The 144,179-nt window shown below is 24.8% G+C and overlaps 1 protein-coding gene across 1 annotated transcript; it reads left to right on the forward strand.

Annotated features, from left to right (window-relative positions):
- The first annotated feature begins 12,666 nt into the window (after positions 1–12,666).
- On the forward strand, positions 12,667–92,427 carry LOC129615635 (uncharacterized). Its single transcript, XM_055530952.1, has 5 exons — positions 12,667–12,920; positions 79,561–79,784; positions 84,526–84,637; positions 89,011–89,334; positions 91,837–92,427. Exons 2-5 carry the CDS (start codon positions 79,575–79,577, stop codon positions 92,010–92,012), a joined length of 822 nt encoding a protein of 273 aa, XP_055386927.1. The 5' UTR covers positions 12,667–12,920; positions 79,561–79,574; the 3' UTR covers positions 92,013–92,427.
- The last annotated feature ends 51,752 nt before the right edge of the window (positions 92,428–144,179 follow it).

The raw sequence follows: 144,179 nt of genomic DNA on the forward strand, positions 1-144,179 counted from the left end.
AATTTTTTGTTTTTGTTTTTTGCTGTTTCGTTATTTTTGTTTATTTTTCTTACTGTTTTTCGTATTAAATTCAAAACATGGTGTGTGTACTATACTTGTACATATATTAACGTATTATGTATATATATATATATATATATACATATATTTACATGTGTGTATATATTTTATATATTTTCTGATATTACTTAACTACGTATTTTGTTTGTTCTTTATGAGTAAGGACCGCATATATCGAAATTATTATTACGTTTTTGTTTCTTTTTTTTTTATATTATATTTTTCTCTGTTATACTCGTACAATATTATCAATATGTGTATATATATAATGTATAAAAGTCAAAAAATACATTTTTTTTACATTTATAATAATCTTGATGTTTTTCTTTTTGTTTTTGCTTCATTTTCGATATTTTTTCTCCGAAAATATTTTATTTTTCAAAAAAAAAAAATAAATTTTTTTTTGTGTTATTTTGTAGCTATAACGTACATGTAATTTTTCCTATAATATTTCGAATTTAAATATGAATACATATATGTATGTACATATATATATGAGTATCATGTGTACATGTGTATAATTTCCAATGATTGGCTCGTTATTTGCTTTTTTATTTATTATTTCTGTTTTTCATTTTAGGGATAATCGTATACTTAAATGTAATATGGGTAAAGAATTATGAAATATTATAAAAAAAATTTAGGTATACTATGTATATATATATATATATTAATAAGTACATGTACATGTAGGTATTATAAAATAATAAAAAAAAATAAAAATGTAAGAAAATAAAACTCGTGTCATTTTAAATGTGATAATAATAATAAAAATGATATGATAGTATAGTGGTAGTAGTAGTGTAGTGGTTTTCCAGAAAAAAAAAAATATTATAAAAAATAAAATGAAAATAACATGAAAATAGATAAAAATAAAAAATAAATAAAAATTATTATGCGAAATGAATATTTTTTTTTTTTCGTTTTCATTTTGTTAAATTTTCCCTGGAAAAATTAAATAAATAAATAAAATTTATAAAAACAAAAGAAAATAAAAGAATATTTGTGTTACGATTGAAGAATTTTAATGGTTAAAAAAAAAAAGAAAAAGAGTAGAAAATTTTAAAAAAGAATAAGCAGCAAAATTCATTCAAGAAAAATTTTTGGGAGAAAATAAAAATAAAAATTTTTTGTCTTCTAATATGAATAATTAATGTGAATAATAAAAATTTTGATAAAAAAAAATAATAAATAAAATAATCATAAAATATAATATTACAACATTTTTATATAGCTCTATTTGTGTTTGTAAATATTTTTAAACGTATAACACTTTATAATTAATTATATTAAAGGAATATCACACGATTATTATTTTATGAGCAAATACAATCAATACAAATTTAAATTATACGCATTTTAAAATTAATGTAAAAAATTTAGAAATGTTGAAATATAATATTTATATTAATTAATCAAGTTAATTTTTAATAAAATTTAAGAAATTAAAAAAAAAAAAAATTGCATACTTTGAGGGGTACAAAAATTTTAATTGAAGAATTATTAGCCTAAATGAATTAGAATCAACTTGCTTTAAATTTTGAAATAATTTTTATTTAATTAAAATGCGAAAAATGTAGGAATTGTTAAAATTATTAACAAAAGAAAAAATTGCATACTTTTAGGGAACAAAGAAAAAAATAATTTTAATAGCATTATTTTTATGCGAATTTAAAAAAAATTTTTTTTTTTTAAATCAACAATAAAAAAAATTAATTTCGGAAAATTTTTAATACAAACTCACACACATTTAAGAAAATTTTTAAACTCTTAATCGGATTGAAGAATATTTAAAATTTTCATATAAAATAATTAGATTTTTTTGGAAAAATTTGAATAAAATCACTAAAAATTTTCCATTAATATATGATAACGATTTTATACATATTAATTTATAGCCACATTTATTTGCTTAGTGATGTTTTCTGATTTCTACCGAACAATCATCTGATATAATCAATTTGAATTTTCATTTTTAATTTTTTTGCAAGACAAGGCAATTTCTTCTACTCATATTCTAAATGATTAATATTAGTTCAGATTTTATATAATATTTCTGAGTGCTATTATTAGAAATTTATATGAAATGAGAAAAAAACGTAATACCTTAATAATCTTAAAAATAACAGAGAGAAAAAAAAAAACAAGCAAAACCTATATATTTTTGTGCTACGTCACAAATATTATTCTGAAGGACATTTATTTTCAAATTTTTTTTATTTTTGATATGTCTGCACATATTATACGTTGATGCACATATATACTTACTAACATTTATAATTTTTACACATTCAAATAGAATATAAAAATATTATGTGGTTTTTGTATAATATTGCGAATGGATAATCGATAATTTTAAAGTTATTTAAATAGAAAAGAAATTAAATTCTATATTAATTAAGGATAATTAAGTAATTTATATTGGGATAAAAGAGAAAGATGGTTAAAAGTGGTCATCTACACATAAAAGAGAATTTTATTATTAATATCAAAAAAATCACGTAATCGCTTTAATTTTCGGGAGGAATTTCTTTTTGGAAATTCTAAAAATTTTCTTTAGCTTGAAGTTTACGCATAAGAGAAGAGTTAGATGTCCTTGTTCCTTTTAGCATATTTTGTTTTAAAATGAATTTTTTTTTTATTAGATCCTCTGAATGTTCTTTTTTGGATTCAATTTGGTTTTGGACAAAATAAAAGCATTTATTAAATTACCGATTAATTTTATAATAATTTTTTAAAATTTTATTATTTAATTTTATTTTTATTATAATAAAATTTTTTTGTTGTTTTTTTGTTTTCTGTATTAAAAAATAAATTGAAGAAAATCTCTTTAGATTGTTATTGTGCTTTTAGATAAAAAAAAATAGGAAAAATTTTCAATTCTTATTGTGTTTCTCTCTCTATACCATCTTTTTCTTTCCATTTCGCATTACGTTTTTATTATTTTTTCTCTTCTCACCATAAATTCTTAACTTGGCTACAAATTTATGTATTTTTGTAGTTTGTTTATTTTCTTATTTACAAGGATATTTTTTTTTTTCTTGAATTTAATTTCGTTTTTTGTCTGGGGGATAATTCTGTTTTTTTTTTTTTTTTTTTTCGTTTTTCTCTCTATAAATTGTCTTTTTTTTTAAATTTATTTTTAAATTGTTGAAATAAAATTTATTTATAGGGATTATATTATATTATATTCGTACGAACGAATGTTCGAAGGGTATTATGAGTTTGCCTTAACGCTGAGAAATAATGGTCTGAGATATAGACATAAGTGTATGGTGTTTGATCAGCGTCGAATTCTAAGTCGATTTATTCACGCAAAAATGATGGGTTTTGCAGGTACTGTGAGAAAGGGGGAGGGGACCCTGATGCACCTTTTCAATGAGTGTGGCGGTTCTTCGGTAAAATTGCTCGAATTCATTAAAAATGTGGGTATTGAGGAGGTGTTCCAGGCTGGACACTGGATGCTCTTGGTGGGGGGCACAATAGATCTTTTACTTCGTGGTGTGGCATCGCTCCATACTGCAATAGTACAATCTATAACCACGTCCATTCGCCTGACCGTCCGTTCCAACGATAACTCAAAAACTAATTGAGCTTAGCTCACCAAACTTTTACAAATAATTTATAATAGCAAACACAGGAATCCTATTTAACTTGGTTGTGAGCGATGTTTGAAATTCTTAATTCACTAATAGGACAACAAGGACACGTACGGTTATCATAGAGTTGACATGATCAAATTTATTTTTTCTCGTGCTTTTTTATTCTTCGAATTTAAATTTTTTGCAATAGAAGTTTTAGTCTCTATTATAATTTTGGAAGATTTTCTTTATAAATTTACTTGACATTTGAATTATATTTGAAAAATTAAAAAAAAAAATTATTTTTTTTTAAATTTCAAGGAAAAAGAAGCAATAAGAATAATTTGTTTTGGATTTCGGAGGGAAAAAACTTTTAATAGTAGTAATAATGTTTACCCAAGATTTAATTTTATATTGAAATTTTTTAACATTAAAACCGGGAATTAATAATAAAAATTTATTAATGATAAAATTTTTATAATATTTTTGAATAATTCTTAATAATTTAAGAGAGGAGCGGAAGGAAGGCGATGCTAAACAATAATAGCAAAAAGAATTTTATTAAAAACAGTTTATTTTGTTGAAAATAGAAATAAATAATAAATTATTTCAGTTTTGAGAATAAACGATCTCTTAAGATTAGGATTTCTCAAGAGATTACTCTTAGTTACTACGAAAAAGAATACTTTTACTTTGAGTGAATACGATAAGATAAGAGAAGATTTATTTAAAAAGGAAATAAATTAAATTTTTTTAAAAATGCGCCTATAAATATGTTATAAATCATCAAATATTGTTTTTGAAAAAATTTTGCGATTTTTACAATTTGGAAAAGTTTAAGAAAATCAATTGGATTATAACAATATGTGTTGGTAATAGGGAAATAAGCGTACTTATTGAGGAATTTTGAACTACGCCTCTTACAAAATGAAAAATTTCAAAAAATTCAATGAATTGAGTTTATGGAATTACTATAAATAGTTTTAATTAATATATTAAAATTGTGTCTGAAGTAAGAAGGCTTACCATTACATTATTATCATTAACATTTTAAAATTAATTAGATTTTTGAAGTTGAATTAAAACTCACTACTAGAGGCTCTGAACTAAATTTAGCAATATTACAGATCGTTTTTTATATAGAAAAGTTCGAATATTGTGATATGTTAATTATGTGCCAAACAAATTCATGCAATATTTTTTTTAATTTTCATAATTATAGATATTCAAATGGAAACCAGTTAATTTAAATAAAATTTAATTAGAATATTAAATATTAAAATTTATTTGTGTTCTGACAAATGCCCAAAAATTATAATTTATTACGTTTTTAATAATATTTTTGAGACCTCGGTTTTTTCAATTTTTAAAATTGAATATATTCAAAAATAAAATAATTTTTTTATAAATATTTATGCATTCAAATTAATTTATACATTTAATGCTTTCCCATTCGAATTAATTTAATTAAAATAATGTTCGTGAGTCCGAATCCTTAATAAATTTCAAAATATTTTCTTTTGCATATTTAACAAATCGAATTCAAATGAATTCTATAAAATCTATATTGTTAATGGAATAAATATGTAATTATATTTCATTTGAAAAAATTTAATTTATTTTATTATTTTAAAATATGTACATTTATACACATATATATATATGCTTTTTAATATAAATTTTTAATCTACATCCGTGAAAAACCATATTATTTCAATTCATTAATCAAATTAATAATTTTATTTCGTACATACTTATATAACCCCTATACATAATATTAAAAATTTATTAAAATTAAAATTTAATTATGTTAAAAATTAATTACCATATATATCTATACATATTTAAATACAAATTACCAATTAAGTTGTTCATAATGTGCGAAATTTATTATTTTGCATGTATGTACGCATTATATTATGTATATGTATTTGGGAACATTATTTAATTATTTAAATTTAAAATAAATTCCATATTGTGTAAAAGTAAAGGGAGTTAAACTGATTTATGCATAATATTGGGATATTACAATAAAAATTTTTCAAAAACCAATCCTTGAATGCCAGAAATTATAGGCAATATTCAATAAACATCAGTGTCGGGACGAAATGACTGAATGATATAAGCTCGAGGGTCGTAAAGTTCAAGTTTGGCATAAACATTTTCGTTTGAGTTAGCCCTATACCTTTCTTAAAAACATTCTATCAAATCGATCTCAGCCCTAAATAACGTACAAATTCATTATTAGTAAAAAATAGTCGAGTTCTAAACCTGCCGCAAAATTTAATAATTCAATTTTTTTGAATTCAAAACTACAATATAAATTTGGAACACCTTAATAATAAAACCATTTCACTAGAATAAAATTGAAAATTTAATAAACTGGAATACTAAAATATGCGAATAAATTTCATAATCAAATAAAAATTAATTTTGAAAGATTTTATTACAATTTAAATATGAAAATTTTCGAAAATTAATTCAGAAATACCGAAATCATTATGTAAATAATTTTAATTGGAATTCAAAAGGCAAAAATACAATAAGAGCAACTAAAATTCTATGGGTACCAACAAAATCTTATTGAATCTCTTGTTTTTTAATTTTATTACAAGTTCGAATTCTCCATCATTTAATCTATAGCTCAATTAGCTTCAAAATTATTGACAAAAATGTTCAACGCTTTTGAATTGAGTGCAATTATCTGCTATTTATGACTCAATAATTTAGTGTTAACATACATTTGTAAAATCTTATTTTGGTTCCAAACCAATAACGGGATTACATTCGTTTATTACTTTGTGGCAATATTTTGAATTTAATGCCTCTCATTTTTGAAAAACTTGTTATTATATCCAGTATGAAAAACATTTCTCTCAAAAATTAATTCTCCTTTCACTCTTTTATCATACCCGGTAAGTTGAGTATAAGAAAATAAATACAGAATGGTGGCCATAAATCTAAAAATGTTGAAAGTACAAAAAAATAACAAAATTTATTGATCAATAGATTTAAATAAATAATTCAAAAAATTTTCATAAAATTTATTGTAAAAATAATTTTTAATTAAAATTACACCATAAAATTTACTCAATTTAATTTAAAATTTTTCCTTTTTCTAAATGAAGTCCTCCTATTTTATATCAAGTACAATTTCCATTATATTTACTCTTAAATATTATATAAAGATGAAAATACATAAAATCCCAAAAATAATAAATAAATAATGTTAAAAATCTAATTTATCAAATTTAACTAATCATCTAATCTAAAAAATTTCTCTATGGATACGTTAAATAAAAAAAAAATATTCAAGTATGTACATAAATGTTAATGTAAATTCACAATGTAAACACATATACGAACAATAGTTATTAAAACAGAACATTTTGTGATATTATGCACGTATGTATGTGTGTCTAGTAGCATACGATATAAACTAATGTACAGTTGGTTACCTACCGGATAATACGTGTATAATTTACAACACAATAGATCTCTGATCTACTATCAACAGAAAATTTTTAAGCTTATATGCATATAAGTATGTAATCAATGCATATATAAAAACGATATATAGACCTAGACTTAGGTATATATGTTTAATTTTTGATTTACACTAAATAAATATAATATTAAAAAGCAAATTATAGATTACACATGGTTTATGTAGTGTGTATAACCAACCCTTGAATGCATAAAAAATGAAAATAAATTTTTATAAAAAAAAAAAAATTATCTACTTTTTTTTTCCTCAGTTTCTTTACCAAAACACTATCTAAAATTATGTTTTCTCTAATCTAATTTTTGAATAAATAAAGAGCAAAAAAAAACTTCCTGAAATAGTTTTGAATATATCTATATGGAGTTGGTCCAATCAATAGTTGGCCACCATTCGATTGCTACGTTTGTGCTATATTTAAAGTGAGTTCTTTAGACACAGTTTTTGTCAAAAAATTCGTACCTCAAACTTACATCTAATTTCTAAATTAAATCAAACAAAATGTATGAACAATGTTTGATTGGGTATATAAATCAAACTTACATCAAATTTTTTTGAGCCCTTGAATGGAGATTTTACCGAACCGGGATCACAGAAAGTATCCGCTGATGTCTTATCAATTACAACTTCAAGTATTTAACCACCAGGAGATTAATTTCGGGATGCCTGTCGTGTTAACCATCTTACAATTTTTTTATTTAAGTAGTTGAGAAATATTATTCGCAGTTTGAAGTGAATACCTTCAAATTGGATGATATTGTCACAGTCACGAGACTAATCGTCAATGACGGCCTTCTCCAGTTCAAAATTGAGGTAACCGTAAACCTTGATTCATTATTAGTAGGATCTAATGTGCCTCCTTCTTCTTCTCTGAAAAAATATTTTATTAAAAATTCGAGTGTCTTGTGGGGGCAATTCTTAACCTTTTTTCTGCTTCTTTACCGGGAATCAAAGATTAATTTCTCTTTCTGGTACAAAGCTCCACGTTACAACTGAAGATGTATCCCGAACTTCTATTCTTCCTCATAAAATAAGGGGGAGGGGGAGGCAAACTCAATATCGTAAAAATATGCGACCATTTTAGGTAACTTAAAGTTGCATTGTAATCCTAACTGCAACTTTTAAACTTGTTAAATATTAAGAATTTTTTTCATATATATTATAAATATTATTGTTATACAAGCATTGTATTGTTATATAACTACTATAGACCATGTAAATACAGAAAAATAAAACCTTTCAACTCCTATTACATTGAAAAAAGAAAATCTATATCCTGAAAATTGCTTTCCTTTATGTATTGAAAAAAAAAAACATTTGTTTGCACATTTGTATATTTGTATATTTACATTTGTTTTTTTTTTTTATTTTATTGTACTCTTATTCGGTAAAATTCTATGCTGATGTGTATACAAGAAATTTTTTTCTGATAAGAATAGAATTTTCGTATGAACATATGTTAATCTAAGGTTGAATTCTCACATTATTTTTTACTATAAAATTTTGAGATAATTTATTTCTTTTATTTTTCTACATTCAATTCAAGCACTATTGTATTATATAATATAAACTGTTATACTATAATATATAACATTATTATAGCCAATATAATATTATATAAGTATATTTTATAAATTTGATAAAAATTGGAAATTTAAGAGAAAAATTTAAAAAAAAAATATTCGATATTTTATGTGCAAATAAAGAAGAATAGTGCAATAAAATAAAATAAAGTTTACTGCCATCTTGTGTACAAAGAAACAAAATAATTTATAAATTTTAAAATTTTCAAATTTTTCAAAAGAATATTTTTATATTAAAATGTCAAGATTTATAAAAATGTAAAAGTTACCTAGTTATATTTAATTTGAAAAAGGAGATGGAACGATTGTGTATATATATCGTTATTAATGTAGAATAAGAGGACGTAGGGGGGAGCAGACAGAGATAAATAAGATGTTAATAGGTATTTTCCTCCTTTTAAAGAAAATTCGATGTGATCCTCTTCATTTTATTGAGAAAATATTTTAAAATTCTAAAACATTTTAAGGGTATTTAAAAAATTTACAAAATAAATACATTCAAAATTTTATATAAAAAGATGCTTCGGAAATCCAAATTGGTGTGATCCGAATATGATCGGCCATATTGTTTAATAATTTCCAAATACAAAACGAACTTCGTGTATAATTAAAATTACTATGAGAGGAATGGTTACGTATTTTAGGTTGCAAATAATTTCGCCAAAAATACTTGTTTCGGGCTCCGTATATGTTATATGGAAGAAAATAAGCTTCCTTGACTATATTGAGAACGATTACAATGCCTCTCTTATTGTGGATGCAATTGCAGTCGATAAATAAAATCGTAAATGGAATAAAATTGAATATTTTTTTGATCTAAAATCAGAGAAATTTGATTATACAAGGTATTTAATATTTAATTTTAATCAGAATTTTTTTTATAAGTGCATGTAATATGTGTGTGAGTATAGATGATAAATAAAATCAAGTTCCTGCAGTTATTGGTCAATAATCTGTAGTTAACATTTTTTATTCAAATGCTAGTATTTATTTTGGAAATATAAAATTAATTTTAGAAGGCGTTAGTAATTTTGATTTATGTGGTTTATTGTAAAAGTTCAAAAATCTTATTGAACAAGAAATATATAAAATAAAATTATGAGATAGAAAAATAGACATTCTTCATATCGCCCCTAGTATACCAGTAGATGGTAAAAAATCAATTTATATTTTTATTTATTTCAAATTTAATTTGATTTTTAATTGTAATTGATTTGAAAAGTTGCCAAATTCTTTGAACATTTTAAAAATTTTTTATATATTGCAACTACCAATTAATAAAAATTTGATATTAGCAAAGTTCATTTAAAGTTCGCAGTTTAAGTAGTTTGTAGCATAACATTACATCCATTTATACTGACTGTTATACAATTGTTACCAAACGCTTCTTCCATTTCTATATTAGCTAAATACGTACTAGGCCAGTAATTTTGATATCAATGATGAGTTGATATTTACTGGAAACCAGAATTTGTGCGACGATAAAGATAGTTTTCATGCAGAAACCAATGTACAATTTGTAATCAACATATACATTTCAAATTCAAATTTAATTGCCATGTCCATTGTTCTGTACAAAAAATTTGTAATTATATTGATTAAGTTTAAAAACAAAATTTCAAAATCTAAAATTTTGCTTTAGGAAAAACCACTTATTTACCGGATAATTTTGTATATTGTATTTAAAATTCACTTGTATGTATGCAAGTAATATTGAATGTATAATTAAATCTATAAAAATTTTATTTTAATTTTTACTTTACTAATTTCTATGCTTGTTATTTTAATTTACTTAATTTAATTTCCAAAAAAAAAAACAAATTTTTATAATGATTCAACCTCAAATGACCTACATTAATAAAATTTTCATTTAATAAATTTATTTTGTATAATAAAGTGAGAATAATCTCTCTATATTTTATGCCTATATGGCTATGCCTATTTACATCTATATTAGGTGTAGAAAGTGTGTGTGTTAAGGGATAAAAATGATATCCATATAATTATTATCATTTGTCTGTTAAATGTGTCGTATAAAATATTATTTAAATATTTATATTGCAGCTTAACACTTAAAATTATTAAATTCTAAAATTTTCAATGGTCAAAAAAAAACTTATTCAACAAAATAATCAACTATACAAATATTTATATTTAAAATAATAAAAATTTTCGATTTAAATAAATGAGAAGCATATATAATAATTATAGTGTAACATGATTTTTAAAATGTTGATTATATTCTCCTTTTCAACCTAAAATACAACAGTAAAATGGAGAAAGTAGTTTGAAATTTGGAGTAAGAAGACTATACGGCATTCGCACCACCCTCCTACTGAGTACAAACGTATTACTTTCGGGGCGGACCTGAAATGAAATGCATATAATAAATGTTTTTCAATTACTTTCATATACCGGGTCAACAACACTTAACTATATACTGCAGCCCCAGTATAACAAATAAAATTATCATTAATCTCAAAAATCACAAACCTGCTGGCCCAATTTAAGACATTTTTCTCTTATTTAGTTTTTTTTTGTTAATTTAACTGAACAAGCATAAGTCGAGCAACAGCCAAGAATTATGTGAAAACATTTACTTGTATAACAATTTTTCACAATATTCTGAAAATTTGAAATTTAACAAAAAACAAAAAAAAATTATAATGAAAATATAAAATTAAATTAGTTTTTTTTTTCCTCTTTATAGGTAATAAATGAAGCCATTGGACTGCAAGGGCAGCATTTAAATAAAAAGTTATATTTAAACTCTGTGCACATACATACATACAGTTATATAATATAAAATCATTATTCAGAACTTTAATACATACATAAAAATTAAAGAGTCCTATATATTTTTTTTTTATTTCCTAAAGAAACAAAGTAAAAGGATATTTTTAATATTATTGCTAAAATAAAAAATAATGCGTAAATATTATAAATATATATAAGTATATAAAATGGGCGACACGGTATAAAACTAAAGCAAAAAAAAACAAAAATATTTGAAATTTAAACTTGACAAATACATTTAGTGAATTTAGTGATATGCAGTGTATTTTTAAATCGGTTTGTATAACAGTTACTCTGTAAAATTTAACATCTGTATTATACCTCTAATAATTGTGCATAATATTTATAACAATACATATATTAAATACAACAATATTTTTAAAAATATAATTCTTTAATAATTATGTAAGTAATTGATGTTACTTTAATATATTAGTCTAATACTAATTAAACTCATTTTTATTAAATATTTGAAAATAAAATCATCATATAATTGTTAAAAAAATCTGCAACTATAATATACATTGCGTATAACAGTTTGTATAACAGTTTTGTATAACAGTTTTATATAACTGTTTTAACTGTATGAAAGTGAATTATTTTATTACTATTGTAAAAATACACATATTTACTTAAAATTTTCTGTGTGTCCATTTTTGTATAATTACCTAATTATATTGTAGAATATTTCATTTTATAACAATATTGCTATAAAATAATATAATATATAAATAAAAGTGGCATACTAATTGTATAATTAAAATAATTTGAATATATTAAGAATAAAAAGTTAATTCCTTGAGAATTTAAATTAAAAATATTGTGTGCTTTGTAGAAATTGTTTTTTTTTTTGTTTTTAAATATAATATTTAATTTTTTTTAATATTTTATTTTTTTTAATATATTTTTATATTTCTTTTATTTTTTTGGTTTTCTCTTTATTTTAATCATTAAATGAAAATCAAATATTTATGCCATATTATATATGTATGTAAAAAAAATTTAAATTAAAGTGAATTAAAATAATTTATAAAAAAAATATAAATACCATAATATTGTGGTTTAGTGTTATACTCGTGATATAATTATTATATATATATATATACGTATATAGATAGTGTTTTCTATTAATATTATTATAATATAATTGGGTGTTTATATATTAAAAAGCAAAAAAAAAAAAATGCTCTAATATCTTCTTAAAAAAATTAAATAAAAAAAAAATTATTTAAATAAATTCATTTATTATAATTAAAATATTGGTATAACAATATTTAAACGTATATGTGCGTATTGTGAGAATATAATAAATTAATTAATATAATTATTTAAAAAATATATTAAGCATATTATAAACCATTCAAGGTTAAGTTGGGAATTTTGTGGAAAGAATAATATGTAAGTACTGTTTTTTTATATTATACTTATTTGTTTTTGTTGTTTTTTTTGTAGTATTTGAGTATAAGTACGTTTATATTTTTGAGGTTATAAGAATGAAGATTAACCTTCAATTGGTTTACTGTTTTATGAAAATTTTGTAACATTGAATTCTATTCTGACATTAATTGCAAGAGTAAAGTTTCTTTGTTCTCTTAACTCTATGAAAACTAGAGTAGAATAGTTTGGAGTAATTCCTAATTGGAACACTATACATTTTGTTATACAGAAATGAAAAATTGTTATATTGTTCAAGTACTTCAATCAAATTTTTTGAATAAAATAATTAATACTTTCAGTTTATATACATATTTTTTGTGAGGTTATTAATTTAACTCAATAGTTGACAATTAATAAAATATGTGAGTAATGGATTTATCTGTTTTCAAAATTTTAATGTCTCTGAGCATTTAGACGTGAAAGATGTTGCAATTTTTTTTTATACGTATATATAAATATTAGATTTATGTACGTGTAATTGAATAAATCAAATCAAATAGCTCACATATACATTCTATTGCCACAAATAATTACGTCATGTTTTAATTTCAATATTTATGTATTATTTTCAATATTTATTTTATACTTATAACAAAATCCATAAAATAGAAAGAAGAAATCAAAATGGAACCATTTTTTTATTGTCAGTAATGATAACCGGAATACAACAATTGTTTGTCACTTCCATATACCAATCTTTCATCCTTCTCGTAAACAAAATATATATACGAGTACTCGTAATACGTATGTCTATTTGTGTATACCACTATATTAAATGGGTACATTCATCCGTTCATTGTCTTTTTATATGTCATCTATTTGATTTATATAAAAAATATACAGTTAAATATTAAATAAATTGATCAAAATAATTTTAATATTTAGTATTGTATAAAAATTTTTTTTGAATATTAAGAGTTTCGAACTTAATTTTTATTTGTTACATACTCTTGCGGGAAATTAGGTTTAATTAGTTGGTATCGGTTGATATAAATATCGGATTTATTTTAATATTTATTTGAAAATTTATAAAGTGTAATTCTATGGGACGGTTAAGTAGATTTTTTAAAAGTATTGCCGAAAAATCTGGGCTCTTCCACTTTTATTTAAAATTTTTATTCTGTCCTGGGTAAATTTTTTTATATATCCGAATGGGAATACCTTTATTATAACTGCCCTTAAATTTTTTACTAAAAATTTATAAAAAATATATATATAGTTTATTAAATTTCCTAAATTAGAATTTAAATTATTTCCCTATTATGGAGTTGACCATTTTCCGATAGACTTCCTTCATCGTAAAAATATAAAATAAAATATTTTTTTTCCCGTTTTTTGCAATTTATTTTGTCGTAATGGAAAATTCATAGAATTTTTTTTTTTAATATAAAGTACACATACCTACTAGGATATCTCAGTATCCTACAATGACTTTTAAAATAAAATAATAACAACAACCATAATAAAAAGAACAACAGAATAAAACTGAGTGTTTCCGTAAATGATTTTTTGTTTCTTTTGGTTTTTTGCTTTTCGCTCATTTTTTTTTCTTGTTATAATGTTAAAAATAAAATAATTTATAAAAAAAATATTATGAAAACAAGAAGGAAAAAAATGAGTAGAATGCAAGAATAGAAATTGAAAAAAAAATCATCCACTTTAAAAAGAATGTACAAAAAAAAGAAAAAGAAAAAGAAGAAAAACAAAAAAAAGTTGTTGTATTGGGTTAAGTGTGTCATTTAGAGTAAATCACTTTAAGCATATATATACCAAGTGCTATCGTAAACGCAATACATACACACACCAACTATCATACAATTTCCTATATATAAATATATATATATATATACAAATGTGCATATATGAGAGAGAATTATAGGTATTTAAGTTGTTGCATTTTTGATTATTTTGTAACTCTGTTATAGTGATATGCTCAGTTTTTTAAGTGGGATAAAATAAGAGTAAAAACCGAAAACAAAAATAAATCAGAAAAAAAAATTGGAAGAAAAATAACAACAACAACTGCAATAAGAAAAAAAAAAAGCAAAAATAAGTCGGTCATTTGAAAATTATTTCAAGGTTGTTTACGGTTAAGTGTTCATATCCTTGAAAGAAAAATTGATATAGAGAAGGAAAAAAAATAGAAAAAAGGAAAATGATAACAAGAATAAAAGAATAAAAATAAGAAAATGTAAGAGAATAAAAATAGATGAGAGAATATGAATTTTTTTTGTATTTCTTCATACTTAAATTATTCTAAAATAGAATTTTAAGAGTTGAAAAATTCTTTTGTTCTTTTTATTCTTATTGTTATTTTTATTATTATTTCTATTTTTTTTTTTGTATTTTTTAATTGTGACGAAAATATTCTAATTGTAAAATAATCTAGGTCAAAAAATATAGAAAATAATTTTCTTTTGAATTGGTTAAAAATATATATAGAGACAGTGTTAGGGGTATGTGAGTACGAAGGAGGCGGCAAAGTATATCAGAATAAGCGGATAAAACGAGACAACTATATGAGCATGAAGGAGGAAACAATGTAAAAGAAATACACCAGAATCCCGCGATAAAATAAGTGAATAACCAGCAATTTAGTGTTGAAAAACAGGAATTTTAAAAATAGAATGGATTCTCTTTTGCATTTGTATCCAATGATACTTAAATAAATTAAATATATTCATATTAAAATAGTGTAGTAAAAATTGAGAGGAACAGCCAATTAAAAGCCATAAATTAAATGTGTTAAAAAAGTGAGCTAACGTACCGATTTGTTAAGGTTATTTGAAGCTAATTAAAGATTGATGGGTGATTATTGCCGATTTTATTCTGATTGTGGGAAATTTGTTGAAAATTTCATTTCAACAAATTCCATTTTTGAACTTATCCTCGTTAGTAAGCCGAAAATATTCTTTAAAAATACAATACAATATTGTTTTTTAAGAAATCATTTCTAATAAGTTGTTAAAGTAATCTTAATTAATTAAAGTTCCAATTAGTTTTTTACCTCACCAGAGACCGTAGCCACAAAGTATCTTTTAATTTTCAACTGAATATATAATTTAATTTATATAATAAATAATTTCAACGCAACACTTTGTTTTCAACAATATAATGCTATACTTTTGTTATACAGGCGCCTATATATATGCAATATGCACAATTTTTCTATATTTTATATACAATATAAATTTTTTTCTCCAAAATATTTTCATAAATATCAAATTTTTCAAACTAAAAGCAAAATTTTTTTTGCTTTAAATATTTTTAAAATTAATTGACAATATGATTTATGTGGGGACTGTAGCATATGGGTGAACAAAAAAAAAAGAAAATTTAAAACAAAAAAAAAAAATCAAGCCTTGACACACACTGATGTTTATTTTATAATAATTGTTTTTTTTTTTTAAATATGTGGTAAAATGCCAGTTTGTTTATTTTTTTATGAAAAAATTTAATGCCGTTTAAAAATATTTTCATAATTTTTTTTTATTTTTAATTTGATTTAGATATTGTAGAATAGAATTTGAGATATTTCCTATTTTTTTTTTTAATTTTTCATAAAAAAAATCTATAAATAATATTTTTGAGCTGAAAAATTTTTACGGTAAATGCACTTTCCTGTTTTACTATTCATAACAATTTTAGTACTAGTGGATTAGAGTGCTTTTTTTAATTAAAAATTTTTTTTTATCATATTAAATTTAAAGAGGATTTAAATGAATAGGTTGATTTTATAGGTAAAATTTTTTGAATTATTATTCATTAGGTGTACATTAATTTAGGTGTGTTTTCAGAATTAAACCAATGATTTATAAAGTAGCACATATTTTGGAAAAGATAATTCACGATATTAGCAGTTTATCAATGCTGAATTCCATCTATTACAATATAATCACCTACAATAACAGTTCATATTCATAAATTCGTATTCGAAATTATATTATGAATTATTTAGGTGCATTCAACTTCTTCATCTACTAATTAATACGGCCCTTCCAAATGACAAAATGTGCTTTGTATTCTCTTTTAAGAGAAAAATTTCATATTATTACAAATTTCATAAAATATTATAATAGTAAAATTAAAATAATAATTGCATACATTTGGGCGTAATGACCGGCCTGAAAATCAAAATTATATAATTAATATTATCTCTTGTGGAAATTTTTATATTTGATTTAATTTTTTCTTAATGCATGAGTAATTTTATAATTTAATTATATTTTAATTATTCATATAATGGCGTACACTCAGAAAAAAAAAACAATTATAAACTTGTTTTATTTATAATAATTGTAATAAAATTTAAAGCGTTTATGTCAGAAATATAATCTTCTTTTAATATTTTTATTGTATGTATAAAATAATATGTTGAATGTAATTAAAAGTTGCCATAATATCTAATAAAAGCCACCTTATATACTTACCGCCTTATATTCAGTTCATTCACTTTTATATATACAAACAAATCTATTTATCTTATATACTACCCTGCACTTGTTATGTATTTACTGTGTAGTGTTGCTGGTTTTTAAAGGATTTTTAATGTTTAAATAATTTACTTTAAAAATACCCCCATTCAGGTAATTTGTATACAATTTGTTTACCATTAAAAGTTAATTGGCGTGATTGAAGTCAGTAATATTTACTTATATAAACAAAAAGAGATTATTTTTTTTTCAGTTTTTGTTTTTTTTTCTTTATTTAAACTTTTCATTCATTTATTCATTCATTTATTCATTCATTTACTTTATTCAAATCCTTTTTGAATGGGTAAAATCACCATACTCTTTTTTGTTTTATTTTCATTTTGGGGTTTGTTATTTTTTTTTGTTGAATTTGCAAGGAAATTGCAAGCATACACAAAAAAAAAATATTTGATTTATTCATTATTAAGAAAGGTGTTGATTTAAAATTTTAAATTGATATTTTCTTATATGTATATATAAGAAAATATCAATTTAAAATAAAAGAATTGATGTCACTGAACAGTCGTTGACGTATTCATGCAAGGTTGCATGTTTTATGATTTGTTGAATATTTTAGAAAGGAAACTGTCATCACTTCTTCTAGGCTGTGAAATTTTATTACGACGTCTTGATTGGTTGTTTGTTGAAGTGGCCTGTACAGCAGGTTCACCGTACTCCTATTAGCACAAATGTGATGTTTTGCTATCACGCTGAGATCAAAAGACAGTCATTGAGTGTATGATTACAGGCTGCAAAATTTATTTTCAGAAATCTATCTCCGATCTCGATTTTCGATATCTCATCCAACTCCGTTACACATGTTCACGTCCTGATTACTTTATTCTGTTAGGCTTTGTGAAGTCTCTGATTTGAACTGATAAGCTTGCAACATTTGCACCTGGAATTTTGTCTAAAACTCTAATTTGACTCAATTTTCGCACAATAAAAATTTGGTTACTTTAGCTAAATTTCCATTACGACTGAAAATTTGTCTAAAATAGGGTTATCAGATTTTAGAAATTTTCACAAAACTTTAATTATACAAAACATGCCTTTTGAAATATTTCCTTTTAACTCATTATTTTTTTGGGATATATAGGGTTCTGTATGTCTTTTATCTTAATATCTTTAATATATCAAGATAATATAACAGTTTTTTGAATTCGTATAACACATATTCACATATAAACTCTGTTTTCAACTAATTATTTTCGCTTAAATTCGAATTTATGTTTTAATTCGTTATGCAAAACTATTTAATTTGTGCCTGTTATATATTTAAATTAAATTCATTTATATATATATATGATATATATGTTATATATGTATGTTATATATGATAACGAATTAAAAATTGAAAAATATCTTCCATTGTTTTTTATAACTTCTATAATACAAGGTTATTAACTTTTTGTACCCAAAAAAAAAAAATACATTTTTTTTTAATTTAACCATTATTTTATGCATTATAAAAAAAAAATAACAAAATTTTTGGCAACCATAACTTCTTTGAACATGAGAAAAAAAAAACAATAAAAATTAATTTCCTGTAATAAAAGTTTACCATGTTGGTAAAAAAAATTGCTGTTTTTTTTGTTTTTTTTTTCGAATCAAGGTTGCAAAGTTTTATTTTTCAACAACAAAATATCCTTTTTTTCTCTGTTTTTTTATTTTATGTTTATTTACTCTAATGGAAATAAGAAATAAATATGAGAAACAAAAAAAAAAAAATTATTTTGTCATGATCCCAAACTGAAATTTAATTTTAATTTTTCGAAAATGAAAAATAATTTTCATATATTTATTTTCAAGTTAAAGTTTCCATATTTTGAATTCATTCGTATAAAAAGGATATTTTACAATTTGTTAAACTAATTGTTTTTTTTTTAACAATACTTACATACATACATGTATTTGTAACTGTATAAGCGACTCTTCATAAAGTTATAATTAAATTCAAATAAAATTTTATTATGTTACAAAATTGTTCCTTCTTGATTTCTATATAGCTAGTGTGTGTATGGGCTTACTTAGAGACTGTATAGTAGTGAATCATCTCCATGTATCTTTTAAAATGAATTTTGAACACTAAGTAGAAGTATGGTTTGTGTGCAAGATGTAACGCAAATTTTAACGAAATTTAAATTAATTTTTTGTGAAAAATTTAAGATAACCCAGAATAATTTAAGATTAAATTCAAGAAGCTATAAGCATTTATTTATATATAGGAAAAATTTGGTACTTTTTCTTTGTAAAATAAAATAAAAAATTTGGTAACAGGTTGTAGCTCGACAAAGAGTATTTCTGTGAAGCCCCACCCACACAATTTAAATGTATACTATTGTTAAAAGTAAAATAAGATTAGAATAATAGAAGTCAGCTGTGCTATATACTTTTTTTTTACGTTATTCTCAAAGTTATTGTTCGCAAAATAACCGGCCACCTATCAACAAAAAGTAAAAGCTTTTAATAATTCAATGCCTTTAGGAAGAATTGCTTAATCTCTTTGACAGTCAAACCGTATAACACGATTCCGTCTCTCTCAAATTTGTTTTAATATATTTTAATAATATAACCGAATATTCAAATTGCTGTTCGCTCTCTCAAGTTTTTCTTCTAAATACAAATGAGTAAGTAATTTTTGAATATTCGTGAGTAATTTTTTGAGTACTCATTCCAAAAATCTATAAACTCATATTTTAATGAATATTTTGTAACGGAAGGACACCATATAATATTATTTACTTTAACTTCAAAATTTTGTATATTATAATTACTGTTAATATTTAATTTCACTAATAAATTACCATATTTTTTCATTCTCTTTATTATTATTACATTAATTATACTCGTATACGAATTAATAAAAAAAGATATAATAATTGTAGATAAAATTGTTGAAGAGAAGAAAATATGTTGAGGAGGAGATATAAGGATAATTTCATTTAACACTTAAAAAATAAACTATAAAAATTTTTTATTTTTTTGTTAAGTGAGCAATTAATTTATATGTATATAGTTTTTGTTTTACTAATTCCTATATTAATACCGAAAAATGCGAAAATTCCCGAAAATTTCCAAAAATTTATTAAAGCCTTCCTTAAATTCTCAGTGTTTTTAGCGGTTTTCAAATTTTGAGAATAATTAAAATTCATTTGAGAAGTGCAACCTTGGTTCAAAAATCTCTTTAATCCTTTTCTTATTATAAAATTTAAATAATATTCCAAAAAAAAATTTTTTATATTTGAAAAATAAATATTAAGTGAAATATAACAAGAACGCAAACAATTTCATTTTTAATTACCTTGATCTAAAAATACTTGTGTGTGCAAAGAAAATAGAAATAAAAAAAAGTAACGAGACGGAAGGACAGCCGGTGATCAATAAAAAATAAAATAAAAGACAAATGAAAAATGATTTTTATTCAAGGAGAAAAAGAAAATTAGAATCATTAATAAATTAAAATTTTCATATTTAACACACACACATTTACAAATATAGACGTTAAGTGTTCATTAAAATGCACACAGAAAATAAATTTGTATGCAAGTCGCAAAAAGATTTATTAAAATAAATTGGAAATTAAAAATGGAATAATGCCAATGACATGGAAAATCAATTTTTATAATTTAGATTTTTGAATTGTTTATTTTAGGAGGGTATTAAAAATTTACCATTTCGTTTGTTAACGTATAATCAAATAATACTGTCGTATATGTGCCTGTCTACCATGTGCCCTCTATGCTCTATTACATTATCAATCCGATCACCATGAAACTTTGAAAATTGTTTACAAAAATCCAGAAACAGTTTCCGAAAAAAAAAAACAAATTTAGAATTGAATTTCAGTAAGCGATTGTACAGAGTTATCAAAATGCCCCTTAAACACCTCTAAGATCTTAAATATAAGGACGTTAGTATAAGCTTTTAGTTAAGAGGCTTTGAAAAATACGAAACTGGTTCTTGTAGATTGCAGATTATTGCGGTCCCCCACGAATGATATGGGATATTTCATGGAAATATCCCATACCCACTAGCAAGAGTCCGCCCAAACTGAGAAGGTGTCTTCTCCACTTTGCTCTTCCCCACGGTACCTGCAAGACTGTCAATTCCTATGCCTGTCTTGTTTATGTGTTTCTTAAGCCTCTTAAAAATTTTATGAAAAACGCTTTATCTCATTGAGTTTGACCATCACTTGTGTATTTTTCTTGTTCGTTTAAAAAGCTCTCTTTTAATTACAAGAAATTCTTAAATACTAAAACAATTAAGAGCATAACATTTCAAAAAACTTAATTAAATCACTAAAAATGAATTATTTTGCAATATTTTTCACTTGTTTATTTACTTGTTTGTATGTAAATAGTGTGATATTTTAATTATTGCTCTGTTTGTTTTTTTTTTTTGGCTTTTTTTTTTAAATTTTGCGTAATTGCGTTGATTTTTATTCAGTTTCTACACTTAAATCTGTTGTATATAATATATACAACAAGAATTCCATATAGGTGATCAAGTCTACTTTACGGTGTCTGCATTAACTATATCTCCTGCATCCAAACAGTTATAGCGAACAATGTAATCGTGATTAGAATATGAAGCCTATAAGTGTATGATTATAATTAAATATAATGGAGTTAGAACTAACTGCTTCAAGCTGATTCCTAGGGAAAAGCTAAGTGAATTAATTGAATTTCAAATATCAATTGATTTCAAGTCCGAATTTTCAAAAATCAGTTACAAAATGGAAAACTGAATTCACCATACACCCTGCAAATTACCATTACTGATGTCGCACATCATAAAAACTAAATGAATTTTTAAAGAAAAAATTAAACTTAGTCCACCTGAATAGTGGATCCTGGCATTTATAGCCTTTTCATATTTTGAGTTTTTTTTGTTTTTAAATTCTTTTAAGCAAACGTTTATCCTTTAATAAAATCATAAAGCATAATGAACAGTAGTCTAGCTTAAATCCTTGAAATTTTTTTATTCACATAATCTCAGAATTTAATTTTGTTTTTCTCCTCTTTTTTTTATTACATGTCCTTTTTAGCACAATATTCTTTTATAAAGTGTATAAAACATTAATGTAAAATGTAAACAGTTGCTACCAGTTTGATGTATAAAAAAAACAACAAGAAAACCTTATTTAATTTTACACGTTTACATTTTCAGGATTATGTAATTTACAGGGATATTTTCTTGAATGGCCTGGAAAAATATAAAAAGAAAAAAGCTTCTGGTTTTTTTTTTTATGTTTTATATTCATACACACCTGTACTGTACACGTGTATGATCTGAGTAAAAATATAAATGAGAGGGAAATAATGAGTAAATCTAGTGATAAAAATGTTTATAGTTTAATGTTTAAGGTTGTAATTATATGAAAGTAAATATAATTTTATATTAAAGTTTTATAAAAGGGAATTCTATTGCATTCAACTAACAAAGCCAGAAATTAAAATTAGAATTCAAAGTGATTTAGAACAATTAGAAAATATTTAAATTATTAGTTTCATTTAAAATATTTTTTCTTAATCGCCGACTGAAGAGTTCCTTTTATTTGAATGTTGTTAAATAGTTCACTGGCGTAAATTCTGAGTAAATTAGATTACGTGAACATCAGGAGCATTTTAATTGTATTTAACTCTGTAATAAATGTGCAATTAATGAGAACCTATTGTCCGGGTGTACTTGTACAACAACTTAAAGCATTTTGGATCCGAAATGATCACGTTCTGTTTTACCTGGGGGTCATCAAGCCATAAAATTATAGATATGCAATATAAAAGCAAATTGCATTAAAATTTTAAAGCTTTTTTATCTAATCTAACTTCTTTGCATTCCATTTCTTTTCTTGGAACAAACCCACGAAAATTATATTGCATACTTCCTATCTTTTGTGAGCAACAGTCTAATGTCTAACGGCGAAAGGAAGACTATTTTTAGGAAGAGGAGTTTTTTTCTGACCTCATGTGTTTTCTATTTCCTGAGTGACGGTGCTGTGACTCGAACTATTGGCACCTTATAGTTTTATTTTTATAGTCCGGGCATACTTACCTTCAATGATTTTTTTAAAAAATTTAATACATCGATAATTAATAAGGTTATCGAAGCTGCAGCCAATCCATTCTAGTAGCACAAACTACACTTATTATAAGAAATAACTAAAGGATTTATTCATCGATACGAAATTTCTCTGAACAACTGATATTGCAGAGCATCTTATCTAGGATGAGATGAGCTTTAACGTATGTCTGTAACCATTACAAAATGTAAGGTCCTACTTCAAAAATTTCAGTTTCAATGTATACTGAATTTCAAACAGACTGTATCCTGTTTCGATGTTCATTACAATTTTTGCAAACTACTGCCTATATTGGGAACACCAGTCTGAGTACTTGGAACAAAAATACTTACTAGAATTTAATAATAGTAAAAAATTATTAGACTATTAGAACGGTCTTAAATACTTTATTAGTATTTAAATTTAGAAAAAAACATGTTTTTGGGGAAATTTAATAACATTATGTAAAATTTCAGAAGGGTTTCGTTACGCAAAATAAAAAGAATCTACTAAAACACTTCCTTCAATTTTTTTCAAAAATTTTTTCATTTTGCAAAGACTAAAACGAAAAAAAAAAATATTTTCCGTATTTCTTAATTTATTTTTTTTTCATATTTCTGTTGCATAAATTATTCAATTCAAATTTTAGTCACATTAAAGGCCCCACCCTTACCAGTGTTTTTAATTTGATTTCCACTGTTTTTCATATAGCATATTGTTAGAATATAGAGGGAAAAAAGCTAAATGGAAATATTTTCCTGCAAAGAATTCTCTATAAAATAAGGATGTGTTTGTGATACTATAGGTCCCTTTCAATGGATTTTATTTTGCAATTTTATTTGAAAAGCTTTTAAATATTCAAATATTTTTTTTTCATGTGATATCAAATAGAAAAAGAGTTACAAAATATTTCTACAATTACACCTTCTAAATATATTTATTCATTGTTACTATTAGAAAATTCGTTTATGATTAGTTCAATTTTGGCTTTCAGACGCTTTATAGAATCGCGCAACTAATACAGTGAGTCTATTATTTTGAACATTTAACGTGAATAAGCTATTAAGTGCGATTAAGATACTTTACTGACCGCATACGGTTCGTGTAGAATAAGGAAGGAAATTGATACTCGGCGTTCAGAATGCTGGAGAAGTTTTCTGGGTCTTCTACAGACCATGAAGCGCTTTAGGAAAATCATAGGGTTGGGAAGCAACCAAGCAAGAATCCGATATCTTGATAGGGCATTACAGGTTTTGGCTCACCTTGGCAGGCTGGGTCTAGAAAATGAAGGTAAAATGATAATTTTGTGGGAGGACGTGGAGCACTTTCTACTCGACTCAACTACCTACTCATTTTGGCAGAGCTGCGATCTGTAAGACCTTTTAAAAAACTTGTGCGCTCAACATTCTGTTACTACATGCATTTTGGAACCCATTAGGGGGTCAAATCCGTCATGCTATATGATTCTTCATATTTTGCAAATGATCGGTTTTCGCAGTCGCTTACTCAACTATTTTTCGCAATTCTTTAAGTTAGAGTTATTTTTTATTATTTTCGTTTTTAATACAGTTCTTAGAATGCTGATCTCAACTATAAATCAAAAATTTTTTTCGTACTCTTATACAATTTTTACATAATGCATGTATTTTAGAAAAATATCATAAAATATAAGAGTAAATAATACAAGTACCCTTTAAATATACAAAAAAAAAGTTATCTTTTGCGATTTTTTTTTCACTGCTAGCTGATGAAAACCGTTTTTTTTCTTGTTTTCTTTTATAAAAAGTTACTACAAAATTTAAAGAATGTTTTCATTTAAATTTTTTAACATGTGTTAAAAATTTTTATGGATTTATAGTTCTCTAGTTCTCTTTTTATGTTTTTCTTGCTGTTTTTTTATTAAAACGCCTATAGTTATGCATGTTTTTTAACATAAAATGTAAACATACACGTACACAATATTTTGAATGCAAGTTTGAATATTTTGTAAAATGTAAGTGGGTCAATTACGTATCCTAGTACGAAGATATAGAAGAAAATTTTTATTTTTTCTCTTTATATTTGTATACGTGTATGTGTGGAAGATGGAATTAAAGGCAAATTGGTGAAAAAAATGAAACAGGAAAACATTTTTAACATTTTTGTTTTCATTTTTTTTTATTTATTTATACTTTACTGCGGAAGAAAAATAAGGAAATTCTTTAGTTGAAAAAAAAAGTAAAAAAAAAAAAATTTCCCTATTCAGTTGTAAACTTTTTTTCATGTTTTTTATTTTTACCGTTTTTCCAACAAAGTTAAAAAAAAAACTGCTTTTTAGTTTTACTTTGTTGGCCCGTACACCCTTAATTTGCGAGATTCTGATCTTTTGACGAGGAACCTATTTTTCTAAAAGAAAATATTTTACCATCCGTCCCCTCCCTTCTTAAATGACTACCGGTAAATGTGTTTTCGGCAAAAATATATGATTAGCTATTTTAGTTCAGTAGTTTACCGCTGAAGTCGAGTATAATGTCAACTTTCGATTTAATTTTTGTTATTTCTCCAAAAAGTATGCAATAATTTGTTTTTAATAGAATTTTGGTACATACCAAAATAAAATAATTTAAGCAGACGTTTGTTATTTAACAAAAATCAAAGGATAAGTGCTGTTTTGAAAAACCATTGCCTTGATCCGAAATTGTTTTTTATAATTTTTCTCATACTTTAATGCTTGTTTTGAAAAAGTTTCTTTTTTTTTTAATTATATGATGGAATTTTTATTTAAAGTGTGAAAAAAATCACCACCATCTTAATTATTTTTGTTTCTTTTTGTGTTTTCTTAAACAGAAATAAAAAAAATGAGAAAAAAAAAATCAATGATTGCAAAAAGAAAAACGAAAAATATTTAAAACTCATGTAAGTAAAAACTTTAAAAATTCGGATTCGAAAGTTGTTATGTATTTATTAAAAGTTTGTTGAAGAGCTTATCACTGCAATTAAAATACTTGTATAGTAACTAAAAAGTTGCATCTGTAATATGAAATTTCAAATGTTGAACCACATTTTTAGTAACAGAAAGTATGATAATGACGTGAAATAATTTTATTGACGCCTATGCTTATGCTATCTCAATTACTCCTATGTATATGCAATATTTATTTAAAAAAAAATTAAATTATTTTCAGCGGGGTTTTAATTATATCTAAAAATCACATTAAAATGCTCACCACGAGTGCGTGTACAGGCTGGAATATGAAAATCAAAATAGTCAAGGCTTCGCTGACACATTATCACATGGAGTACAGTAATCTAATCCCGAATTGTTGTGTTTCATTTCTAGAACTTTCTTCTATTAGATTCTAATATCATAATAAATATAAGCTACATTTTTCCTATTCTTTAGGAAGTGAATATCCTTGGTAACACAAACAATTTAATGGAAATTGTTATTCAATACAACCAGGGTTAGTTTTGACTCGTTCTTAAGCGGCTTCCAAAACGTGGAATTTTGAAAAGTTCATAATAGAACTTTGATTCATTTAGTGTTCTTGTCTAAGTGTTCCAGCACTTATTGGAAATGCTTACTTTACATATATGGTAGATTTGGCGATGTATACAACCAAATATTTTAATAATTACAGTCTTGTCCATTTATGACTAAATTCCTAAAATTAACTTTATTATTTTAAATTGTAATTTTTCTTATATGTTATAAAATATAGGCAATAACCTGCTATAACTGTGCTAAATTATGTTCAGAATAATTTTTTATTGTTTTATTTTATGTTTTACTATTCTTGTTCTACTATAGTATAAAAATTTTGTTTAACTTCCAGTCGGCATAAAAAAAAAATTTTTTTATGTTTATCTAGGCGGCAGTAGTCTTGTTTCCTATTCAGATCATATTGATAAAATAAACAAGAAGAAAAAAAATTTTATATCATCACTTTAGAGAAATTTCTTTTCAAGGACATTCAATGATCCTTTACGCTCTTGTTTTTTTGTTTTTAATCTGAAGAAAAAAAAAATTCCAATGAATATTTTAATTATGTATTCGAAATATCAACGAGTTGTTAATATTAATTTTTTATTTATATTTTTTTTTTATTTTTTTTTTTTATTTATTACAGAAAGTCAAAACACATTCATTATTAAGCATCTCCAATCTCTTTTAAATTTTCTTCTTCCAATTTCTTTCCTTCTTTACTTTATTACTCTTGTTGTGTAACAACATTTTTATTAAAACAGAGAGAAAAATTCTAAGAATTTATTATAATTTTTTTTTTAACTTGTCAGTAACAATAAAATTGAATGATGTTAAAAAACAAAGAAATGCCATATAAATTTGTTTTGACGTTAAAACTGAAATGTTTTGACGTTTACTTTAAGTTTGTTGAATATTTCATGAAATTCGAGTACACGTATATATGTATGCATGTGTGTACGTATAATATATAATATTTTCCACTTGAATATTTTGAAACGATATCATGATAAAATTTATAAATTTATATACGTACTTAAAATGTTATAAAGGAGGAGGAAAACAAAAAAAAATTGTTATACTCGTTAATAAAATTGATTTTTAATAAATTTTCACTTGACTGAATTACTTTGCTTCTTGAATAACTTATAATTTTCCTCGATACCTTATACATATACAAAATATGTACATGTGTACATATACATACATAATTTTGAGTAATATATTTTTGCTTGTACGCACGCAATAAGGGTTGTAGTAACTTCGACGATAGCGAAATTACATAAAGAAATGAGGATTTGTGGTTTTGAATTGCAATATGAAAAACCAATTGAAAACATTCAAAAGCAATTGTAAATTTTAGTATAGAATCGGAAATAAAAAGTTGAGATTGTTTTAACTTCTATCTTGAAAGGCTTTGAAATGCCTTTTTAATGTATTTTGCAATTATTTTGAAAAATTTTTTGAAAACTTTTGAGGAAAGTGTGCTTTTTCAGATTAATTCTATTCATTCGTCTGTTCAATACAACCATTAGTATGCTTGTGTGCAAAAGTTCGAGAGAAAAAGAAATATGATAAGGTTTCTCCTGCGAAAGAAAGAGAGAGTCATTTGTCCCTCACTCTGTCTTTGTGCTATGTAGTCCTACATAAAACTGTAAAAGTGCCAGTTTTTGACAACTTTTCTTAGAATTTTATATTTCCGTAATTAATCGCATTTAGACGATATGTCGGCTATGTGGGGTAAATATGCTCGAAATAAAACAAAAGCACTCCTTCGATTGTTTCGGGTAGAGAAAGCCAATATGGCGGCAGTTTATGCTAGACTTCGGCTGATAGATAAGGATGCAACCGGATTGGAACTTCCTATAATAAGAAAGAAGTGGCTTTGATAGGTGATCTGTAGTTGAATATACAATGACCACCGGTTTTCGCCGGAGAGTACATTTGCGTAACAAAACAGTAGAATTAACAAACCAACCTACGCTGGTTTCTTTTTCCATTGCTCCTCTTGGCAGCCTAGGCCTTCCTCTCGATTTACGTCTTCCCTTCGTTCTACTTTTTACTTTTTGATCTACGGCAAAATTTCTTGGACGTGCGGATCTTCTTTCCATTTCGAACTCTGACAGAGCATGTTATATTTGATTTTTGCGTGGTAATTACGGCCATTATTTGATGTAAGTCACACATATATTTATTCTGATTGACGTGTTGCTCGGCCTGAGATGCCATCTGTTCAAGATATCTCCGTTTGTTTCCTTTAGTGGTCTTAACTTGGTTTGCCAAGCTCTACTATTGTGGAGGTTTGCCCATGTTTTGAGTTGGCTTCGTTCTCTACCTAGTCATAATAATAGTCTCTTCCAAATAGGAAAATTTTATTATATGAGTATGTGGCAGTGATTTTCATTATTTTGTTATTTAATTTTAAATTATGAATCTCTTAACAATAATTAATTATAATGTATACTATCATTAATATTAAAATTTGGAATTGTGAGTGATCTCATTCCTTTTTATAGAGTGCCGCATAGGATGTTTCTTAATTTTTTTCTATAATTTTCTTTAAAAAATTTCTCTTTTGAAATTTACTTTAGTCATGTTCCTAGACTGTATGAAATTTTATTTGAGAGCTTCTCATTAACAACATTATTAAAAGGCATTATTTTTTTATTTTTTGGCTTGTTATTGTTTAATATCTGCTGTATTGTTAGAGCAAATAGAGCATCTAAGCATAATTATTATGCTTAGATATTTACAAAAAAAAAACAAAAGAAATATAAAAATAATTGTGTAAATAATAGTTAATAATTATGTAAATACAATCCTTTCTCAGCCTGTCCCTCTCAACTTCTCTCCTGGTTGTTTTTGTTCTACAAAAAATATTGTATGGTTATATAATAATTTATTATCAAAATTAATCATTTTTAAAATAATGTCCTTTTTGTTCCTTACGATTTATCTCATATTATCAGCAGCTATGTATAGATATATGTGTATATGTGTATATTTAGACATAATTATTTGCTAGGAAAAAATAAATTAATACTGGACAATAATAGCTTTTGTTTGACCTTTCTCTTTCTTTTTGTTCTTCATTCTTGTATACTTGTGGTCATGAAATAAAATTTATATCGTAAACATTTAGGATAATAGCATAAAATATTCCCTTTTTATTCTGTTTTCTGTTTTTTTTTTTGTTGTTTTTCTATTTTATTATGTTTAAAATCCTTTCACATATTTCACATATTTAAATAATATGTAAATGTATTTGTATTATAAAGGAGGAGGCAATGATATCAAGAGTTATTATTGTAATTGTACGTTCTTTTATATAGAAATTTTATGATATGTTCAAGATAATTGCCTCAACATATTTAACATTAAATGTGAATTTTAATGACATATTATAGATAAGATTGACAGATTATTAGTATAATACTTGGACCTCTATAAAAAAAACAAGAAAATCAAAATGTTATCAAATTTCTTGTTCTTTTTCGATGATGGACCATTATAATATTTTGTACAATATATTGAGGAAATAATAAAAATTTTATTTTTTATTAAATATTCAAATGGAGAAATTTTGCTTTTGAATTTCATGTATATTTTATTATCTGCGTAAAAGGCAATTCATAAATGTAGGGGGGACGGCTTCACTTTGAGTTATATTATATTGAAATATATCGATTTTCTTAAGTTATTAAGTACTTGTATATTAGTTGTTCATAACATGCATTTGATCAAGCACTGGATAGATGCTCCCAATAGGGTATGGGGTTCTCTTAATGTAGATCATAAATGATACTTTAACAGTTCAATTGAGACTTAGAAATATTGCATTATGAGATCAGTTGAAATTTTACTATGTTAGTGAATTCAAAAATATATGTGGACGGTTTATTTAGGTATTGTTACTAGTGGAATAATCCGCTGTTAAATGTCGTATTTTGTGGAACACCAGAAGAACGAGTATTTAGTATATGTTATGTAAATTAAAACGGGTGTTGATTTTTATGTTATTCTTTCTATTTTCAAAATGAAAAACTATTTACTGGAACAGTGCCTAAAGAGGCATGAAATATTTTTGAGCAACAACGGAATACAATTTAAGGTCATTCAGTATGTTTCCAGTATCCGCAGTATTGCATAATGAATTCTAATGTTCTATTTAATGTCAATTTGTGGTTGAATCATATGAATATCGCTGTCATGCCATTACAATGCTTTCGGTGAAATATACACCATATATACCTAAGATATTATACCATGTCCATAAGGCGAGATATAAGCACTACGTCTCACTAAAGAGAATATTCAGTATTGTATAACTTATATTACGAATTGACGTAAACATTTTCCGTGTAATTTACAAGAAATGACTAAGTTTGACATGTTATGTTCTATCTCGCAATGCCAAAATGATAATATTTGTTCAATTTAACGTTTTGTGTTATATATCAAATTATTTGACATGTCAACCACAGGTTATATTATGTAGGGTAATTTAATAATAAATTCTACTTAAAATCATTTTTCTTATTATTAAAGACAAAAAATTCTTTTTGTCTTTAATAATAAATTTTGTACATAATTTTGTGTGAGTGAGTGCACATGTACTCATGTATGAAAATTTTTTAGATTATACGTATTATCGTATGTGTGTATGTAAGCACAATTTTTAATAAAAAAAAACCATTTAATTTTCGAATATTATCATTTTGTATGTAATGGTATATACCCAGAGGATTATTAAAACCCCAAATCCATTACATTAAGCTTCTTTACTTATTTATATTCTGGCATATTATTAACAATATATTATATGCGAATCCCGTTTGTTATACAATATAGCATGCATGCATATTACTATATGAATTAAGCATATTTCATTATAAAACATAATATTTAGGATAAGCTACATTGCTTCAAATGAAATTTATACCAAAAAAAAAAACAAAAACCGAGTGAAAATCTTGTCTGAAACAAAAAATAAAAATAAAATTTTAACCATAAAATATTGAGTTGCAATTTTATTTTAAAAATATGTTAATTCTTTTTACCCTTTCCCCATCTAATTAATACTTTTATTTTCACTTAATAAATTTCCCGAAAAGAGCACATACCAAGTACTGCACAGTACTTATAGTCGATATATGATAATATGTTGTAGCAAAAATATTTTTGGAATATTTGAAAAAATCATTTGCAAAACTGTAAACGCGTTTTCTAGCTAAACTAGAAGTGATAGAGCGATTGTTTTTTGTGATCACTGGGAATGCACAGATTCTGCCGATATATGATAATATGTTGTAGCAAGTAAGCCTATACGGATATAATTGCCATGTTACCTTACCTAATTCAAATAGTTTTTTGTGCTTCGGATTTTTAACACTGTATTTTTGGTATGTCCGAAACTAAGGGCTAAATATTTAATTAATATAATAATTAAAATGAATAATAATTAAAATTGAAATATAGCTGAAAAAACTCCAAAATATTTTAATTTTCCGAAAGAAAAATAATTCCAATTTATAACATTAATTTTCATATTTGGAATTGAACCTTAAAACTGTTCAAATTTAATCCCTTTTCGACTGCAATTCAATAGATTCTTTAACAATTTACTCTAAAATCTCCAGAAATTGCTCGATATTCAAATGTTTTAGAATTTAAGAATATTTAATTATTTCCTGATTTATCTACATATAGTGTACAAATTTATGATATTGCATAAAATTTATATAATAATATAACATTTATTTGTGTATATGTCATTTATTAACTATTATAAAGGATAATATTTGTGTTTTATAAGTAAAACCTCAACGAGTATAACACTACTTATATTATCGATTTTATTATCTCAAAAATAATATTATACAAGTATTTGAATTAGTATAGAGAGTACAATATTAAGGTATATAATAAATATTTTCTCACCAAAACACATAAAACAAACTAAAAAATCCAATAAAATCAATTCACTTCACTCTCTAAACAATATTTTGCAAAAAATCTCTTAAGAATTCCAACTTCTAACTACATATAGAACTTCCTGTTTTCTCCCAAAAAGTGGAAAAAAATAATAATTTTTACTTGTTTCTATACTCTCATGTGTACCACCTTATGTATATTTAAAGAGTCCTTTAAAAATTCATAAATATCATGAGATATACTTCATTATTCTTACTTATTATATATACATGTACAATCAACTATACTAATATTTAGTGCGTTTATAAATGTATGTAGTTGAAATTTTTGAAAATTTAATATTATATTTTGTTGTTATGTTTATAATATAAATTGAGTTCATTTCATTATCCTTTCTATAATACTATTACATTCGGTATGCATACATTATATAAGAGTATATGTGCAACAATAATAAGTATAATATTGTGTATCCTTAAATTACCATGACAAATGTTTTATATTAATACCGTTATGATACGGTTTAAGGTTTACACGTTTTAATATTTGAGTAGGTATACATACGAGTATATGCATGTAAATTCAATAATATCACGTATATAACAGTATATAAACTATTCGAAACCATTAAGGAACATTATACAAACTACTCACAATAATAACGAAGTTATTGTTATACTTTTATATACACTTATTATATAAGGCTCTTAAAGATTCAAAAAAGGAATTTTTAGATTTAGATGTCGTTTTTTTTACTTTATTCCTTACATAAATGAATTCTTGGAATTCGAAAGGAAGAAAATAAAAATATGAGGACGAAAATAAGTAAAAAAGGAAAAAAAAAGGAAAATAATTGCTTATCAGATTTCTTCCCTGTTTTTTTTTTTCATTTTTACCATTACCACAAGTTTTGTTTGCTCTTATCGTTCATTTTATTTTTTTTTTGTTTTTACTCTTAAGAAAATTTTAAGGAATACATACTAAAAATAATGTAAGGAAATGTTCAAATAGGATCAAAAATATATTGTAATATGTGATTTTATAAAGATAAATAAGTTATTCCACACACTTACTATATTATAACTTCAACGTGAATGTTATATTCTTACATTTTCCATTTACCGCAAATATTCGAACCCCCCAAACTTCCTCCAGCTCATCGTTTGTTATAATTGAAAATGTGTTTATTTTATGAATCAAATTTTTTTTTTTTTAATTTTGAAAATGTTATATTTTGACTTATTTGTATTACAATATAATTTATTTTTGTTTACGAGATTTTATCAAATAATAATGTTTAAGATGATTAAAATAACTAAGATATGCAAAGTAATATTTTTAAAGGAATAAAACCACCAGGAAATTAAAGTGCTTTAAAAATATAATGTGTGTATTGAATTTGAATCGAAGGTACGACATTACATACATCTTGAACTTCTATATTGAAATTAAAAAAATTGGAACACATGTTCCAATTATAGCGTGTTGGACTATATGTAGTCCGAAAATCTTATTTAAAAAGCTTTTTCATATAGAAATGAATTTATTCGAATTATTTATTAACTTAAATGTCATTTGGGCTGGGTTTGAGTTTGGGTTTAGGTTCAAGTTCGGGTTGTGATTCGAGTTTGGGATCGGGTTCAGGCTCGGGTTCTTGTTCGGGTTTGAGTTTGAGTTCGGTTCGGGTTCAGGTTCGGGTTCGGTTTTCGGATCTGTGTCCGAGTTTTAGTACGGGGCCGAGTCCTAGTTCTCTACTTTGACTTATACAGCAATTAAAAATTATGTGTAATATCGAGAATTGTATAAGTATATATAGGTAACTAGTTCGAGTCCGATTTGAAGATAAAAATTTTTTAATCTTTTCTGTCTTAAAACTTGTTTCTCCGCCTAACATCATCCTTCGATTTTGTGACTGTCTGTCTTCCATATTTCATGTATTTTATTCCAAATGTGATTTTGGAAATCTATGCCAAGCCCTTTTTGTGTATCAACGGTTTCTAATGTAATAATTAAACAAAAAAAAATTTGTATAACATAAAATGAATCGCAAGTTTTTGCCCATATAGTCTCTCTAAACTTTTCTAATTAGAACTTTAATAAACCTCAATCTCTCAATTATTTATTTTTTATTTGAGCGTGTAATGATGTTGATTTTAGAGAAATTAAACTATCCTTAAAACTTAATTCTGTATTAAATACTAAATACGCCCTGTTAGAAAATTAACAGATTTTTTTTTAAATTTTCTGCAATGCAATGACCAGAATTAACAAAACGAATGAAAATAAACTAAATTTCCAAAAAAAATAAATTTGCCAAGGATGTAAAAAAATTTTGTGTTTACTAGCACTCTCTCCATATCCGTCCTCTCATCTCTCTGGTGTACATTACTTTGTTCTTAATAAACAGACCATATAATTTCCATTTAAATAAGAGAATTTCTCACGTTTTAAAAATATCCTTCAACTTTAATGCATTTAAGTTCAAGAGAAAAAATAGTCAATTTTTTTTCTTGTTTTTTTTTTTACCTTTTTGAAGAAAAACTTTTATTTTTTTGTTTTAGTTTAATAATAATGGCGTAGAAAAACAGTTTTAAATGAGAAAAAATTTTGTTTTTGTTTTTTCTTCGTTTTGAGCCATGAACTTGCTCTTTACTGCATAACAAGCTTTTATTCCACTTCGTAAAATTCATCGACGTATCCATTAGTGTACCATTTTTTTTCCATACCATGTGGAATTTCTTAATAAGGATATTTAAACGAAAATAGTTTGCAATATTAAAACTACTAGAAAAAAAAAACTAGGAAAAAATAGTAAAAGAATTAAAAATAAAAAATGATCTTAATGTTTTCAAGCAAATATTAATTCGGTCCATGGAACATTTAAGTACAATATTGTGGGGATTTAATTTTTAGCAACTATATAGGGAGAATGAAAATATTGTAAGCATTTTATTTTTATAAATATGCACACATGAATTTAAAAATAAAATTTTTGCCTTGAAATTCTTTTTGGCAGAATGAAAAGTAAAATGTGTTAAAAATTTCGGAATGCTTGTACTAATTTAAAAAAAAAATTTTTTAGTAAAAGTAAAAAGTTACAAAGAAAACTACTTGTCTGTTAAATTTATTTTCCTCCAAGACTGCACAAGAATTATATTGAAATTTTTTCCACCCTTAATGATCTTAAGGGGCATGAACAGAATGTTTGTTTATATACAAGTGAATTAAATAAAATAAGAAAATTCAAGGAGATTTTCAAAATATTTGACACCTTCAACGTGAAAAACTTTTAATTATTGAAAGTTAGAATTTTAAAAATTAATTTCACTCATTAAATTTTACTCATTACTCATTTTACTCATTCTACCGTTAGTTTTACTCATATTACCCATATTGTGAATAATACAAAAACATGAATTTAATTTCGGAGTATATGGTTCTTTTAAAATTAAGAAAATCGAGATTTGAACTAAGGTCCCAATACTATATTAGAAATCAAGCACACACTTAATTGCGGGAATCAAATTGAGCTCATATATATATTTTCTTTTTGGAAAAAGAGGGAATTAGATTTAGAACCATCACACGTTTCTAACTCAAATTGGTTTGATTTTCATTTTTATTCGTTTCTAAGCGGAAATTAAACTGTTACTGTTATATTGTCGAATAAATAAAATATGCTACTTTAAATACCTTCATTCCTTGTTCTTCTATTTGCATATAAATTTCAAGAGCCTTTTCTTTACTACATATTATTGTATGTATAGTGTTTAATTTAGAATTTAATTCTAAACACTTAAGAGAAAAAAAAAATAATTTAATTCTTTAAATTACCCACACCTACCCATGGCATCTGCTACATAACACATTCTGTATAAAAAATAATAATGAATATAATTAGGGTGTTTTTAAAATCTCTTGAAAATTTTATAAGAATATTATTAAATTATACAAAGAAAGAAAGAGAAGAAAAAACAAAAGTTATTTTGAAAATATAAAAAAAAAATTTCTTTAAAAAAATTTAGAAACTAAAGAAAAAAGTTTTTTAAAATATATTTTGAGTGTGTGTGTGTGTGTTGTAGATTTTTAATGTAATTCTATTCTCGCACTAACTTTAAAAAGAAAAGTTTTTTCGTTTTATAAAATTTTTTTAGTTTTTCATATTGCTGTTATGTTGAAAGTATTAAGGAATAACTTTTATAATAAGAAATTCAGTTAGCCCTCACTATATTGTCGCTTAACTTACAGAATGCGTTAAGTCAAACTTTTCGTCAAATCTCTGTTAATTATTGGAAACCAACTATTTTTAATTCTATTTTGCGTTCTCAAAATTCAATAAGTATTTTCGTGATATTTCGTTAGTTTTAAAAGCACTAAAACAAAAATTCTACTCAAATGTTTCCAATCCATTTTACTCAAAACTCAAGTTTTTGACTTAGCGGTTTACCTAATCGACGATATAAGTATTGCATCGTGTATGGTTATATAACGAATGTGCGTCTGTATATACAATAATAAAATTTTTAGAATTTAAATATGAAAAAATGTACACATGAGAATTTTTTTTTGGTATTTTTAACTGAAACAACCATATTTATTAAGAATATTTCATTAAGAGCGGGAGGGAGACAGAGAGAAAGAGAAATGTAGAAAAAATTTAAATATATGCAATTCGTATTCAAATTCTTGCAAAACTTCTAATTCTTGGATTCTTCTACAGTATGTATATGTAATTGTATAACAGAAAACAAAAAGCGAATAAAAAATCTGCAACCAGCAGACTACATAAAAGAGAATTTTTCTTGTGTATCTTCACCAACTAAAGTCATAAAACAATGAGTTTTCTTTGTTTTTTATTCTTTTAATCTTTTTTACTTTAAGATTTATTACATGTGGGAGCTCTTTTGAAATGGTTAAGACAAAATATTTCGCATAACAATTCACAAGTAAATTTATATAAAAAAACTTCAAAAGGATATAAGGGTTTGCAATGCGCAAAATAAACTTCAAAATCAAAAAAACTTTTTTTTTTTTGGAAAAACTGGAAAAGACAAAAGGGAATTTTCGAATTTATTATGATATGCAAGATTTTTTATTTGATTTTATTGTATATAACAATGTATTTTGAGTTTAAATATAACGCTTTTGTGTGTATTATAAAATTATAAAGGGACCATCAAAATGACACGCACATAATGAAATTTGATCGGTGATATAACAAATAAAAATAACTGATGGCAATTTGTTGAATGTCTTCAATAAAAAATAAAACTGGTGTATTTTAAGTCTATTAAAGATATAAGCCAAATTGACTCTTCAAAACACAAAACTATGGGTTTAGATATGGGTAAACTGCAATTGAACTTAAAGGATCGACCAAATTTGAGGGAAATTGTGGTGGTAAAATGACAAAATAGTATTACTTTTCAGTTTGGCCTTACTAATCAATTCCATTAGTCACACAACTGAACTTAGTTAATTTATAAAAAACAGTGTATTTGTCTATTTATTTTCGGCCCTCCTACACAATACGAATTTTCGTTTAAGTCAAATTATTTTATGGAATTTTGTTCCAAAATATTTATTTAACTCGCGCTAACGTTACAAACAAAAGTTATAATTACACTACAATAGGGACAGTAACGTAACAAAAAAGGTACGAAAAATAAAAAAAATTTTAACCCATTGTTTAGGCTCTCCCCCTATGACTAACGTTATTTTATCCGTTGTTTCTTAAAAGAATAAAAAAGTTTCGAACGGATTTACAAAATTTAGAGTTTGGCGAGTTACGAAAACTTCTGAAGGTCAATTGTATCTTGTTTAAGTAATTTTAAAATACTTTAGCAGTATGAGGTTACTGGAAATCACTATCTAATATACCACTATATAATATTGCATACTTATAGGGATGAAAAATATTTTAAATTTCCATCATTACACAATAATTTCTATAAATTAATTTATTTTTAATAATAATTTTTAAACATGATTTCCATAAAGTAATTTAAAAATTTTATGAAATTAATGAAATAATCTAGTAAATTTTCTCACAATTTATACATAATGTGTAAGGAAAACACTCATTAGCACTTTTCCAAAAATTTTTTGAAAAAAAGTGCTTATTAGTTTCACTCTGTCCGTCCGTCCGTCCGTCCGTCCGTCCGTCCGTCCGTCCGTCCGTCCGTCCGTGTGTCTGTTTACAAAACTTCTACATTCTTAAAGATAGAAAGCTGAAATTTAATACGTACATAGATCTTTACTAGAAACTTATTTTCGTAGAACAAAATTTTTACCTATCTCCCCCCCTCTAGAAGTTATACCCCCCCAAAGCACTAAAAATGACCTATTTTAACTATTTGTTGCAATGAAACCATAAGCATTTTTGAAATTTTGCAAACGCAGAAAGGCAGTGGGTTGCTTCCCCTACCGCGGTATACTATAGTTAAACTTTAGAAAAACAAAATGGCCGTTCAAATTTACCGTTATCTAAAGTCCTTTTTTTCCAAATTTTTGATGTCGTTTTTCTTCTAGACCCCAGCCTGTAGAAGCTTGAAATTTTAGGGGCTTTTAGACATTAATAAGTAGTTCATTTCGTTAGAAGAAAATTTTTTTCCATCTCCACCCCCTCTCAAGTTATGACCTCTTGAAATTTGTAAAATTTGCATTTTTGACACCTTATATTTATGAAACCGCAAGTTTTTTCAAATTTCTATAAACGCAAAAAGTTAACGGTAAATTCCATGACATTAAAAAATATAATTATTTTTCTTAACTCACACAATTAACCCTTAAAATCGAGCATTATGTTAACCCCTTTTTATATTAAATTTTGCTTTATTTCAAAGACTGCATAAATGGTTCATCCTGAACATATGCAATCCTACGTAGAACGAGTTTCGTATATGAATGAAAATAAATTTAATAGTGTGGTGGATATACATAGACTGTTTTTAAAAGCAGTATTTTCAGTTGTTGAAGGGAAAAGTGCTACAATACAAACCATTGGTTTGACCCAACTTTATTTTAATATTCTATTCGTATCCTTCCATTATAAATTTAAATAAAAAAATTGATGGAAGAATGAACTATATTAAAAAAAAGAATAAAATATTATTTTTTATGTAGGACATGTTATTTTATTTTACTCAAAATTGCAATAGCAACAAGGATTAAAAGTAGTATGTAACAAGGATTTTTGCTTTTTAGTTTTTGTTTACATATACGGAAATATTACAAAATATTTTTCGATTTCTCATATGCAAACATCTCCTGCATGGAATCCTTTTAAAAAATTCATTTTATATTTTAAATATTAATTTATACAGATTTTGTAGCATATTTTAGGCTGATTTTAATAAATAGAAGAGTCCAATGACTGTTCTAGATGCCTCTTTCTCTTCAAGCCTCCGTGTACTATATTGTAAGTGTTTAAGTTCCAGTGCATGCTAGTAAAATTCAGAATAAATGGTTGATTTACAATGATTTCGTTCAATCAGTTTGATCGTTTTAGTAGTATTAATCTTTTAATAAAATCAGTAGAATTAAATTTTAATTTTAAGTAGTTCTTAGTTAATGTTGTAATTTTGTTATTAGACTTCAAAATTGTTAAAGCCTTGTTCATCGTATATAGATAGGAATTTCAATTTCAGAAAACAATGGGTAAACAGGGATTTTCTAGTAGTAATTTCGAATTATTTCAACATGGTGCTTGTATTGTGTCAGATTGTATTCGAAAATATATGAACTCTTACGGTCGTAATATAAAAAATTTCGGTATTTTGTTACAAATTCTCAATTTTATTCAATGATTAAAGTTATAGATTAAGGAAAACTACTTATTCATTCAACTGATATTAGGATAAAAATATCTTACGATTTTCACCTTATTCCTAGTATATCTTGAATTATTCACTTATTATTACAATATTATCCTTTAGCTATATTATATGATATATGTACAAAATTTAATATAGAACCAAATTACTATAATGCAGTAAATACCATAACATTATAACATAAATCCATAATATAATCGAATTCTTCATATTTGATATTCTGGAATATTTTATTCAAATATAAAATTGCATTTAAATTTTATTTTTATATAAACACACACTCATAAGAAATCTTATACTAATCTAACATATCCCTAGAACAGAAATGTATTAACTTAAAAAATATTGATTACAAAGAATCCAAATAAAGTTAATTGTAGAGGATGTGATTTTAATACCTACAAAAATATATTTTATGCAGCTGATAGCTATTCATCTGAAGATTTTAATGGTATTAAAACCTAGAAATTCGGAATTTTTCAGTTAGTCCATTTTCTTCCTAGTATGGCTTAATATTCATATAAAAAATGTAGTTTTACTATATATTTTTTTTTATATATTTTACAATTTATTAATTGGCGAAGAGACACTGGGGACTGTAAGAACAGAAAGAAAGGCTTGGATTTCTGATGATACATGGGCAAAAATAGAAAGACGGAGAAACCTGAAAACCACGCTTCTAACGCGCCCAACGCCTGAACTAAGAGCAGAATACAATAATGTGGCAAAGCAAGTTAAGAGGTCTGCCAAAAATGACAAACGGAGGTACTACAACACCCTAGCCTCACAAGCACAGGCGGCAGCCGAGCGTAACGACATGCGCACCCTGTATAACAAAATAAGAACGATAACAAAATGTAACACCAAAAATAACCGGCCAATCAATGACAAAAATGGATGTATGTTAACATCAAGAACTGAGCAACTTCATCGCTGGAGGGAGCACTTTCAAGAATCTGGTGCCACGGCCCTGCAACATACTGAAACAGACCAGAACACATCGTATACCCAAAATTCAAGAATAAGCATAAGCCCACCCACACAGAATGAAATATCAGATGCACTTAAAAGATTGAAACAAGGTAGGGCAGAAGGTCCTGATGGCATCCCTGCAGAGTTGCTGCAAGCCGATACCAGGAGTGCAGTAGCAATACTTCACCCAATTCTGCAGAGTGTGTGGGAAGACGAAATAATACCAACCTCATGGAAACAGGGTATAATTGTGAAGTTGCCGAAAAAGGGTGACCTCAGAGAGTGTTCTAACTGGAGGGGAATCACCGTGCAGAACTCAGTAAATAAGGTTCTGGCACTTGTAATCCTCGCAAGAATTGAGGACAAGCTAGAAGAAACATTGCGAGAAGAACAGGCCGGATTTAGAAGGCAAAGAGGCTGCATTGACCAGTCAAACACTCTCAGACTAATAGTGGAACAATCAGTAGAATGGAGGTCACCCCTATTCATAACATTCGTCGATTTCGAGAGGGCATTTGACACTGTTAGACGCGCAAGCATTTGGGGGGCATTAGCTAACAGAGGAGTACCACAAAAAATCATCAAGATCATACGGGCTCTGTACGATGAGTCAGAAGTCAGAATCCTGCACAATAATGAACTCAGTGATCCATTCGAAATAGAAACTGGAGTAAAACAGGGATGCCCTCTCTCCCCCCTACTGTTCAATGTGGTTCTGGACGAAGTTATGCGTAAAGTAACATCCACCCCTAAAGGCATACAATGGAACCTAATGACCCGTCTTGAGGCCCTAGAATATGCAGATGACATTGCCCTGTTGGCCCACACATATACAGACATGCAAACTAAACTCAACAGTTTGTGTAGTAAGGCAGCAGAAGTGGGGCTCAAAATAAATGTCAATAAAACCAAATCGCTCCGCATAAACACAACGAATATAGTCCCGTTTGACGTCAACTCAAGACCAATAGACGATGTAGCAAGTTTCAACTACCTTGGCAGCATAATAACCACATCAGGAGGCGCCAAAGAAGACATAGAAAATAGGTTGAAACTGGCAAGGATGGCGTTTGGTAGATTATGGGCGATTTGGAGGTCATCACATATAACAAGGGCAACAAAGTTGGCAATATTCAACGCCTGTGTGAAATCGGTCCTCTTATATGGCTCAGAAACCTGGCTGGCCCAGAAAGACACAACAAACAAACTTCAGGTCTTCGTAAACAGGTGTTTAAGGGCCATTTGCAAGATATACTGGCCCCAACGTATAAGTAATATCAACTTGTGGGCCCTAACCAAACAAGAGGATATAGCGACGGCCATAAAGAGAAGAAAATGGGGTTGGATTGGGCATACCTTGAGGCGTCCACCTGAAGCAATTGCCAGACAAGCACTAGAATGGAACCCTCAAGGAAAAAGAGGTGTTGGGCGCCCCAAAAATACATGGCGCAGAACCGTCGACAAAGAAACAAGTTACACATGGGCAGAAATCAAGAACATGGCCCACAACAGAGTGCGATGGCGAAGCTTTGTAGCGGCCCTATGCTCCCGCGAGGAGTGAAGAAGGAAAAAAAAAAAAAAAAAAAAAAACAATTTATTAAAAAAAAAATCAAGAAAAATTTTTATGCAACACAAATTCAAATCTATTTTACACTTAAATATTTTTGTATTTCTATAAAATTACCTTATGAATGAATATACATTGTGAGTGTGTGTAAGTAAAAAATATTTGCACATACTTAAATGACAAGATTTTTATACAAAAAAGCATTTGTTAGAAGCAAATAAACTTTGGTATACAAGCTGTAGAATGTTAAATATGAATAGTGTTCATATGGAGGGAAGCAAAAAATGATACCTATGGTGTAAAAAGGACTTTTACATGAGCTCTGTAAATGAACTGAAAAAAAAATACAAAATTAAATGTCAAAAGAATATATATGTGAATAAAATGAAATTAAGATTGAGAAATTATGAAATTTTTAAAATAGTATTCCAAATATATTTTATTAAAAATTGATAGAGAAACTAGGTTAAGCCTGAAAAATTTTGTAAAATATTTAAATTTAATTTTTGAAACTAAAGACCTTGATTTCCCCCCTGATCATAAACAAATATTTTCGAAACTTTGAGGATGACAATCGAATTATCGTTGTTAATAATGACACGCTGGATACTTTGAGCCCCGGCTCGTTGTAACACTTTTTCCGTTTTATTTCCTAATAGACAAGCTAAACATTTGCATTATTATTTTTCTTTGTATGAGCTTACTAGATTATCTATCAACTGATAATTTGCTTTTAGTGTCGTTCATCTTAGTTTACATTGTCCAATATGTAAGGGTCGTATCCTATAGTTAGTTATCCAAATATTATTTTTAAGTCATTTGTTATTTAAATTTTAATTTCTAAGAAGATTTTATATTCTAATGCGATTTTCTAGTTTTATTTCCTTATTTTATTTTTTTTTTGTTAATTAAATAGATAAATTTTAGGACTATTCCAATTATTTCAGCTTGAAAACTGTATTTATTTTTTGAATTTACAAATATACATATATAAAACTAAAGTGCTTGTATGTATATTCACAATTATCTCTTTTACGTAGATGAATGTGTAGTGTGATATAATTTTTACAAATGTACACTTACAGAAGCAAAAATAATTCTGTATATATAAAGATATAATGGAAATGAATATATATCCAAATACATACATGCATACATTATTATATACTTATTGTATTTAGATAAATCTTATTTAATTTTTATTCTTTTATGTGTAAAATAAATTCATTCATATTCATGTTCTTATATATAACGTACGAGATCTATATATTAAATTTCTGTCAGAATTTTATTTAGTTGGGTAGTCTTTTAACCGAAAATGTAATCTGCTAATTGCTGAATACTATAGCGGATATTAGTTTGGCGTATATGACATTCTTGCACCTTTTAACTTAAGAGTTGACCCTATATAGGGTTATAAAAAGGGTTTTCTTTCATATTTTACCAATTTCTCTTTAATTGTATCAGTTTTTGAGGAACACAGTACCGATTTTATTTCATATCAATCTTTGTTCTGTATTTACCATTACACCAGTTTTCAATGGACACCATACTTTTATATTCACCATGGTTTCATATTCACTATTGCTCAATGTACACTATATGTTTCATATTCATCATTTTGCCTTATCCATGATTATTCATATCCAAGCATCATTCCATATCCACCATTGTTTCATATTCACCATTGCTCTATATTCACCATTGCTCCATATTCATCATTGTTCCATTTTAACACCTTTCTCTATTTTCTTGTAAATTTTTGTTTTTTTTCTTAAACTTTTTTTGATTTACCGTTTTATATCTTTTATCTACAATATATTAGGAGCCTGCTAAGACTACTACCTGCTAAGCTATATATTCACAATTTGTTTTATCTCCATATATGTAGTTTTCAAGTAAGAGATATATATTTTTCAGTTCTCTTAAAATGGGTATACATTTAAAAAAAAGTTGCAGCAAAAAAAGGTGAAAAAACATATAAGCATATAGGAAATGTTAAAATTATCTTTATTTATTAGGACATAATATTATGTACATATATTCACAAGCTCGTATGTTTGAATTTTTAATTTAATAAAAAAAATATAATATATAGTTACTTTATTAATGTTAAAAACAGAAAAAAAAACAGTATAAGCAAAAAAAATTTAGTAAAAAAATTTAAGTGAAAAATATAAATAAGTGGTAGTATAAAGTGACTAGAATAAAATATGAATGTGTGTCAAGTAGTCGCCGTGATCAAAAGATGTAAGAATTCTTTCTTATAATAAATGCATATTATTAAGTAAGCAAGAAAGGAAGACCGAATAAGTAAGCAAGAAGGAAAACTGATATATTTAAAAAGTTTTTTGCTAGTCTCTCCCCCTCTCTCTTTCCCTCTATAAAATTTACTTTTATTTTAAAAAATATTTATTCTCTTTTTTTGCTACTTCCTTAATTTTAATAATTTTTTTTGAGTATAATATAAATTTGTACATAGTATAACAGAAAAAAAAAATATTATTTTTCTTCTACTTTTGAAATTACAATTTTTATTCTAACACTTGAGAACATTTTGAAAAGTTTTCAATTTAAAAAAAAAATAAAAAAAACATAAATTTCATTTCATTTCATTTACTACTGTAACAATTTTACATATATATAAAATAAAATTATTATTATTGTAAGGATATTTTTATAAGGGTTTTAAGTAGCTTATATATGAAATTTAATTGAAAAAGTTCAATGACTTTAAAAGATTAAAAAAAAAAAATTTTTTTTTTGTTTTTTTTTTTAATTATTGTTATTATTATTATTTTTTTTAAGAGGATAATAAATATTTTATATGCAATTAAGAGTCTTAAAATTAATGTATTTTCCATTATAATAATGAATTAATTTTTATGTTATATTGTACAAGTTATGAATTACATAATAAATACGTGCTTGCTGCCCAAGTTTTAATAAATTTTTTGGAGATTTTACATATTTTAATTTGAACAAGTGAGATTAATAATAGTCGTGTTATTTTGCAATTAAAACTATAAAACTGTGATTTTATTGTATTGAAAAATATCGGAATTCGAATTTATAATTAATACTTCGGGCTTGCACGATTAATAATAGGTTGAATAGGGGGGGGGGGGGGAATACTTTTCAATCGAATAGTATATTTAACTTAATCTTGATGGAAAGTAACTTATTCCATCACAAAATTTGACTATGGCTCGCATTCGCAAGTAAAAGAAGAAATTTATATCATTAAAAAAAGTGGAATCTAAAAGTGATTAAGACATTATTAATAAAACAGTTTTTAATAATAAATTATTACAGTTTAATATAGCGTAATATTGTATATAACAGTTTTTAACAGTTTATAATGAACAGTTGAATTCAGTATAATTTTCAAATAATATAGTTTGTAATAGTCAATTATAACAGTTTTGTATTACATACCGATTGCGCGATGTATTAGTTTTTTGATGATAAAACCAATTTCATGTTTACCCTATGAATAATTTATTAATATTAAATATGGCAATAATATTAAATACAAGCTATGTGTCACCCTATTAAACATTGAGGGTAGCATTAACATAATACAAATTTAATATAGTATAATAGTTAGTATAACAGTTTATAACAATTAATTATAAGAGTTCGTCGCGGTATAAAAGTTATTAAAGCAGTTTTCAATAGTCAATTTTAACAGTTCAGTGCAAGTAATAATTAATATAACAGTTCAACACAGTATAATAGTTAATATTATTATTATACAAATATAACAGTTTGAAAAATTAAATAATTTTAAAAACAAATTTCAGAAATTATTTGTAATGGCTATCAAATAATAAACCAGTTGCTATGTTAATTTAAAAAAGAGATAAAGAAAAAAATTCTTCTTCGTTCATATGGACTTCAAAGACATTAAAAGGATTAGGTTATTATTAAACAGCAAACCCTTGTATCAGTTTAATCTTCAACTTAATGAACATAATATACAAAGAATTTGTTTTCACCTTTGTATTGTAATCACCTTTATTCTGTTTTTTAATTAACTTTTTTTTATCAGATTATTTTTTTTTGTCGTATATGTATAATCCATTTTAATTAACAAAAATGTCCACTTATTACATTTATTCTATAACAATTTAATCCTTATTAAAAATTTGGAAGGGCATTTTGGAACAAGGGCATTTTAATTTAAAAAATAAAAATTTAAAGTATTTACAGCCAATTAAAATAGTAAAGGAGTACAATTCTAATGTAAGACTTACAATTTGAGAGACAATTAAAATTAATTTCAACGTGCTTACTGCCCAATATACCAAATATGAGTTTGAAATAATCATAATATTCCGTGTATAATTATTTGTGCTGCAAATTTAAATGGAAATCCAGAGATTATAGTTGAGTAGCTAGATTTGACATAAGAGCTACTACACGAAGTCATACTGTTTTGAATTATTTTTCTTTTGAATGGTGTTCTGTTATGAAAGCTACAATACATATTTGCTTCTGTAACGATTGAATATGGATATGAATGGCAGGTATTATACAAAAGCCCACTATACCATGATGAATGAACAAATATAAGTGTTTTACTTTTATTCACTTTCTTAGAATTTTTTACAGGCGTTATTAATATTTTTATTACATTTTAAAATTTCTCATCAATTCAAAATAAGTGCTTAACATTTTTTTTTTGTAAATTTTACACCATAAACATTTTAAGTTGTAATGTCAATCTTGTCGTAATATACTACACATAATGTACATACATACATATAAGTATGTATATATTAATATATTTTTCAACAGCAGTAAAATGTTATCCTTATAAAAGCAAATTCATATTTAATAAGTTAAAAATAAAAATATTCCTTATTTTTTAGAAATGTTTTTCAAGGATTCTCAGACGTTGAACTCTTCAAAATATTTATTATATTATTAATAAATCTATAAAATATGTGATGTATGTATAGCTGTAACTTATAGCTGTTACTTATTTTTGAAAAATTACATGCTTCATGAACACAATTAACTTATTTATTTTGCCAGAATGTTTGCTTTTATTATGTAGAAGCAATCACATCTTTTGTTAAAATATAGCTAGACTAGAGAATTTTATACATAGTAGAAATGTGAAAATTTTTGAAATAAAATTCATTTCTATTTAGGAGAAATCTTGTGTTTATGTTATGTTGTAAGAAGGCATACTTTATATTTGAGTAAATTTAAGAATTTTAAAAAACTTAAAAGCAAAATCGAGTTATTTGGAATTCTTTTGAAATTTTGAAATTTTTCAAATTGCTTTGTTCTGTAGTAATTAAGTCGAAGTCCTTAATATACAGTAAAATTAATTTGGAATCAAATTCATGAGTGATTTTTTAAGATAAATTGAGTATAATTCATGTCTAAAATAACTTAAGAGATATATGGAACACAAGATGTTGAGATATTAGGAGTGACTGAAAGCGGAAATTTTTCATTGCTGCTATATGTCAAAAGAAAGGAACTGGCATTGTTTAGTGCTTTAACATATTTCTCGAATACATTAAAATCTTTGTGCTGATACGGAACAAGATTATATTAAAGTGTTTTTGATGTTTAAGGTTTCGATCTCCTGATAAATTTTGCGGTTTCCAGATAAATTTTTCTTAAACCGACTAAAATTTTGCAAATATCAGTACGCAGAATTAATATGGTACATAGAACAATGTTTAACATATTTTCTGTTCTGGAGGCTTCACATGGCAGATTTCCAAAAATTTCCTGCAAAAATAGTTACAGATTTTTTCGCAATCTTGGGAATAATGCATCGTATAACCATATTTGTCAACTTTTAATTTTAATAAGTATATGAGGACTTAAAAATTTCTAACCCACAGCTTTTTCAAAGCATCTATTTCCGAAGTTTCACGTAGAGCAGATGAGCAATTTAATACTGAGGTCAGAAATTTATGTATCATTTTCATATAATATGCATCAAAAGCGGTAAATATTAGCGGTTAAATTAAGAACTAAAAAAAATTTCACTACTAGGTTATGACGTCGAGATTACTACAATCTCTGTAAATTAAATAAACCATTATTTTTTAACTATGTGTATTAATTGCAAAAATTTAACATTTCCGACATGATTCCGAGGAACTCATTTTCAATAACACGTTGTATAATTTCATGTATGCGTGACATCTTTTTCATAATCATGACACCTATATTTTCAATAATTAAATTAATTTAATTTAAAAAAAACCAGAACACTTACATTTCAAATACCATTAAATATACAAGTATTTCATAAAATACGTTAGGGGTGTTACATAAATAAGTACATATTTTGTTTAAATATGTGATACCCATTTATTAAATTTAAGTCTTTTATTTTTAATCAATATTTTTCCATTTAATTATTATAAAGGACGGTCATAATCCCACCTATAGCATAAAACACACAAATATTATAGTATATTTACTATTAGTAAATGGAAAAAGTACTAGTAATATACAAAGTACTCCGACAACACAACCTTATAATAATATTCAATTAGTTATTTGTTATTTAATGCGAAAAAAAAACACAAATATAAAATGCGACTTACACCATACCATATGATTAAAGTACAAATATATAATTATAAAAAAATTCACCTAAAATTTTATTCACCTTGAATATTTAATTAATAATATTTTTAATAGACACGCAATTTACCTATGTATACATATATTCTTTGACTTCATTTAACATTTATATAAATATGGTGGCTAGGTGCGGGTATATGGATTTTATGGATTAACAGGTGTATATTAAAAACAACCACAATCTAATTGAAGTTAAACAAAAAAAGTCCTTTGACTATAAAATATAAAAACCTACATCTCATTACAAAGCTTAATATTAGACTCATAAACACATGTGTTTTGAAATTCGTTTGTTAATTGATGTATAAAAAATGGGGAATATAGGGAGTATTGGTATATAAGAGTGTTGAATTCTTTTTTTTTTCATAAATTGACCCTTTGATATTAAATTGTTGCATGCATAGTCATTCAAAATGAAAGCTTTTATTCTGATTTTATATTTTTCTCTTTTATTTTCGTCATTGTAACAACACAACCGACCACAAAATTTAAGTGTTTTATAAAAAGTTATTCAACTTGATAATCTATAACAAACAAAAAAATAAAAGGAAATATACGAAAATGTGTTTATGTATGTGTGAACGGCTCTTTGTAATAAATAACAAATACCTACATAAAAAAAAAATTAATGTACAATTTGAATAGACCGCAGGTGGTGGTGAAGTTCATATTTATTCACTTGTTGAATAAGTTTACAGTGCGGAATTTGAATTTGAATTTTTTTTATTTTGTTTTATTTTTTGTTTTTTGTGTTTGGTTGGTTTGGTTTCAATCAAAGTGAAAGAGGGGTCATCATCAATAATTCACAAATATATACGAAGAAAAAAATTCTCATTCTTAAATTACTTTGAGTCATAATATTGCTGTTTTTCTTATATTTTTTTGAAATGGCATGTATGTTGGTAACACTACTAGAAAAAAGTCGTGTTATATTTTTGTGGAATTTTTTTATTTGATTTGGTCATATTGTCGCCTATTTGCTCTTCAGAGAGTGAGTTTATTTAACTTAATGGAAAGTGAGTTTATTCTTTTTTGTAGAGGCGAACAGAATTCGTTCTGAAGTCATTTCTGAAAAGAGTATTAGGGATAAGTATAGATGAGTTTTAGAGATTTTTCTAAAAAGACAGCGTGATAGTGATTGACGGCGGAAGTTTAGTGCATAATGGGAACCGGATTTCACGAGCCAGGTAGCAAAGCAAAGAAATGGCTTGTAATATATAGTAGAATGACGTTGGCTACTCTACCCAATTAATACAGTAAAATAAAAATATTACAAAAAAGTGCATACATTTAGGCTGAAATAATTAAAACAATAGTAAATATTTGAAAATGTGGAATAATTATAATTTTATTATTAGATTTACTCCTCAAAAATATTCGAGTGTAAGATCTATTAGACTGGTATGAGAAAAATATCACCCATAAATTTTATCCTTTTCATTTGAATGAACATTCAATTTTTGAAAAAAAACCAAAATTCTTATACAATAAATACATCCATGTGTACCTTTTTCTGTTGTCTAGACTTACCTTTCTGAATAAAAAACCAGAAAAATGGAAAAGATTCACCAATGAACAAATGTTCATTAGAACCATTTATAGATTCTGTTTGATTTTTATTGATTCTTCCTTTCTCTCGTTTCTTTGAATCTATTTCCACCTTCCTCTCCTACCCTAATTTTCTCATTTTTATTTCGTTCCTTTTTGTGTTCTCTTTTTATTTGTTCCATTGAGCGATGAAGAAACAATTTTGGAAGAAAATATAAAAATTTTATATTATAAATACGTTCATACGTACATACGGTATGGTACATTTGATAAGATCCGGTAATGCGATAATGGGTTGGAAGAAATAAAAAATTAATATTTTTTTTTTGTGTTTTTCCTTCTTTTCTCTTCTGTTGTATTGCAGTGATTTTAATTTAATTGAAATTTCCTATTATATTATATAGAATATTATAAATGTTTTATATATAACAGAAAATTTCCAATTATATTGCCAATATTCATATACGATATTTGATTAAAATTAATATGCAATGCTTTGGATGTACTGGGATATATTGAACCAATACGTGTCATATACTTTTCTTATAATAAAATTATTTTCAAGGTTATTTTTAATATCAACATTGTATTTGTTTGTACGTATATATATGTATGAGGTATACGTAATTTACATACCATACATGGAGGGATCCTAAAGGGCAGAAATTTAATAAGTAGGTTCTAATATTTTATTCCTTTCTGAAGCGTAATGAATTTCCTATGGGAATATTTGGAAATTTTCCATATACATATGATCTAAAGAAAGAAGGAAAAAAAGCAAAAAAACAAATATAGTGAAAGATTTATTAAACCTTAAGTGACTTTATGGGGACAAGAAGAGGGAAAAAACTTTTTTTGTTTGAAAATTTTTTTTTATAAGAAAAACAAATTTTTCATTTTAGCATAAAAAGTCTCATGTTGTTGTATGAAATTTATTCGCTTATGTGAGCATTGACAGTAATTTAGGATTCATATGCATATACTTATGTGCTTGTGTATGTGTACACTTAATATAGAGGAATATTTAGTTTGTTGTTAATTTTGTTTCTCCAATTTATTGAAGCTCAACATAATATTAAATATTTATATTAAATTTGTAAGTTATTAATTTCGATATTGAATTTTTGAGGTTAACTTGTTTTTCCTGTGCATGGCATCATATTTAATTTTATTTGATGGATCTTATCCTATAAATACTGGCTTACAAGAAATCTGGAACAAATTTGAAAAAAAAAAAGTTACTATAGGTTCGTTGTGTACTCCTGTTTATAAGATTTCTAGATCCTTTAAAAGAGAAAGCGCACTATATGTGTAGAATCATGAATCCCTACAAGATAAATTTTTTGTTTCCCACTCAGCTCCCGTTTGGAAAGCTATAGCTGACTGAAAAATACATTTTTTGACAACTTATTGTCTTAGAAAAATGAGCATTTTTTAAATCGCATTCCTTATATCTTGAAGGAGCCGAGATAAACGACACTAGAAAGACGAAATTCTGGCAGAAATTATGAATTATAATGAACGTAATTTTTTAGGTTTTTAAATTTTAAACAATAATTTAAATATCTTCTAAAGATTAAAAAAACGGATTATTTCATTAGAAAAGGATTTATTGTTTTTCTTCTCCGTGCTGCGAGTCAAAACAAAGGATAACACTAACCTATATATTTTCTTATCAAAAAATATCATTATATACAGTTTAAAACTTCGTAATTGTGTTATTACTTTCCTAATTGTGTTATTACATAATTACGTAATTGTGTTATTACATAATTTAAAATTTGTGGTTTCCCTAAAAGTATGCAATCATTCGATATCATTTGTATCAGTTTAGCGAAACACTCTATCAAGTGACATTATGAGGCATCAAAAATTTACAGTGTTTTATGTATAATATAAATGGCTTTTAGTAGAAATGCTTATTTATAGATGTTTACTTATTAAAAATTCTTGTAAAATATTCCGATTTCGCCTAAAATTATATTTTCGTTTCATTGCTATGCATGCAAAATTTTTTAAAATATGCCTAAAGTAATAAAAAACAAAATTCCATGTATGCAAAATTTATGAGTAAAACCCGAAATAAATAAAAATCCATTGTAATAAAAAAAAATTTTTAAATTTAAGCAATGCAACTTTATTATCCAAGGATTATAAATTCAGATTAATAAAAATTCCACTTTTCGCTGATTTATTTATGATATTTTTTTGAAGAAATAAAAAAAATTGTTATGTATATTACTTAGACCGCATAAATTTAAAGTTACTTAAAAAAAATGTAAAATGCAAGAATAATTTTATGACTATGTACATTTGAAATGCGCAGAAACACCACTTCTACAGCATAAATTTATTAAAAATCAAGAGTGCTTTTATTTATTTTTTATTTTGTATTAAAGGAAATTGCTTAAAGCAATTGGTAATTTCAAAGTCATTCCAAATCTTCCAATTAGCTTACAGTCTCATTTATAATAGCAGTCTTATTTCAAATTTTTTTGTTTTATAAACGAAAAGCTACTTCATAATCTCCAGATTGTAATAGAATACAATTAATGTGTTACGTATGGAATAACTTGACTTAGACCTGTAAAATTTTAAAAATTATATAGTTTATTCTCGCTTGTAATGAAATCTTTTAAAAATTATTATAAATCTTAAATTTAAAAGGACTGGAACACTTTGTGTACTTCATCTGTTTATAATATCCCTTTACGGAATGATATGAATCTACAAGAATATAAATGTCAATTTAACATAAATTTGTAGATCTTATTCTCTTTTTTATTATTTTGTTTCTTATTTGCCATAATTTTCCATGTAATAAACCACCATAATCGACAAATAATTCTGATATTGTACAAATTGACAACATACGTTTAAATAAAATTTTTTTTCTTTTACTTTTCTTTTGAATTATCAAAGCTGACCATCTTGAGAAACTCTATTAAAATCATCCAATAGTATAATAATTTCATTATACGTTTATATAGGGAATAATTCTTAGAGGACTTTATTAAAGGAAAAACGAAATTGTTATTCTCCATTTTTAAATTTCAGTTGATTTTTGTCGTTGATTTTCTTAAGGGGCAGAAAAAACATTTCCCTAACTGAATTTTATTGATAAATAAAACCTAATTAAGTGTAACATATTTTATGGCGTAATATTCGTTGTCTCCGCTTATTCCTTTATAGCATTATATTTGATAATTTAATATATGTATATATATATATATATATATATATATATATATATATATATATATATATATATATATATATATACATATATTAAATTATCAAATATAATGCTATAAAGGAATAAGCGGAGACAACGAACAAGAAAATAAGGAATGAAAATGATATTCATAGAAAATTTAGGAAAATTTTTTCCATTTATCTCTCGCTTCCCATTATTAAAAGTAAAACAGAATAAAATCGGATTCTTTTGGGAAAATTTTTGTAATTTCCTTTAACAATGTGGTAAAAAAAAAAATTCTATGTTATCGGGCCAATTTTTAATTTGGTTTCTATTATTTTTACTTTAAACTTTCGCAACAATTGTTGTAAAAGCGAATTTGTTTTATAATCTTATAAAAATTGAGTTTATCAAATTAGTTTTTAGTAATAAGATGGGAAATTCAGTACAGCAGTTTAATCTAAATAATTTGACGAATGTAATAAAAGTCAGTGAATTACAAACCTCGTTTTCATGTGCATAAAAGTGAACTTTAAGCATAAATTGACAAGAATTTCAACCCTCTTGGAGGTTATAAATATTTGGTATTATAAAGTGACCCGCAATCTGTGATGCAATATTGAAAACTAATTTTATATTATTGATTTATATCAATTAAAAATAAGAATTTTTCCATGTAACTACATGCATTAATTTTTTGTAACCATACCCAAGAAATCGAGTCATAAACATTAATATTTAAATACGTCCACGAACAAGATATTTAACCCTACATAAGATCTTTACCAAGAAATGTGGTACGACCATATTTTAGGATTTTTATCAGTCCCTATCCGAGAAGCCATCAAACCATTAAAAATGTTCCTGAAAAAAAAATCAATACAGCTTTTAAACATTTTTTGTCTATATGCCGAAAGTTCCCAAGCGAAATTTCAATCGAGACATATTATAAGTAAAAAAAAATTTCACTTTTATAATTCTTTTAAAATTTTATTGAAGTTGACCTATCGAACGCCGTTTATTTCACGTCTCTAGCCCATATTTCACTTAGAACTATCGGTTTTTGTTATGCTGCATTAAAATAGTGAAGAAAAGCATTGCGTTAGAGACAACACGTTTATATTTCAACAATTATTTTGTTTAAATTTTTATGAACTATTAAATTTAAAGTAAATTTATTCATGCTACGTTCATTATAAAGTTAAAGGGAATTTCTATCACAACTTTTGAAAGCACTTTAAAATTTTTATTATTTTATTAGTTAATGTCATAATGCATTGCCATTAGCTTACCTGATTTCTATTAAAATTTAATTCAATTAAATTCAATTAAATGTAAAGTTTCTTTATTTTCAATCAATATTTTCGCAATCTAAAATTTATTTTTGGAAACTTAAGGGGATAATCAGGTTATCATTTTATGAAGAAGAAACTTATTGTATTTCTTTAAAAAAAAAAAACTGCATAAATATTTCAAAAACTATTTTGAACTGTTCTACTTTTATGTTTTATTCTCAAAAGTATTACAATTTTTTTTTTTCTAAAAACTTAGAGTTAAGTATGCGATTACAAAATCTTAAAGCATCTCTTTGGTTATAATGTGTAACAAAACTTTGAATATAAAATATTCTTAAAATTATGCGAGTTCACTTTTCCTTAAGAATCGAAATGTGTTTTTCTTTCAAAACGAAGAAAAACTTTTTAAAAGTTGTTACAAAAATAACTTTAAGTTTTACGTAATATACATTTCCTAAAGAAGTTTTAAGATGAAATCCTACGCACAGTAATAATTTTATGCAAAAAAAAATCCTTAATAAAAATAAATATAAGTATAAATGCACGAATATTAAAAAATAGAATATTAACAAAATGTCAAGTTAAATTTATTTTTATTTATTCAAACATTCGAAACAATTAACTTTTGCTTATTTGAACTTGGTTGATTTTGTGATATGTTAAGTTTTAAGATTTTGAATTAATTTGCAACTCTCTATAATGTGTGTTTTTAATAATGTTGATGAACTGAAATGCCGATTGAAAAAGTAAATATTTTTAATTCCGAATGAATAAATCAACTATGTAGGTTGATAATCTTTATGTTGTGTGGTTGTTATTCGTGTGTTCTTCTTGAGAATCATGTAAATATAAACAAAATTTTGTTATGCCTTTCCTAAAGGCAAATAAAGTATACGATCTTCGATTGGAAGAGTGGAATATTGAAATTCGGTCCTAGAATTTTAAAATTCGAGATGATAGTATAATAAGCTATTTAAAAATTCGCTGGTTTAGCGGTTGTTACTTGCAGGAGAGAAGAGTTTAGTGAAAATTTTTTCCTAGAGAGATAGTTTATAAAGCAAACATTTTGTATAAAATTTTGTATAAAAAATTTTATTTTGGGATCATTATCTATCGCGGAGAATTATAAATCAATTCAATTTAAATACATTCTGGGTTATTCAAGAGTACATACAATATCTAATGTCATGATAACACGATAATATTGAATTAATTTTACAATTCTTAAAAAAATGGTTATCAAGCACTGTTTTTCCCGTCTTTATTCTTTCTCATTACGTCTAAGAAATACAAAAAAAAATTTTTGATTTTAATTTCGCAACAAAATATTTACTTAAAAATAATAATGCAAGAAAAGTAGAATAGGAAATAGAATAACTGTGTAAAATTACCTTAAATAAAAAAAAAAATATTGGAAGAAAAATTAATCCCATTTTTGCTATTATTTTTCATTTCTCAATCTCTATAAAACAGTAGCAGCCAACCAATAAAGTTTTTCCTTTTATTTTCCCTTAAAATAGAAAAACTAGAAACAAAACAATAAATATAAAATTAAAGTTAAAAATATAGAAAGAAATAAAACCGTTAGGGGTTTATTTTTCACTTTTACCGTTATAACACTCTTCTTCTAGTACACATTTTACAAAACAACAAAAGCAGTAGTAGCAACAGCAGTAGCAATAACAGTACTACTCGTCAAAACAATAGGAAACAAAAAGAATATATGAAAAAGACGAAAAAAACAAAGAGAAAAAACGAAAAAATCCGAATTGAAAAAACTTGTAACGAAATCAAAAATCAACAATAAAATTTATCAAAAAAAAGCAACAGCTGTAATGTTGAAATATGATATTAACTTGAAATATTTATGGCTTCCGTCTGAATAAAGAATAAGACAAGTGGGAAAAATGAAATGGAATAGGGTTAAAAGCATATCCACAGTTATATTTTGTTCATTTAACTTCTTTACTTTTCTCATAATTCTCATTCTCTCCATATATACAAAATAAAATATACTTTTCCTCTAAAAGTCGATATAACATTTTGAAAGATTTTATTGAAGTTTTTTAGGTTTTGATGTCACTTTTTTCAAGTCATTATTTTTTATTCCTTCATCCACCCACCATCACCATAAATTCGGAATTGAAAAGAAAATATTTAATGGCAATTAGAATGATAGAGTTTTGTTTTTATATTCGTTACTGTTATTTGCAGTTATTGGTGATGTTGTGTTGCTATTGTTATTGTTGCTAAATCAATTAATCAAAATTGTAAGCATTTCCTTTTCAAAAATTATTTTCAAAACTTTTTTATTCTTATGTATGAATGTATGTGAATAATTTTTATAAGTGCTTTTGAATTTTTATGGGATTATTGTATGTATAGTGAGAAGTCATTTTAAAAATGTAGTTTTTTTAAATTGAACTTCAACTACAAAATTTATTTAAATTGAGTAGAATTTAGGTGATGGGTTTCTTATGCAAAATATTCAGTACAATTTTAATTAATTGAGAAATTCTCAGTTAATCTGCACAATTACGAGTTTAGGAACTTATTGCTTAATTAAAATCCAATTAGCAAATTTATTGTTTCTGTCATTTATACACTATCCTTATTAGGAGCATATGTTTTCCTTTCCATCATTATTCATTCTGGACTAGGCTCTGTACTCACCTAAGCTCTTTGACTTACTTCGACTGGATATCCTTTTTAATAAAGGTTTTCTCTAGGTATTCTTTGGAGTCCCAGCTTTCCTACTTTCGTGTGCACTTAAGTCAATCACTTGTCTCCCTAATAGATGATATAACCTTTATAGCATCTATTAGGATTCATGTAATATTGTTTACTTAAGATGAACGTGGAATATTCTTTCTAGATATTTAAATATATTGATCTATTCCGTTGTTGTGTCTCTGTTTCGAACTATTGTGCGTTATACTAAAGTTCATTCGAACGATTTTAATTTTTGCTTGCTTATTCGCAGGCCCATGTTCTGATTCATTCTTTGACAGAATTTTTAGGCTAATTGCATTTTAATAAATTCTTGAGTTAATTTTACTTCCAGTCCTTTCATTGCAATTAAGCAAAATTGTACTTTAATTTAGATTTTGTTAACTGCCGTGTAATGCACTGATTTTGTGTGTGATGATTTGAGTGGATACTTTAAGGAAGCACATTATTAGTGTACTTTATAGTTAAAAAATTCTTACTAATTTTTTGTAACATTAAAATAACATCAATGAAAACCGATTAGTAAATAAGAGAGCATTGAAGTGTTTTTTATCTCTGTATAAAAAACAAAACGTTTCACGTGATCTTTTTTTAATATTTTTTTTTTTAAATAAAAATTAAAACGCTTAGGATAGGACTTGACTGAATTTTTCTTCATTTTTGTGTTTTTGCATATACAACTTCTATTAGCAATATTCTTTGATACGAGTAATTTTATCATCGCGTCCTTTTTAAAACGACAAAAGCAACGTGTAAAGAAGGTAAAAAATACTTGTACATTAATGATTCAGGAATATTCTTTTATAATATTTTGAAAGTATAAAAACAAGTAAAATAAAAAAAGACTAAAAAGAAATTTACATAAAGGTGTAAGAGAAAATTATTTTCGATCGATATTGAACGTTCAAATTTCAAAATAAATACAAAACTACATGACGCAACCGTGGAACGTACAGAATGTTCCAATGGCAAAGAGTAAGGAACGAAAATAGAAATGATGCCTAATAATATTAGAGGCTCTGAGTTGACATAGAATTTCAAGCAAGCGACATTATATTACAACACATACGAACGGGGAATAAAATTCTGCATACTTTACTCACTATAGCATGGAGAAAAGTTTTATTGTTGTTCTTAGACTTTGATCCGAAGGTGAAAAATATAGAGAGGCCTTACGTTTTGGATGTGCTTAAAAGGCAGATCTGGGACGTCTACTTAGATGAGTCCAAAACCAGTGAAGGGGTGGGATGTGCACGGCGATTGTGCCTCACAACAGCCTTCGGACAATAACCAACAATATTTCAGGCTGAAACGAATGCTATTGAATTGTGTGTATCACAAGGAATCTCATAGAAGGCGCAGGATCTTTATTATCTCTAAAAGTAGGGCCGTTTTTGACGTCTAATATTGTGGCATCCAAACTGCTAAGGGAATGCGTAACTTTGATGTGGATGCCAGGACATTACTAAGTAGATGGAACTGAGAAAGTTATTATTTGGTTATATGGCTATATTTATCTCATGGGCCTTTTGGTCTTCGAGCAGAACACCGGATTACACTTTCAAACTGAAATTCTAACGAGGTTCAATAATTTTATCTGCAATAAGTACAAATTTTATACCAGTTTAGGAAAAGCTGACCCCTTGTAATATTTTAGTAAAAATAAAAACCGCATGTAAACAAGAAAATATTCTGGCAAAATTTTGTTTGAAGTCACGAATAATTTTTTTTGTTTTGTCTTTGTTTTTTCTTCCTCCAAAATGACTGGAATTATCGATTGAAAATTTTTCCCTCTTTTCTTAATTTTGTTTTTTTTTTCTTTGCTTTTTAAACTTTTAATGGAAAGGTAATAATGATAAAAGGATAAAGAAAACACCAAAAAAAAAAAATAAAGTAAGAAAAACAGTAATGGCGTGTGTTATTTTCAATTACATAAAACCAAATATCCAGGTATATAATTATCAATTTTGTTAAAGGATATAAAAACCACACCAAAAAAGGATGTTTTTTTTTCTTTCTCCTTTAACGTGTCATAACAAGGACTTTGAAGTTATTTATTTTTGGGAAGTTTTACATAATGTTAAAGAAAATTACATGCTTTTCGCATCTTCAATTAAAATATTTATTGGGAAAAAAAAACTCCTAAATAACTGCATGAAATTTTCTTCTTTTAACATTTTTGTTCTTGGCATTTAGAGGAGAAAACTTTTGAAATTTATGGCATCATTTGTTGACTTAACCACAAAAAAAAAGTTTTTTAATGTCTCTCTGAATTCGTTTTTTAGATTTTAATGTTCCTTGTATATATAGGCTTCACCCCTTAATATTTAAACTATTCTCTATTCAACTTTATTTAACAAAAATTGGTGATTTGAAAAATAATAAAAGTAGTTGCCTAGTTTTAAAGGTAGTTAGAGTTACTTACAATTCTCTCATATATTTAAAAAAACTGAACTGTAAACTTCTATTCAAAACAGACACAAAAATAATTTTTCAACTTTATAAAATAAAAATATGCTTTAGAACTTTTGAAATGTGTCCAAAAAATTTGGTCACACCAATTTTGGTGTACATTTTATCTATATTAAAAATTGATAATAAAAGAATTTTTTTTGTGTGCAAGAATACAGAATGAAAATTTATCAAAAATAACTTTGGTATTACCTTTGGTAGCTTGTTCAACATGTGGTTAAGAATTTGTTGATTTCTTTAAATATATTCAAAGCTCCTGTATAATGTTATACATAATGGATGTTCCTATATAAAATTCCTTAATTACTATAATAAATTTTCTTCTTCTTACAAAATTTTGTTTTACATTCATTAATCGCCAATATATATAAATGTATAACAGCATTAAGGTTTTTTATGAACAAGAATTCTACAGGTTGAAAACAATTAATAATATTGTTAAATTGGTTTTCGAATCATCAATATTTTTGTAACAAAATATACGAGTACTATATAGAAAATATAGAAAATTTCATGTTTTAAAAAAAAATTTATTTTAATATAAAACAGAAAAAGTGTTTGTTATCAAAAATGTTTTGTGGTCTAGTAGAACATTTTGATTAGAGGTTTTAGATTGTCATACCATTAATATTAAATGTAACATGATTACAAAATGGAGGGACGAAGGGGTATTTTTTTTAAATTTTTAAAAGTGTTAATAGATAATTATGCGTATATGTTCGAATATCGAATCTTTTATTACCTAAAATCAAACGGAATTTGTCCAAATAATGGAATTTCGGATTTATTTTGCAAGTACTAATTTTAAATTTGGATTGAAATATTTTTATTTTAAAAACTATACTATTTACAAAAAGGTAAAATTTCAAATAATCGCTGGATGTTCTCTTTGCATAAAAAACTCTTTTTAAAATTTTCGGAATTCGTAAAAGAATTATTCTTCTTATTTTTTGAGTGTAGTTATACTGTGCTGAGTATAAGTAATTCCTATTTATGTGCAACTATGGTTGCAAGGTATGTACTCTAATTATTAAAACATACATTTGGCTCATATGAACATATTTACATATAAACTTGTATATTATACTTCTATACATTGTCTTCAAATACAATTAAACAAATTCTCTAATGAGCATTTAAAATATAACAAAAAGATGCCATTAAACTACATTTTTCTGCATTTTAAATGAATTTCCCCTAATTACTTTGTTATTTATTATTGTTAAATAATAAATGTACATTATTATTTAAATTCAAGCATTAACTATAGAATTTTTTTTTTGGTTTTATAACCGGTTTTCATCTCTTGCCATTAATATGTCTACTCTATTTAACTGTTATATAATTATCAGTGTTGTAAACAATGCCAGGTTAATTTTATCTTCATGTATACCTATGAGTATTTGAAACTACCATAACAAAGCATGTTATACTCGTATTTTAACATATTTAATTAATGGTATACAATAGAATATTCTAATATACAAATTATTGTTATACAGTTATTGATATTATTATACCATAAAAGATCAATGACATAATTATTATGTTCAATATGTGAGGAAATAAACCAAAAAACCAAAAATTCAATAAAACCAAAGCAATAATAAATTATATTGTATATAGAAGAGTAATTAATTAATATAAAAATCTATGTATTCAATATAATAATTATTATAAAACAATAATAATAATAATAATAATCTATACATTATATTTGTATGTAATAATAGATACATTAATGCTTATATCGTTTTATCTCTCATACTTTAATAATCTATTGTGCCCTTAAATTCCCATGCATCTTTATTCAATACAATGTATACAATATTATTAATATTCACAATAATTTATCTTATATTACATAATTGCTATGATAATTAACTGTAAATAATAATAAAATGAGAAAATCTGGAAAATGTCCAAAAATTAAGAAAATTATCGAATAAAAAAATAATTTAATAAATAAAAAAAATATTTAACTAGCTGTATATGAAATTTATATTAAATTTTTTCAGAACTTTAATTGTTTCTGCTTAAAATAATATTTTTAAAGAAGTTCAGAGTATGAATGAAGCCAGAATGACTTTGTTATTTATTATCTAATTAAAGTATGCGAAGTGTTCTTAATTATTTCCCCATATTGCTCTGTAGACTGTGATTAATAATAGACATGACTGGACATTTCTCTAGGCATTTGTCTTCGACTTATTAAGAAGTCTTATAAGACTTATAAGAAGTCTCTAGTCATTCGTCTTCGACTTATTAAAACTTATAAGAAGTCGTATTAAAAACCCGTTCGTAATTTATTAAAGAAGGCACTGGATACTCTTGTTAATCACTGGATTGAAATTATATTTGATTCAAATTATAATTTAGCTGTCAGTATACCTTAACCTTATATAAATCAAAACTTATTCATTACGTTACGTCCTAAGTTTATTTATCCTCTCTTAGTGGATGACCTGATACCTTCTTTATTATTATTTCTTTTAATATTTTTGGTGGTTTTTTGGAATATATTAATTTCTCTTGAATTTGATTTTTATTCATTCATGTTATTTATTGGATCGCATATATGCAGTCTTTAAACCTGTCGTTCTAGTTGCTCTTCTCAACTCTTCTCTCTTTTTTTGTTAATATCAATTGTGCTTTTGATCATCTTTAAAAATTTTTTAGCACTCTCTTTATTCTCTTTCTTTATTTTCTATTAATTGAAAATGTGATGTCTGTATTGTGATCACCATAAGGTCATTTATAATATTATGTTAAATATTGGAACACCTGAAAATGAATGGGGTTAATATAATTTGAATGGGGTTAAAATAGTTTGAAAAAATTAATTGTATTTTAAAAACTTTTTCAATGATTAATTACAATAAATTTGTTTGTAATTATAATATTATTTTGTATACACACATATATATATATATTTAAAATGTAATATTTGTGCATGTCATGGTTTAAGTTCCAGAGAGCAAAAATTAATTTATGAACACTAAATTGCAATTATAATTTATTAGTTTTACTTTATTGTTAATTTATTGCAATATTATTCATTAATCTTATAAATACTTTTCAAAAATAAATTATTACATGTCATTATGTTAATTATCTTCTGCAATGCAATTGAACATACCTGTACTATATTTATATCTGAATGTAGATAATGTCAAAGAGTACAATATTTTAAGAAAGGTATTTTATAAACGAATTTTGTAATAAATTAAATAAATTTTTATGTCAGAATAGTTTACTGCACATAAGAATAGTGCTGTCATAGTGTTATATAAAAGAGAATACCATTGGAAAAATTACAGTTATTCTTCCTGTTTTGCTCTCATTCCCATTAAACAAACAGTAACCCTACTAAATTCAATTCACCTTTGAAGCATTATTAAAATAATAAGTTGATTATAACACTTCTCATTATAACAGTATTTCATTATAACAATCATTTTTATAAAAAATGCAGTAATATTCCAAATGTTATTCTCCGATATATCTAAATAAATTAAGTCCATTATCACATCTTATAATATGCAATAATTCTTCTTATAATGGGCTTAAGACATTCTACGGGTAAGTACATATATTTTACAATTAAATCAATTAAGGACATTGTAATTGATCTAATTTATTAAGTACTTTTAATCGGCAATATATAACAATATTAATGATGTTAAGAGATTAAAATTTCTCATTTAGATTCTTACGAATTCTCTTAGATTCTTTTAATTTCTGGAAAAAAAAAATCTTAAAAAAATATTTTATGACAACAAAAATTCTGATTTAGATCTATCCCATATTTCTAAGTTTCCATAATATGTATATAAGATAAGGAAAGAAGGTCTCTTCTTCAATTTGTTTTCGTTTTTCTCTTTTTTTTTCTAGTATAATTTTAAAAATAAACAACATAATCTTTTGGAAAAAAAGGAGTTCAAGTATTAAATTTTTTTTTGTTTAATAAAAATAGAAAAAATAACACAATATGATGGGACAAGCAGCATACAAATCAACTGGTAATAACTATAGCAGCTTCAAAACAAAAAAATAAAAATGAAGACAAGAGCTACTTCACTCATTTATCTCCTTATATTATACTCTTTAAGGATCCTTTAATATTTTATACTCTTTACATTGTATTCAACGTTACATTTTGTACATGCATTTTTTATTTATATAAAATTATTTAAAGACTGCAACAAGAACAAGAGCACAAAAGTTGATAACATTTCAATACGGCTATAGAATAACGAACGAAAACTTTCAATGCCTTTTTCTCTTCTTTATATCGCCAACTTGTTAGTGGTTTGGTTTATATATCATTTACTTGATTTCTAGAAAAACTACAATGAAATATACATGATACTGTAGAATGGTTAATATGGAATAATGGTGAATATAGAATAATGGTGAATATGAAATAATGGTGAATATGAATTAATAGTGAATATGGGAAGATGGTGAATATGGAAAGACGGTGATTATGAAATCATGGTGAATACGGAATAATGATGAATATAGAATAATGGCGAATATGTAATAATGGTGAATATAGAACAATGTTGGGTATTGAACGAAATCAATTCATACACGATTTCTCAAGAAACAATAGCGTAATAATAAATAAAATATAATTTGGAGGAACGTCCTTCTTAAACTTTGGTTGAAGCCCTTGCTCAAAAAGTAAGAAAATGGTGTATGGAACAAACGAATATTAAGGTGACAATAATATTTTATATATACTTTTGTATTTTTATATAAATTTTTGTATTTATGTATATGATGGGTGGTAGTTGAATTGAACTGGAACATGTTTTTTTCTTTTTATTGTTTATCAAAACTTAAAACTAACTACTCGTACACTGCACCAGAATTGAGTAGCACCTTGAATAGAGAAAAAAGAGAGGAATTGTTGCATGAAAATATTTATGTGTAGTCTTCTATGCATCAATCATTCCTCTCTGAAGAATTACAATTATTTAAGTGTGTATGCGTATAATAATTGTTATAGTTGTATGAGGACAAGATGTGAGTGTATGCATTGTTTTTGTATTTTGATAATAGGTTTGATGAAAATTTTATTCTTAAGGACACAAAACACAAAAGAAGTGAAGTGTTTTTTTGTAACAAAATAATTTTTTTTTATTGTGAATTTCACTTAACACTCTTGTTAAAAGGAAAGTTTATTGTTTGATTTGTGTGCTTAATACGCGCAAATATAAGACCCATTGAAATTAACATGGAAACATCAGTTTTAATACTTAACACAATTTTTTTTCTTTTTTGAAACAAATTAGAATAAGTGAAAATATAATAGAAATTCGAGTATCTTAAATATTAAATATCAGATATCAAATATTGATAAGGAAGTAATTATAACAAAAGAAGAAAATGCCACGAAAGGTTACGAATATCTTAAAGTTAGTTCAAGTATTTTAAAAAACTGAATAATTTTAAAAATATTTCGCAATAAACAAACTTTAGAAAGTTTTTCGTTAAAAATTTAAATTATTTTAAAAATTGCATATATTTAGGGTTTTTTTTTTATATTTTCCATTTTTGTTCAAATTTCAGTGACAAAATATCTGATGAATAAACAAGTAATATCGATAAAAATTTTAATTAGGAAAAACAAATAAGCACAAATTTCTGTTTCATAATAAAATTAAATTACAAAAATGTAATGCCCCCAATTTTATGCAATTTTTTTATTTTCATATATCAATTCTATGTGGTGGTAGTAATAATTTGTATTTGAATAAGACTATTAAATATTTTAATAAAAAAAAATTCTGTTCCAATTTCTTTACATTTAAAAACGATTTATTCTTAATTTACATTCATGTACACAGATATATTTTGTTTAATGTTGAACTATATTTACCGGATCGAAGCTACTAAAATTATTATAAAATTAATATTTTTTAATTATATTTGGATTTTTATTTTTTTTATCAGTATAAAGGATAAGTAAACGGTTAAAATTTTCTGTAATTTTATTTATCTTATATGTAAACTATAACTCCTCTATTTAAATTCAAAATATATTTTCAAAAACTCACATCTATATGTATATATACATGTAAGTCTATATAAAATGACAATCCATTCAATATTGATTTAATCTCATTTAATATTTTCACTTTTTTTTTAAAACTCACTGTACCCATTTGTTTTTGTGCTGTATCTGTGCTAAAAAAGCATATATGTATACAAAAAGCATTTCTTATAATACAATTATTTATATAAAGGAAAGATAATGTACATATCAGACATAGTACCGTTATAAATGTTACATGGATGTTATACAGTAGTAATTTACAAATAAGGTAAAGTAAGGTAATTTCGTCATGTTAAGGGACTTTTTCGGTTTTTTAACGATGTATTTCGAAGAGTTAATGTGTGTGCAACAAAACTATCATTTTTTGTTAGTTTGGAATGTTGACAAAATTATTTTTAACTTTTTCAGACAGTTACTTTGTGAATTATTATATTTTTTTAAATTTTAAAATATCTCCAAAAGTCATGTAACTTCGTCAGCAAAAACTTTGAGTTTTTAATTTCGTCATGTGGAGTTGCTAATTTCGTCATGGCAAAAAAAAACTAGGTGTTAATACAGTTCATTGGACTAAAATAAAAAATAATGCAAATTTAAACTGTGTATATCATAATTAATAACTATCCGGCAACAATTTTGAAAAAAAGCATGACAAAATTTGAACAATTCAAAAACTATGTAAAATTTTAATTTCGTCAGCACCCTATTTAAGTATTACATTCCGCCGCCTCACAAAATATGATTGTAAATAAAATTTTAGTAAAAATTAGTTTTAAATTTAATAGTTTTTTTAGATATTGTACAGAACTGTTATATTTGTCAAATTTAACATTTCAATTTCTGTTTTTCTCGTGTTTTTATCATTATTTGTAGAAAAACTTTGGCAATCTACATTTTTCGTTACTATTAAAATAGATTGTACCGGTAATACCTGAATAAAATATAACTGACGAAATTTTATATTTTGGCTAGAAGTACTGTAAATAAAAGTTCTGCATTCAATTTTTTTTAATATTTTAAGTTTCAAAAGTAAATATTCATATTTTAAAATGTTTTAATAAACCACTCAATTTCGTCATTCTGACGAAATAATCTCCAACTCCAAAAAATTTGGTTGGTAATTTCGTCACTTAACTTTTATTTTTTAATATTTCACTTTTTCAATTTTTTTCTTATTAATAATGTTTTTTTAAGTTTAATTTGTCAAAATATAAGCAAATATGTAAGAAATTACACATATTTCAACAGATATACCCTTAAGAAACTTTCTACTTTTCTTAACGAAAACACTAAGAAAAAGCAAAAATTTGCCCCGGTATTTTTTTCAGTAATTAAGAATGTCTTTTAAAATTAATTTATTCTAATTTTTTAAAATTTAAAAACGGATCTTCTCACTTCAAGTATATTTAAAAACAAAAATGTTTAAAGTTTATTGAAAATAGATGGGGTTTCCTAATATTTGACAAATATGTGAAGGAAGTGCGACCTATGACGAAATTAAATGCACTGACGAAATTACCTTACTTTACCTTATATACTTTTATAACATAAATATTATAACATGTAATGTAGAGCAATATATAAAAATTTACAAAGAACGACGTCGAATGAAAGAAAAGGGATAATAAGCATTTGCGAATTATGAATATACACACCAGGCTGTTTTGTTAGTGTTTTATTTCTCCATTGACGATAATTTGCTTAATGGAATTTTTAATTATTGCATTAAGGTGTATTCAACTATTTATTCCTTGTTTTTTCTTTTTTCTTTGTATTTTATTCTTTCTGGAACGTAAAATATGAAATAGTAGAATAAAAATTTAAAATATATTTTATTTAAGTGAAAGCATAAAAAAATTTAATAATTTTCGGATTCCTGTACGATATGATTTTTCAATTTTAACAATAAAGCAAAAAGGAAGAACCGGTATGTTTTAAGGATAAAAGCTTAAATAAGAAATCCCGATTTTCTTTCTAATTGATTGAGAATATTTAACGAACCAAAATTACAACATTTAACGAACGAGGACTGTAATAGTATAACTTTTACTCTTAAGTTATTATTAGATAGACCGCAAAAATTATAGATGAATTTTGCAGCAATACAATTTTTACCAGCATGTCACTAAAGTGTATTCCTAATAAACAGTATATATGTATATCTGATAACTAATGTAAATTTTCTGTCATTTGGTAAAATACTTTAACATACATATTGTAGAGCAATTCTTTATTATTTTTATTAAGATTATCATTTTTAGGATATCGTATTTTTTAACGATATCGTAAATTTGTACGATATCGTAAATTTTTACGATATAAAATTGCAAATTTTTCGTTACGGTTATTTGAAAATTTCAAAATCGAGTTAATCGAATTTAATCTTAAAGTAAATCATAAATTCTACCAAATAAAATCTTAAAATATTAAACCAAACTTTAACATTAGAAAACAAAATTAACTTTATAATTTACGATAAAAAATGACTATTAAAGTCAATAATAATTTCTTAATAATTTAAATAATAATGTAAAGGTTATTTTCATGAAGCCTTAATGTTTACTTTGTTTCTGGACTACGCCTTAACCTAATAATCCTGATAGAAATATTTCCATCCCATTTCTATCAATTATATAATTACAATTTAATGGAAAATCATCAAAACTTTTAGACAAAAAACCAATGAACATGCCATTCACAGAACAAAAACTCACAAAAAAACAAAAAAAAAATAATTATAACAAAAATATCAAATTATCTTATCCTCGGAAAGTATCTTTTTATGTATAAATATCTTGAGAAAAAAAAAATCATTTAAATTATTCAAAGAAAATTATCTTTTTTTTATTATCAAAAAAAGAAGAAAATATGATTATTCCAAGAAATTAAAAAAAAAAAATGAAATTGCTTCATCCTCTTACATAAGACGCGAAATATTAAGCAGAACTGTTGAAAAAATGAAAATTTTATTTTTCCATCGTACGCACTTAACTACTCCATTTGTATAAGAAGAGAGAATAACCTACAAGGATTATGCCGTTATTATTATTATAAAAATTAAAGTTTATATTTAAAAAAAGATAATATAATCTGTTACTATTATATCTAGTAAATTAACTAAAATGTTCCCATTAAAAAATTTTTGTATAAAATAATTCTGGTCCCTTGTTATTGAAGTTTCAGAAAATTTGAGTTTATCGTAAAATGGTTTTCGTAAGAAATAATACTTGTATATTAAAATTATCTGAGTACAAAGATTTATTGGGACTTATTTTGAGTATCGAATCACTAAGTGATAGTGATAATATCGTAAAAAGTTCGGTATTATTTTGTGAACACAAAAGTATGATTTAGCATAAAATTTTTAGTATAAATTATGTAGATTTATTATTGGCAACACCTTTTTTTTAATTCAATTTCGAAACAGTTCTCCCTTCATGCAAATATTAAAAAGTCTCCATTCAATACCAAAAATAAAATGTCAAATATTTTTTTAAGTAAACGGTAACATTCTTATTTTAAATAACTTTTTGCTATAATACAACTATGCATATAAACAAAAATCAAATTCATTAAAGAACAACAAAAACAAAATAAAAAAAAATTGAAAATTTATAACAATTTTAAAAAAAAGTTTCTAACAGAGGGAATATTAAAATTAAATCTACCTACAGTTATTTAAATTTTTTATAATTAAATAAGAAATTAAAATACCAGTTCAATAAACTTGTTTAAAAAGTTATAAAAATTAATTTTCTTGAATATTGTTTTAAGGGGTTTAAAATTGGAAAATTTGACAATGAAAAAAGAAAGAGAAAAAAAGAAAAGAGAAAGAAATTCCACCCAATTCATTATATATTTCGGTTCTGTAAGGAAGGAGGGCAAACAAAGAGTTTTAATTAATATTGTAAAATGTCCAACAATTTACATAAAAATAAAAATTAATAGAATGTCGTGTCTACAAAATAAAAAGGGTTATTGATTAAATTTTGAAAGAAATAGTGTATAACGCACCTCTACAGTGAAACTATCGCATATTCTGTTATAAATAATGTACGGTTAAATTTACGATCAAATTTACGATAAAAGATTTTTAGTTTGAAAACTTGTTTTTAATTTTATGATTATACGTTATTAGAATAAATCTCATTTTCACAAGAATTTTCACAAGAAGAAGGTGTGAATTTTCAGAAGAAGATGTTTATTACTAAAATTTAATAAAGTGATATACAAATCCCATATTTGGAAACGGTATTTACTTTCAGCCGTAACAGCGTAAATAGACTTAAGCTCATATTAAAAATTTATTCATTTAAACATTGAATATATCATATAAAATCTATTTGAGAATTATTGTTCTCACAAATTAGACAAATTGCTCTCAAAGATCCATTACGCGCCACTTTCACAAAATCACTCTTACTAGTACAAAATAAAATACGGTAAAGAGCGTATTTATGTTTTTCTTTACTATTATCTTTATTTTACTCAATATTTTGTGCTGTGTTGCGACAGTGTTTGTTTACAGGTACAATATTTAAATTTTCAAAAATTATGTAAAATTAAAATCACTTTTAAGTTTGAAATTGAAAAAAAATATAGAATAACATAGAATAAGAGACTAGGAAAAACAGCAGAGAGAGACTTTTAATCTATATCGAATGTGACACGTTCTCACAAATTAATTCTCATTAAGTATTTTCTCACGTTCTCAATATTCTCGATGTATTTTATTCAACATAATGAAAAAAAATATTTTTTAAATTTTCTTAAATTTTAGTTTGTATAAACTAAAAAAAATTTTTAATTAGAGGGCTTTAATAAAATTTAGTAAAATTTTTCTCAGAATTAATTGAGAATTTTCTTAAAACTAATTTGATTTAAAATATATTAAAAGTTTTTTAATTAGTTATTTAATTAATTTTAGAGAATTTTCAAAATTTTTAATAATTAATACGGACATCTCATTTAAAACCCTTCAAATTTTAGTGTAACAATTGTAATTATTTGAAAAAGTATTGGTGTCAATTCTTTCTTTGGTTTTTTTATTCAAAAATTTTCATTTTCAAATAAAATTTTTCACATAAATTATGATATACGTCCTACAGTTATGCAAATTGAAATACAGAAGTGCGCACAGTCAGTGAAAAAGTTTATTGAAGTTCGTCTCAGACATTTTGTGCAATTACAACTCACATTAGTTATGTAGTTCATATAGAACAGGAAAAAAATCACGTAGCTGATTTATTATTGATTTGAATTTTATAAGGAGCCTAAATATATGCAATTTTTTAAATATTAAATTTATGTACTAAAATCTGGCTTATTAACATTTACACACATGTTATTAGAGTAATTATATAGAAATTTGGTAGTTAAGAAGTTTTAATTATTATAGATAATCTTATTATTTAATAATAAATTTTCTATTATGACTAATAATTAAAAACAAAGCTCTCTATTCTCCAAAACTCAGTATTTTTTCAGTTCCTTGTTAAATTCTTTTTCTAAATTACGCTATAGAGTTGTGAACAATTTCTATCATATCATAACCTGTACAGCATGTGGAGACCAATTTAATGAACATTTTGTATAATTTAATTATTGTATATAACAATTATAATTAAAATATTAGGTTATCATTTCCAAATATTTTTAATCTTTTTTACAAATTTCTTATTCTTCTACTTCTTGTAAATTTGTAAATTCAATAACAAGAAAACTTGTCAACTTGTTTTCTTTTTAACTATAGCAAATATACATGAAGTCGTATATAGCCATTTTTAAAAAAAATTTTTTTTAAGAATAAAAAACCTTAAAACCACAATACCACAATAATTTTGGTTCTTATATCTTTTTCTGTTTTTTGTATCACTAGAACATTTATACAAATTTTTAAAATAAAATATTTAGACAGGACAATACGGACGAATACTCAAACCACATATGAATTTCTGATTTCTTAAAAACCCCAAAATCAAAAAAATATAAAAAATGTATTTTTCTCTTTTATTCTTGTTAAATAAATACTCGTGCCTATACATACATACACACATACACAATTATTTACTAAAAATAAATTTATTTAAAGTTTATATACGAAAACAAATTTGAATTTAAAATATATTTTTGTATTTGTATAAATGTATAGATATAATAAGGGGGTACAATTCACAAACATCTGAGTTGAAAAGATAAAATTATAAGAAATAAAGAGAAAAATAAAAAAACAGAGAAAATAAAAACTAAATAGGTCGACACTTTTGTCTTAAACTTATGCACACTTTAAAATATAATAAAGTTTTGTAGACCTGATTTTTACTTCTATACGCTCTACAACAACAAAATTTTGGAGGAAAAAAAATACAAAATGTTTTCCTTAAAAAGAGAGCTCTAGTGTAAAGGGCTGAGGGAGCAATGATTGAATTTTTACTATACTGAGGAAAAACAACTGCAAAAAGAAAAAAAAAAAGAAAAATATTTTGTTTTTTTATTTTTTGCCATAAAATTTGGTTAAATTGTAGATTTTGTTTGGTTCTTGTCTGTATGTCTGTCTGTAATTGAACCTTAATGACATTTATAACAATAAAAATAATATTTACTAAAAAAAATTTATGACAAGATGGTGAGAAAATTGCAAAATGATATTGGGAGACATTCTGATTTGGAAAAAATTTTGTGGTAATTTAAAAATTTTAATATATTAGAAAGCGCCATCTTAAGTAGATTACGAAAATTTTATGTGAGTTTTATAAATTTTTTTATTCGAATTGTCTCCAGACATATCTTGGCTCTCTCTAATCTCTCAGTCAACACAAAAAAAGAATGTGTACATATCAGGGACTGATATTTGAAAAATTTTTTTCAAAAGCGTTTCGGAATAGATGATCAAAGCTGTAAAAACTCTACAAACTTAAATAACAAAAAAAAAGAAGAGAGAGAAACAAAGAAAATTTATTCTCCAAATGGCTACACTCTGCAATATTTCTGTTTAAAAACTCTTTACAAAAACTCTCCAAAGAATTCTCCAAAAAAAATCTCCAAAAAATAAAAAATCAAATACGGTTATTGAATTAACTTCAAAATCAATACCTACTTATGTAAATATACGATGAACTTATCTCCACATCTAAAATCTTAAAATAATTGGACGGTAAACTTTTTATACCCTCATTCAAGTTTCGGCAAACACACGCAAAACATTTCAGAAAAGAAAGTTCCAATTTCTTTTCTTTTTTCTTATGTCTTATTGAACTAAAAACAAAAAAATAAATGGAAATTTGGGAATTTTTTCGGTTTTAATAAGGATAAGAAAAAAAATGAAAAGTTTAAAAAAAAAGGATATAAACAAGAATAATAAGTTGAGAAAAGTTGAACAATTCAAGAGAAAACAAAAAAAAAAAGAAAAAAAAACCAAAACGGAAATTTATTGGCAAAGTTCCAAAACTCAAGGGCACAATATTCGACTTATTTAAATTTGTTTTATATAGTTATTGTTTTTCTTTTTAACTCTCTCTCTTTTTCTTTCTTTTTGTTATAGCGGTGAAATTTGTTTTCTTTCATGAAGCTTTTTTTCCACCCCATTCCACATTATACGTTCCTGTTCCTGTTGTTGTTGTTGTTGTTGCTACTTCTTTTGTAGTTGCTATATCATTTTTAGTCAGCCACTTTGTTCAGAAAAATAAAAGGAAAACTAAAGGTAGATTATAATTTTGGTTGAATGATTTAGTAATCATTTTCTGACTTATAAAAAGATTCTGAATGATCAAAAAAGAAAAATTTTTCCTTTTAGTTGTAATCCTTGTTTTTTTTTCCGCTAAAAAATACAGGATAAATATTATTTTAATTCTTGTTTTCTTTTTATTGTTTTCATCCTTTTATTTTTTGATTTCTGACTATCAATATCAGTTGTGTTTGTATATTCAGAAAAATTTCGGCTTCAGTAAACACATTTAAAATTTTAAAAATATTATAAAAATGTTTTATAATGAATTTATCCTCTCTTTTTGCCTTCTTTCTATCCCCGCTCGCTGCCTCTGTTTTTTTTCCTAATGATTCCCGTTTTCTTTTAAATTTTTTTTTATCCAGAAACTTCTAAACCTGATCTTTTTTATTGTTTAAATTATAAAATGTAAAAAGATACTTTAAAAGGTTTTTTTCATTTCAAATTATTAAGGATATGGAGAGCAGTCAGTTTTTCATTTCTTTACAAAGCTTTTGGAGCAGTGGTGTCATATTTTAAGGGAAAATAAAGTGCAGTTCAAAGTTTGTAAAATTAAATGTAATAATTTAATTGCAGAACTTAAAGGATCTTAGTCTGGACTAATATTTCCTGCCATTTATTGTAGTGGGTAGTGGACGTCTCTGGAAACGATATTGAAGGTGTTTTTCGAGTTTACTGCAAATTCATTAATTGAACGAAATTTCGGCCTATATTGACAACTTATTTATTTGATCTAGAAACGTAAATACACTCCTCTCTGGAACATCTTTAAATATCTGTGTGATTTTTCGGAGCCGATTTAAAAATGGTTTTATAGAGAAGTAGGAAGATCTTGAAAGTTAAATGACATCTACCAGGACTCTAATGAATTTAAATTTATATTTCATTAAAAAAGTTGTATGGGGAACCAGAAGACAATGTAGAACTGTATAAACTTTTCTTTTCACACTTGTGTTTCGATAATATTGCAAAATATATCAAATTTTTTTCACACATTTCGGGAGCTTTAAATGAATACCGTTAAAATATTATGTGCCTCTTCTAATTTTCTGAAACAGAACCGAAATCCTTAAAATTTTTGAAATAAAAATTTATTTAGAGTAATTCAATATGACATCCAATTGGTTCAGTTTACGAGTATGTACACATTTTGAAATATTGCTCTACATTTCCGAATATAAGAAAAAAAAAAATTATTGTCATTACTTTTTTAAAAAATTCTTGATGGTAATTGAAAAGTAATCGGCAGATCAGACAATAATTTTTTATTTACTCCATCAGTTTTCTTTTTTTCAAATATCTTCCCAAAAATTAATGTTACATTTAATCCATTTTGAAAGGTTAAAAAAAAATCATATTGTAAGGAACAAGGAACAACAACAAAAAAAAAACCTTTTTAAAAATATAAAATCGAATATCCTTTTACATACTTATCCCCTATACATACTCCATTATTTGAGGAAAAAATGAATCTTGAAAATATTTAACTTTTAAACTTAACAATAATTTTTAAGTATTTGCAAGAAAAATAACGAATGGAGAACGACCGAATTGAATTGAATGTAAACTCTAATTTTAAGGAAAGAAAATATAAAAGAAGAAGCAAAACGTATTATCCTTTTTTTTCCTTCTCTACAATTGATTGGATACGTAATTCAATACACACAAGTTAAAAAACACAGACAATATTCTTAAGTCATTTTATAAAATTGCAAAAAAATATATTTGTTCTGTTTGACGTTACATATTACAAGCCCTAAAACACATCCCTACATGGACATTTTTGATTCTAAATCGAAACCGATTATTTTAAATGTGCGGTTTTATTTTTTCCTCCATTATAAATTAATGATGGTCATAATTCAAACTGATATTGAAAAAGTAATCGTTACGATTATAAAAGATTTTCTTGAAAATTGAATGGAAAAATTTAAAATTGAATAAAAAGAAAAGAATAATTTTTGGTCTTTGTTAGAATTAAAATACCCGCCTATTCTAAATAATTTTGTTTTAGATAAAAAATAAAAGATTTAAGAGAGGAAGAGTACAAGACCTTTTTCGAAAATTACGATATTATGGAATCAATTTTCAAAAACGGTCAGTGAATAAAAATTTTATAGAATTTCTCGAGAAGTTTTCAATTACATTCCGTCATATTTTTTCATACGAAGTGAAACCAATAATTGTTTGAGTTTTGCTTTTAAAAATTTTTGTTTTGTGGCCGGGCACATTGCAAGATCAAATTTAAAAAAAAGTCTTCAAAAATAGTTTTTACGAGTACTATGTATGACCGTAATTGTTGAATTTTTTTAAAACCCTTAGCCGACCCTGGTATAGGAAATAGTGGATACAGTTGACAAATCAATTATGTATTTATTTGCCATAGTATTCCATATGTACAATAAAATTAATCATTTATTTCAAAATACTTGAATTCTCTAGTAAAAAATTCATTAACTGACGGTGAACATGAAAAAATTTACTTATAAATCAATTTAAATCAGGAATATAACATGCGTCTTATGGAGTCGCAAATGTTTCCTTGTTGCAGATTTATACATACTCGTACATCCCGAGAAATTGGATTTACCGTCTATAGGATGTGCATGCGGCTATAATCAAGAAAAGCAATTAGAAAATTTTCAAACACTATGCAGGTATTGTGTAATCCTAAGCGTAATTTTTATCGATTTCTCTAATAGATCCTAACCTGCTGACTGAATTGCCTCAGTATTTTCTGGATAAATTCTCCAAAATAAAATTTATTCGACTTGCATTAAATCAACATGATTAATCTCAGAATTTATTTTATAATTTGAAAATATAATAAATAAATGTTGAAGTTTAAGGTGAAGGTTGAAGTAAAGAGATTTTGGATGTAAATTTTAGGTTCTTTGGTAATCAAGAAAAAATTTTTTAAAACTTCAGGTTCCGTGTAATAGGAAATTTTTTGTACAAAACTTTAATTTAATTTCGTATTTTTATATTTGGACAACGTAATTTTTTGTATGAATCCGAAGATCACTTAGTTTCCTACAATTTTTTTTCGTTTTGTTAGAATTTTCCAATTATTTTTATTTACCAACACAATATATTGTTGAATGCAGTCATTTCTGTAAAAATAAAAAATAAAGTAGAAAAATAAAAATTTTTAAAAAAAAATTTTCTACAATGAAAGAAATTTAAGGAACAATTAAAAAGTTTTGAAATTAAATTGAATGGAAACAACTTTCTATTTGATTAAAATTGTGTTCTTGAAAGATAATAGAATCTATTGGCATTTAGTTCAATTAAATTTGTTCATTCAGAATTACATACTTATATAAGAGTGAGGGTCACCTTGACCAGCCTCTAAAGGGTTGAGTTTGGATACTTATTGTAATTACGCTTGCTAAGTTGCATGGAATAAAGGTTTTTACTAATCCGGATAAATCCCTTGTTAAGTAACCTATTTCGAATTCAAAATACTTTTTCAATTATTGCAGATCTTTATAAAGAGAATATAATTAATAATTCTTGAAAGACTCATGAAATTATACGGAATCGGAAAATAACTCGTTTGATTTCAAGCATTGTGGCTTGTACACCTACATTAAATAAAAATAAAAATACCCACATCGATCATCATCCTGATACTGTTCAAACGCGCGACGTCAGTTAGAAAATTTCCAAAGAAGGTAAAAACAACTTGTTCCTCCATTTTAAGCAAATATCTCCGATAGCTCAGTTGGCAGAGCGGTGGACTGTAGAATGACTTGCTTCTTAAGCATAAAATAAAAAAAAATTTTTTTTATTCACTAAATTTTATCAATTTCTTATAAAAGTTATGAAAAATATTGCAAGTTATTAAAATTATGAAAATTTCTTGTTCTAAATTTTAACATGCAGAACAATATAAAGTTTGTTTGAAAATTACGGAAATTTCAGAAAATATGAAGAATATTTAAACTAAATGTCTAGATTCAGTTATAAATTATAAGGAAATAATGTAAATAATGGCTTTAGTATGTAGTAAACAGTGGAACGAATTTAAATAGAACTCAATATTTCATGTAGTTGACCGGAAAAATGATAAACTCAGGTACGACTCCTCGGTATTATTGAAATTTGAAATTAACCATCCGAAAAGCATGCGTGTGTTGTTTTGCAGCGGAATAAGTTTAACCTAAAGCGTATATATTAGGTAGTCATTAACCATCAAATGAACCCTTTATTTTGGGAGATAAGTAGAGTAATTTGACAAATAGAAATGTTTCGAATGGGAACAGCGTCTCAGAGGTATCTCAGAGGTATTAAGCACTATTCAATTTTGCAAAAGAAACTTTTTTTGCGTTAAATTCTACAACAATATCAGATAGGCACTCTTCTTCAAAAACTCACTACCAAAATTTCACTCTTTGTATACAAGGTAAATTAAGACTTGGTTTTATTGTACAAGAAATAAAATTATAATTTTTTTATGGAGTTCTTCTTTTAGTAACTCACTATAAATTTAATATTTTTTTAAAGCCATTAAATTTTCTTTCAAAAATTTATGCTGCAATATTAATATATTTATAAAGTTAATATTAACGTGTATACTTAAATGGTTTATTATCAAAAAATATAATATATATTTTATTTTTTTTCCTATTTTCAGAGTAAATATTCAAAATGCATTCGGTTGGTATTCATTCAGCATTAGCCATAAAAAGGCAACGAAAAAGACGTGATGAACAGAAACGTGCACGCGAAAGACGTTACAGTATTCAAAGCTCAGAAAGCTGTGATACGTTACATTCACCACATGGTTCAACTAGAAGAAAATTTCATCATCATTCACACACATCTGTAAAACGAGTTAATCCAATGATGGAAAGCCAGGTAAGAATAAAAGAAACATAAAAAACCATAATAATATAAAAATTATGAAAATTTAATTTTTTTCTTGAATTTTTTATTTATTTTTTTACATTTTTTAAAAATATGTGAAAAAGAGAAAGAACGTAAATTATGTGTTGGTATATCTCACCCTCAAAATATGCAATAATAATTTAAAATATCAAAGATACTAAATTAGTACCGAAGTGAACAGTTTATATAAAATTCACCTACAAAACAAAATGGATCAAAACATTGAAAATTAAAAAGTAAGGGATAGGTATCAGCAAACAGAGTAACGTTGGGGCACTGTGGACTTAGGGGTAACGATATTGCTGACGTGTTGTTACGGATGGATCTGATAGCTTTTCGTTCGGGCCGTCCCTTTCTGTTGACTGTTAGTGTTTGCCATTAGGGGTAAATTTGTCGTTCTGCTTAAGGGGGAGTCAAGTTTTCGCTATTAGGCTACTGGGGAATGTCATTATCCGAAGTTGTTTTTTCCCTTCCACTTAAGAAAGTTTTTATCGGGGCTATTGTGGATTTATCAAAATCGGATTCGTGCCATTATTGAATTCTTTATCGGGCATTATCCGGTAAAATATCATCTTTACAAACTGCGAAAATCTGGATTGCCATTTATGTAGATTTTGTCGAGATAGTGAGGAGATGAACATGCATATTTTTTTTGACTGTTCTGCTCTGGCCGTCAAAAGGCTCGGATGGTTTGGGTGGATCTTTCTCAGTGTTACAAAGTTCGCTTTTTAACTTGAGGAATATCTTCTGGTATTTACCTTATTTACCACCGGGATATAGAAATTCACCCTAATTATAAAAATTTGGCCGGATTTTTATAAAATAATATACACTTACGGGTGCGAGATAACGATACATATTTATAACATCGTAAAATTATTACATGTCGTAAAATATAATTCTACATAACACGATACTATTAAATGAGCCCCTGACTGTTTTACATATTAAATTTATGAAAAAAAAGAGCAAGAAATATTACACCAAATTTTTAAAACAAGTTATTTTAAATTTAACTTGTTTTCATCGCATAGCTACAGTATCTTACCTACATTACAACAAAATATTTTTGACATTCAGAAATACCGTCAAATTTGAGAACTCTAACGAATGTGTATTTATGGTAGATTACAAAAAAATTACATATATAACGTACACAATGTAAAAGCTACTTACTTTTGTAATTGCTATTTAAAAAAAAGAGAAGAACAGAAAAAGGAAATATGAAATTTCAACTTAATTACTGTTAAATTTTCATAATTGAGGGCGCATATAAAATTAGTAAAAACTGATATTATTATGTTATACCTGTTGTAATTTATGATGAAAATTATATAGACCTTAAAAAAGTAAAGTAAAAAAATAATCTAATATTAAAAGGATTATTTTCATTCTAGCGAATTTTATAATCGGGTACGTATTAAAGAGTTATTATGTATGTATGTGCGCACGTCAAAGGTAATATTTATGTAGGTTTCAAATATTATATTTTTTTTTAAATAGAATTAAAGATATTTAGGTCAGTGATTTTAAAATAAAACGAAAAAAGAGAAATTTTTCTTTGGTTTTTTTTTTACATATAAAGTATGTCGCCATATTTAGGTGATCGCATATTTTCAAAATGTTACACACTATAGCCTATGCTATATTCAATGTTATTTAAATTTTCTTATAACAACTCTTTTTATATGCACGCTATATAGTTGGTATACTGATTAAAATATTACCGTATCATAAGAAAACAACAGTAATTAAATACACGCATAATAAGGTCACATCAATACAAAATACCAATGAAAATTAAATTGAACACTAGCTGACCCGACAGGCGCTTTCTCTTCGAATAAATACTTGAATAGATAATGAGAGTAACATAATGTTTATTGTAATGTTTTGTTTTTTGGGTTGTCAGTACATCATAATATTGATAGCACTTGAATGATATAGATTTTCGATTTTGATATAACAAATACCTAACGACTGCCCTTTTGATGTATTTATTGACATTTTAAGTACTAGTTGTATTGAAAACTGTAAAAGTTTAAAAGCGGATAGCAACTTATTCGGAGTCATACGAGCTATTATGAGAAAACATCGCTCTCCCTTTTTCAACAGCATTGCGATGAGTTAAATTTTTAATTCGGTAAAGGTACAAAAATGACCAAAGAATAAAATGTATCCGGACTTTGTTTTAACATAAATTTCGTCATTATCAAGATCGTTCAGAATTTTTATTTGTATATTAATTTATTATTTTCACGTTCTTCCATAAAATTGACAACATCAAACATCCTGTTACTTCATCAACTGTGGTTAATCGTAGAAAGCTTCTAGCAGTGTTTGTCGGAATGGGTCATCGGATGGCCAAAGAATAGCCAGGTTGGTCATCTCGTAAATATTGCATTGTGCTGTCAAATGCTACCAATAATTTTTTGTTTGCTATTGTTCATTCATCTGAGACAACCAATTTAATTCCCTGTTACACATCAATCCATCGATCTACTCTCGAAGGGTTATGTTGCACTAGGCTCCAAATTAAAATTGAATGCAGCCTGATGAGTATCAAATGCGTTATTTCTAGGCCTCAATAAATTCATAATTATTCAGCGTATTTAGTCACTGCCATCAATTTTTCAAGCTTATTTCAAACATTTTTCTTATATTCCTAGTCTACTGCTTTATTTTTAACTTCTTTACTTCTTTATTCATTTTCCAACACTGATTTTTATCAATAAAATTATATTTAAAATTTTTATTTGAATTGTAATAAAAATTGAAACCAGCTATTAATTTAATATTAAATTCAGAATTAAATATGGGTTAAAAGGGCTATAAAACGAATTGAAAATGTCATTGCAATTTTTAAATTCATAACATTAATAACTCTTAATGGTTATTTTAATGGCTCAACATTATTATAGTATATAAGCAGTAGAACAGCGAAAATTCCAATATTCTAAGTTGTCTTTGAACAAGAAGAGAAGAAAAAAAATTATGTTATTTCATTCTGTTTTTGAATTTAGGACAATTTATTTTAATATTTTAAGTTAATGTGAATTTATAGCAGTTTATAGTTGTATTGTTACTCTTCTAACATTCTACATTTACAATTCAAATTAAATTTCCTCTTCTGTAAAAAAAAAAAAAATGAGAGGAATCAGTTGGTGATGATTTAATTTGAATAATTTTTCTGTATTTATGAAAATTTTTAACAAAACGTGGAAGTTTTATATTTAGGCAGGTCTTGTCTGTAAGATACTCATATTAGAAAGTACTGCATATACATTGGCTTTTAAGGAGAAGAATCGCCATCAGAGTTGCTCAGTATAAAATAAATCAGTTATCATCCCTAATTTAATTACTGTATTGCCATTAAACAGAGGCAGAAGCAAAAAGCAGTTATGAGGCTGATTTGGACTTCGGTCCATTCTTTTGGGTAGTTTTTATTTCTTTCACAGTATACCAAGTTTTTCTAGGTCTGCCTAACTTTCATTTACGATTTGGGTTCTTTTTAAGAATCTTTCGTGAAATATTGCAACTCTTCAGAGAATTATTCTGCTCCTTTCGCTTTCTCTTATATGCATGTGTACTTGTTCTTACAAGGTCATGTCTCAATCATCTTTGTTACTAATTCTTCTTGGTCAGAATATTCCGTTCTTCTTTATTAATCACATCTTGCAGCTGTTGACGTAAACGGATTTGATACAAGTGCCGAATACTTTTATTTTCTGTACCAATTATGAACTATTGCCAGGAACATTTGGCATTTGAATTCACTTTAGTCAAAAATATTCATTGATTTATTTTCTTGTACAATTACGTGGATGCTGAATTTTTTAAATTAATTTATGCGAAAAATTTTAATATTTAAGCGAGCTCTCTAAATCGAAAGTTATTTAATTGAAAATTTAAAATTCAAAAATTTTTTGAAAAAATATTTTAATTTCCACAGCTGCCTGTTTTTAAATTGCGCATTTTATTTATTTGTTATCCTCGCTTATTTTTTAATTAAAAATCTTGCGAATCTGTAAAAATTTAATAAAGTAGAAAATTTTTATGATTTAAATTAAATAAAATTTTTAGGATATTTGGAATTGGTTTATTTATGAAAATTTTATACCGTGTATTCACTAGAATTTGTTATAACAGTTCGGCGGTTACTTCTCTTTAATTTTTTCCGGCGAATTCTGATTGTTTGTTAGGGTTAAGGTCGCACCTGGGACGGTTGATTTTCACGACCTTAGTGAAATATCTGCTTATTTTGAAGACCAGTGTGATGTACTCTGTTCCGAATGCATGAACATTCGCTCAAGACGATCTTAATCACATTTGCTGCTGGTGTAAAAACAATTGTCTAATTTAAACTGATAATCCAGTCACTTAAAGTAGATTATATTAAAAAAAAAGCCCAATTTTTTTTACAATCTACAATATTTTTTCTCTATTTGATGTTAATGAATTTTTATTTTTATTACTTAATATAATAATAATGTGCTATTATATTATTACATAGACACAAAAAATATATTTTATATACACACAAATGCATTTGTTTTAGTACACATTTCTACCATGTCTCATTTCCTCTTTATGTCTTATTTTTAAATTTAATGGAAAAATCTTATATAACATTTAAAAAAATAAAAAAATTTCATTTTATCTTCATATCTACACATACTTATATACGATATATATATATTTTTTATTATAGGTGGTTACCAGCATTGGAATGCTCCATATTGGGGTTGTTTTTATCGTTTTTGGTGTCTTTTTATTAGGAGCTGGAATTATACCAGATGATACACCATCATGGGATATTTTTGGTAATTATTTTCTTATTTTTTTTTGCTTCTTCTATTATATATATAATAAAAACTATCATATAATAAAGTATTTCATTAAATGTACATGACTAAATATTAAGGAGAAAAGAGCAAATGTTGAGAACGAGTATTTTGAGTATGTATTTAGTATATGAATAAGTAGGATCGAAAACGATTATCAAGAATTTTGTGTTACTATATAGGTAATGCATAATATGGCTAACAGTAGATTAAAATTGTAGAGCTTAGGTTCTTAAGAAATAAATTAGGTTAAAGGAAACGATATTTGAAATAGATTTGAATATAAAGTAATATTTAAAGGCTATTTAGTAAATACTATAAAATATTCTCATTATCTAATATACGGTAAGTGTGACATGAAAATTATCTATGTGACAAAGTTGTAGAGAATGATGTAGTTTATGAGCAGTTAATCCTTGCAAACGGTAAGACTGACATTGGCCATTGGCATACCATTATTTAGGTATATCAATTGCAAAAAAATGTTGTGAACAATATAATACCCTAGCTTCAATAGCTTCGAAGCTATGGTATTATATTTTTCATAACTAGGGTATGAATATTTGGAGCTTCAATAGCTTTGAAGCTATGGTATTATATTTTTCATAACTAGGGTATGAATATTTGGAAGTCAGAATTTTTTCAACTTGATTTTCTTTAATCCCCGAAACCACTCCTAGACGTTCGATTTCGCTCTCCCTACCCATATGATTTTTTTGCTAAGAAACCACAACAAGAACCGGAATATAGCGGAATGATTTTTATTAATTAGGGCTACTTTTTACCCAAGGCTTCTAAAGCTTTGGTAAGCTTGAAATATTTACACTGGATTTTTTGTTCCGGAGGATTTCCATCCATATCTAATGCACTTATTTAACTTATAAACTCTAACTTGTTTAGAAAAGCTTTGGAATTTTCAATTTGCATATACACGTAAGAAAAATTCTTTATTTTTGATTTTATGCAAATATTTTACGATTTTTTTTTTGGCTTTTCTCTATTGTGTAAATTTAAATTTTAAATTTTTTTTTATTTTTTTTTTTTTTATAAATTTCATAAAAAGTTTTAAAAATAATTTTCTCTCATACATTCATATTAAAAAAGCTTGTAGCAACAACAACAATAAGACAAAATAAATTTTCTTTTTTGTGTTAAATATGAAAAATAACAAAAAAAAAAAGAAATGTTCGCATTAGCATTAGAAAAATCAGCAGGAGTTTATATAAGAACTCTGATAAGGACATTCACTTCAACTTGTTTAACATGATCTCTTGTATAACATTTTAATGAAAAACAAAAGAAAAAAAACAAGAAAAATAGGAAAAACTTTTTAAAAGGAGAACTAAAAATTGTTTTCGTTCTGGTTCTTGTTCTGCGTCTACTTTTATGAATAACTTATTCACACAAAAAGCTGATGGAACCTTAATTCACCTGTCTTGTTTCATTGTCGCAAAATAATTTTTTTTGTTTTGGTTTTTTTTTATCATTTTTCGCCTAAAAGTTTTTCCTTCTTTTTCTTTTTGTTAAGAAAACATCTTTTGTCGCTTAAGTAACAAAATCGGTGATCCCTACTTTCTTGTATAGTTTTTTTTTTCATTTCTTTTGTTATAATAATTCTGCTTGCATGTTTCTGTTTATATAATTTCCAACATTATTATGTCTCTATATTCTTTTTTCTGCCTTTGCAAAACAATAAAAATGAAGAGAATTTTGAGAAACATATGAAAATGAACTATAGGGTTGTTTTATAGAGCAGTGTAATTATTTTAAAATGACATTATGCAGTGAATAAGGAATATAAGGCGTAGTAAGTGGGCGGTTTTCAGTGGGTATTGCCAAATTTTAAAACTGCAAAGTCAAAAATACAATATCCGAAAAATTTAGAAATCTCTTAGAAGTTCCTATCATTTCCAATAATTAAAAGTCTTGCCGTCCACAGAAAATTTAACATTTTTATTATTCACAATCATATCTTAAGCAAGGTAACGCCTTCGTCAAATTATTTTCCGAATTGAATTAAAATTTCCAAAATCGTAAACAATGAATTTTATAGTTGTGTACGAAGAATAAAATTTTGAAACGATATTTGTTAATTTTGTAAAATTAAGAGATTATACACCTCATTTGACCTGATCTGTCAAAAATGTGAACTGTCAAAATAATTATTGAAAATTATTTAAAAATTAAATGATAATTTTTTTCACCGTGTGAGACACGCCGAAACTCCAAGATTGTGAATGAAATATTAATTCAGAATCTTTGAGCCGGACATTACATTTCAACTGCTTGGCTTTAAATTTTAACTCATGACATCACAAGCGAATCAGCAAACTAACTGTATATAGTAGATGATAATGTTGTGTGTCATAGCATGAATATAAAAAAAAACTCTTTATTCTTAATTTCCTTTTATGCGAATGTTTTGAATGTGTGTCTTTGCATTTTATTATTCTAAATTTATTTTAGTTGTATATAAAAAATAAAGTTAAATTCACCTTTTAACCCTCTCAGGTATAGTTATTCTATATTATTTGCACGTTTAAAATTAAAAAAAAAAGAAAAAAAAAAGAAAAATTTTCATTTTTATTTTAACATTATAAAAAACTTTCCATGTTTTTATTATTTTTTATATAGCTTCATTATCGCATACCGTGTAATAAGTTTTCCCTCAAGGAATCGCAAACTGAATAGTAAAATAAAAAAAAATTAACTATATAGAAATATATAAAGAAGTCAAGAATGATTGAATAACAAAATTTAGACCAAAAAAAGAAAAATTTCTATTAGAATTTTATTTTTTTTAAGTTTTTAAAATTCTATATAATAGAATTAAATTTTATTATAAAGGGGGAGGGAGATCAGTTCACAAGGGATCTAACAGGAAGTCAAGAAAAAAATTGAAAGAATGACGTCAATGGTTTTGGAAGGTTGTTTTGCATTCAGCCGGGGTAATAGATGAGAACAGGCAACGTTTTAGCCGTGAAAAAATCGCGAGCAATTGTCCGTCACAAAATATTTTATTTTTAATGGCAGAATAGATCTCGAATAGGTGCTGTAGGCGTGATGAAAGGTTTGGTGGGAATAATTAGGAGTTTTGGTTCTTATTTATTTTAGAGAATAAAATTCCTTAAAATAATATTATGAAAGCATGTATGAGTTATATTTGTCTCTGCAGCTTGGGGTTATAGGTTTCAAGTATTTTTAAGAAAAATATTAAAGACTCAACCGAAAATTTATTACACTAATTGATTTTATTCCTTTATTTCTATAATTTTTTTGTTCTAAAATTTTTTAAGGTTAATGTAATTAAATCTTAACTTTAATTTCCATTAAATTTAAAAAATTACAAAATCAGAAAAAAAATAAAATCAATCATATTAAAGTAAAATTTATGTTCACTTGTCAGACTTGAATGCGGGACTCAAATTAGGGTTATATACAAAAAGTAGAATGAAAAATATCTAGACTTATAATGTTCTAAATACCCTTAATAATGAATTAAACAGGAGTTTTCATTATCATTAATCATAAATTTTTTTTTTTAAATTATTTCTGTCCACACCTTTTTTTTGAACTAAATCGTTCCAATTTTTTATAAAATATTTTTTTCCATCTTACCACTAACTATACTTTGATTAAGTTTTGGTACTTGACAGACTAAAAGCAAAAAGCGAAAAAAATAATTCTTCTTTATACCGTTAATTTATCATTGTAGCACGTGTATAATCACACCGTTATAAAAAATTTACCCAAAAAAAGCAAAAATATTAAATAGGGACAAGTAAAGTTTGTTTATTACTTTTGGTTCTTCTTTTTTAATGATGCAAATTCAAGAGCCCTTCAAAAATTTTACCTTTCTTTGTACCAGTCCTTATTTTTATTATTATAGCCGTATATAATAATAAGAGAAATTAAATATTCTAAAGACAGCAGCAACATTTTTTTAATTGTTCTTTCATAAAAAAAGAAAAAAAATCATAAACAAGATGAATTGTTTATGCTTCAGTTGTAACTGTGCGCGGGATGTTAAAATTTAGATAACCAAAATTGTTGTCAAAAGAATGTCAAAAAATAAAAAAATATTTTTAAAAACTTTCTTTGGTATTTCTGAATAAATGACATGCTGGTAAAACAAAACAAAGTTTTGTGCATAAATGCAAATCAGAGATTTTAAATTTGTTTTTGATTTACCTCCTACTTGTAACACTAAATTTTTGATACACAATATGTATAACCGGGCATCTCACGGCAATCAGTTTGAATGCCCGGTTATATACATTGTACAAATGTAAAATTTTGTTAAAATTTAAAATTTTAAAATAATTTTAATTTCTTTTTATTATGTTTAACAGGATCAGGTAGCACGTGGTGGAATGAAGTAACATGCACTGGTTTATTTTCATTTGGTTTAGGTGTATTTTTATTAGTTTTAAATTGTTTAATTAGCCGTAAAGAAGAAGAAGATTTGGAAGATTATGTTCAAAGACAATTGACAAGATCACGTTCTGGTCATCGTTTAGAACGTGATGCTGAAACTGGTGTATTAACAACCAGACATACACGTAAAGCATTAGCATTACAAAATACAACACCAAATGGTGGTAGTTGTTCAGATAATTTATCACAAGCAGCAACACCAGTTACAAGTGAAATGGTTACACCGACAACGCCAGTTGGTAACTGTAAAATTTATCCAAAAACTCATAAAATAATGCAACATAATTACAACTAAAGAAAAAAATTTATTGCAAATTATTAAAAAAAAAAAAAAAAAATTTTATTAGTCATAATTAAATTAAAAGAAAAAAAATTTTTAAAAATTAATAAAATACACAAATTTGAATTATTTTTAAAATTAATGCATTCGAAATTTAAAAAAAAATAAAAACAAAAAAATTTTTTTAACACAATTAGAAAAAAAAATTAAGAAAAAAAATCACTATAAAAATATTTAAAAAAAATTTTTTTTTTTTTACTTTGTCGCTTGCCTGAAATTTTTATTATCTACTACTATATTATAAAAATAACTATTATAAATAATATTTATTCATCTATGTATATGTGAATAGTCTATATATATCTATATATATGAATGTATATATGAGCATAAATGTATGTGTTTTTATTAATTTCATTTTTATCCTATATATTACTTAACTATTATATATTAAACACTATTTTACTAATTATTAATAATACTAAAAAAAATTAAAGAAAATTTTTTTAAATTAATACATTCGTAGTAGTAAAAATTAGCTATTTTATAGATTTTAGTATATTGTACTAATAAATAAGAGCATTAAAAGAAAATGGCAACACTATTCATACAAAAAAAAAATAAAAAAAAAAATTAATTTTTAAAATCGAGAGTAAATTGAACCAAAAAACAAAAAATTAATTGAAATTTTAACAAAAAAACAAAATCTATGATTACGATTTGAGAAAGTTTTTAAATTAAAAATATTTTAAAAATTAAATTTAATTACATTTTATGTATGTATATATATATACATAAAATATTTGTGTATATATCTACATATAAGATAAGAAATAATTATAAAAAAAATTATGAAAATAATTTTATAATTATTTAAAATTCAAAAAATTATATTGAAATATAAAAAAAAAGCAAAAAAAAAAAAAAAATGATAAAATTGCACGTTTCAAACTCACCAAAATAAAATTTTAAGTGTAGTGTAAAAATTTTCACCATTACATACATAAATTTTTTATTTTGTTTCTTTTACTTTTCTAATTTATTTTTAAAATTTATTATTTCTTTTTCTTATTGATTCCAAATAAATTTAATAATATTTTAATTCATTTTAAATAATTTTATGTAATAAATAACCTTTTGTATTCGAAATTTTCACCAAATAATATAGAGAGAAAGGAAGAATATAGGGATTATTTTTAAAAATTTTCAATTCGGTCATTTACAGTGAACTAGTTTCAAGTCCGAACCCTTAAATTCTGTAAATAAATTTTTACAAAATGAATATCTTTTAATTTTCAAAATCAAATCAAACCGAGAATTCAGTAGTTTAAAAAACTTGAAACTCCGAATTCATTCCGAAATCCGAAAACTATTCCAAGATATCCGAAAGTACCAAAATTCGACTTCAAGATCTGAGAATAAGTAATTTTTACGAAATAAATTTTTAAAGTTACAAACTGCAAACCCAGAAAAGAAATTATGAGTCCGAAATATGCGGCACATATTTATAAAACATTATATTTTTAAAATTATAAGCTCCTAATCCAATTCAGTTTAAAAATTTTAAAAGTCCGAATACGATATTGACTCCTAATTCCGATTCCGAATTTTCAAAAATAAGTTTTTACAAAGTATATCTTTTAATTTTGATCTTCAAACCAAATCACATTTCAAATGATCTAAAAATTGTAAAACTCCGAATGTTGCACTGACTCCGAATTTTGTCAGAATCGGGGGTTTTTATATAAATCTTTGAAAATTAGATTTGTTTTTTTATTTTCCGATTTAGAAATTAAACTCGAACATGAGCAATATTAAAAAGACTAGAAATTGAGGGCTCCAGCTGGACTACTCCGAATGCACTAAAAATTTTATCATGTTCAGAAATTTGCATTAAAACATTATTAATAAAATAAATAAAATTATTTTACTAAAACTCCGAAAATTTTAAAATATTTCTAGAGTCGTTTTACAAAAGGTTTAAATTTATTTGCAAAATTCTATTTTATTTTTTATTTATGTAGTAAAAAACAATTAATAAAAAAAATATATACACATATAATATTTTGCATCATAATTATTATCCATAATTTGCAACAATAATAATTAAATATAACTATACATATATAAAACTTTACTTTCCTTTAATTTTCTATTATTTATTTATTTTTTTCTTTGTATTACTAACTTACTATATAAATATATTAGTCATTAACTACTAAAACTATAAATTATTCGACTTAACCACCTATTTTATATTTATATCTATATATATATGTATATTGCATTGAAAAAAAAAATACAAACTCGCTATCTATATTTACATATTACTTTCAAAATTTGAATTAATCAAAGTTTGCTAATAAAAGTAATTAGAATAATATTAAAAGCAAGAAAATTTAAAAAAAATTGGAAAGTTATATAAGAATACTCAATTCACTAAGAAAAAAATATGTTTTAGGTTTAGGAAACTCTGGTGAAATTCTACTGGAAAAAATTACTGAAGAAGATAGCAGCTATGGTACAAGTGATGATCGTGTTTCATCTGGTATATCACCGACTGGCCCAAATTATGATAAAAAACATCTACTAGGGAATGGTTATATGAGCGCATCAACGCATATAACAAGAATATAAAATTAAATTTTAATTTAAACAAATTACAAATTATAAATATAAAATAATTGAAGTGATGATATTTAAATAAAAAAAAAAAATTATTTTTAAAATTATTTTATTAAATTTTATTTAATTTGAATACATTTAATTTTTGTTTTACTTAATTTCATATGCATATCTATATTATTTAATTTTAATTTTTTTCATATCAAATTAATAGTATATTTAAAAATATATTATATTTTCAAAAATTATTTTATAGAATTATAAAAAATTATATTGAATTGCATATTAAGAAACGCTATCAAAAATTTTAAAAAATTTCGAAAAATTAATATTAAAAAAATTTTTTGTTAAAATTTTAAATTTTTAAATTTATTTTGATTTAATTTAAAGTATAAATTTTACCATAAATTATAAAATATTAAAAACTAAGCTTATCAAAATTAATTAAATAAAATTAGATAATTATTAAAAAGAAAAAATATTAAAAAAAAAATTATAAAAATTGTAATTTATTAATAAAAATATAAAAAATAAAAGATAGCTATAACTATAAATGTAAATGAAAGAAAGAGAAATTGAAAAATTTATGAAAAAAAAAAATTAAAAATTTTGAAAAAAAAAATGAAACAAAAAACAAAACATAATTAACATAAAAAGGCTTATGAAAAGGGAAAATTGTGTAGACTAAAAAAATGAAAGAAACAAAAAATTAAAAATTTATTTTTTATTAAAAATAATATTTTTTTTTTTATTAATTAATATAATAAATATAATATAATATTAGAATATAAATAATATACTTTATTAATTTTAGGCGAATATGGTACAGTCAGTTTCAAAATTTTTTGAATGTCATTAAATGACAAAATATAACGTAAATTGCAGAAAATAACGTAAATTCAAATTAATTTTATGTATATTATTTTTGGAATGTGACAGCAATTATAGAATAGAATAAGAAATTATAAATTTTTGTTTTTATAATTACGATAAATTTACGTTAAACAAGTTTGGTACGATAAGGTAGCGATATACAGTTACTATCAATTAGTATTATACAATAACGTGTAGTATAATTGGATATAAATATTATTTTGCATATTCTATGCTATTTTATAGACCCTGTTGAATAGACCAAACTTTTGAATTGCGAAAATGTTTACTAATAATTTGATTTAATAAGCAATTGCTTTTCAATCGATTCCGAATTATATAATTTCAAAGTCGATATCGAATGATTTTGTTTTAATTTTTGAAATTTTAAGAATAACTTTGTGCCATCAAATAACCAAAAAATTTCTCTCAAATACCAACATTAGTTACAATTTTGTTCAGTTGATTTATTTTCTATAGTCTATGACTGTATCATAACCGTTATAGTATTTACTATTTAATATACTTATATACATAATACATATATATATACAAAATAAATTGTACTTATAATTTTATTTATTAAAAATTTAGTAAAATTTTTTTAATTAAATTTTTAATTTTATTTTCAATACAAAAAAAAATAGAGAGTATATATATATATATATATATGTTTAGTAGCATTAAGGAAAGCTACATACTCAAAACGAAAAAATATAAAACATTTGAAGTTGTCAAAAATATTATAATTGTGGAAAAGAAAAAATTTTTCTTTTAAATTTTTAAAATTTATAATAAAATGTTTAAAAAAATAAAAAATCTAAATTTAATTAAAATTAATTTTAGCATATAAATTTTAATAATTAATAAAATATAAAATTAATAAAAAAAATCCAAAAAAAAAAATGCTCTTTGTCACTCTGTTAACTTTCTTTTTTTTTTTTTTTAAATTTAAACTGTTCAATATTTAAATATAAAAATTATAATATAAGAATAATCAAGTTCCAATTCTTATATACATATCGCTCTTTACGGCAACACTGACATAAGTAATTCAAAATTTCCACTTTTGAGAAAAGTGAATTTCAAAAGTTTTGGAGTCAATTTAGAGAATTGTAAGAGAAAATTAGAGAAATAGCGTTTTTGCACAAGAAGAGAATTGTTTTAAGCTCTCCCATCTCTGTATAAATAATGCAGAAATCGTATTTTTTAGAGTTATGTCACTGTTGCAACCAATGAGCGATAATATAATTTATATACTATTATAATAAATTCATATTTTGTAATTATTTTTTAATTTATTTTAAAAATATTCAAAAATCTTTGTTAACCTTCTTTGTTTGCTTTATTATTTTTATGATGTCCTCTTACTCGTTTTTATGTTTGTTGTTAACCTTAATCCATAAATTATAATTTAAAAATGTACAAATTATATTTTGATAAAAATACTATAAACTCATACAAATCATTTAAATTTTTAATGTAATTATTCTATATTATAATTATATGTATAAAATATAAGTAAGTTAATTGTAAATTTAAAATAATTTATAAAATTTTTATATTTTAGGTATATATATAAATTAAAATAAAAAATACCTTTATGAATAAGGTCTTTGGAATTGTAAATTTTGTAGACGTTTTAGTATTTAAAATCATTCAAAGTGTATTTTTTTTTTCTTAAATTATTTTATTATTATATAATTCAATTTTCTTTTTCATATACCGTGACTTCAGAATTGTAGTTAAACTATTATAGATATATAATTCAGCAATTAGAACTCAATATAAGCTGAATTGTATTTTGTATTAATACATATTCGTAAGAGCGTCTACCAAAATACAATTTTTAACGTCAACTTGACTTATTCAATAATAAAATTTTAATAGCTGAATAAATTTAATTGACGCTAAATGTGCATTTTGGTAAACGTCATATTATTATAATTTTGAAGTCAAAAATACTTTTTATAATAATTACTAATCATATTGTATATATAGATCGTGTAACATTAAATGTTAAATTGTATATATACAATACAAAATTTAATTATAGTATAATAAGAGAACGAAAAATAATCATTTAAATTAATATGCATTTAAAATAAATTATAATAATATTATTCTTCCTTTTAATTCAAATTTTTCTAATTATAAATTTTATACTGCAATATATTATAAAAATATTTTATTTATAAATTACAGAGCAAGTTTTATTATTCAACAAAATATTGTGTTTGCAGTTTCTGCAACAAAAAGTATAAACTCAACTCTCAGCTCTCAGAGAAATCTTCAAAAAGAAAATATTATTATTTATGAGAACTTATAATTTGACAGTTTTTGATGTTGAAGAGCGCAATCTTTCGAAGAAAAAATGGTACATAACAAAGCAAGTAAATTAAACTTTATTTTTCTTTTTAACTTTGACAAAATATTAAAATAATTAATTTATATTTGAGAATTTAAAAGACCCAAGTAAGTATTTTTCAGAATTTTATAAAAATTGAATTTTTGTTTTTAACAAATTTTTATTTATATTTTTTTAATTCATAATATTTGCGTTCCATTTACAATTTCAAATTACTTATGGGTTTATATCATGGTCAATTTCAAAAATAATATTTCTATCTACCGGAAACAAATAACGTAGCTGCACAGATCATCTACGTATTTGTTCGAGGTAATGAAGGTATGTTCAGTTTTGTTTACTAATGAGTAGTATGCATATGCAAATGGAATGGCATGTATTATTTAAAAAAGAAAACAATTAAGGGTTGATTTTAATGCTTTTTGGTAATGTACTCAAACTAACACATAATTACTTCTCTGTAATTTATAATAAACTAAATAAATATAGTATGAGTAATATAAATAAAAAAAAAGTTAACCAAAATATTGCAGATTTCTTTATTTTTTCAATTTTGAAATTAAAAATTTCACAATATTTCAAACAAATTGTTGTTTTGTACCGAAAATTAAAAGGGAAATGTAATACACAAATGTTGAAGTAATGCGTATTTAATCCTTTAAATTCAGCAATGTGAAATAACGACTGATATTGGCTGATAAAATAATAGGTCGTTGTATTAGTGTACATTTTATATAACGGGACTTATTCTGAGTATCGAATTAATAAGTGATAGTAATATTTTATCGTAAAAGTTTCAAAAACTTAATTATGAACACGGGTCATTTGCATGAATAGGTTTGTGTTTACAATAATAATATTAAATTTTCTACGATAATTATCACTATCACTTAGTGATTCGATACTCAAAATAAGCCCCAATATTATAATTTTAATAATAAAATATTTTACGATATTTATAATATTTACGGTATACTTCTCTTTTTCCCAAATTTTTTTCATATTATATGATTATCTCAAAGTTAAACAATCTGCAATATTGATATAAAATCGCAAATCAGTATTTTCCAATATATATACCCTGCCTTTTCGATATACGGTATTGCATACGGTATTATTGCATTTTAAAGGCCCATGCATAGTATTTATGAATTGTTAACTGATGTAAAAAAAAAATATAGCATTTTTAAAACTTCTCCATAATATCCTCTAGTTATTCTAATATTTTGGATTCCACAAAATTTACAATACTAACATATAATATTTTTTATTATTAATATATTATTTAGTTTTATATTAAATAAAACGAATATTAAAAATAAATAATTCAGCTTTAATAAAATTGAAAATTTTTTTACTCTTAAAATTATAATCTAAGAATATACAAGTATATAGAAATAATTTAAAGAAAACAATCTACTTTACATACTTCAAATATAAGTTTATATTATTAATAAAATTATATAATATTGTATTTTTTTTTTATTTTATACACCCTATTTAAAAATCATTTTTTCTAATTTATACCTCTTGAAATAGTAATAATAAAATTACAAAAATAACAAAAACAACAAAAGTATTATTGTAAACTCTTTTAGTATAACAGTTTCATTTATATATTAATTTAAGAGAACAAAACATCAGAAAATCAGCATTTCAGTAAAATCAAAATAAAATAATTAATAAAATTCATTTCCATAATATTCACTAAAACTAATTAATACATTTAAGTTTTACAAAATAACAACAAAAGTACTAAAAAGTACTCAAATTAAATTTCTTATTATCATCAATTTCACAATTTTCAACATGCTCACCATTTTAAAGCCGAAAAAACAAAATAAAATTAAAAAAAAAAAATTATTATTGCATAAATTAATAACAATAATGATTAAACCATAAGAAAAATTAATAATTCACCACAACAATATCATATTCAACATGATAATAATTATAAAAAAACAATACAATACAATATTATTAGTATGATCAATCAAGAAACATTAAAATGCTCAAACCATCTTCTATATATAAATATTATTCACTCACACCATAAGCTTGTGTTTTATCTACATAATTATATTACATGAATATCGTAACAATAATATTCACTTAAAAATCCACCACAATCACCATACTATAAATTTATTATAACTTTAATAAAAATAATTCATTATTCACCACCATTATGTATATCACTATTAAAACAAATTTACCACCATCACAACATTCACGTAACATATTATCATAAAATGCATACCATAATTCTTAATAATATTATCAAAAACAAAATAATTCACCTTCAAGCAAAAAAAAAACATTTTCAACATTTCATATAACATTAACCTTCAATATTCAAAAAACGAAACAAAAACGCAAAAATATTCACTGTTATATCAATATAACAAAATACTATTATAATAATTATATATCAGAATAAATTTATAATATTATATTTATGATAAAACGAAAAAAATGAATATAGAAAAGTATAAAATTTAGGAAAAAATTTAAGACAATTTAAAAAAAAAAAAATGAAAATAGAAAATTATTCTTATGGAATTGGATGACTAAATGAATGAGAAAAAGTGAACAAAAAACAATAAATTTATAGACTATAGAAAAAATGAGAGTAGAAAATTAGAAAACAAAGTTAAATTTAAAAAAAAAAAAATATAGCGAAATGTAATGAAATTTATTTTTATTAAAATTAAAAAGTGAGGTTATATAAACCGGCATCAGCATTTCATGTATATATACATACATACATACTTCTTGCTTTAAATTCAACTTCACCATATTATGATCTTCCATTGTTATTGCTGAAATTTCTTTTCAATATGTCTTAACATATAGGGCTAGTACGTCCGTTTTTTGCTTTTAACAATTTGTGAATGTATTGTATAACAAAATCGTTTTACATAATTCTTTAAAATATTTAAGGCAGCCTTAAAATATGTTAGTCACCTGGTTTCTGGAACGTGCTTGTTTCATGTTTTCCATTAGGTTTTTTAAGAAATTTTATTGCAAATTATAAAATTGATTTTTTAATCAGAAAGTTTTGTGAATTTGTTGGCATTTTAGAAAAAACGGGTATCGAGACTTGCGCTATAAGATTATTATAAAAAATATTACCATTTAAAAATCATATGTTAATCATGAAACAGTTACCCATTACTTTGATAGGATTACTTCATATAATTTGCTTTTCATATAACACTTATGTGCAATTTTATAACATTTTCTAATACGTACGTATATTTTTATTCGTTTAAACACTTTTCACCCGGAAATTTTTTAGTTAAAGACTCATATAGACTAGATACTTTTATATATGTATTATAAATTGCCTCGACTTTTTATATTCATATACATATATTATATGTTATTGCAAATATATTGTATTAATTTCAATGTAATATTCCAAATATTATATATTTAGCTTTCAATAAGTAAATTTAGGAATTTTGTTACATGGTTTCAAATTTATGAATAATTAGACTAAAAGTGCAAAAACAAAAATAATTTGTTCAAAAAATCAAGCTGCCATTAATTGTAGATTTTTTGTATAGAACAAATTTTGTATAACAATATTTCTTGTATTTATATATTTTATATTTTAATATTTTGCCAACTTTCACCTATTTATCAATATACATAAGAGTTATATTCAAAAAATTTATTATAAATCAATTTCTGTACCTTTATAATAAATCATATCGTTTCTGAATATGTCAAATATTTGACAACTATATGTCAATAACAACTGTATCTTCTTGCTCCACTCGGTTCTCTTAAAAAATTTTCGATCTATACAAATACCAATAATTAACAAAACTTGTTTAAAAAATCAATTTTGATAAAATCATAAATTAATTAATTTCTAGATTATAAAACTCTTACAAATTTAAAATTCAATTTCCATTATCATCTCTTGATAACTAAATTACTGTACCACATAATAATAATATGTTATATCTCCGCTTTTTAATTTTTTTAAGAATATAATTATACCGGGCTTAGAATTTAATATGGTTTCGATTTGATAGAATATATATATATATATACATACACACTTATATATATAATAATATTAAAAATAAAGTTTAAGGAATAAAAAAATAAATGGAATTTAGTAAAGCACAAAAAAAAAAAAATAAATTTATTAAGAAACAAAATAGAAACAAAAGGTAATACAACCGAATAACATAAACCGATACAATAAAATATATGACTTAAAAATATTGATGGAAAAAAATATAAGAAAATATTTCTTCTTCCTTTAGTAACGATTTTGAAACAAAATTTTTGTATTTCAAACCAAACGCAATTTTAGAAACTCTTAAGTATTTAACAAAAAAAAAATCGAATATAAAATGAAAAAAAAAACCCTTTTACTTATCCTACGGAAAAAAATATTAAATTCTATATAATGAAAATATAAAAAAAAAACCCGAACCCCCTTACAAAATGGTAAAGAAATTTTTTTGATAAATTTATACTTTATACAAACAAAGAGAGCAGCGTAATTTAAAGAAACACATTACAATATATAAGGGCTTTGATGTAGATTTTATGAAATGATTATAAGAAAGCATATTACTATATATATATATATATAAAATATATATACATATAAATAAAATATTATTAAATAGCTTGATATAAAATAATAATGTAAATAAAATAAATATTTTGTACTCATATAACATTCGTTCACTTACAATTTCCATATATGTATGTACATAATATTTATAATATCCAAAATCAAATCATATATATATACCTTCGTACACATAAATTACGTATATATACGTGTATATACATATATATTTATGATATATACGTTAATAATATATCGACAATGTATATAGTACCTACTGATTTCATATATACGATTAATTTTTCATACTGGCGTCAACAATTTGACGTTCGTCAAAAATCTTCATAAACATTTTGATGCGCGCGGCAATCAAATTTTTTATAATCTATTGCAAACGCAAAAAAAAATTTACAGTAAATCTTCTAATGGTAGTTTTGAAGGGTTAAAAAAAATTGGGTTGATAAAATTCTGTTTAACGAATATCCATTATAGCTTCAAAACTTTTGAAGCTAGGAGAAAATTATATTCGGAAATGTTTTTATCAATTGATAGACCTACATAACAATATGTCTATGATTGGTATCAGATCTGTTCAAACACACAATTTTAAATCGAAAAACTGAAAATTTTTTTAAAAGGCACTAATTATCTTAAAGAAGTCTGCTAATTTTTTTTTTCTCGATGCGCTACATAATTTTCTTCAATTTTCCCGTATATAACTTTCATGTCGCTATTTTGAAACTGTAGGAATATACAAGCAAAAGTTTTATACAATAGTCTTGTACCAGACCACCGTGTAATATGGTTTTTTTTTTTTCAAATGCGTCACTTTATATTTTTCATAATAATCAATGACATTTATTATGCAAATAATAAATGTCATCAACATATGTACGTCAAATTGTTGACAACTAACTATAAAAAATACCTACGTATACATACATGCATACATAATTCATAAACTTTTAATTTATTTTTCATAATAAACATTAAAAATAAAAATTTTAAAAAATTTACAGCATTCACGCACCACAAAACAATATTATGAATTATAAAATACATGTATTTCATATTAGTATATAAATAAAAATGACATACGTTGAACATAAAGAAATAAATTTAATAATTATATTAATGTTATAAAACAAAAGCTAAAATTAAATATTAATAACAAAATCAACAAAAAATCATTGAAAGAAAATATTGCTATTAATGCATAAATTTTATAAAATGTACATATATATATGTTCAAACACACGTACTTATATATGTATAATTATTCAATTCCATTCCATATCATTACTTATACATAGTTATTATATATTTTATATATATATTAGTAATCTTGTTGTAAATTCAATCCATTTTTCATTCCCCTTTCCCACAGCAGCATTAAACAAAATAGTATTCTAAATGTAAAAATTGAGATTAAAATTTTCATAATAAATTAATAACGAATAGCTACATAATTAATAAAATAAAATAATGTATAACAAGTAAACGCTAAAATATTTCAAATAAAATATATTTTGAAAAAAAAATCTTTAATTTAAAAAAAAATTTTAATATGTTTCGTTTTAATTTAACTTTAATGTTTTCTCAATACTATTACGTTGTTTAAGAAGCGTCGAATTAAATTAAATACTGTTATACATTTATAAATCTCATTTATACATTTGGTTTTTGGTGTGTAAATCAAAAATATTACAATATTTTATTTTAAATACATGCAGTTTTTAAAAATATTTCATATAAAGCTAAAAGTGTTATACATAATAGAAAGTGTTATATTCAAATTATACTCTTTATTTTAATAATTTCCATTTGATTTTATTACATCTTTCATATAAAAATTTTTTAAAATTTTTATTATTACACATTTATATTTAAAAGCTGCTAAAATTTTAGACCCCCATAGTCTATTGTATAACAGAAAAATGATAGCGAAAATTTTATTAAGCATTTTGTCATTTCCATGCTCAAATATGCTATACAGTTTCGTTACAATAAATAGTCAAAAATTGCCATTATTTTAAGGCCTTTGACAGTCTATATCTTTTAAATGAAACTAATAAGTATTTCTTTCAAATTTTTTTTGGAAAAATACTAAGAAACTGGAATACAAAAATGTCATAATTTAATTATATAATTGTAGTAATACTAGTAAACAGTTGTAGTTAAATTATTTCTCTTTATTATTTTTATCTTTCAACTTATTATTGTGTTGCATTTTAATAGGGAAATTCTATAACAAAGGTTACCTTATGTCCTAAAAACGCTGAGAGAATGATTTTTTCAATAATTATTTAAAAATTTTTTATTAAATAATTACAAATTTCCTATTCTATGCTAAACAAATTAAATTATTAAAATATTTTCATTGAATTTGAAAATATTTTCATATTTTCTTCTTTTCATATAAGTACCATAAGCTTATCGAATTCCGTCTATCTCTACATACATATATACATAAACATTTAAATATTTATATACGTATATATTTATATTATATTTAAATTGCACACGCCTTATATACATGCATACTATAAACAAGACAAAAAAAAGTTTTCAAAATACATAGTATATATGTGTACATATAGGTTATGTTATAAAAATTAAAAGAAAAAATCAAAAAACGAGAAAAAAAAGGGAAAATTAATATTTTTTATATTTAAAATACACACACACACACCAAAATATATTTATAATAATAAAATAACAAAATAATAATAATAAGATCATATTAATTTCATTAATTTTTCTTTCATTTAGTTTTCAAATTAGTGTTGGTAAACCAATAAAAACGCTTGTAGTTGCAAAAATCTATTGTCAAAATTTTTATAATTTTTTCGTATATTTCTTAATTTTTTGGAAATTTCTAAATACTAAATACTAGCTTTTAAGAAACTGTATACTTTAAAAATATTTATAATAATGCATAAAACCATAAAATTAATGACCAACAAAATTCATTCATTAAATTCATATGTTTTTTCATTCACATAACTTCCAAAATAATTTATTATTAATAACGTCATTCCCCATAAAATCTATACAGATTCAATGAGTTTTAATTCCAAAAATGACCACAAAATAATAGTTGCATGGCGGTAAGTTTACTATATTTTCATGATTATGCGCACCTTATCTCATTAATGAAAAATATAAGTAGAATGACATTTGATTGTCATTCGGGTATCAATCAACTATATGAAATGTCATAAATCAAATTTTCAATGTGTTTATATGTCAATTTTTTAATAATTCAAACAATTGAAGCACAATATAAACTCAAAAATTTTTCATTGAGCGTAGTATTTGATATTTCAAATAGAGTAATATTTCAATTTTATGAGCTTACTATATTATAAAGGCTTACCATATTACGTATATTAAAGCTTGACATACGTCTATGTCATATTCGAAACCGTAATATTCCAAATATCGTAATTTTATCGCCTTTCGTTACAATTGATCTCGGACATATTCTTCAAAAATTTTTGTAACCCAAAAAAACATACATAACATATTGTCATCTCATATACACATAACTGTCATTTCATATTAATCATACCTACACAAAAATTGCCAAAAAATAAAAAAATGAACAAACATAAATGTAATTTTATAACAAGGAAAAATACAAAAATATCAGAAATTGATAATCATTTAGTGTATACCTACTTACATACATACATAATATACAATATAAAATAATTATACTTATAATATATCATTTACATATTGTTATACAAATTAAACATTAATTAATTTTATATTTTTTTTTTTTAATTTTATGTCATAATTAATAATTTTTTTTAAGATTTTATGACTCTATATTGTATAACTCTCTATTAGAGATATTATACTCCATTTTCATCTTTATGACAAAAATATTTCGAAATTATAATTATTTTATAAAATTCATAAATTTTGAATATAAAAATAATTAAAGAAATTATTAATTTATTCTAATTTTTTAAATTAATTTATAAATCATTTTATTAATAAATTTGTTTATTATATGCATATAAATTTTTTTTATTTTAAAAAATATAATAATATTAAAATATAGAATGCTTTATATAATATGAAAAATATATTTTTAAAAACTTAAAATGCACAAGAATTAATTATTCTCATATACATAATTAATATATTAATTAATAATGAGTCATTTAAAAAATATCATAAAAATTATATTCCACATTCAATACTATTATAATATAAATAATAAAATTAAATAATAATTAATAACTGTGAATATGTTTAAAAAAATTTACGAAAAATAAATTCATATTAAGAAAACAAAACAAACAAAAAAAAAATTATAAAAAAAAAAATCAACTCAAAATTTTATTATCATCATAAAAAAGTTTTAAATTTTGAATTTTTTTTTTTGTTTTATTTTCATACTGCTGGCAATCAAAAATTCTATGCTCATTTAATTCTCATAATTATGATAAATTCATTATTATTTCCGTATATAAGCAGTACACATAATTATATGTGTTTTTCTTTTTATAGTATTTCCCATCCCAGTATAAAACACAACTGAATTATAACTGTTCATTTATCAAAAAAAATTCCAAAAATGTCATCCATTTCTCTCAAGTTAAATTGAGTGCTTTTTGTATCATGCAACAATAATATTGTAGTATTAAAATTTGTTATTAAATCACAATTATTGTTCACAAAGTTTTATTACGTCTCCCATAATTCATTTCAAATTCTCTCTTCAATAAATTCTATCTCTATTTCTTTGTGTTTGATGATTAATAAACAATCACTTGTAATGATAGATTACCCAACTTTTTATTTTGTAGTTGTGTTGCGATGCATTATTGATAATCAATAACATTCAGCAAATTTAGAATTTGGCAGGGCAGTATTAAGGTATGAATAAGCCCTCACGTTAATTAATCATTTTAAATATACATTTTTTTTTTTTTTTGAATTTATTAATTTTCATACAATTTCATTTCTATTTACATTTTAATTTTATTTTAAAAACAATTAAAAAATTAAATTTCATTAATATTTATTATATAAAATAATTTTAAATTAATTTAGAAAAAAAAATATTAATTAAAATAATTTTAAGAACAGAATTACAACAACAAAAAAAAATAAAAAAAAAAAACTTTTTAGGCATACAATGTAGATTTTTGAAAACTCTATTTGTATTACTTATTAAGTATAAAATATAATATACTTTTTTACTGAAAATAGAAAAACACAAAAAAAAAACAATTAAATTTAAAAATTCAAAAAAAATATATATATAAATGTATATTTAATATATTAAATAAAATAAAAGAAAAAAAAAAACGAAATATTTTTAAATACAAAACAAAAAAACAAAAATTTCTTTACTAGTTAGCCGAAATTTTATTTAATTTTTATTTTAATTAGTTAAAACTAATTTTAATCTCAAAATGATATTAAAAATATAGTTATCGTTAGAATTAAAAACAAGCAAAATAAAAAATTTAAAAAAAATCAAAAAAAAAAAAAAAATATTGGTATTTCTTAGAAATAATAAATTACAAACGTATATACATACATAACTACATTGATAATTCAAAAAATCAAATTAGAATATGATTGTATAGGTTATGGTAAAATAAATTTTTCATAAATATTCTTTACATTTTTATATATTCATTATTTCAAATTCAATATTTTTCCATATATATCAAAAAAAAAATATATGAATAAATATGAAAATAAGTAATGGTGAAATCAGTTAAACTTTCATATAATTCTGTATATTCAACACATATATGTCAATGTCATTTAATAACACTTCTAGTACTAACAACATTTTTCTTTCAAAATTTATTTTAAAATTAAAAATTATTAAATAAATAAAAGAATTCACCATATTTGAGTGAAATTCACCATATTTTTAATGAAATTCACCATATTTAAATGAAATTCACCATATTTCAATGGAATTCACCATATTTCAATTGAATTAATCATATTTAAATGGAATTCAACATGTTTAAACGAAATTCTCCTTATATTGTTTTCATATTTTTCATAAATTAATAATTTTGATCATATTCGAGAGTTTTTACAATATTTTGCAATAAAAAAGCAAATTGAGTTCGAATTTCCAAAAATAACAATTTCTTCATTTTAGTTAGTGAAAAATTTTAATTAATATTATTTTGTCACAAAAGAGTAATAAAATTGTGATGAGTAATAAAAATGAGTAAAAAGTATTGAATTTTTTACTCATTTTCTCATATTATTCTTATTTTTTGGCAGTGGAAATTCTCTTTATTTTGCGTATTAAAAATTTTCAGCTTATTTTTCTATATCTAATTTTTTTTTTTACATTTTAAATATTTCGTGATTTTTAAAATAATAATTATGTATGGAAAATTTTTAAAATTAACTTAAAAAACAAAAAAAAATATAAAAATTATAAAAAAAAAAACAAAACTTCTTGACTGCAACTTGTGATTTCAACAATTTAATTGAACTTACAAACAAAACAAAAAAACAAAGTAAATAAAATGCAAAAAAAAAAAAAAATTAAAACAAAAATTCATTTTATTAATTAAAAAAAAAATAAACTCCAAATTAATTAAAATTTAAAATAAAAAAATTTAACTTTACTTTAAATACAAAATCCAAAATGAAATGCATTTGTTAAAACCAATGAAAAACATTTTTTTGAAAACTATAAGTAAAAAATAATAATCGTGAATAAAAATTATGGATAAAAACTAAAAGAGTTAAAAAATTGCAAAAGAAAAATTGCAAATTTGTATTAAGAATTACTAAAATATTCATGTTTGTGGATAATATTAAGCTCAATTTGCACTATTTACAAATATACATACATGTGTGAGTTTTTGAATATTTACAATTAATTGATAACTTTTGACCCCAATGGATCACCTACTTACCAGATTTTAATTTGTAACTTCTATTCTTCTCATTTTATAATATGTTAACTAAAAATTTTGTCTCAATCTTTCTTAAGTCTCTCAATCCGAGTCAGTTTGAATTATCATCACATTTTCTTTTATTCACCACACCATACCACACAATGTCATTTTTAGTTAACATGCACAATGTAGCATTTAAACTAAATATCTCAATTTCTCTTGAGTTTTAAGTCTTTCAATTGGTTTTAAGATCACATTTTATTTTATTCACCACATTCATAATACAAAATCTATCTTTTAGTGTAGATTGAGCTTTCCTTTAAATATAAATTTTGTAATATTGTATGTGTGTTGAAAATGTCATATTTTTAGATGTTTTCAATATTTGTATTTGGAAAAATAAAAAGAAAAACAAAAAATAATATGTCATTGAAAAAAGCTAAAAATTCAAGAAAAATTAAAATTATAACATTATATACATATATATATATATACATTGTATTATTGCTTCTTTTTTTAAAAAAAAAAACATAAAAAAAAAACAAAACAAATTAAAAAAAAAAAAAGTTAATTATACATAATTTTTTTCTATACTAAACTTAAAACAAAAAAAAATATATTTAAAAAAAAAATTACACAAAAAAAAAATACAAAACAAAATTTATGAAAAATGTGGTTATTTTAGAAACGATAGAGAAAAGAAATGATGAAAAAAAAAGAGAAAAATATATATAAAAAAAAAATACAAAATGAAAAGAAATAAAGGAATATCTGTAAAGAAACCATTTTGTTTAAATTATTCAAAAAAAAAAAGCAAAAACAAATGTGGCAGCACTGTCGTTTTCAACTTATCAACTTCAAAGTTATACGATTTTAAGGTGGCAATGGTAAGGCTGTGTTAAATTGATGTAACTTGTTTGTCATATGTGATCGTTTTATTAAAGAAAATTTATTTTAATTTCAAAAAAACCATCCGGTCCCCAAAGGGTTAATATACTCTTTGTTCAAACAAAAATACTTTTACACAAAAAAATATTCTGTTTGTGGTGTTTTTAAAAAATTTTTAGTGTGAAATCGGAATCAAAGCGATAAACTAAAATGGTGAACGATATCCGTTATGCTAGCACAGAACAATAGCGTGATAGCAAAATCAGCTGTTCAATATTTTGCATATATATAACAGACACACACATGTAAGAAATCAGAAGATGTCAAAAAAAAAACGCCCAGTCATAAAAAAAGATTTTAGTTTACTTAATTCTAATTTAATTTTACTTCGTCCCCACAGTTGTTACAGATCATTTGTCAAATTTATGCCTTAATTTCGTTTGTAATTCTATTATTATTTCAATCTCTATTTGAGCCTCCCAATTCTTATAAGAATAACTAATAGGAATCTCATATATAACTGCAAAACAGATGAATGAAACGGAACGATTTAAAGGCAAAAAAATAAAAAAAATTTTCATCTCGAACTGGACTCGAACCAGTAACCTACCGCTTTCTAGGCGGACGCTATACTCGAGGCGGACCTCCCAATTCTCTTTAGTAAACCGGTTTAACAAGAGCATATAATAAAACTTTTCAATTTAAAATTGTTACAAAATTATTATATTTTTTAATGGCGCTATTCAAATGACCTTTTGTAGATTATTAAGCAAACTAAATTGTCATTAATTATTCTTTAGGTGTCTGAAATTCTATTTTAAGAGGGGTCTATTTTATTTTTTTTTTCAAAATTTTCACTCCTCTAACAGACATCTTAAACGCATTTAATTAAATAAAATTCATTAAAAATTAATCCCATAGATATTCAACAAAGAATTTTGTTTTCTTTTTTTCTCTTTTAATGATAGAAAAAATCACAAGGTTTATAAATTTAGGTCTTATACTACTTATATCCCTTTTATCTTCTTTTTTTTTCAATTATGCAACTTAGAAACAATTTTTATTTTATAATTTCCGTTGGTTCATAACAAATTTTTTAAATTTAATTAAATTTTTTTTTCTTTAATTTTCCAAGATTTTTTTTTTTGCCTCTTAAAGACGCACAAGAATAAATCTGTGATACTCAAACGAATTATTGTTAATATGATTTGCATGTGAAGTCACAAATTTGGAAGCTACTTTCAAATTGTATGTCAGCTAATATTTGAACTCCCACAATTTTCAATACAGTTTAACTATAACCTTGGTGAAATTTTGCAATATTTTCAGTTTATAAAACTAATACAGCATATCGAACCACGTCATATTCTAATCGGGTTCAATTAAAATAAAAGTCGGGCGCTTGCTAATATACAAACTATTAAAGAAAAGTTAATAAATTATCGCCGGTATGATCAGAGCAACGATTAGACAAATAAATAGATGTAAATGAATCGATTCAGAATTAAATGGCACGTCAGAATTATACCTAGTCACACTATTATTTTCTAATTTTTGCGAATGGAACGATAAGTTTGTAATACTTTACTGGTATAGAAGACAATTATATTAAAAGAAAAAAATTTAATTCTATGGAGAAGTTTGGTAACGCTTGAAAAAAAAAATGGAACACCTTAAAACAGAAGATAATTTGAAAATTTTATAATAATGTGGTGAATTTCTAAGAGTCGTGGTGAATTTTTAGGATGGTGGTGAGTTTCCAAGGGTAATGGTGAGTTTTTATAAAAATATATTTTTAATTCAAATGATATATAAAATAATTATTTTACTAAGTCCGGGCCTAAATATGACACTGTACTCAATTTCCGATAAAATTAATTAGGACGACCAGATTTTTAAAGAGAGACACATTTATTACAACTCCCGTTTTAAATTTCTTGGAACTTTAATGTATTAAAGGATTCTCCTTTCGAGCCGAAAACGTCAAGATTCAGAAAAAAAATTTAAAATTCAATTAAATTCACTCGCAACGTCTATTTAATTAGGAAAAAAAATTCTTCGTTTCAAGTTTCTTGAAAATTAAAAAAAAACTAATCTTGAAAGAATTTCAAAGATGCGGTCACTCGAAAATTAACACCAGAATAATATGATAATTTTAATACAAGCATAAATAAACCTTAGGCAACACTCTTTTTTTTTAATAACCTCTTCATTCCTTCTGATTATTTTCTATTTTCTATTCTAGTTTTTTGTGATATTCTATTTGAAAATGAAAAAGAAAAAAAAAATTAAAAGGATTCTTGTATATCTACTGTACTTGTACTAGTATTGTGTGTGTTGTATTAAGTTGCTTGACCCAATTTTAAGTTTTTCCTTTTACAAAACTTTTGAGAAAAAAAATGATAAATTAATGTTTATAAAATAGTTTCAGTTCAGTTTTGTAGCCTGTCAAATGCAAAATAAGGACAATTTCAATATAAATTGTAAAAAAAAAAAATAAAATATTTTCGACATTTGTATACATGTACACGTACACATCCTGCACACTTGTACAATATGTATACAAGAAGTAGCAATTTATTTAAATACAGAAAATTCAATAAACAAAAAAAAATTTCAGCTCACGAGTATATCTGGTGATAGAGAGGACGACACTCTTTCGATTATACGAGTAATTCAGGCTAATTTTAGAATACAATTTTGAATTTTGATTAATGGTACTATTAATTTTTTCAAGAATGGAAGATTTACAAAATTTGTCGTTGAGTAGAAATAGAGAGAGGGAGATAGAGACGAGGAAGGGAGACAAAAAACAAACCATTGAGTTTTTAAGAAAAATTTTTATTATAAATTTCAATTGACATTTTTCTTTCCTTAAAAATTCAATATGGAAAATAAATTTTTGGAATTTTTTGATTAATTGAGTGTTTTAAGTCCTTGTATACCTTCAATTAATAATTTATTGTGTTAGTAAGTATACAATAATTTAAAGCAAATTTGAATGAAATCAATGGGTCTTCCTCTTGTAGTTCACACCGCATATAATTTATCATTCAATTCAAATTATTTAATAATAAAATTTAATTTTCATAATTTTTATCATAAATTTGTAATTTACAATTAAATGCAGTTCAGTTCAATTTTAACCCCTTTGTTCCTGCTATAGATTCTCATTATGAATTTAGAAAGGTGCTCAATTACGTATATTATAACAAGTTTAAATTTCAAATAAAAAAAAGCTACGCTGAGAAAAGGTTGAGCTACGTTGAGCTACGTTAAGCTACGATGAGCTATATTGAGCTACATTGAGTTAGTTTTTAAGATGAAGTCAGTTACTTTTGCAGGTCAATTTTTATATATCAAAATATCAAATCAGATCAAAATACTCAATTAATTAAGGTGTAGTATGAAGAATACTCAAAATTTTCCTGGTCTTTAAAAAAAAAAAATTTAAAATTTGCCCCACTTAACTTGGCATTTAAATTTGTTTTTTTTTAATTTACTGAAAAAATTCTAAATTATCTTGAGTAAATTTTATTTCACAGAATTCACTAAAGTCAAATATCGCAAAACAAATAAAATTTTATATTTTAAGAATAAAATTGAAATATAAACAACGTTGTAATTATATAAAATGTTTATTTTGTGAAAAATCATAATCTACTTCACCATATACATACTCATAATATGTATATAGTAATATACTCACCATAAGCTACTCATATTATGTGTACATATAAATATTAATGTGTAACCAAAAAAAAAAATTTCCAACTGAGAGTTCAAAGGTTAAATTAATTTTACTACGTACATAACTTATTTAAAACACACTACATGCACATTAAGAGTGTGAAGAGAAAAAATTTCATCAAAAACTCACCTTACAATAGGGGAAAATTGCAATATTTTTGAAGTAGGTGTCCATTTTATTTAAACTGAGAAGAGTTTTGTGTGCGTCTCACTATTGGAATTAAACTATTTTTTTTTTAATTTTAAAATAATAAAATTTATCAAATATTTCATTTTTAAATTTATCCACATTTGACATTTTATTAACCTTCATTACGTATTCAAGTTAATTATCCTATAAAATATTAGTGACCAGGATAACGTTTTCTAAAAGAGAAAGAACAATAAAACTAAATTACAAAATGAAAGTCATTAAATTCTCTCTCTTTCTTTTCTTTAATTTTGGTACACCGAATTAAATTTTTATGCTACTCACGATATTTTAATGACTCTGAAAAAGAAAATTACTTTCTATGTATACTCGTATATAAAACAATAAAATGTCTAAAATGAATTTTGTAAATTTATAAAATCTCATCAATTATTTTGTGTTCATTATGAAATTCGTAGACACATGCACATTTCTTTTATATAAATAAATAAAATTTATACAAATTACGAATTTACTTGGAGTCAATAAAAATATTTGTGCAATATATGGGATGAAAATGCTTATTAGTGAATGCTGCTAGATGTATACAAATTTAGTTTAAAATGTGGTAATGATTTTTATATAAATGTTTGGGAAAAATCATAAATAGCACATAGTAAATAGTAATATTCTTCTTATTCCTTAAAGAATTTAAATACTAAGTTAGTATTTTTCCTCTCGGATATGCAATTGGCACCTAAAAATATGCAATTTTTCAAATTTATAGATATTATTGTACTACCGTAATTTTATATTGTGAATTTCGTTAACTGTATCAGTTAAATGCAGCAAAGTTTCAACACTAACTAACTTAACATCCTAGCTCAAAAAAAACTTATATCGAGGATACTATATAAGTTAGGAGAACTGAGATATAATATGTAAATTGATATATAACAATTATTCAAATTTTATCGTTAAATAATATCGTTTGTCGATAATTTCAGAAATAATTGAAAATTTGAAAAATTGTGATATTAAATTCGAATTCAGGAGTTATTAAATTTGAATTAAGGAACGTGGCTTCAAATCCCCAGTTGGATTGGTTTGCAAGCGAGTGCTTTACCAGCACAGAAACAAAAAAATATTTTTAATGAGTATAAGGTAATGATTTCAAAAGTACCAGACTTTCTTTTATTTTTTTTAAACAATAAAGACGTCCATTTTTAGGATCTCAGGAAAAGTATTCAAAAATTCAATTTTTAATCTTTAAACTTATATGAGAATTACCTGCCAACATAACTTTCTCCAGTAAATGATAATCGATTCATACCCGAAAAATTCAACACAAAAATTTAAAGTGTTCATTTCTCATTTCATTAACAATAAAATCTTTAAAGAAAACTATCAAAACTCTTACGTAACACAAGCTATCTATGCAGTTGTAGATAAATTTAAAACAGACACTAAAATATTTTTCAAAAACTTTTCATGATTTTTCATTTTCTATACATAATATACATATATGTAGGTATACATATATATTTTTTATTTACTTAAACATAAATATATTTTGTTTTCAAAAAATTTTTCAATTAACTTAATTGCATTTAAAATAAAACAAAAAAAGCGAAAATGAGAATCGAATTTAAATAAAAAATTTATAAAAGTAAACTGACACACTTTTCATAACCGCCATCCTTTCCCTCTCATCTCTCTCATCCTTTCCCCATTAATTGAAAATGTTATGCTCATTTGTAATGTAAAAGGTATGTGCTTGTAATCAAATTAAGTATGTACCGCAGCATAGGAGAAACACACATACCCTATACACACTAAACACGCTTATATTTATTACTAGTTTTCCACATACACAATACATACATAATAAGATTTCCTTTTCATACACCATGTAAATTCAATATTTAAATAGTAAGAAAATTTTATTATAAAACTACCAAGACTTGACAAAATAATTAATAATGTGACATGTTTTGTATAACTAAAAAATTTTATACTATTTTATGTAGACGTACTAAATGACATTTATTAAGATACCACGATAACGAAAAGAATTACATAATATGGAATATGGTTTCCCATCAGTTTGACTAATTTCATGAATCCTTGCGATGGTTTTAATTACTTTGTCTTATTTTTTATCTCTTTCTCTCTCTTATATATTTTGAAAGAACGAACACGTACAATGAATAAAATAGGAGAAAATATTTTCTAAAAAAAAATTTGAATTTTTTTTTTTTCTTATTTTGTGATGAGAATTTAAGAATTTTTTAATGTGCAATTAAGGATACCAAACTATCGAAAAATATGCAGTGAAAATTTAATAATAATGTTATGATACTATCGTAATCTAACACCGGCTTGTTGTGTTCATTTTCCTGTTGCATCTGACTTGGAAGCATTTTATTTTAGAAATGCCTTTCTAGTCTTATAACATCTGTCAGTGCTTTCTTGAATAGTATTATTTCTTTATTTATTGCACTTCGGCATTCTTTACTCATTACCATGCTATCTTGTTATAGTTCCAATTTTAATTGGAAAATTTCTGTTTGGCGTCCTTTTAGAATGTGGCCCATTCTATCCCATTTTCTGTTCTGTTTCTTGTGATTGTTAATTAATAACGGTTCATAGTTCTGTAATATTTATTCTTAAATACTTCCTGTCATTGGTTTTTCCTATGTAAATCATAGATGCGGAACTATAGATATGATTGATTCATTTTACGAGCCATAAGAGAACAATATCCATTGTCAATGAAGAAGAAGAGAACAATATCCATTGTCAATGAAGAAGATTAAATTAATTTCATTCAAATTCGTTTGAAAATTATTGCAAGAAATTCATCAAATCGAGTCAATCACTAAAATCCCCCATTTGAAATTAAAAAATTATTTTTTCGGAAAACTAAAATTTTAAGAAAATTGGCAACTTTAATTGTAATAAAATATTAAACATATACAGGAATTGCTTAATAAAGCACAATTTGGTCGACATCTCATTTAAAGCATTTAAAATAAAAACAAATATTTTTAATTCAAAAAACTCATTCAAATTTTTAAGAGTCTTTTTCAAAAACAAAAAAAAAAAAACACAAAATTATAGTGTTAAGCGTTTTGTTTTTATAGATTTTTAGATAAAACACGAAAATATTATTTAAAGAAATTTCCTTTAAAAATTTTTCATATTCAAGATCTTAACAAAATTTATGCGTATCATCACTGAAAATTATAAAAAATTTATCCATTCAACTATAATTATTCGAGATCCTTTTGTTTTATGAAATTATCCTTTTTGAAAATATTAAAATTTCTATGTAAATTGAGTACATAACAAGTAAATATTGTGTGAATGTATATACAAAAAATTTTAAGGACACAAAACATTAGCAGTTTATATCTAATCCTACACATATAGTTTTCTAATCAAGTCCTTACACTACTATATTTGTACATTAAATACACATGTACAAATTTATTTATAATGTAAATTTGATTAAAAAATTACATTCATTGTAATACCAAATAAATTCGTACACCAAATTCAAAACATAGACAATTTAATTTTCATTCTAATATCCTTAACTACTTTATATATATATATGTATATATACCTTACATATATAGTCAGAATTATCCTTCATGTTAAAATTTATTTCGTTTGAAAACCTTATGTGTAATTTAGAAAAAGGTTTAATTATCAAAATGGTTTTATATAAAGACTTTTTTCATAAAATAGTCAAAATAGTTAGGGAAAAAGGAAAATGAGAAAATTTCATGCTTTAAGCTGATCGTAAATAATTATAACACCATTAGGAATACTAAACACATACATACACTACTGCACACCTTATGTCCTCTCGCCATAATTATTATAGGACGTAGATATAATTACAACTTTCATATTTTAAATTTTTCACTATTTATTCAGAAAAGTTTTAATGTCACGGTACATTTAACTAGGTTCTTATACGAATTGTAATAGAGAATAGATTATGATTTTTAAATTTATCTTAACTATGTTAGTTTAATATATACAATTTAAGTTAACATTGTTAAAAAGGTCTGAAAAATGGATAATTTTTTTATTTACTAACAATTCATTTACCTAATTCAGTGTAGTAATATTACATTTGATGATACGAGTGAGTAAAGACGGTAACTTCGATTTTTATAAAAAACTGAAAAAAAAGTGTGCTTGAACTTATATAGATGACCAAGTGCTGAACGGTATTACCCTTCCAACTACTGATTAGTACTTACAACTACAAATTACTACTACTAGATCTACTATACAACTGCTACTAATAGTACTTCTACCACTACTACCACCACCACTACCACTACTACTACTATTACTATACTATTACTATACTGCTACTATTACTACTACACAACTATTACTACTAGTACTAGTGCTACCACCACTACTAATGCTACTACTATCGTAACTACTGCTCTACTATTACTAGTACTACTATTCAACCACTATTAATATTACTACTATACTATACTACCACTACTATTGCTGCTATTACTAGATCACTTCTACTACAACTAATATTACTACTATTATTACTACTACTACTACCACGTTGTCTACTAATTAGCAACATTTAGTAACCGATACATGAAATATAAATCTACAAGAAATTTTACGATATAGTGTCGTGTTTTAATATTTATGAACCTTTTTATTTAATTCTATTAAAATATTTGGCTCAAAAAAAATTTTTATTAAAAAATTGAGTTTTTGGTGTCTTACTCATTAACTTACAATTCAATATCCAAAAAAATATTCTTATATGCCATCGTATTAAAATTCATAGACCAACAATGGATTTGTGGGAAAAATTTTTTGCCTGTCATCAAGTTTTAAACAAAAATTTCAATATTTAAATAAAAACTGACTTTTGTTTTTTGCATGTATGCAAACACAATAGCACGATTAAAAGCATGAAACGATGCAATGCTTATAAAACAAATTTTTTGTTAACTTTTTCTCTCTCCTCTTCATCTTTTTCGATATTTAAAAATTTTTCAATTAAAAAAGGATTTTATATTGTCGACCGGTTTGTACACAATAAAGGAGGTACTACATTCATAGCTTGTCCATGTTAAAGAAACTTAAATTGTTATAATTTAGAGAGATGTCGATCTGTTTATCAGAGACAGGCTGCCCTTGCACTAGAGTATGTAGCAATTTCAATAAAAATTTAAATCAAAACTTAGTTTTGGAAATGTAGTTGGCTCTTGCACCTATTGAAATTTACATTATTCAAGAAATACACAATGAGCTCGATTATATGCTACACCATATCAAATTTTAGTTTTTTGTGCCGTCAAATTTTCATCTTAAATAATAATAAAAAAAAAAACTAATAAATAATGTTTTGCATATTTATTTGTTTGTTCCAACTAGAGTAACAAAAAAAGACAACATTAAATGCAATAAAGCACTTCTACTGTAGATTTTACATTCTAGTTTTAACTGCGCAAAAATATATTTTTTTTTTAATACTACACATATTCGAAAAATTGCAAAACATTCTGAAACCAAGAGCTGAACGTCGTGAACTAAATCACTATCACTCGTTTAATTGTTGAAAATTATATAATAAAAATTTATATGACTTTTATGAATTAGTATCTCATTGTCCAAAATTCATATATTAATAATACGATTTAAAACATAATCTTGTCGAACATACTCGTATCTGTCGAACTTGTTTGTTATCTGTTTACCGAATGCCGGCATATTCTTTGTACGTTTCACATTTATTTATATAATATGCGTTATTTATTATATTCTAGCTTTAAACTATGATATTTGCTTTCTTCTGTATAGAATTAACTTACTAGTTTCCTACAACTTGCTAAATACATGCATGTTTGATTATGAAATTATTAAGCGCACTGAAATTATTAATTTTATCAGTTTTTTTCTACATTCACAATTTAAATTAATTAAGTTGGAAGTTGAAAATAGTTTTCTTGCTGGTAACTCCTTTATACGAATCTTATCAATTATGTTGTGTCAAAATAGATTGTGTATTGATCCGACAACAACCGTTTCGAAAGCATAATTTCGTACGATAAAGCAAAGTTGATTGAGAACATGAATTTAAATTTCATTGCCAAGTAGGTACGTCATTTTTATAAAATTTTTGGAACACTGAACTTAGTAAATAATAATAAATTTGTAGAATGTCAGAATGTCCAATGTCAAATATCAAATGTGAAATGTCAAACGTGAATGTCAAAGTGTTGTTTTTATTAGAATTATTTTATATAAACAGACTGACGGACGAATTCGTAGACTATTATATAAAAATATGATCGGAAAAAAAGGATCGCAAAAAATTTTATTATAAAAATGTTGATTAATGATATTAAAATCGTCCTTTTTTTTTACAAGGACTTGTTTTTCTATTTTTTCCATTTATTTTAGTTTTTTTTTTTTTCTATTTTTGACAGTTTCTATCCGATTTCAATTTTTATTCTATACGTGTATGCAATGTTTGAATAATTTTTTAACAAAATTCTTCACTCCAGGATATCATCAAAAAATGTTAGAAAAAGCTTTTCATTTTGTAAAAAAAAAAAAATAAAATAAAAGAAAAAAAATTAAAACCACTTTGAAAAACTTGTTTACACTGCAATAATCAAGGATATTAAAATATTTTATTTGTAATTTTAATTTTTTTAACTGAGTCTGTCTGTGTGTTGGTGCGCGTCATTTATGTATGTGTGTACCAAATGAAAATATTAATGAAAATGTCAACAAAATCAATGAATAATCAAGAATGATAAAATTTAATTTTTATGAAATAACCTTCACCCAAATAAATTCAACCTTCGTCTGTGCGATTATATGAAAAAGAAACCAACTGTACTGTATACTATGTACACATTATTTTAAATATTTAAAATCTAAAATTTCAATGAATTTTCATTTTTGCTTTAATGCATATTTTTCAAGTGGAATGTATACCGTACGAAAAGTTTGTGTTTTTTAAAATTTGTTAGAGGCAAAGAATCTTAACATCTCGAAAATAGTTAATCATTTTAATCACATGATCATAATTTCCTGCTTACATAAAAGCTTAACATTCTGTGGTTCACAAATGAACCGACTCCTTATTAAAAATTTAATATAGAATAGAGGAAAAATAATTCAGGATGTTAAGTAACTAGTTTATTGGATTGTCAATATGCCAACATTGATAAAATTTGGATTACATTGGGATTCGAGAATAACAATTTGTAAGAAATGGATATTCGATTCTATAAGAATAATAAAATAGAAAATGTAGAAAAATTTTAAATTTTTTTAAAAAAACTTTAAATGCGTTTTGCGGCTAAATTAGAAGAGATAGAGCAATTCTAATTGTTTTTTATGATCAAATTTTTGTAGTCTTCAGTTTAATGCAAATTTAATTCTATGTAGTAATTACAAACTGTAATGATATATAATATTTGATATTTTAAGAACTCCGGCGAACTTCCCAACAAAAATTTAATTTAAAAACCAATTATAAATGTACACATGCATTTAATTTGTAGCCCTTTCACGAGCTTAAAAAAATATGGAGTAATGCTCATGTTCAATCATCTAACAAATGTCAAATTTTCTAACAGGTCTCTTGCAATATAGTCCTGATGAGGTTCTCAAGAGTTTACATTTCATCGCAATTAATTTGTGTTTCCATACTGTTCCCATTCTTTCCTCTTCTTTTTGCTTCTCATAAAGCAATTTAATAAAAATAATTTAAAAACCATCTATTTTCTCTCTTTATCCAATATTTAATTTAATACCATTATTAAATCAATGCACATACATCTATAAATAGTTATTTCCGTCTTCATTGCGATAACCGTAGTGCAAATAAAATCAAAATAAAGTTGTGTCAAACCAATGGTTTGTATTGTAGCACTTTTCCCTTCAACAAGTGAAAATACTGTTTTTAAATACAGTCTATGCATATCTACCACACTATCAAAATTATTTTCATTCATAAACGGAATTATTTCTAGGATTGCATATATTTAGGATGAACGATTTATGCAGTCTTTTAAATAAAGCGAAAATTAATATAAAGAGGGGTTAACATAATGCTCGATTTTAAGGTTTAATTGTGTGAGTTAAGAAAAATAATTATATTTTTTAATGTCATGGAATTTACCGTTAGCTTTTTGCGCTTATAGAAATTTTAAAAATCTTGCGGTTTCGGAAATATAAGGTGTCAAAAATTCAAATCTTACAAATTTCAAGAGGTGATAACATGGAAAGAGGGAGTGGACATGGAAAAAAATTTTCTTCTAACGAAATAAAGCATTAATTAGTGTCTAAAAGTCCCTAAAATTTCAACCTTCTACAGGCTGGGGTCTAGAAGAAAAACAATATCAAAAATTTGGAAAAAACGGACTTTAGATAACGGTAAATTTTGTTTTTCTAAAGTTTAACAGTAGTATGCCGCGCTAGGGGAAGCAAGCCACTGCCTTTCTGCGTTTGCAAAATTTCAAAAATGCCTATGGTTTCACTGCACTAAATAGTTAAAAAATGGCATTTTTAGGGTTTTGTGGGGGTATAACTTCTAGAGGGGGGAGATAGGTAAAAATTTTGTTCTACGGAAATAAGTTTCTGGTAAACATCTATGTACGTATTAAATTTCAGCTTTCTATCTTCAAGAGTGTAGAAGTTTTGTAAACAAAAAAGTGTCCAGACGGACGGATGGACGGACTGACGGACGGACTGACGGACGGACGGACAGAGTGAAACTAATAAGCACTTTTTTCAAAAAATTTTTGGAAAAGTGCTAAAAATAAAGACCTAATTTTGAACTTAAAATATTTTCAATCCTTATATAAGTATAAGTAGTATGTGTATTTTATTTTATTTACCTTCCATTCATAGAATAACTAATTGTGATATAAGAACCTTTCAAATATACCCATCATATACATATAGTGAATAGGAAACCAATCAAATAAAAAAAAAAACCTAGAATATTAAAACACAAAATCCTCTACTTTATTACAAAAGTTTACATAGCTCAACTATAAGAATGTTAAACTTATATCAAGCCTGCTATAGAGTTGCATTTATACAAGTAATAAATCTAGGAACACGTATCCTAGAATCGGAATTCTTAGAATACAAAAAAAAGCAAAATACGAAAAAAAAAAACAAAACATTTCAAAATATTTGATGAATTCTCAAGCGGAAGTATAAAATATATTACAAAAAGAAGAAGAGAGGAGGGAGTGAAATAACAATAAAATAGGAAAAGTTGAGATAAAGAGCGGAACTAACCCAAATAAATGTGATCTTAGTGCCATAATTTTTTTCTCTTTTCATTATCGTCGTTTTTTTTTTTCAATCTGTGTCAAAGATTACAAAGATACAAGAGTAGTAGCTATATTCCTTTAGTTAAACAATGCTTCTGAAAAATATAGATGCACTATACACATAAGTCTCTATATGTATATGTATGTGTCAAAAAAGGAGATAATAAATAATAATAACGAAATATCTTTTCTTTACATTGACGTAGTTATCTAAGCAAACTGGTAACAATTTTATGTGCCCATAATATGCATGAAGTAGAATATTTTAATTTAATTTATTTGACAAATCTGTCAAAAGTTGCAATAGAGAATTGAATTACTGCAAACAGACAGAATTATGAGAATTTTGGAGAAAAAATATGAAAATTTTGGAAAGCAAGAAATTATGATTAATCATAAAGAGAAATTAAATATTAAGTTTTCCGATTTCCTTCAAAGAATTTCGGATGACGGATTACAAGTCACACCAATATTGTCAAATAAGAAAATTTGACATTGATTTGGTAAATGCTAAATATAAAATAACATGCTAAAATGTTCTCCAAAATATACCAAATATATTCTCCAAAACATGTCAAAATTTTCTCTTCTTCTCGTTCGTGGAACATTCGTGGAACATTAAATCTTATCCATTCTCTTTGGAAATAAATTCATGTTATATTATAAGAAACTATATTACATATCAATACATACATAACATTCACACTTAACTCGTATATAATAAAGAAATTGATTTCAATTTCATTCGAAAAAAATTTTTATTTAATTCTATATGGGGCAATAAACTTAATTTTGATTGACAAAAATAGCACAAAAATAAGAGAAAAAAGAAAACGGCAGTGCCGAAGTTTATAGCAAAATAAAAACGAAATTAAATTAAATTTCATTGAAAAATATTTTTAACCTTAAAATATCGAAAAGTTATTAAACTTTTACAGATACAAAATATTTAAAAAAAAAATTTTAATTGTAATTTAAAATATTGATTTTAAGGTATTGGAAATTTTACAAAATTCAAAACAATTGGAAAATTAAGCAAAACATATGAGTAATAAACACAAATATAAAGGAGTAGTGAAGGTGAAAATTGATTCCTGAAATCATAGCATTGTTTGTCCCTGCAATGAAAAACTCAGGAATATGCAAAATTAGCTAAAAATTGACAAAGTCCTTTAGAAATTCTCTGTGTAGCACATGTTTAGTAATATGTGAAAGATTTCCAGTAAATTATGATTACGTCATCCATCTGTTCTGCAGTTGAATGAAGAAATTTCAATTATATACTCTTATGTGAAAGACTCTTTTTGCAGCTACAGTTTTTCACATTTGTGAGTTTGCAATATTAAAATATTTTTGAGCCATTATACAGTAGTTAATATAATTTAAGAGTTTATCTAAGTGATCTTCTATCAAAATTTTCTGATCATAAATATCGAGAGTTAAATTTTAAATCCACCCGTCCATTTTCTATATTCTTTGTAATATAAAGTCCCTTGATTATTATTGGACCTATATAGAAAAACTTGCTTTATTAATAAAAAATGCTGATGTCTCTACCTTTAATAAGAAAATATCTTCCAACTTAAATTTTAAAATCACATCTCGTCCTTTTTTATACTATACTTGTACCCATGCATTCAAGACCTATCCAAATTAACATTAAAATATTTTACTTTACTAACAAACTTAAATTTTAAAGTAAAGTAAAATATCTTTGTAAAACAGAAATTTTAAATTTCTAATGACCTTAATATGAAAAAATAAAAATCCTTTAAGACAAGGATATTCCAGTGAAATTAAAAACTTTTTTATTAAATTCTATGTAAACATTTGAATTTTATATATGTGTGTGTATGTAGTAGACACTATATACTTATGAGTTTGTGAATCAATGTGTGTATAGGCTTTATGAATTATTTTTTTTGGTTTTTGGAATTTTGCCAATAAATTTTATCTACTTCTTTTTCTTATAGTTTTCATTTATTTTTGATTCTTCAATTACATACATTTTTTCATACTACTGTTTCTTCATTTTCTTAATTTTAAAATTGTTATTATTTTCTCTGTTTCACCTAAGTAAAAAATTATTTTTTTTTATTTTTTTCTTAAGACAAACATTGACTTTTGAAGCGCCTGATTTGGATTGGTTAACTATCCACTAAGGTAAAAAAATAAAATCGAAAAAATTTTTAAGTTATTCCAAATTAATGCAAACTTTTCGAACGGAAATCAAATAGAACTTCAAAAGTATATTTTGACATATGGTATACAGTTATGGGATTATTATTTTAAGTACAGGTATTAAAATTAAGGTAAAAAGCATATATATATAGATGCTGTATTGCTGTTATTTGAACTTAACCAACACATAGGCACACTCTCTAAAACAGGGATTATATTAAGAATAATTTGTGTCAAGAATTTTTGCAGTAAAAATACAATATTTTAAAACTTCAAATTTTGCTCTTTGTGGTAAAGATTTTCTTTGATGTTGTTAAAATTTCAATGTGCGAAAATTTTCAGAGTTAATGTCAGAGAATTTAAAAATTATTTAACTCAATTTTCGCTTCTGAATAAATTTATCATGTCTGTATGAAAAATCTCTGAAGAATTTGCTTGTTTCCCTCTAATACATTCCCCGCTTTTCTACTCAAAAATGATTTAAAATTTTTAAATTATGCCTACAATAAAATATTTTACCTCGCCATATACCATATATAACCCTCTATATATCATATATATCGCGCTATATATCATAACTCCGTTATATATACCATATATACCCCACTATATACCTTAATACCCCACTATATACCATATATACCCCACTATATACCGTATATACCCCACTATATACCGTACATACCCCGCTATATACCATATATAACCATATATACCCCGCTATATACCGTATATACCCCGCTATATACCATATATACCCCACTATATACCATATATACCCCGCTATATACAGTATATATCCCGCTATATACCGTATATACCCCGCTATATACCATATATATCGCGCTATATACAATTAACTCCGTTATATACCATATATACCAAGCTATATACCTTAATACTCCACTATATACCATATATACCCCACTATATACCGTATATACCCCGCTATATACCATATATACCCCACTATATACCATATATACCCCGCTATATACAGTATATACTCCTCTACATACCGTATATACCCCGCTATATGCCATATATATCGCGCTATATACCATAACTCCGCTATATACCATATATACCCCGCTATATACCATATATACCTCATTATATACCATATATTCCCTGCTATATAAAATATTTATCCTTATATTCCCATACTATAATTGATACACAAAATATATAACTATCAAGATCTTATAATTTTCCGAGTCAACTATGTAAAAAGCCATTGCTTTTCTTTGATATAGTTTCTTGAAAAAAAAAATTCAATGAGGATAACAGTTTGTTCATAACTTTACAAAATAATAATAATAATAATAACAATAATAATAAAATATATATAGAAAATTTAGGATCAAAATACCATATTTTCTTTTTTAAGTTTTCTCCTTTCTTACTTAATAAAATCCAACAAAATCAAAAATTGGAAGAAAAAAAAAATAGAGAAAGGAAATCATTGTCCTGCTTCATCGTCTTCTTTTCTCGTTTTATGTTCCAAAAAGTTATTGTACAGGAAATTTTCTGGTTAAATGAATTACGAAAATAAAAAGAAGAAGAAAAAATGAAAGAAAAAAGTTTTTCCTTTCTAACTTTACCATCAATTTGTTTTTTTTATTCTTATTTTTCTTTTTCAACATTATAGCTGGAAAATAGGTCTAAAAGCCAAAGTGTTATTTAAACTATTTTGATTTCTTTTTTTCGTTCCAGTTTTGAACTCATTGAATTGAAGGCGTATCAAGCAACCGAATGATAGGAGTCTCTCACTTTCACTCTGTCTCTCTCTCTCTTTGTTGTTAATTTTTGATATTAATTTCTTTTTTCTTATTTCTCTTTTTTTCTGTTTTATAGTGTTAATGATAGAAATGAGTGTTTACCTTTAATAAAATTTCCACAATTTCAAAAAAAAAAACAAACACAACAAGGAACTCAAATATTTATGCAGCGTTTTTGTATACGACAAAATGGAAATTGTGATAGTTGAATTAAAATAGAGATCCTTTAACATCCTTTCCTCTACATTTTGAAATTGTGTGCGTAAAAATGTTTTTCAAAAATTCAAATAAAAAAGATTTGCAAACACACGTTTTTTATACAACTTTACAAATATGGAAATATCCCAAAGAAGGAAGACAGGTAAAGTAGGAAGGCGGTAATAATTGTAAAAGAAGGTCTCTTTTCTAAAATATTAATTGTAGATAAATTTAACTATGATGGTGTCAAGCTTTTGTACACTATTGAAAACAACACTTACAAAATGAAATTTTCATCTTTTGAATAACACAAACAGGGAAGAAAAAAAATCATAAAGTTTTTGACCTATTTTCGAATTGAAAATTTAAAAAGGGATTAAAATATTTGGTTTCATTTTTTTCAATTCAATTCAAGGGTTGGGAATACTTGAAATTATTGTAAAAATTTAAGTTTTTTATGTATATGTAGGTACTTGTCCAAAAAAAACTGATCTTGAAAACAAGTATAGGGATTTGACGAGAAGAATAATTAAGAACGTGACAACTTTTAAGTTGAAAACCCTTTTATGAAATTTGTGCTACGTTGTTTCAAAACGAACATTTTAATGTTTTTCTGTTTGAAATGTTTCTGTTCGAATAAATTAGGCCTACTTTACTTAGGTATAATATTATTGTTGGAGAGTTCAGATAATTTAGAAAAATTATTTTTGCAATATTTATCAAAATTATTGATTTTTTATAGTAATTTTAAAAGGAGTCATTAATTTTTTTTTTTAAATCAGATTTATGGAAATCTGGCAATCCGGAATTCTTTAAAATTGAGAACTTCTAGTAGAAATTCAAAAAATTTGGAAAATTTGAAATATTGTAAAGCAGAATTTGTATAAAAAAATTTGATAAATTATTTTCATAATTTCTGTACGATATTTTAATAATTTTAGGTAGCATTTAATTTTCGAATAATTGAGGAAACTGCGTAACTTTAAAGGCTTAAATCGAATAATTTCAGAAAATTTGAAAAACGCAAATAAAATCATGTTAATTAGATTTTAAATGAGTTCACCCGTTTTTTTTCCTGCCTACTAATATTTCATTTGTATATTGACACAGAAATAAAATGAACCAGCCGAGAGAAACTATTAAGCACTTTTTTTCTTTCGAATCCTCATAACAAATGTCGCATCGCAATTATTAAAGCGTAGGGTATACTTTAAAGCAAAAACTTGTTCCAAATATCTGAAAAAGATAAAGATAAATTTTTAAAAATTTTATTAAAAGTTGAGGAAACTTTAACAAATTAAAACAAGTTTCATTATTTTGAATCATAAGAAAATTTTTTAACCCACAAATCATTTGTTTTAATTTGGCAATAATAATCATTAATCAACTAATTTAACCTTAGGATATTTTTTAACTTGGATCCATAAAATTAACATTAATTTTTAGGATATTTTGGAATACAAGTCAAAGGTGTTCTATAGAGGATATAAAATAACTAATTTGCAAATTATTTTTTTAATTAAAAATGTTAAAGGTAAAAATAATAAAATACGAAACCTTGTTTCTCTGTTTTGAATCATTTTATAATTACAATAAAAAGGGATAGGGCAAAAACAAAAAAGAAGAATTTTTTTTTTTTGAAAATAATTTTGAAAGGTGACAATGCACAATTAAGATAATTATTTATTTTTAATCATGATTAACAGGAGGATAAGATTTCCAAACATAATTAATGAAAACTTTAAACGCATTTTGTGGCTAAACTAGAAAAGATAAAGGGTTTATTAAGCGTTATTATTAAGTGATTTTATTATCACGAGGAACCCCCGAATTCCGCCAATATATGATACTCGTATTAAGTTATAACAAAAATATATTTGAAAAAATCCATCTAAAAACCTTAAACGCGTTTTCTACCTAAAACTAGAGGAAATAATAGAAATTCTAAGTATTTTTCGTGATTATCACAATCTGACAGAATCCGTTAATGTATGTTGTCATTAATATGGAAAGTTTTTAAAAATTTGATATGAATTCACTGAATTTGTTTAGCAAAACAGTTTAAGTTTTTAGACTTTCTAAAAAGAATACAATTTTATATAAAATTTTGGTTTTTGTAAAATATTCCATTAAAATTAGTAACTACAGTATTAATTTCGTAAAGAACATATTCTAACATAATTTTTCGATTTTAAAGAACAAAAAAATTAAGTTTCGCCTAAAAGTATGCAATTTTCAGTTAAATTACTAATGTTTCAGCACTATTGTGCTACTATTATAATTTTCAATACGATTGGACCGATGGACATGTCGAGAATTATATTCTACATGTCCATACCGCAGATTACCCCTTCAAATGATAACAAACTCCTTACCAAAGATCACGAAGGTGCAGGGTATAAAATTTATTAAATTTTCATTATTTTTTAATCCTTTTGAAAAAACACATATTTTTATTGTCCTTTATAATAATTTTAAAATTAATAAAAAACTCAATTTTTTTTTTTTATTAAATTGTTAAATTATCACAGTTTCAATTCATATTTTTTGTTTTCATTTGCTTAATAAATAGACCATACGATTTGGCCTAATTTCATTTTTTTTTTTTGAGCGTTTTTTTCCTCACAATACACAAATAACAAGCATTTCATAGTTAATTTTTTCAACTACACAGAATTTATTCATAGATGAAAAGGGAGAGTAAACCAGATGTCCGTGTGCATCAAATATACGCTTTCAATTTCCTGATATAGGTATGATTAAATTAAAAGGACATTTTAATAAATAAAATATATGTGTGTGTGTATAGGGGCTGCACAAATGCCTACATGCAATACAAAAGAAAAAAAAATTATAGTTTAAAAATATACAAACAATTGTTATTAATTGTTTTATGATTGTTTTATAAAATGATTTAGTGAAAAATAAAAGGAAAATATATTGAAATTTTTAATTCAAATAAAAAAAAAAAAAATTGTAATAAAATCGATTTAAACGAGAAAAAATAGAGTTGACCTTGTCAACTCTGTGATACCCGTACGAATTTGTTATCCTATGTGCGAATAAATATGCCACAACGGACTATGGGAGAGACTATGACTTTAAGTTGCCGTATTACCATATTAATTTATGCAAAATTTCAGAACTATGTGTTTTTCAAAATACTGTGTGTGCCAAACTACTATTGAAGTTGTATGGCAGCTACCAGAAAGAGCCACCAAATTTTAACGAATTTTATCAAACACATCGGCCCTACTAATATATTCGCTTGTGTGAAATTTCAATACCACAGCTTTTATAGTTTCTGAGATATAGCCAAATGAATTTTGAAGTTGTATGACAGCTACCCGAACCGGTACCCCGGTCATGTCCAATTTAAATAGGGTTCTGGCACTTACTACAATAAATCATTTGTGAAAATTTGGTGAACTTAGCTCAATTAGTTTTTGAGTTATCGTTGGGACGGACGGACGGACAAACAAAGCTAAATCAACTCAGAATTCGACGCTGATCAAAAACATACACTTGAGTCTATATCTAAGACCGTTATTTCTTAGTGTTACAAACGATAAGGCAAATTTAGTATACCCTTCGAACATACTTTCGTACGGGCATAAAAATGATTTTGTGACAATATGAAATTTCTCCAAGTATAATTTGTTGTACTTGAATTTCAATTAAAAATATTGTAATATTCTGTGGTTACAACAAAAAACTAAATAAACAAGTTTTGAGTAAATTGAGTAAAAAATTAAGATTTCCAATTTTAGAAACAAAAATTTTAGAATTGGAAATCTTGGAGGGGGAGGGGGAGAAGAAGGAGCACAATAGATCATAATACTGGTCGCGGTGCACTGTTACTCAAACTGTGCAATCTAAAATCTACAATCGATTAACTTATTCTTTATAGTCATCAAATTATTTCTTATGATACATAGGATATGTAATTGAAAATGTTTAATCATTTGTGATTTTCATATTTTTTTTATCCTACTTCGTTCCTGGGGGGAGCATAGGGCTGATATATGATTTTGTAGATAACTATGGACCAGTTTCTTATGTCATTGAGTTTACTACATAGGTTACGAGCCTACCGTAATGATTTTCTATGTAGTGATGAATCAATTCAATTAATATCGGAAATAATCCTATAGAGCGAGTAACTAGTTTCAAATACCTCAAATCATGGTTATACAAAAGTTGAGACTCTGACAAAGAAATAATATGTCGCATAAAGATGGCAAAAAGCACTTTTATTAAATACGAAAAAGTACTTCCCAATCCAACATCGATCTAAGATTTCGTTTTATTAAGTGCTAAATATGTTGTTCTACTCTCGTATATGGTGTTGAATCATGGACTCTTAAAAATTACGACTATGAACAAAATTCAAACATTTGAAATGTGGCTGTTTTCAGACGAATGCTAAAAATTCTCTGGACAGATCGAGTTTTTACTTAAAATAACAAACAAAATCATATTATTAGAGGAGTTCAGGATAGAATAGAAGGAAAAGGAGGTGTGAGACGGAAGAAACTGTCGTGATTACAAGATGTCAAGAATTGAACTAACATAATATCTATTAGTCAATTGGTCCACCATCTAGCCATGAACAATATTCTACAGTCATTGACCGCATTCGTTGATACACGCTAACATCTAGCAGCGGATATGCAGCAAAAGAAGAAAATAGAACAATTGATTCTAATTTTTTTTACAAACACTGAATATAGTACTGGATTGTAAGGTAATTAAATTTTTAATTTATATGTTTGTTGACTTTGTACGAATAGGAAATTTCGTATTCTTCCCTTAAATTATGTTAAATTGCAACGCTTTACAATACAATTCTTACCAAAATACTCTAACAAACTACACAATCACCTTCTATCTTATATTCTTAAGAATCATTTAATTTTAATCATATATAAAATTCCTAAATATTATTAAATTATTTTTATTAATAACATTTTTTTTATTAAATACACTTTTCACTCAACTAACAATAACAGGACCTCACATGACCTTAATTTTCATTATTAATAAATATAATCCGCATGGAACATTCTTTTATTTTTTTTCATTAATATTTAATTGTATTGTAACCACATTCTATAGTTCATTTATTAAAACAATATAAGGATCTAAAATGAGCACATAGGAAGACAAAAATTCATCAATTTTAATTAAAATTGTAATTCAATCTATGTATACATAAATATTCTATATAGAAATTGAGAAAAATCTATAGAATTTTTTGTTACTATTGTCAAATTTTGTAGAATAATATTTTGTATCTAATAAAAATTATGTATAGAAGAAGATATTTAGAAGAATTTTTAAGAGAAACTCAATTGAATTTTGGTTGGGCATTAAAAAATTGCACAAGAAATGGTACAATAATATTCAATTTATTCATAACAAAATTCTCTCAAACTTTATGATATATGAGAACTATATTGAGTCAGATTTGATTTGAACTAAACTAGACCCTATGCCAATAAATTATTTTATACATGGGGGCATCTAAAACACTTATAACGCGTATAATTTTTCTCACAATTAAATACAATACGGGAATTTCTTGGTATCCTATATGATAGATTGCAAAATATTAAACCCCTAAATTTATTATTAAAAATCTAAATTCAATATTTGAATTTTGAATTCTTCATATACATATAACACAATCTATTCTGCAAATAATTGAGAAATATGCTCATTCAATTCATATATTCAATATAAATTATGTAGAGAAGATTCTTCGCATTTTCATTAACAACATATTTCACGTTCATGAATAATTATTAAAATGTATAGAGTACATTCTCAGATTGTTTTAACAATGTGCTTATATGCTTCAATAACTTAAAATTTTTAATCACATAATTTTGAAAATACTCTTAATGTCACAAAATATTCTAATATTCTAATAGTATTATAACGTCATACTGAAATACTGATAATAGTACCATATACATACCAAACACACCCCATATTTGTATAAAATTTTCGTATATAGAAGAAATAAATTTTAAATTCATGAATGCCAATAAATTAATTGCAATGTATATGAATCATTTTAAAATTCTAATATCCTTGCATTCTATAATGTACGTGTGTAATGCATATAAGAAAAATATATGCAAGATACTACAGCGTAAATGTGATAAATTCAAAACATTGCATCTAAAGAGCAAAAGTCACAACAATATATTGCTACTTTTTGTTACTTCTATATTATATGCACAAGCATAACGTATATAGATGAGGTTAATTTGGATAATAAGTAACTGATTCATTTTTCAGATTCAGAAAAAAAAATATGTATGTAAATTTTCATAATATGCTCATACACTATTGTCTTCATACAAAATATTATTAACATAATGTTTAGGTAAAATTCTTGTATCTGAATTGTAAAAAATTTGAATTTCATCTATATGCAATAATATTAGATATGAACTCATGAACTACCATAATACACGTAGTTATTCAACAACTACCAGAGTTTTGAAATTATAATAGGGAATTTGAATATTTTATTAAAATTATTGAAGATTTCTGATAAAAACTCTAAGAGAGTATGTACTAAGAGAGAGAACATACTAAGAGAGAACATTATCGGATGAACCGAATGAAAGAAAGAAAATTATAGTATGGCCGAAAAAAGCCATACAAAAAGTTTTTGTTAACTAAAGCAATTCAGGAATGAAACTAGTAGTCACAAAACTCTTTTCAAAACATCTCAGTCACAAGAGAGCCATTGCCTAGCTTTTATATAACAGTTACCAAATATTTTGTCCTCTTCCACGCTAAAATGGCACATATAGGTCTCCCTTTTTCTGATCATCTTCAGATAAACTATTGAAAGACTATATTCAGTGAGTATATCCACAAATAATCTGAAGTCTAACCGACTAAGCGTGACTATTTGCTACTCCTCCAGTCTTGAGTGAAATAAAAACTTTTTTGGAGAAAGAAAACTCCGGACAATTGTTCCAATAATCAAGCCTGACTTATTCTTTCTAGTCATTCAAGTTGCGCAGTATCAAAACTTAAAATTTTATATTTTATTCAATTTCAATTCCATTGAATTTTGAAAGGAATTTTACTTGTTGCATAGCAAATTACTTTAATATACATAATACACAAAAATATACATTTTTCAATAGGAAAACTATTACTATTATATTTTCGCCGTTATAAAGTCTCAATTAGAGCTCAATGATCAAGAATTTAATTATTAAATTTAAGAAGATTTGAAGTGATACTTAGAGCGCGATAAATGTATAAAATGTTAAAATTTAAACCTCATCCGAGTTGCCGTGTAATTTGACGAGCTAACTCAGTTTCCTAGCATAGAGCAAATAAATCTCCAAATTCTGCCTTTAATAAATTTTACAAACTGCAGGAATAACAATCACATATGGGAGCAATTCTCATATTCTGTAAAATGAGATCTCCCCGTACATGCACGTAAATTGTGTATGCTTTAATAACACTATCACAACACTATCATCACATTAAACAATAATACAATATGAAATAAACACAATAATAATTTTACGTTGTATAATATTCTTTTATCACTTATAAAAAACCAATACTATAATTGTACGAGTATATGAGTAAATTAAAATTGGAATGCAAAAGTATTTTAGATGCATTAATCAATATTGTTATATACGATTTGAGGACAAAATCATTATATAATAAACCAATAAGCAATACTTACGAGTATTGTCCTTAATAATAATATGTTGGAGTAAGCATTATAAATTTGTGTAAATATTACCATTAAAATTACCATCATATATCCGGTCTTTAATAAATGCTATTTCAATAAAGTATATTGAATAAACTTAAAAAAAAAATGCGCTCGTTAAATAATAAATTTATGATCTCACCATTAACATTAAACAATAATCTAATTACTAACATATTTAGAATTCAATAAAAATTTAAATAATGTTATTATTATTGCTGAAAAAAACCATAATGCATAAAATTACAACCATTTATACAATAAAAATTAAAGGATATCAAATATTTATAGTTATGAATTATGATAAGGTCAATAATTATGTTATAGATATTTAAAAAAAAAAACGAAAAGTTCATCATGTCAACTTTGTGTTTCCTGTACGGATGCATATAAAAATTCAATGATTTGCACGAATATCGCCACACTAAGTTATACCATGCTTGGCACGCAAAGCTTTCACACGGTGAAGGAGTAAGCTGCTTGGATTGCATTTATTTTTGCAAGTCACGGACCTAGCGAATGTAAATGCCAGGTCTAAACCGGTTAATAAAGGACTCGGGCTGGTTCATGTAAGGGTGGGGATATGAAGAAATGGAGATAGGCTAGCTGTATCACAAGATATGCAGATGGGCCAGTTGTACGGGCCTACTAGTCCTAAGTGTATCCCTGGATAGATTCCATATTATATGGTATAATAAACGGATCTCAATTAATTCTATGGCTAATATTCACTCTATATACGTAAATACAAGTTTACCACCTTTTATAATTTTTAAAATTGAATAAATTATTTAATATGCAACATAATTTAAAATCAAATACAAACTAATATAAAATAATTTCTAATTTGAAACTTTTTTTATCGGCCGCATTGCATACAATAAAGGAGGTTATATGATTGCACCAAAACATGTGAAAGTCGAGTATAACACACTCTCCATGGTATAAGCAAGCATAAAAAACTATTTTTAAAGATGTGTCGTTCTGACTGTCGGTTTCTCTGTCTGTGCAGATAAGTATCTCAATTTCGGCTGAACCGATTTTCACGAAAATCAATTTATATCTGAGTTTATTTTGTGGATGAAAAGGTTTGTGTTTGGAACTGGATTTTAACTAACCGCCAATTTTACATATTTGAACATATCTCAGGAATTAATTCACGAAATTTCTTGAAATTTAATATTCGGGTTCTGGTTGTTAACGAAATTAACTACAAAGCTTGAAATAAATATTTAAAATAAATTCTCGTAATCTAGTCACTTAACCGATGGGCCGAATCTTTTCTGTCTTTCCTGATTCCCGGGTATTTTTCACCCGGGAACATACTTAAACTTCAAGGAAAAGCGTGAATCTACGTGGCCCGTCTTAGGAAGTCAAAATAAAAAAACCTAAATCTACGGGCAGCATTAAGTGTTAGGCACTACTTTGACAATGCCGTCGGTCATGTGCTGATCACATCCAAATTTTTTTTTTTAATAAATAATTTTAAAAATTTATGAATTTCTGTTATACTATATCGCAATTCAATTTGTAATAAAATTTTTAGTTTTAAATATTTAATAAGATTTTTGAAATTCATACCAGACCCACCTATACATACATACATACATATGTATATATAATATTCAATAATTATAATGAGACATTATTAAAAAATCAGTAGTTTAGTACCTTTAAATTTTTGTTTTTCAGAAACCCCTCAAAAATTCTATTAATAATAATTATTATTGAACTTAATGGGATTTTAAATTATTCATACATACATATACAGTATTACAGTGAATTAATGTTATATAAATTGATATTATATAATGTAGAAATAATTATAATAAAATATTATTTGAGATTTTGTGTACAATTTCAAGGATATTCCATACAGATTTGGGGGTTTTCAATAAAATAATCATTAACTTTATAAAATATTCGAGTGTACAAGATATTAAAATGAAAACCGAAAAGTTCTCTGCATTTGATTTATATGTATCTACGAATATATTTGTGATATTTATATACATATTGTAGGTTGTGAAAGTATAGCTCTTGTAGTAAAAATGATATACCAAATATTATATTATTGGTTAGAAATTTTGTGTTATATATCAATTATAAAATGTGTTATACAAGAGATCGAATAATAAAAGTATTATTTTCTTAATTTATAAAAATTATATTATTAAAAATTTATAATTATTTATAATTTGATTATATTTTACGGTATAGAACTAGTATGGCAACATTTGAAGACTTATACCAATGCAATTCTAAACATATACTACGAGAATAATGCATCAGTTCTTAAAGGCAAAGAAATTACTAGAGAGTATAGCAATATTTAACTGCAATTAAATGTTTTATTAACAGAATAAGAAAATATATTCAGAATTCGAAAACTGTTAGGAGGGTAGACTGCCTTTTAAAAGTAAGTAATCGAAACGAATGAGAAATTTAAAAATATTTGTAGATGTAGATGAGACTTATACAAAGACAGCCTCAAAAATCGGGCAGCTTCCGTTATCTTTTTAAGACTTTTACATAATTACACTTTGTTTAGTCAGATAATGAAATTGTAACGTTGTAAGCTTCAAACAGGAATTATATTATATGTGTATATGTACATAGTAAACTGTTATAAATATTTTTTGTTTCAATTCATCTCCAACTCTTCATCTTCTCTCATCAATAATATAATTAATAATATCAATTTGTAAAAACAAAATTTTAAAAATTATTTTTTATTTTGGATTATACAAAGCTTACCATCTCAAAATAAATTAAATTTAATTAATAAAAAATTCTCGAATGATTTGACAATAATTTGTAGAATTAAAAATCGTTGTATAATCATCACTCATATAAATAAATTTAAACAAATTATGAATGTAAAATATATCTATGTAAACGTGTATAATTCTACAAAAGTATACAGAATGGTTCGTATAAGGTGGCAAATAATTTCAGGGTTGATTCTTTGATCAATTTCCAGGAAAAAATTGTATTGGGAGGAGAGCGAGGTTAAAATTACGAGTAATTCATTGCTTCTTCTCTCTCTCTCATTTTTTTGCTTTTTATAATTTTTATTAATAATATTGTAGTCGAATATTAAATCAGTCCGAATATTGTCTCCGAATATTACTATTCAAATTTACCTGAACTTCGGAATCTTCAATTAAGTTTTGCCGGCTCATTATCAATTTAAGAGAAATATGAGAATTTGTATTATTAATTTGTAGAGTGAGTGAGAACTTATATTAATTTTTAGTTTTATATTATGCACGAAATTTATCAGCGCACTGTACCATACTTTAAGAGAAGTTTTGTTATAAAATTTTATAAAAAATACAAAAAATCTTTATATTGTGTATACGTTTATCAAAATCAAAATTCATAAATCAAATAAATTTTTCTTTAATAATCAAAATAAAAAAAAAAAAAAACTAAAATAATTTTTTTCGCCAAAGTACGAGTAAAACACCATGCAATTAATTAAATACGCCCCCTAGTCATAAACTCGTTACCAATATTCTTCTACGAATATTTTTTACATACAAGGCTTAGAAATCAAAGCAAAAAGGTCGTTCAATAAATTTTATTTTATTTTTTCTCATCTTTCTCTTTCTCTTCACTACTTTAAATAACAACCGTTAAATCAGAACGCCTTCAAACTTATGAAAAATAATAAATTGACTTTTATATATACTGTTCTCTCTCTCTCTCTCTTTCACGCAATTTATTCACTATAAATGTCGTAAATGTAGTATACGAATATTCTCTTACTAACCAAAAGAAAATATAATAAAAGAGGCACAAGCACAATAATCTAAACGATTGTTTAATCCTTAATTCGTTAAGGAATTTCATTTGCACGGTCTCTTGAGAATTTCGAATCGAAGTAAATATGGAAATAAATGGAGGATAAAAGGAAGTGAATTTCTTCCCTTGTGCCTAAAATGTATGAAAGCAATTCTTATTTAAAATGACAGACAGGAAAAAATAAAAAAAAAAAAAAAAAAGTTCAAATCAAGTCTATCAGGACTTACGAAACGTTTTATCAAAAACTGGAAGTGTAAAATAGAAAATGAAAATTTCTTGTACAAAATTACCTTTAAGCATTAATGATTTTCTTTAAAAAAAAACGCCAAATAGGAATATTATTAAAAGTATATCCTAAAGATAGAAAAAAAATCAGGATATGTCATTTAAAAAGAAAAAAAAACAAGAGGACATTTTTACCTGTTTTGCAAATTTTACGCTATTTTAATTTTTTCGCTTAAAATCGTCGCTAACTTTTAAGTTATTAAATAAGAAAAGTATTCAAAAAAAAAAAAAATATAGATTTTATGATGAAAAACCAGAAAATTTTCAAACATGAAAGAAATTCCTTAAGTCACGAAAAGAAAACGAATGCCATTAGCGAATTAATAGGAGAGAATATCAGAACGTACTTTTTCAAAATAATACCAATGAAGAAACAGATCCCTCACTAGGACAATTATATAGGTTTTAGATTTCAATCTAAAATTAGCATGCACTCTCAACGAAATTCAAGAGTTACTGCGCCCTTCAAAATATTTATTATGCCCAAGAGTGTTTCCATGATTCACCACAACTGAAAGAGAGCCATCTTTTTCTGTGTATTTCATCTCTTTTTCTTTACTTCTAAATTTTAAAATTATTTGAGTTAGAATCACCGAAGCAATCCTTTAAATCATCCAATAACACTTTGTAAAATTTTTTTTTATTTCCTTTACTTTTATTTAACTCAAAAAAAAATTACTCTGATTGCAATTCCTTTATTATAACAAATGTCAAAAAAAGAAGGACGATTAGATGATTGTCAAAAGTGATGGCTCTAAAATAATTTTTTTTTTTAAATTTCACAGATCTTACTTTGAATTCAATTCTTCAATTTTTACAATTTTCATAATAAACGTGCGATACGTGCAAAGGTAGTAATAAAATATCAAAAACCATTTGCATGACAAGATTCTCTTACCTTTTACAACTGTACTTTGTCACAAAAAAATGGAGGGGGGGAAATGGAAAATAACTTTTATTTTCCAAAAAAAAAAAATAAATAATCTTTGATTAAAGCAATCGGTGTGTATTTATATTGTAGATCCGGTGACAATTGAATTGATAAAAGAGAAAAATTCTTAAAATGAAAGAAACTTTTGAAAAGAAATTGGAATTGGTTTTCACATTTCAAAGAAGGAAATTTTACTTGTGAAATATTCTTTTTTGAAACATTTGAATCAGAAACAATCTAAATTTCGAGCAACAACCTAAATTCAGATTAAAATCTAGGAAATGTTATTGCACACTTATGGTAAACCCCAGGAAAAATATCGAAATTTTTACTAAAAATAAGTAAAACTATCCGATTCACTCTATTGTTCAATATATTTTGGATATGTTCGAAACAATTTGACTCGAAAATCATTCCGAGAATACAGAATATTCCGGAAAAACTCTCGATCCTTTCAATAAAATTTTTTAACCTAAATCCCAGAATCCATTCATGACTAAAGTTGATCCCAGAAATCATTTGCGAATTTATACAACAAACCCTGTATAATTTGTTAAAATAATCATTTAATCATTAAGATACAAAATTTTCCTTTACCAAACATATTTCACACATATATGACGTTGCTATATGCTAGTATAGTGAACTCATAAGACTTAGAGTCAAAAAACTTTTTCTTAAAGTAATTTAATGATGATATTATAAAATAAAATAATCATAAAGAATAATACAAGGAAAGAAATGGGACTTTTCCTCTTCTTATACCCACAAAAATACCAAAAACAAAAGAGAAAAAATTTTCTAAAACCACAGAAAAAAACAACATTATTGCAAAAGTCATTATAATCCTTTTAGCTTGTGACAACTACAATAAAAATTTAATGACCAAAAATATCCTTCCTTTCTACCAAAAACAACAAAAACAAAAAGAGAAAATAATACGAGGAAAAATGAAAAAAATGAGAGCACACCAATAGCATTATTCATATAACCGGCAATGAGAGAAAAACACAAAAATTATTTTATTCCCTCTCTCTCTCTCTCCCTCTCTCCAACCCTCTATTCATCCCTGCTTCTATCTTTAACCAATTTTTAGTTTTTATTTTTGCCGCTAAAACTATAAATTACTTAAAGGATTCTAAGATCCTTGTTCTTATTCTATTCTTTTCTTCTCTTTTTTTGTTGGTTCTTATCTATTTTGACGTTCTTATTCTCGCCATTATTTTATACAAAAATTCCATTTTCTATAAAACTCATTTCTCTTCTCCATTTCAAAAACCAAATCTATAAACAGCGGTGCATCTTTAAAATAAATGCCGTTGAATTTTTTATTCTAAAGAGTATATAAAGCACAAGTTTCCATTTCCTGTAATCGTGATTCAAAAAACATATTGCATATATTTAGGCGAAGCATATTTTTTTCTTTGTTTTACTTGATTTTTTGAAAATTGTGTATAAATGCACTTACTTTGCATTACAGTAGCGTTTTTTACAAGTATAAATAGAATTAATTGTCTTTATGTGTGTGTGTGAATGTATGAAAATGGTTCTATTGTGTGAGAGAAAATCTTTTTTTTTTTTTTTGGAATTTCTTCCGCTATAATCGTCTTACACGCAGCTCTTAATGCAGCTTCTTTTCTCTTCTTCCGTTGTGTTTTACAACTTTATTTTGTATTTTTGAAAGAAATAAAAGGATTCAGAAAAAGAAAGAGTATTGTTTCGGGTAACTTTTTTTTTAAATAAAGAACTATATTCGCGATACATAATACATTTGTAATAAACTAGGGGATAAAATTAAATTTTACAATATTGTACATATATTATAATTTTTTTTTTGTAGAATTTTTATGAAACTGTTAAAAATATGTTGTAAATTTTTCAAAATAACTTTTAAATTTTAGGAAAAAATTTATTAATTTCGATTTTATTAAAAAATATATACAAGGTTTTTGAATATAAATTATTAAAAATGACAGTTCGGCCATCTTTTAGGTACATTTCCCGGTTTAACCATTAATGGATCCAACTTTTAACGCTAAAAATTTTTAAATTGCCCCTAAAAATAGGCAAGCGTGTTACTTTCGATAAGTAGGACAAAAAATAAGAAAGAGTTTCTAAAGAATCTCTTTTTCACCATGAATAACAAAATAAATCGAGAAGCGGCTATTATTTGAATTATTTTTAAGAAGATCGTCAAAAGAGAGTGGAAAAGAGTAAACATTCCGTGTATAACATTTGTAGAATTACAGCACACATAATTACAGTTTATTAATAATTAAGTTTAATTTCACTGCATTCTGAAAGAATACAAGTTTTACCAGAGATTCAAACCGAATTGTAAACTTAATATCGAACATTTAGTAAAAATTAACCCGTCTCAAATCAACAGGGGGTTAAACAATCAAAATTTATTGTGAATAACATTGATGTGAATCAAACGGAAATAAATGTATTAAAACCAAGAAACAGCGGGATAATATGCTGATTACCTAATTTTCAAATAATGCAATATGGTAATTAGCAAATTATCTGAACTTCATAAGATAAAATCTCCAACAAATTCCAATAAATTAACCCTCTAGCAGGAACAATGTACTGTTTCATACAACGATCTTGATAGCATAATTATTATTGAAAATTTAAATTTCACTGAATTTTCCAATTAACCTCACCTAATTCAATTCAATCACACCAATTAAATCACCATTAAAATCTTACAAATTCCAAATTTCATACAATTGATAAACTAAAATTAAATTTATTAAAAAAATTTTATAATAAAAAAAAATTTAATAAAAAATCAATCTTAAGTTCAAACTCAATTTCAATTTGAAAAATGAATTTTGAAAATCCTGGAATAACTCTATCCAGAATTAATGCAGAACTATAAAAACAATTGCAATAATAAAAAAAAGAAAAGTTTTATAACATAATTTTAGCATTAAGTTTTAACAAGAACAAGAAGAAGATTGCAGAACATAAAAAGAAAACACCAATAATATGATTAAATTACTTAAGTTTTTAAAAGGGATGAATTTAGAAAAAAAAAAGAAAAAAGTGTATACGGTAAGGACTTCTTAAATTCTTGTACATTTCATACTTCTATACATATACTTTTCATATTATCAACCAGACAGCATAAATTCATAAGGGGAGTATTGTCACCACACTAAATTTCATATATCACTCATCCATGTATTTCAATTTCAAATGAACCGGACATAGAGAGAGACATAAAACAAGGCTGAGAAATCTAGTGCTAACAATTGGTTCTTTATTGCAGGCTGATAGAGAACCGATTATACAAGCTTCTCCTGAAGTTTATTATTTAAACTTTTGTTATTAAAACTGACAAATGAACAGATTCATTAGAATTTATTTTATTCAGAAAAATTGTAACTCAGTCCGGTCGGCTAGGAACTGACCACATTAGTTTCCTTTTTTTTAACAGTGTTTCATACTGCAATGAACTTTTTATATTTAATTATTCATATAATATTGAAGAAAAAATATTCAACAAGAAAATCAAATTATAACACCCCCTATAACTAAATTACAGTAATTATAACACACTATTCATATACATATATATATATATAATTATTATTTACATAAGAAAAATTGTTAAGTTTACGTGAATTAATTTAGAAAGTTGATAATTACTACTCGTATAAATAAATAATTAGTACAAGAAAAGTTCTACATAAGTTGTTTGTTATGGGAACGAACGTTATATAATGGAAATATGTTATTTTCAATTTTAAAAAAATTAAAAATTTAAGACCGTAAATGTAATGGAAATGTTATGAATTTTAAATAAATAGGTAATAAACTCGATGATTATGGGTGAAGTTTTCATAATTTCCTACGAATGTAATGAATAATTTTCTATTATTTCGATTATAACTTATTCCTAAATGGTAGTAGAAACTTTTTTCATTGAAAATGCAATTAATTAAAACAAATTATTGAAACAATTACCACAGAGAGTGAACTGTGAGAAAGTACCACAGAATTATCCACTAATCCAAAGTGTACCAGGCAATTTTTCTATTAAATTTTTTTAAATATCCCAAAACTGGTTATGTTCAACTAATTTCTGCGCATAATTACCCAAATTTAAATTAAAATCACTGCCAAATGGAGTGTTATATTACACTATCTTGTTAATTTTGCGCACAATTACTCAAAAGTGTGGGTAAAACTATTACCCACGAGTATGGGTAATTACCCATGGGTATGGGTGATTACCCACGGCTATAGGTAATTTTGCAAAAAGGATGGATTTTGAAAACCGCTTATATTTTATGCAATCAATTTAAATAATTCACATTACATAAATACAAAATGCTACATTAAATATTATGGTACCGTAAACAAGCTTAACAGGCCGAAAATGTTTTCCAGGAAAGCAAATATTGACAATTCTCCTTAAGTGCGCACAATTACAACACCTTCCTCTAAATTCTTTTAATACCAATGAATAAATGAAATTTTTTTTTAATAAATAAATAATAATTCGCCATTTTTTAATTCATATTGCCACCATTACAAATACAGAAGTCCATTATTAATATTTCTTTTTCCTTACTCATTCTTAAACATTTTTTGTAAAAAAAAAAAAATATGTTAATTGAATCCTTTATAGATCCTTTTCTCATTTTCTCATACGAAAAAAAAAAATTCATTTAAAATTTTAATGATTAATCATTTTTCTTATTTTCTTTCAAATAAAATTTTCGACGGATTCCGAATAATTTAATAAGCGTATAAATTCTTTTATAATACTTGATGTCAAATACAAGTTTGAAAATGTAAAATTGAATTCTTTAAGATTAAGAGTTTGAGAATTGAAATTTTTCGTAATTTCCCTTAAACTTTAATAAATTTTTATTTTAAGAACGAATTTTAGATTGTAATACCATCACGGAAATTATCATTTTATTGAAATTTTATTATAAAATTTTGATTTTTTTTTTACTTCAATTTAAAAATATTTTGTAAAAAATTTTACTCTTTTGTCTTGCCCTTAATGTTATGTACCCTTTTACTACTTTATCTAATTATCGAAATGGAAATTTTTTTTACTTTTAATAGTGGTATTAAGAAAATCAATAAATTATATGGACAGAGACGAAAAAAGGACAATCAATTTGAAATTTTCTTTTACAAAATATTCAAATTTTTATTGAAGAAAGAGTTATGAAAATCGGTCGAAAATATACAGTTAAAAAATAAATTTTTAAGACATTTACAAATAAATATTTAGGGTTGATTTCTGAAAAAAAAATCTTGTATTTTATCTAAGAATTTCATTTAAAAATAAACAGAAATCAGTCAAATTTCTTACACAACTCATTCAATTTGAGATTCTATACACAATTCGCCTGTTTAGAGTAGAACTGTCCCATATTCATTTCTCTCAAAAAAGAATTTTTAAGCAATATCATATCTCAGTTGCGCGCTCAAACCGAAAATATATACCAAGTTGATGCGTTATTAGTAGTTTGGCTTAAATATCATTCGCGCGTTTACTAGGCCTTATATTGATACTGTCACCTAAAACTGATAACAGAAACAGCTGTTTTCCGAAAATTTAAATAGAAATTAAATTTCGACATTTAATTTGTTCTCCTAATAACAATTTACAAATTTTGACTTAGAATTGTTTCGCTCTAGTCAGGCGAATTATAATGTAAGGCGAATTGCTATGTTAGTTTTCGAAATATTTAAATTAGCCCAATAATTTATCATCTGACAAGTAAATTTATTGATACCAAAATGCAATTAAACTCTTAATAATTTTTATAGACTTTGCAATTTTATATGCAGAACTTATTATAAAATTGCATACCTCTAGGCTGAAATTTTTAAAGAAAAACTAATGTATTTTCTGATAGACCTCCGTTATATTTCCCAATCTTTTTCGAACCTGTTGAATATATTTATCAAAAAAATTTCCGAATTTTAGTGTTATTCAAATGCTTGAAATAAAATTCAATTTCCTTATAGCTTAATTTAAAAATTTCAAATAATTCGGCTGAGTTTAATGGCGTTAAAAAAATAAAACCATTACTTACCAAGATAGCTGGTTCTAAGACCTTTCTGATTATATATATTCAATCATTTTAATAAAATAAATTTAATTTATTAATTCAAAATTAATATTTATCCAAACTAAGTGACTCGAACTATTTATTTTTTCAACTATGAAAAAGAATAAAATTCATAAAAAAATCTAGTTGAAATAATGATTGTACAAATAAGATCATCAAAATAAATAAAATATTTTTGAAAAATGAGTAAAGACTAGGAAACTAAATTAAACAAATATTTA

The sequence above is a fragment of the Condylostylus longicornis genome, unplaced genomic scaffold, assembly GCF_029603195.1.
Source record: "Condylostylus longicornis isolate FDR11 unplaced genomic scaffold, ASM2960319v2 ptg000005l, whole genome shotgun sequence".
Taxonomy (NCBI): domain Eukaryota; kingdom Metazoa; phylum Arthropoda; class Insecta; order Diptera; family Dolichopodidae; genus Condylostylus; species Condylostylus longicornis.

Coding starts and splice junctions, on each gene's coding strand:
- LOC129615635 (XM_055530952.1), top strand. CDS start 79,575: ATGCATTCGGTTGGTATTCATTCAGCATTAGCCATAAAAAGGCAACGA. Junction 84,638..89,010: donor ACCATCATGGGATATTTTTG/GTAATTATTTTC, acceptor TATGTTTAACAG/GATCAGGTAGCACGTGGTGG. Junction 89,335..91,836: donor TACACCGACAACGCCAGTTG/GTAACTGTAAAA, acceptor AATATGTTTTAG/GTTTAGGAAACTCTGGTGAA.